The 144,179-nt window shown below is 36.7% G+C and overlaps 1 protein-coding gene across 27 annotated transcripts; it reads left to right on the plus strand.

The window, feature by feature from the left end:
- Positions 1-767: 767 nt before the first annotated feature.
- Positions 768-70,790, plus strand: CREM (cAMP responsive element modulator). Of its 27 annotated transcripts, none has more exons than XM_072652009.1 (9): positions 768-884; positions 12,025-12,126; positions 14,447-14,570; positions 32,945-33,091; positions 39,798-39,895; positions 40,051-40,193; positions 50,629-50,817; positions 62,134-62,290; positions 69,645-70,790. In XM_072652009.1, the coding sequence occupies exons 2-9, from the start codon at positions 12,083-12,085 to the stop codon at positions 69,787-69,789; spliced, it is 1,047 nt and encodes a 348-aa protein (XP_072508110.1). In that variant the 5' UTR covers positions 768-884; positions 12,025-12,082; the 3' UTR covers positions 69,790-70,790. The 27 variants fall into 27 exon arrangements, with proteins under 27 accessions (XP_072508110.1, XP_072508108.1, XP_072508107.1 ...); XM_072652003.1 differs by lacking the exon at positions 768-884 and adding an exon at positions 1,038-1,159; XM_072652004.1 differs by lacking the exon at positions 768-884 and adding an exon at positions 1,038-1,159 and having other exon boundaries at positions 70,059-70,790.
- Positions 70,791-144,179: the final 73,389 nt, after the last annotated feature.

A 144,179-nucleotide genomic window follows, 5' to 3' on the forward strand; every position in this document is an offset into this window, starting at 1 on the left:
TGGGCAGCCTCCCAACGGGAAGCTCCACAATTTGGCTCCAGTGCCCCAAGGGCTCCCCGGCCCCCTCGGGGGTCCCTGGGACTGAGCCCTCTGGGTGTAGCAGCACCGGGGTGGAGGAAGGGGAACGGACCAGGGGCGAGGTCAGGGCGGTACCCGAAGGAGGCGGCCGCCGAGGTCAGGGTGCAAACGCCGAGGCCTGAGCCCCGGAGTCGTCACTTGGGCCCCGGGAAGAGCGAGAACCCGCGGGGCTCGAGTCTCGTCGAGGGGGGCGTTTATGACGGCGAGGAAGCGAAGGGAGGACGCGCGGCGCTCGACACGGCGGTCACAAGCCGGCAGGAAACCTCCGCCCGCCGGTCACAGGCCACCTCCCTCCGCCCCGCCGCCCCCAGCGGGAAGCCGGCTGGGCTCTCCCCAACCCTTCGGGGCTGCCCCCTGGCGGAGGAGCGCCTCCCTTCAGGCTTCTAGGCCCTGACCACGGTCCAGGGCTCGCGAAAAGTCGCCACTGGCGGCTGTGGGCTGAGGGGAGAGCCCTCGAGCCCAGCGCGGGGATGTGGATGGGGGCAGGGGGAGGGGGAGGGCCAGCGGCCGTTGAGCGTGTTTGCGACCAATTGCCATTCCGAGCGCCGCGCGCGCTGCGGTTGGTTCGGGTTGCACTTCCCTACCCCACCCCCACACCGCCCCTCTCCTCAGGCCCCGCCCCTCGGCTCGGCTCCCTTCTTTTCTCTCTCCCCCCACCCCCCTTCCCCTCGGGGTCAGCCCCTCCCCCCGCCCCCTTCCAGCTCGTTCCATTTAATTGTTGAGTTGTCAGCGCCGCCCGCTCGCTCGCGGCCGGCAGGGGGCGGAGTTAGAGCTTTGAACTTTTCCGCTGCGTGTGCCGGAGGGAGGTAAGGAGGGAGTGGGGGAGGGGAGGGCTGGGTGCGAGGAGACGGCTAGGCTTGGCAGCAGCTTCCGAGCTACATTTCGGCCCCCGGCCCCCGGCGAAGAGGCCGTCGTCGCACCCGAGCTGACGTGGGGGTTACGTGGAGCCGCCGCAGCGGCTGCCGTCGGCGGGGTTGCCGGGCGGCGGCGCCGCTCCTGAGCGGCGGCCTCGGTCTCCGTCTCCACCTCCTCCCGCCCGTAATCAGTGACGAGGCCCGCTACGTAAATCCCTTCGCGGCGGGTAAGTAGCGCGTCTGCCCCCCGACCTAGAGAGCCAGGAGCCGCCGACGTTGGAGCGGGAGGAGCAGGAGCGGAGGAGGAGCAGCGGACTCGGGGCTGCGCTGCGCGGTCCTGGTGGGGGGGGCGGCTGGATGAGGGAGGAGGGGGATGGGGGACCGGCCGCGCTGCGGAGGAACGGCAACCGGGCTAGCGAGGGCGGCGGCCGGTCGGGCCCAACCGCGTCTTCTCGCTCCTTCTTGGGCCCCGCCGCCGGGGCAGGGCCGCCCTCCGGCCTCCGGCCTCCGGCCTCCCGCGGGCGGGGGCTCCTGGACGTTCCTCCACCCACCTCCCGCGGGCAGGAAGACCCGGCCTGGGCCGGCGAGCCCGGGCTCTGCGCCTCCTGCCCGCCTTTGCTTCCGAACTGACCACGGCCCCTCGGGCAGGGGGCCTCGGGCCGCCTCTCGGTGTCTGCGGTGGACTCTGCGCCCCCATGGACGGAATCTCCGGCCTTCGTCCCCTCACCCGCGCCCCTCCTGCCGCCCGGGTCCCGGTGCCGGACCTCCACCGGCCTTGGAGGGGGACATGGTGGACTTGGCGGCGCCCGGCCCCTGGGGTCAGTTGTAGGAGGCTACGGAGAAGGCCGACGGCCCGCTGACCGCGGCTTGTCAGGAGGGCGTCCGAGCGAAAGCCTAAGTGTGGATAAGAGACTCTAGGGCTGCCTCCTTTGCGAACCGAACCGAACCGTGCCCCCAGGAGGCCTTGTGGCGGGACGGTCCTAGTCCTGGCACATCCGAGGCAGCCCTAGTGGGCTGCGCCCACCCTCGTTTCATAATCTGTAAAGTGGGCACAGCGGAGGACCTACCGTACTTAGGGCGCTGCTGGGGCTCAGACCTTACAGCTCCAAGCGTGCCTGCTGGCATCCGCAGGGGGCTTCGCAGCCCACCACTGTTATCCCTTTTAAGGGAGTTAGGCTGATTTAACCTGACCAGTTAGGTCTGAAAAACTTGTAGTGTAAATGACATACAAACTTAATTTAATCCCTTCTTAAGAAGATACGAAGAGGCTGTTTAGTTCATCAATGGTTTGTGAAGGATGAATAAAACCTGTGAAGGTTGATTTCCTGGTTAGTCTTTACTGCTTGTGTGGACATTTAGAGGGCATTTAGTGATCAGTAACTAGTGGACATGTGGACAAGCATGTCTCAATATTCCTTCTATTTTTGCTTGATCCCTAAATTTGAAATCTGTTTAGAAATAACTTAGTTTAGCAAAATTTAATGTCAGTTACTTTGTTAAATGCTAAAGCAAAGGAGAGGGTGCTGTTAAAGTAGAAACAGGTTTTCAGAAATTTATTAAACGTTTGGCTTTGTGGCTAGCTGGAGTGGAGCCAGAATTTCTTAGCATGTCTAAGCAAACCTTTTAACGTAGCTAGACTAAAATTTTTTTTTCCATTTCCATTTATTTGTTGTATGAAATGGTGGTTTATGTTTACTTCCCTCCTTTTTGAAATGATACAAGGTAGAAAATGAACCGGCATGAAAAGATATATTCGAATTAAATGTTCTTTAGGGCATTTTCTTACTAACACTTGTCCTATTTCATTGAAGCAACTCTTTTAGCCTTTCTCCTTTTATATTATTGAAACCTAATTCCCAAGAGAACAAAGAATATTGTAAATTGTGTTCAGTTTGGAAGAGATTATTCCAGTTAATGTGGGATGAGGTAATATTAATTTTCAAATCTCAGAACTATATATATATGTATATGTATATAAAAAAGTGACCTAGTGAATATTTGCTAATGTATGCTTTAATATCTTGTCATTACACCCCAGCCTCCACCCCACTGTTTTACTTCCAACCTTATTGAGCACATATATGTGTTACCTTGAGTGCTGATTTTGACTCAGTCATTTAGAACACTAGTCCATTTTTCTTTTCATTTTTGACCTAACAGTTCTCTTCCATCATGATCCTCAAGCATTTGAGATTTGATTCCTGCAGAAATAACGCAGGATGGTTTTCAACCTAGCATATCACTAAACAGGTTTTTTTCAATTATGTACCTTAATAAAAACGTTTGAAAAAATGCATTGTCACAATTAAAACAAGGGATTTTTCGCAAAACAGCCTGTTTTGGCCTTGATAGTGTTATACATGAATGTAAATGAATATTTAAAAGCAGAGTGACTTGCGCAGTTACTCAGTTGGAATATCAGAAGATATTCTCAAGAGTCTGACTTTTTAACTGCTATCAACATTGTCAATTTTTGGATATTTACACTTGCTGCACTTATTTAATATATGTGTAGGTATAATGTGATTTTCATTGGTATTTTTTTAGCTCTATTTTGTGGTTATTGTATTGTAACTATTCTGTACTTATTCACATATACATTTATAGACATTTGTATATATGTTTATTGTTTAATTGTTAAAAGTTCAGGAGCAATTCATTTTTTTTTTTAAATTAAAAATTTTAAATTTGGTACTGTTACTGTGGGGCCTGTATGTTTTTGACTTGATCATTTATGACATTCTAGAATTCCTAGGCGGTAGATTAAATATAGTTACTTTGAAAGAGCTGTAACATGAAGATTAATAAAGTAAATGAAAACTTAATTAGAATTAATACCTTTCCCAGAACAGCATACAATAGATTTTTTTTTCAAGTTTTATAACATCCTACAGTACTATTTCATATACGTCATGTGATTGACTCACAGAAGTTCTAATGGGACTGGCTGATGTTAGGATGTCTGAGACACCTCCTACAAAGAGGAAGGTGAGATTAGACTAGAAAGATTTATCAAGGGAATTTGCCAAGGTAAAACACTGCTTTGGTAGTTAAGGATTTCTTGCCATTTTGAGAATTAGGAAACATTTCTTTTGTATTTTGATAAAATTTTATGTCTGTTTACACAATGGAATTGGGGGAACTAATACTTGAGTTTAATGAAAGTTTTAATGAGGTTTTTGGAGTCATTTTTGTACTGTGTGTGTACCTTTTTATGGTATCTTACTGGAGAGAAAGATAACCAATCAAATTATGTGTTTGAGTGGTTTTATAAGTGATACTCAGTTCTGACATTTTAATCTGTTATGTGCCCATTTTTGAAAAATAAACTGATTTTATTAACCATTTTTATGGTGAATTATTTTAATGTTGTTAAGCTATCAAAATGGCATGGATTATGTTAGAAATTCTAAATACATCCGAATCTTTCATTGTGTTTCATTTCTTTAAATACTACTGATAATTTATATGTTAACCTTTCCTTGGAAAAACTTCGAAGTGGGAAATTCCAGCACTAAATAAGATGGGGAATTTTCGATTCTGGTTCTCTTTGCTGGCATGAATTATACAAAAAGCCATGTATTCAATACAGTTGGAAAAAACTGTGATACACCTAGGCTGTATATGAAATTTTGTATTTTTGTTCTACCTAAAACTAACCAAAAGCCTATTGTTTCTACAAAGTGATGTAAGGTGCACCCAGGAATACTTCAGCTGAAGCATCGCATTGCTCAAATATATTTACTATTAGTAAACAGGTATAATGTGAATAAGTAAGGTACACAGAAAATTTCTCAAGCTTTATTCTCATTATTATCACCTTCCCTCATCTCATTGTTTTCTAGTATAGTTAAAAATTTTATTGTAAGCAGTAGGGGTTCATCTGAACAGATGAAACAGATGTACAGATTTTTGGGGGGGTCACTCATTAATATTCTTTTAAAACAAACATTTATTCAAGGTCTTTAACCTACCCTAAATTATTTCCTTGTGCTGGATTGGTTGCTTCTGAGTTCCACTTTTAATTCTCAGATTTATGGGGTTCACAAGCAAGAAAATAGGCAAAAGGCAAGAGACATGTGGAAAAAAACCCCTCCAACAGGGGATTAGGTAATCTTGAATAGTCATTTTTGACTCCAGTCATCAAAATTACAGTCTGTATAAATATTAATGTTGACTAGTTGATAATAAAGGAATTAGTTGGAATGATACTAAATCTCCCCTTAGACTCATCACCCCATGCTTTTAATTATGTTTGGATTCAAAATATTAGCTTCATTTAGAGGTATATCCAGAAACTTATTTCCATTCAAAATTGTGATACTTAAGTGATCTTTTGGAAAATCTGATTAATGTTAAACTTGGATCTCTTGTTAACACCCTACTCTTAACCTTGGCTGCTGTATTTTTCCTTCTCCTGGGACTATCAAGTGGCCATTTTAGATATCCTGTTCAGTCCTTGTAAACCTGGGACGATTTTAATGCTTCTGAATGCTTAGAACCCTACTTAACTTCTCCCTATTCAAGTCCTTCCACTCCAGGTCCTTACAATGGCACTTGTCTGTGACTCACCTGCTTGACTCGCATCAGTTTCTGGATTCTGCCCATTCCTTTGACTTGGTCTTTTTAGGTATTAGTTTGTCTTTTGTGTCTTAGTTTGACTTGTGGACTCTTATTTTGTCTGCAAGAAGTGTGTTTTCTTTTACTATATATACATCTTGATAACCAAATATTTTGCCATTATTTGTTTTGTTTTCTTCTGCTTTCAGAAGGAAAAATGCAGTCTGTTCCACTTGAAGTATGATGTCATTTCAATCTGAAGTGTATTCAGTACTTTAGAGAATTAACAGGAAGTTCAAGCTACCTAAAATATTTAATGATCTCAACTCAAATACACCTTGTAGTACCTCAAATTACCTATGTTTATCTTTTGGAAGAGGAAAGAGAAAGTGGAACTTTTCAACACTATCTTTGAAAAGTAGAAAGCTGTTACAATCCTTTTCTCCAGTAGAAGGGTCAGGCATACTTTGCCTTTGAGGAGAATGAGGTCAGGATGGAACAATATCTGTGATGTAATCATTCCAAGAAGTAAAAGTAAACAATTTAATCTTATGATGCCTTCATATTGTAGTTGTATAAATACCTAAAAGGCACCAAGATTAAAGAGTATCTCTCAAACCCGTTTCTCATTAGATCTTTTCAAGGGAAGTTTGGAATTTCAAAACAGTGCAATGTCTAGGTAGATTTTCATATTATTTGATTGGGTTTGTTTTAATTGTTCAAAAATCCTCATGTCACACAGTATCTGACTGATACTCTCAGTAGAATTCAGATAAAACCAAAATGAATCAGTTCTCCGTCAGGATAATATGATGTTGCCTCCAGGTGATTGAATGGCACAGTATATAAAGCTCGCAACTAAGTAAGATAGCAAATTTTAATCATGGTCAAAGGAAACTTTGCTCTATTTTGTTTATATGAAACTGATATTTGCCCCCCACCCACCTGCTAGGGGTTCAGTTAATTTTTTACTGTGAAAGGCAGAGAAGTCTGTAGTGGAAAGTTCTCAGAAACTGGACTGGGAGACCTGGGTTCAAATCCCAGCTCAGGCACTTACTAGCTATGTGTCCATGGACAATTTTAATTCTTTGAGCCTCAGTTTCCTAATCTATAAAATGAGGACAATACCTAAACTTCCTGCCTCATTCATTTATAAGGAAAGTGGTTTTATAAGCCTTAAAGCACTAGAAACATGAGTGATTCTTATATACAGTTCTTGATGAGATAAATTATTTAACAGTGCCTAGTTTTTTTAGGTTATAAGGGAACTATTTCTGTCCTTCAGTTTTAAAAATTATTTGTGCTTCTGTCCCCAGCCCAAAAACCTTTAAGAAAAACATTTTATGGAAAAAGAAAGCATTGGGATGTTAACACAGGAGAAAAGGAGAACAATTTCCTATCATTTTCTCACTTTTATTATCTTTTAGTTTTCCTTATCTTCCCTTCTGACTTTTTCTCTTTGTCCCTCTGAGATTACAGTGACTAAAGAAAAATAAATGGGAGAGGAAAAAATTCCCTCGTACTTTAGGGCTGCAAAAATATCTTTATTGTATTGTAGATGTACATCTTTTTCTGTGATGTCATCATTGTTAATGTTGTCTAGCTTGGAGTGGAAGCACTTAATGGACAAGCTCAGGTCATTAAAAATACCTGTACGCTATGTTTTTCTAAAGGAATTGATATGGTGACCAAAAAAAAAAGCCAAAACTTTGAAGATACTGGTAATATTAATCTACTCTTAACAATGTTAAGATGTTCCAATAAATTCTATCAACTCTGGGTTACCAGCTTACTCTGATTATGAAAATAGTTCAAAGTATAGGTGAAAAATTTAAATTGGATTATATGCAATTTGAGATTAAAATACATATACATTCAGGCTTTTACTCCAACTCTCCTTTAGCCTCTGTCTAGTTTATCTTCAGGACCTAATGATGCAAATTCCTAAATGTTTCTTAAAATTGGGTATTTAATGCTTTGACCACAGGAAAAAGTTAACAAAAAAACCTTTGCTTGGGCTGGTTTTGACTATTTTGATTTAGTTACCTGTGATTTGTCATCTTTGTGGTGTGATAATGTCCCCTATCTAGTAAAAAAAAAGTGAAACACCCCTGCCCCCCTCCCATTTATATAACTTAAGAAGCGTATTCTCCTGTTAATCTTAAGGCTTCCCCTCCCTCCTTGATGAATGGCATGAGTTGTATAATCAATTTGGGCATTATAAATGGATGGACAGTTTGCATAATTTAGTCCTAGGCTTAGTTTATTCAGGCAAAAAGGAAGACATTCTTGTTTTCTTAACAGAATCATCTGCAGACTTGTAGCTGTGACAAAGTGAATCATGAAAGAATATAAAATTAAGTTTCTTATTCTTTCATTGTCATAATGTTTTTGCCTTCTAAGGGACTTTCGAAAGAAGGGACATGTTTTCTTATGAGAGCATTCCAAGCTAAAATTATTGAAGATAGCTTAGATTTAAGAAGAGATTTCTAGGAAAATTAAGATACTTCTTAAATGAGAAAATTTAAATAAAATCCTGTCTTCTCTGAACAGTGTTATTTAAGATTTATTTTCAGCCTTGATTTTGTTGTTTAGTTGTTTTTAGTCGTGTCAAACTTTGTGACCCCCCTTTCTGTGAGTTTTCTTGGCAGAGATACTGGAGTGGTTTGCCGTTTCCTTTCCCCCTTCATTTTACAGATGAGGAAATGAGGCAAACTGGGTTTAAGTGACTTGCCCAGGGCCAGACAACTAGTATTTGAGGCCAGATTTGAGCTCAGGTCTTCATGACTCCTGGGCAGGTAGTGGCTCAGCAGATAAGAATGCTGGGCTTGAAATCAGGAAGATTCATCTTTCTGAGTTCAAATTTGGCTTTAGACACTAGCTGTGTGGCAAGTCAGTTAACCCTTGTTTGCCTCTGTTTCCTCATCTGTAAAATGAGCTGGAGAAGAAAATGGCAAACTAATATAATACAGTAACTCTGCCAAGAAAATCCCAAGTGGGGTCACTAAGAGTTGTACACAAGTTAATAACAATAACTTCCTGACTCCAGGTCTGGCATTTTATCCCCCTCACCATCTAAATGCCCTTCAGTCTTGACATGTTGCCTTATCTACTATTGTCTTTCATTTTCATATGTTTTGACTAATAAATTTTGTAAACTTCATAGTGTAGTGAGTCAGCTAGGTGGCTCAGTGGATGGACTATCTGACTTGGAGTCCAGAAGACCTCTTGAGTTCTACTCTGGCCCTCAGTTTCCTATCTGTAAAATGGGGGTAATAATAGCACTTGGCTCACAGGGTTGTTGCGAAGATCAGATTTGATATCTTGTAAAGTATTTTTCAAACCTAAAAGTACTATAATTATTATTGAATCTTATTATTGAATAACTTCTAGTAGGACTGTTTGTGTGGGAATTGGGGTTTATATTTGATATAGCAAATGAGTGGGCTTATATTCATTAAAATTCTGTCAGTTTTCTTTTTTAAAATTCTTTAAAGTTTTTTCTTTCTATGTCAGTTATAAACAGCTGAATATTTCTTTTAGGAAGTCTTAACACAATCATTTAAAAATAAAGGAAACTTAGTATGGTAGGTAACATTGTGTAATAAAAAACTGTCTGGATTTGGAATCAAAGGACTTGGATTCCCAGGTTCAAGTTCTATTTTGGGCAAATAATCTGATCTCTCTAGTTCTCATTTTCCGTATCTGCAATAAGCAGGTTGGACTAGATTACTTTTAGGTTTCTTTCTAACTCTAAATTTATAGTCCTATGTAAAATATGTCTTTTGGGCAAATGTAATTTATGTCAAAGACAAATCATATTTCTAAAATAATATTTTAAGGTAAGTATTCTAGAAGCCATTCTATTGTGCCCTTTTTTCCATGAAAGCATCCAAATTGTATAGCCATATTTCAGAAAAAACTGGTTATGAATCATCATTTTATGTTTTAAATTGTTCTTGAACATTTGTCTAGATCAGTGGTTTCCAACCTGGTATATAAAAAACTTACAAAGGGAATAGCTTTTATTTATGAAAAATTAGTCTCTTCTTTTGTTTTTCACATATACAATGGCAAACTTGAAAGGCTATGAGGACTATGGGACCAGAAAAAGGTTAGGAAACCTGGATCTAGATATTTTGAAATAGAAATAGGAATTATTACACATAATGAAACTACTTAAACTTAGGACTTGAAATAATTTACAATTACCAGCGAGATGACAGACTATGTTTTTTTTTTTCTCCTTCATTTCTGGAACATTTACCTTAATGCAGCCTGTACTCAATGTTTTTTCTTTTCAAAGTGATCTTATTTTGGGGCTATAATTTAACCTGTATTGAGGAATGAGTGAAATGCTATAAATCACTTTTAAAAAATGACATATATTTCTTTTCAGAAGTGACATTATTAAAACAATGAACATAGATAAAAAATGTTTTTGTCCTGTAGAACTTCATCAGTGTTTATTATAGCCTTCTTCAGAACTAGTTTTTCAGTACTTAAGAATAGGGAAGATAGTTTGAATAATCGTACTGGTTTATTTTTCATGAGTATCTTGAATTCCCTAGTGTATAGAAAAGATGTGTATGTCTTATTTACCTTTGAAGGGTGGGTAGTGTTCTACATAGAAACATCAATTTTTTTTCCAGACAGCATTAAAAGTTATATATTACTATCTAAATATCACTGTGTCTATCTCCAAATTGGCTGTAGTTATAGTTGTTTGATGCTTTCAGTGAAGATAGAGTAGACTTAAGTATTTTTAAGTGCAAAATTAATATCTATTCCCTAATTTAGACATTGTTTAAAAGCAAGTCTGTATTTAAAGAATGTTGCTTATATAGGGAGAGCTAAGTGGTACAGTGGATAGAACACCAGCCCTGGAGTCAGAAGGACCTGATTTCATATGTGGCCTCAGACACTTCCCTGGGCAAGTCACTTTACCCAGTTGCCTCCAAAATAAAAAAGAATATTGATTATAAATGATTTTAATGAGAAGTTAGCTGTTGTGCCAAAGAAAATGAATTTACATACTGGTGGTGAATTGAATTTCTACCAAGATTCCTTAGGATCAGACAGTGTAAAATTTAAACAAAAGCTGAGAAAGATGTTGAGCATCAAAATAACTGTAGTATTTCACCAGGGAAATGCTTTTTTTTTTCCCTCCAAGGGAGGTTTTTAAGAATAACCAAGGGGAAAACTGGTCTCTCTTTTCTTTGAGGTTTCTGTTGTCCTCTATTACCCATGTGGTTGTAGTGGCCCTAGAGATAGCACTTTATGTGTTAATTTGACAGCTGGCTGATAAAAAGCCTTTTTGTGTCTTTTCTGGAAGGCAGGGACTTTATTTGTATTTGTATCCTTAGTGCTTAACAGAGTACCTGGCATATAGTAAGCACATAACATGACTATGTAAGACAGTGCCTTGCCCTCAGGAAGCTTATAATTATTTTGGGAAGGACAAAATCCATCAAATATTGATGTAAGAAAGCGCAGTTGTCACAATGAGTAGTCCAAAGATTTCTTTGTCTTATCCCATGATATTTAGCATTCTTAGCATCCCTTCTTGGTCATACTTGGCAGTGCCAGCATCACCTATTCTTACTACAGGATGATGTGGCAGCAGCATTCCTTTGTCATTAGCTTTAATGATAGGTAAATTATGCCAGTTTGAGTGTTGGTGAACATGAACATGTTGGTAGTATGACATTAGCATTTTGGCAGTAAGAAAAGAGGAACTAACCAGAGTAATACTGTTTCTCAGCCATTTTCCTACTGATTTCACAGGCAAAAACAATTCTGTCCCTTAGCATTAGAATTAACGGACACCTACAGGGAGGCTTACATGTCCAAGTGCCAGTCTGTTTTCCTGAATTTGTTGTCCTGGTCATGCACTTGTACATATAAAGATGTCAACATATAATTTTAAAAGGCAATCCTTTAGAAATTTGGGATTAATGGAATTATGTTTCATAGTTAAATTGATTCAAACAACTTTCCTTTAAGTTGGAGGAAATCTTTAAACCTTTCACAAAATGTATGCTGTGTGTGGAGCACTGCCAGGCAGAGTGTGAGGGAGATAGAAAATATTGATGAGACATGGAAGTTGAATGGGATTTCATCGTCAGCAAAAATGGAGCTTCATAGAATTTTAATCGAGTATTGCTGGCTCTTGGACTAAGGTGTGATTAATACATATATTTGATTTTGATAAGGGGCAACTAATAATAAAACTAAGAGCAATGAATATCGCATGTTTTTATATTTCAGGCACTTTTAAGCTTTATACTGTAATTTTAGAAATCCATTGATATGGTGAAAACTAATGTGTCACATGAAACAGAAATTAGGTATTTAAAATGCAGATTGACTGAATAATTGGAATTTTTACCTTGCTGCTTTTATCTTATGTCATTTTAATTATATGAAAATTAGAATTATCTCCTTCCTGGTCTTATTTTGACAACAGTCTTAAATTGTTTTGATGGAAATTTTGTAATATCCCAAATTCAAAAGTATAATTTTACTGCAGGATAAATAGAAGAAGAAAGCTGGGAAGGAGCAAAGCATTGTTTACAAATGCCTTAATAATGAGCAAATGTGGCAGGAAAAAATATATTAAGACAAGTATAAGGTAGGTAAATTTATGTTTATTTGGTTTTTTAAAGTTAGAGTTTGAAAAAGTTGAAGTTAGAATAATAGACAAATAAGTTATTTGTTCTCTTCAGCCTTAAACTGTGTTAGAAATAAATATAAACTATTCATTCACCCACTAGATAATTTATTGAACTACTTTGTGTATAGCACTGTACACACATGCATGTGCACGCACACACACGTGCACACACACACACAGACAAATGGAGCAGGTGGTAAAGTCTCAATTAGACCGAGTAGCTGGGTCAGAAAATAGAAATCATACTCATATTAAACTCTTCTCTGCTTTCTTATAAATAGTGCCATGAACAGAATATAACCATTCTAAATGACTCTGGGTCATTTTTACTGTAATGTTGTATAATACAAAATGCCCTTAGGGATTGTTGCTATGTTGTGATGCCTTAAATATTTCTAGCCTGCTGTGGTTATGTTAGTTTTATCTGTTTTTTATAGTTTTTCCGTCTCTTTCATTCTTGTAGGTCTTATTTTTTGTGGCTGACATTGTATGTGCCTGTAGAGCAGCCAGCCTTCCTTGGTTTTGAATTGGCTGTGGGATTGGGAACAAGATAATCAAGGTTTTTTGGATAATGATTGATATAAGAGTAAATAGGCTGTGAGCCCAGGCCCTGTGGGTGCCTGTAGTGCATGGACTTTTTTATATCTGATGCCAGTGGTCAGAGGGCCTTTTTTTTTTCTTTTTCTTGGTTTTCATCTGAGTTCTGGATAGGTGAAGTTGCCATATTTAAGTTCCAGATAAATAAAGGGTATATAGAATAGTTTAATCATGTAGTGTTAAGAAAGGGCTTCTTCAAAAAAGGTAAATTTTGAGCTGGATCTTAAAGAACAGTGCTGCTTGTTTAAAGAAAGCAGGATATGTGAGATAGAAGAATTGGTATGATTAAAGGCAAAGAGGTAGGAATTATCAATCTGAATTGAATGGTGAGAGGTAAATAAATAGATTTGTTTGGCCTTTGGGGCCAGATTGAGGAATAACAAAGTGGGAGGCTAGAAAATACACGGGATTAGGTGTTTGCTGTATAAGGAGCAGTAAGCTAAGAATATTTAATTTAGAGTAATAAATAATGACATTAGATTATGGAAAGTTATTATGAAAGTGATGAGATCACTTTCACTGAGAAATAATTATTTTAATACCTATGTTTAGGGTATACTAGAAAATGGAGTATGGGCAGATGAATAAGAAGGAAGCAAATGTGATAATGAGGTTAGAAAACTTGGAAATCAGGTGTTGACAGAAATGGAAAAGAAATGGCTAGTCTGAGAAGTATTGTTGGGATGACTCTTCAGGAGAATTTTTATTTCAGTTGAAGTTATGAATGATTCGCTTAAATTTTACATCTCTTTTTAGACTATTTTGGTGAAAAATATATTTGTGGTAGTAATAAATGGGAAAGGGGGTACAAGATCAGGAAGACAAATTTAAAATGGTCATTTTAAAAATGAATTGTTCCATATTTCATTTAGTGAGCATACCATTTGAGAGATTTGATATTTTCAGTTTTAGTTTTAAAATAGAATTATTACAGATAAAAATTCAGAGGGATTATTTAAATTAAAAGGAAACTGCAAATATTTTTTAAAATATCCTGATAAAAATAGATCAGTGTCTTAAAAATGGCTAAAGCTTTCTACATGTAACTTTGGCTTCACATGGATAAAATTACATAACAGACATTTATCATTAACTACATGACTAAAAATTAAATTAATCTTGTTATAATACTATTTTATAGACATGGGTAGTTTGAATAAATGATGAATAAATTATTTTCATGTAGTAGAGATGGCTTTAATTTCTTTATCTGTAAGGTGAGGGGAGTTGGGCTACATCATGAGATCCCTTTAAGTTCTAAATATATGATGCTATCTTTCCGTGCCAGTGTCAGCAATTGTGGTGATAATAATAATGATATCTCACATTTGTATATTGCTTTAAAATAACAAAGGACTTTTCCACCTACCTTTTGAAAACTTGATGTTTTATTATAGATAGTTAAAGGACAAATCAACAGTTTCAGTCATTCGGCTATAGGGGATCATAAGAGAATGATGTTTGTTTTCTTTTTAATCTGCTTTCTTTGGGCACTGTCAATAGAATAACTTGCCTGGAATTTAGAGATTTAGAATTTGTACTGTATTGATACATTCCGTAGGACTAAGCGTTCACTTTGAATGTAAAAAAAATTACAAATGAAATTATGTCAGAGTCAAGCAAAAATAGTGATTCTTGAGATAGGAGCCTAATAGTTTTCCACTTTTTGTTTTCTTTTCAGACAAATGACCATGGAAACAGTTGAATCTCAGCAGGATGGAGGTGTAACAGATTCCGTAAGAGACAGTGATTCTCCTCATGTGCAGACTCAGACTGGTCAAAATTCTATTCCAACCCTAGCTCAGGTAAATTAAAGTAGAAGTGGTAGACTGAAACGAATAATAAAGTTGTAAATATATGGAAATAAGAACTGTGGCTCTATACTTGTTATTTTCTTGGAGATAGTCTTTAATGTGGTATATTCTTGGATGGCAATTATTTCTAATGCATATGTTGAAGGAAATAGTGATATTTTAATGGGCATATAACAGCAAAAGATAAAATCCCAAAAGAAGAAAAAAGCAAGAAAAAACATAATCCTCATAAAACATTCAGAAAGAATGATTAGTATACAGTTGACATAACTATTATGTAAAAGTAAAATTGAGTTATTTGAACAGAATGCTTGACTTTTTAAAAACTGCCCATTAGTTACTTATATTTTCTTTGACTGTTGGTATTTGAACATAACTATAAATTAGTGGGTCTGATTATGTAGTACATTGAAAATTATCCTGAAGGATTGTTTTTGAAGCATGAGCTGGATTTTTAGGGAAGGTGGGTTGAAAACAGTGAGAGGTGACTCTTGTACTATACGGATGCTAAGCCTTGCAGGTAGGAATCAGTCAAGTTTTTATTGAGCTCTTGCTCTAAGCTAGAGATTGTTGCCACACACTGAGAATAGATACAGAGACAATGACGAAGCATCTCTGTCCTCATGGAATTTTTGTTCAAGCTGGCAGTTAACACGCACAATTTAGGTGTCCCAAAAGTCTTGGTACAGTTTAAAACTATTAAGCTTTATTTTTTGTATTCACTCCAAACCAGGATTTGCCTGTATAAAGTAGAACACAAATAGAAGAGCATGAGTGCGTAATTAAATGTTGTTTTTAAAACTGGCTACTCTTCCTTGTCTTCCCTTACTTTCGGAATTGGCTATGTTTATTTCTGTTTTCTATGTGCTTTACAAAACATTTTAATGCCCAATTTGTTTCTTTTTTTTTTAAATGGCATAGTTGCTACTTCCTGAACTCCAAAACCCTTCCCAGTTAAAAAGAGAAGGAAAAACATCCCAAGCCTTTGTAACAAATAAACAGTCATGTAATCAAACAAAACAGCAACTGTGTCCAAAAAAGATGTATATCTCCTTATATCTCTCATTACCTAGGAGGTAGGTTAATATGAGTCATGGTAGGTACACTGAAGATATGGTGGATAGTTGCTTTGATGAAAATCTTAAGTGTTATACAATGTTACTGTCCTCGTACAGATTGTTCTCCTGGTTCTGCTTGCTTCACTCAGCATCAGTTTGTACCTCCCAGAATTCTTTGAAATCAGCTCTTGTCATTTCTTAAGGCACAATGATATTCCCTTATATTTATACACCACAATTTAGCCATCTCCTCCATTTCCAGTTCTTTCCCCCCCACTCCCTTTTTTCCTTTTAAGTATCAACCCCTACTTGAGGATTAGTAAGTTTGTTTTGTTTGTGACTGTTCATTCCCATTATTATCCTCCTCCTTTACCCTACCCTTCCCCCATTTCTGTCCATTTTCCTGTTGAGTTCTATTTATTTCTATTACAAATTCTGTGTTAGTGTTCAAACTTCCATTACCTAGTTCAGAGGGGTTGAGAGCCATTTGATGCCCATTACCTCAACTCTTCTTCCGTATTTGTTATGAAGAAAAGTAATTTACACAGCTCCTTGTTTCTTTTCACATTAGTGCGTTCCTCCTATTCTCCCCTTCCTTTTCCCTCTTAAAAGCCTCAAAACAAAACTAGACCCTGTCCACCCCTGTATTCTCTTTTTTAAAAATTTAATTTCTTATTTAATTAAATAATTTCTTATTTTATTTCTCTATACCTTTTGAAGACAAATTTCTAAAAGGATACTTACTTGTTTATTCTCTCCCTATTAGAATATTAGGCCATCATTGTACTGCCCTTTCTAATTGCTCATATAAATTTAGCTTTCTAGTTTTCACTTGACTCTTGTGTTTCTATGTCACGGTCTTACTCAGCTCTGGTCTTTTCATCAGGGAATCTTGAAAGTGGTTTATTCCCTTAAAGGTCTATTTTTGTCCTGTAGGACTATACTTGGTTTTATAGGCAAGTTGATAGTAAAACTTTTTTGCCTTCTGGAATAGTGTATTCTGAGATCTCTTGTTTATAGTAGAAGCTTTTAGGTTTTATGTGATCCTGACTGATTTATCTCATTAGATTCAGCCCAGCGTTCTAGCCTGTCAAGATCCTTTTTGATTTTTTATTGCATCCTCTGTTCAGTATCCCTCAAAATTTTGTGTTATTTTCATATTTCACGCATAATACTATCTATGCCATTGTCCAAGTCATTCATGAAAATGTTAGGCAACACAGGGATCATATCCCTCGGATATTTCACTGGAGACTTCCTGTCCTGTTGCTTTTGAAGTGTTAACAGTTACTTTTTGAATCTGACCACACAATCAATTCTGAATCCATCAGATTACCTTATTGTTTAATCAGTACACACACACACACACACACACACACACACACACACACACACACACACACACACACACACACACACACACACGGTCTTCTTCACAGAGAATAGTATTATATATGTTATTGATTCCACTGCACTCCTCTCATCTACTAATTTAGTGGTATTTTCAAAACAGGAAATGAATTTAGTCTGGCATGACCTGTTCTTGATGAAACCATGCTGGCTCTTTGGATTTAAGCATTCCTTTCTAAATGTTCATCAGCCACTTCTTTAATAATTTATGCTAAGATATTCCCAGGAATCAGTGAAGCTTGTTGAGAATTGATTTGTATTTAATAAATATTGATTGTTGGATTGATTGAGTTCAATAAGATTTATTGTTATTAGATCTGGAAATCAAAGAGAGTTGGTTTTAAAAAGTTATTGCTGTAAGCCAATTGGAGAATGTCCAGAAAAAATATTTAAAACTTTTAACTAAATCGTTTATCTTATACCTAAATTATTCCAAATATAAATTAGTCATTTTAGATCTAATTTATTAATTTAAAATCAAGGAAGTCTCAGAATTTTTGAGGTTTTACTGTAAATAGGTTTTAGAAAATTTTCACTCAGCATACTTTTATTAAGCACATACTCTATGCCAGGTACTATACTAAGTATACAAAGAAGGGAAAATAATGATCACTATTCTGAAGAAGTTTATAGTCTCTTAAAATTATGTGTCAGTGTTGAGTGAGAGCTTGGTTCTGTAAAAAAAATGCACACATCCACATTTACATGTTTCTCAGTAAATCCAATAAACTCCATTTTTCTCTACCTACATATTTCGGTCTGTTAGGTCATCTGACAGATTTTAATAATGTTTCACCAAGTCAACTTTAAAACTCATTTATTTTTTAGTAGACATATCAAAATTACTTAAAACAGTAAATGTGAATGGTCTGAATTCTCTCATCAAGATGGTAATAGTATGCTTCTGGATACAAACCCCATTTATACACTGCTTATAATAAGCCTCTTTAATATAAAAAGATATATTTGATTTAAAAACAGATTGGTTTAAAACTTTCCAGTAGTGTGTTCAAAAAAAGGTAGAAATAGCAGTAATAACTGAGAAAATAGAAATTTAAGAGGAAAAGTAGTGTGTGTTCGTCCTTCGTTGCTGAAGAAGACCATGCCATCAGAGAAATGATGACATGACTTGCACTTGACTTTGTTTTGAGTGAGGGAGGGCTGTGCAGGTCAACAGCCTCACTTCTCCTCCAGAGCCATCTGAATCCAGTGACTAGATATTCACCAGGATGACTGGAGATGACCCAGGATGAGGCATTTGGGGTTAAGTGACTTGCACAAGGTCACACAGCTAGTGAGTGTCAAGTGTCTGAGGTGAGATTTGAATTCAGGTCCTCCTGACTCCTGCACTGGTGCTCTATCCACTGCACTCCCTAGCTGCCCCTAGAGGAAAAGTAAAGGTAAAAATGAATAACATGTTAATGATTCTCAGTTTATGTAGGTAAATCTTCTGAATATAATAGTGATAGTGCTATGTATATAAATTGCTTTTATATACATTCTCTTTTGATTATTGCAGCACAGGCAGTATTATCCATCTTTTGGTGAGGAAACTGATTTGCCCCAAGCATGACAGTTAATCAATGACCAAGTTGTGATATGAATCCAGATCTTCTGACTTCAAATCTCATGTTCTCTAAAATGCTATTTTGATTTACAGAAGTGGATCCATTGAAAGATTGCTTTTTCAATAAATTTGGCCATACAAAGTGTAATGGTAATTATGAAAATTAAAAGAACTTCCCCATCCATTAATGTGCCTGCCCATTAAGGGAAACTTGATTAGATGAGGCCCACACCTTTTGTTGATATCCTTTGAGGCGCAGGATCAGAGAGTCATGCCCTCTGGCTCTGGAAAGTGTATAAATGCTCTGAGGTGAGGTTTTACTTTGGGGTTTACTCATTGGAAGTGTTTGTTTGGCCAGACAGGACTCTGGGCAGCCACTTAAAGAACCACCGCCTCTGCACTTTGGAAGCCCAGATGGTGCTTCTTTCTCTGGTCAGGCAGTTGGATATCTGGTGATCTGTGATGTATGTATTGCTTTATGGTCAGACAATTGGAAGCTCTGTCTGTTGGTTAATCTTTGTTTTTCTGTTTGTATTTTCTCTGAAATTCAGGGTGCTGACTTTTTCCCCTGAACCAAGTGAATGATACATGCGCTTGATTAAAGTGATTGTTGTCCCCTTAAAAGTTGCTTTCCTTTTAGAAAAGCAGATCTAAGAACCTGTACAGAACGCCTTTCTGTGTATGCAGGGGTCCTCGCTGTTACATAATAGGAGAGGAGAATGGCATATTAGCAATATTGAATAGAAAAGTCAAGGTGAAATCTTTTTAGGTTGGAGGAAACTTGAACATATTTGTTGTTAGGCAGGATCTTATGTAGTGTGCATGAGGAAGAAAATATGATTGCTGGAGTTCCTGGATGAAACAAGAGGTAAGCACAGTAAAGATAGAGGGTGATTGATACTTGTTTCTCAGAGACCCAAGAGAGGAGAATAGTAAAATGAGTGGTTTATGAATATGCAAGTGAAATTTGAGGACTGGAAGTTGGAAGTTTGAGGAACCCTTGTCAGATGGCTTCAGTCTTCTCAGTGAACCTAGGAGGCTTACTATGAATCAAAGGGGACTTAAAAGAGGAAAAGGCTTGAAATAGGTGCTGTGGGAAATGAAATAGGAAGTCAATGAAAAAAGAACTGCTAATAGCAATGAAAATCTGACCAAGTTGAATGGAAATAGTAGAACCTACTATTTCTGTGTTTTAGGCCTCTGCAAGTTTCTTTGTTTTACTGTGATTTTTAAATGAAATTCTTCCAAATAGGGAAAACATAGATATACATACTCAGAAGAGCTAATAATATACTATTTTGAACCAATCTTTAAAATTTGACGTAGCTATGGTTAGTGTTCCATGGGACACAGTGTTGTGTCATGTAAAAGTAGTCATGAATAGCACGTGGTAGGAAGATTCCCTGTAGGGGAGGATTAGTTTAGTGTTTTATTTACCTTTCTTTTTTTCTTCTAGATTTGGGGACAAATAGAATTATAGAATTACAAATTTGAGCTGGTAAATTGCTGCTTTTGGTAAACTCTTTTAGGATTTTACCTTTCCATCATGATAGTTTCAACAGAAATAAAGCATTGTTAATCTTACTAAGCTCAAATTTATCCCAAATGAATATGATGTTCTGCTTAACTGAGGGTTATGATATACATAATACATTAATTACTTTTACAGAAAATTAAATGAGTGGTATACACTTAATACTTACAACTGTATAGATTTTTTTAATGATTCCAAATTTAACATTGCCTCAAATTCATCATTATGAATTAGCATCATCTTACAGTATTCTAGATCTAGAATGAGTATAGAAAATTAGGGAGAATTTATATTGACTCTGATGACTTACTGAAAGTGATCCTAAAAAAGAATCCCTTATTTCAGATGTGTCCTTGTCTTTTCATTTTTGAAAGTGTACATAAAATTGCAGATTATACCAGAATTCCCTACTTCATTTTTACTTATTCAATAAAGAACAAATGGCATAAGTAAAAGATTGTCAAGTGTTTAGTTGAGGTAGAGTTTGAATAGTTTTTGAAATGATGATTGATTGTTTACATTTCTGTTTTGAAAAGCTGCCTCTTGATAAACTTGGACAAAACTTATGCTTTGAGCAGTTGCTTTTACTAATAGAAAAATTGCAGGTCTCTTAGAGTCTAGATGCTAGATTTTTGTCGGATATATTTCCTGAGATTCTTTCCTCTTTCCCCTTTCCCCCCCTTATTTGTTTCTTTTTGTCAGATCTGTGGATTTTCTTCTCCATATAACATTTGGATGTGTGAGGGAGAGACATAAAGACAAGTGTATTTGAAAAGATTATGCACTGGATCTATGCTGTCTCTTTGTTTTGGCAAATAATAGTTATTATAAAGCACTGCATAAGCAGTTTAAGATGCTGTTATAGTATAATGCTGTCAGTTCACTTTGGTCACTGGGTCATTTTATCCTCAGAGCGTTTTAGTTTCCACTTTGACCTTTTTTCAGAATTTTTTGTAACTCTGTTTTTTGTAATCTAGTATTAAAAAAGAGCCTTTAGGTTTGCTTACATAAAGTTACTAGTACTGCTGTTCCAACTTGCATCTCAAAATGGCTTTTTTATTACATAGGACCCAAAGTTTCAAACTAGAACCCTATCATATTTTGCCAAAAAATGAATGTGAAGATGCTCCCTCTGTGCAGATTGTAACAGCCTCATGCCTTTATAGTCTTTTAAAGTGGATCCACCCAACGTACAAGAAAAAGCCTTCCATTACTTGTTTTAATAGCTTGTTTGTACCAGTACTCCATTTAAGCTTCCTGTTTCCCTTTGCTCTTATTATATGTTATATATCTTTTGCAGTCTTTAATATCCTTGATTTCTTTTTTTTTATTTGAATAACCATCTCATTTTTAAAATAATTTTTTAAAATTTCATTTTAGACTCAAGGGTCAGAACACAAATACAGAATAGAGAAAACTAGAGATAGTTTTAATAGAGAAAAGTTTAAAACTAGAGATAGTTTAAATAGAGAAAATATAAACTTAAATACAAAGAAAGAATAAAAAGCATGTCATATACATAGAAGAACATAAGAGATAAGTATCCTCCATGACTCTAGCCAACATCTTAGATGAACACATCTTGATTTTTTTAATGCCTTTCTTAAGGCCCATAATAAGCAATTCATTGAATGAAGGTCTTACAATCTTTCCTCAACCTACTTTTCAGCCTTATTACATGTCCATCCATGTTGTGGTCCAGCCAAACTGTCCTTCTTACTATTCTTTATACATGGAACTCCAGCTCCCACCCTTGTGCTGGTTATCCTTCATGCCTGGAAAACACTCTTTCCATGTTCACATTAGCCTCTTAGGAATCTCTTATTACCTTTAGAACTCTGCTCAGGTAACACCTTCTACATGAAACCTTTTCTGATTGCAACTCCCTCTCCATAAATTAGTGTCTTTTCTCATCCAGTTACCTTGTATACACGTATGTATGTGTATATAAGATCCTTGAAGGCAGGGACTGCTTTTTTTCTTTGCATTGTCAGCATCAAGCATAGTTTCTGAGATATAATAGATACTTCGTAGAAAATGCTTATTGATGGGCTGTGTGTCATAGCATCTTTAGAATCTTAGAGTTGGAAGGGACTTCAAAGGCCATCTAATCTGAGCTCTATCAGACCTGAATCCCAGGCATGGTGTCTCTTGATCATCCAGTATCATTTCAGATTTTTAGTGAGGGAGAATACCCCATCACCTTTCTGAGGAGATCATCCTGTTTTTTAGGTAGGTGTAATATTTGGAAATGTTCCCTTACGTAAAGCTTACTGTAATCACTGTTACTTAGTGCTATGTGCCAGGCAACCATCTGCCTTTTTTCAGCTTCTCCTAATTTCTCCTTGTACTTCCCTTTTGTATCCAAGCAAAACAAGTCTAAAACAATATCTCTTGAAATACTTAGATCTAGTTAAATTCAGCAAGTGCTTATTAATTTCTAAGACAGTTATCATGTCTGTTTCTCCCACCATCAATAGGATTTTATTTTCTCTATAACTCACAGTCAACTGTGTGTGACTGTAAAGGTCTGATTTTCTGTATAAGATGATCTGTTAAAGCCTGCTTGTTTAATTACTACTTTAGTTTTCTTTGGGGAGACCCTCAGTTTGCATTGATTTTTCTCATCTTTATAAGAAAGGAAGCATTATGTGGCAGTAATTGCTGACTTCTTCTCCAGTAACTTTTCTGGTAAAGCTATTATCTCTGATCTTTTCTATTATTTTGGAATCTTTCCCTTCTTCAAATATTTAAAAAAAAAATCAATCCTGGCATTCTTTTAAAATTGCTATATTTAGCACTAATTTCTTGCTTCTGTATTTATATCAAGTCCAACCACTCTTGCAAGTGCCATTGACATTTTCTTCATAAGGCATCCCAAGTGCCTTCCTTGTTACGGTCCTTTTGTTGGTTCCACTTTTGCCCTGATCTGAAGAGACGTCATTGTTGGTTTTACCTGCAGATATCCTTAGCATGATCAGGCATAATTCACGAGAGCATAGAATTTAGAGGTCATCTAGTTCAACCCCCTCATTTTAAAGATGAGGAAACAAACTCAGCAAGGTGAAGGGACCTGCCCTAGGTCCCAGATGGTGAGTAGCAGCCCTGGAATTTCAACCCCATCCTCTTTTTACTGCATTGCACTTGATGGTGACCTATGCCAAGGTTATCTCTGTTAAATCCCTCAAAGTAAGCGTTGTAGCTAGTAGTTATGTTATATCAAACCATAATGTTCAGTTAAATGATGTAGGACTTGGTTATAATTCAGGACTTCAATAGCTCTTGAACTTTATTTTGTTCCAGGGTAAGAGATGCCACTTTGCTACTGGGGGCTTCTTAATTACTGTAGAATTGAACTTATGATTTTTATTGTTGGTGAAAGATCAAGATACTTTCCTGTGGGATTCTTGCGAGGGAAAGGGTGTATGGAACTTAAATTGATTTAATGGGTGTCTTTTCTCCATTTGAAATCATTCCAAAAGCTACCTCAGCTGTAGCAAGAAAGAGGTAAAAATATTCTTTGAAATGGTGTCTTCTGATAGGGGACAAAAGAAAATCAGGGTAGATTAACTGGGATTAGGGTGATACGGTTCACTGAGAGATGATTGTGTAACAAAGGAAAACTAAGCTGCACTGGAGTATGCTCCTAATTAGAATAGACATTGGATCAGTGACCTTGGTGAAGTGACCCATGGCTCACTATTCTATCCAGTGGGCATTCAGAGAGTAGAAAGAAAAAGGGTTAATTTATACTTGTTTCATAAAAAGAATTCAACTGCGGAAATGTCTTATATTAGTTAAAAATTATTTTTTGTGTTCTTAAATTATGTGTATTACTTAGGATTTCCAGTCAATATTTTTTTGTATTTTGAAGGTTCTCTTGATCCTGCAAACTCTAACACATTATTTGGATTTTACTGTTAATGACTTAACTTGGAATATTAGTATTATTATTGCTATTATTACTATTATTCTTTTAGAATCTTTTACTCTTTGAAAATGTAGGTTCTTGGAATGCCATATTCGTGGTATGTAGTAACATTGCTTTAGGAACATCTGTTGTTGATAAAAGTCAAATTGTTTCATACAGTTGTGCTTTAATAAGTTAAAGGAGGGATGTCAAACTTAAATAGAAATGGGAGCCACTAAACCATACACAGGGTTCCTTGTGGGCCTCATGTTGATGTAGAAAACCACACATTAACATTATCTGTGTTCTATTGTATTTTTATTTATTTTGTTAAATATTTCCCAATTGCATTTTAATTTGGTTCCTGCTACTGGACTGCTGACTGAATGTTTTAACACCTCTGAACTGGCACATAAGTAGAGATCTGGGAGTAGTACTTTGGATTTTCATTTGGGCTTTTCAATTTCAGATTCCTTAGCTTATTGGGGAAAAAAAAAAGCCTAAATGGTGAAAAATTTCTACAGCACCATCATGGTAAAATTGAATTTGAAGTCAGAGAATCTGAGTTTAAATTCTGATAATCTCAAAATATTTTGGAACCATGGGTAAACCTCCATTTTTTCATCTGCAAGATGTTGGGGGTTGGACTTGGAGTCCAATTTCAGTTCTAATTTCAGTCCATTTCAGTTCTAATTTCTATGTTCCTCTGCCTTTAGAACTGTTTACATTGCAAACTAGGGGAATAAGAAAGATAACCTTTATCTCATAATAATTATACTGGAGAAGTTTTGGTTTTTTTTACCCTCTCAAACAAGGAACTTGATTTTCATACTTTAAACTAGGTTTTCAAACCAATTTTCAAACAAAATCTTGTGTGGGATTTTCGCAGTCGCTCATTATTTGAATCATAAAGATTTTAGGAAGATAGTTACTTTTTTAAAAAATGAAAAGTTAGCAGTGGTAGAATATATTCTTAGTTATATTAAGTTCTGACTTTCCAAAGGTAAATTAGATTGTTTTGTGGATCATAACTTCAGTTTAATATTTTTCTGGGGTAAATACTTTATTATGTCTTAGTTTCTTATTCAGAAGTTGGATGAGTGGGGGAAATAAGATGAGATTAAACTCAACATCTTTTTTTTTGTTGTTGAATTAGTTGATCTGCCATTTCTTCCAGTAACAGAAAAAGGACTAAACTTTTAAGGACTAATACACATTCCTGTGAAGTAGAGTAATGAGGTAAAGAATAATTGGATTAGAGGTGGGAGGTCTTTTTTTTCCTAAGCATTGTAGTTTTTTCTAAGACTACTAGAATAATCATTCTGATATTAGTTATCAGGAATATCATTGAAGGATTTATATGAATAGAAACCAATGTACTAATTATTAAAATTAGAAACTTTAAAACTATATTTTTCTAAAGTAAGTGTTTATTGATATCTTTAGTATCATCATAGTTTTCTATGATATCTTTCATCTCAGAGAACCATCCCATATAGCAAATAATATTTTTTAAGGCAAAAAAAGAAGAGGAAAAAAATCAACATGATCAGTAAATTGAAAAAGTTCAAAAACCTGTGCTACATTCTAGTGTGTGTGTGTGTGTGTGTGTGTGTGTGTGTGTGTGTGTGTGTGTGTTGGTTCTTTCCATTTATTTTGTTGTCATTCTGTATATTGCTTTCTTAGCTCTGTGTATTTCACTCAGAATCAGTTTGGTAGATCTTTCTGTTCTTCTCTCTCTAGACCACTGTGATCATTTCTTAGTGCATAGTGGGAGAAAAGGAAGGGAATACACATTGATGTAGTGTCTCCTATATGCTAGGTACTGTGCTAAGAACTTTTTACATTTTATCCTCATAACAACCTTAAAAGGCAGGTGCTATTATTATCCCTATTTTTCAGTTAAGTGAAATTAAGGCAAACAGATTGAGTGACTTGCTTAGGGCCATAGTACTCTTAAGGTTCTGAGGCTAGTTTTGAACTTACCTTCCTGAATTCAGGCTCAGCACTCTATCCACTCAACTACTAGGTACTATAATATTTCCTGACCACAATTTATTTACCCATTTCCCAATTGATTTTATTCTACTTTGTTTTCGGTTCTTTTCTATTACAAAAAGTGCTGGTTGCTCTAAATGTTTTGGTGTATGTGATGACTTTCTTAACATTGATTTCCTTGTGGAAACCAGTAATGGAATCTCTGGGTTAAAGGATATGGACATTTTAATCATTTTATTTGGATAGTGCCAAATTGTTTTCTAGAATGGTAGTACCAGTTCACAGCTCCACCAGTAATATATGAGTGCCCTTATCTTCCCATAAGCCTCTCCAGGGTTGACTATTGCTGTTCATTGTCATCTTTGCCAGTTTGCAGAGTATGTGGTGAAACCGCCAGGTTGTTTTGATTTGCATTTCTCTTGTTTTTAGTGATGTGGAGCATTCTTTCTTGTGGTAGTTAACCATTTTGCAATTCTTTTGCAAATATTTTTCATATCCTTTGACCCCTTATCTATTCCAGAATATTGATCTTATGTATTTGTTGTCTACATATCTTTTGCTACCAAAGATATGTAGAAATTTGGAGAAATTTGATACGGAGATTTTTTTTCCATTCAACTTCTTTTCTTCTTATCCTAGATACATTGATTTTGGGCAGAAGCTTTTCACAAATAATCTGTTTTATCTTTGCCTTGTAGTTTCATCACTTAACTGAAACTAGTCTCTGAATTTATCAGTGATACCTTAATGGCCAAATCTAATGGCCTTTTCTCAATCCCAATTCTTCTTGACCTCTTTTCAGCATTTGATACTGTTGAGTTCCCTTTTCTTCTGAGTACTTCTCTACCCTATTGGTTTTCTTGAGGCTGTTCTTGGTTTTTTCCTAATACCATATGACTATTCCTTTTGTCTCCTTTGTTGATTTCTCATCACCATCATATCACCTTGGAATGTATCTCAAGACTTTGTTCTGGACCTTTTTTATTCTCTTTCACTACTCTTTCTCTTGGTAACCTCATCATCATCTCACATGGGTTTCTCATTACTGTTCTGATAATTCTCAGATCTATATCTTTAACTCTAAACTTTTTCTAGCTTCTGTTGTATGTCTCATACTTTCTGCACTGGACATTTCAAACTTGATGTTCTTCAGATGTTTCAGACTTAACATAATCAAAACGGAACTTACTATCTCTGCCCCCCAAACAATCCTCTCCCTGACCTTCTGAACTTTATTATTTCTGTCAGACACTCATACTTACCCCTATATATTTGATCACTTGACCAATCTTGTTGGTTCCTTATAGTATCTCTCACTTCCAATACCTTTTGTCCATTCACACATATACCACCCTAGTCACCTTAGTTCAGACCCCTCATCACTTCCCTGCCTAGGTTATTGCAGAGACCTCCTGATTGGTCTTCCCATCTCTACTTCAATCCATCCTGTACATTGCTTTCAAAGTAATTTTTCTTAAGGACAGCTCTAATCATGTGACTTCCCTATTGAAAAAATATTCAGTGGCTTCCCCTTGCTTTGAGGATGAAATATAAACTATTTGGCTTTTAAAAGCCCTATAACAACTTGGTTCCAACCCATCCTTGCAGCCTCACTGGGCATTACTCCCACTTCCAGCCAAATTTGACCTTCTGTGTGTGTTGTACTTGACATCCCACCTTCCAGTCCTGCACCTTTGTTGCGGCTGTCCTCCCTGTCCAAGGAGGAACATACTTCTTCCTTAGCTCCACATCTTAAGAGTCCTCTCTTCCTTGAAGATGCAACTCCTTCTATTTAGCTACTTTGTATTTATTAACCTTATGTTTATGCTGTATATATTTTTACATATACTTGTGTTTCTCATGAGAATGTAAGTTCTAATTTAAATCTGAGTGGGGGTTATATTGGGTTTTTTGGTTTGGGGTTTGTTTGGTTTTTTTGTGCCTGACCAGGTACTGGCACAGTACCTGGCACATTACAAGTAGGTATTTCTTCCACTGGATAAGCTCTTTGAGAGAAGGGATATCTTTGTATCTCTATTTCCTAGCACAATGCTTGGGACAAAATGGGTACTTAATGAGTACTTCTTGGTGGGTTTTTTATTTTATTAGTATTGGTCATAATGGATAAATCCTGTAGAAAATATTAACAAGTGATGTTTTTAGAGATAAATTTTTTTCCTCCATTCTCTTCCATTCTTTCCCATACATCTCTCTTCCCCCCCCATTCCCCAATTCCAGAATTAAGTTCAGGCTACCAAATATTTCTTAAAACTCTTATAACCTTAAAGCAAATGATTTTTTTCCTACTGATAACACACACACACACATATAATCTTTGGAGTTGAGTTTATTTTTCAAAGTTGTAATTATGCTATTTTACTTCTCTAACATTAAGAAGAGTGGTTTTTTTGGATTATTAATTTTGTTTATGCATCCAGTTTTAAATAGATGTTTTTAAAACCTTTTATGATTCCCTTCATAATTTTATTATCACATAAATATAAAGATTAGGTTAAAAACACACTATAAGTTAAATCAGATATTTTAATTTTAATATTAACATTCTCATTTATGTAGTTTCTGAACCAATTTATATTTCCACATCGTTCTGTCTTTGTGGATTTGCTCTTGCTTAGTAGCAACTATTTCTGAAGGTAGGCAGGAAGAACCTTTCTGAAATGGCTTAGTCTGTTTTGCAATTTATATTCCTGCTCTGGTAACAAAAGCTGTTTTTGTGGGAGCAGGGCCGAAGATACTGGCTAAAATGAGGATTACTTCAGGTTTCCTTCCTCTTGACCGTTTTTTCCCCCATAGAAGCACAAATGATACATTCCTCCCATAAATTTTAATATGGTGGAAGTGCACGTTTTTGTATCTTATTTATTGCTTCCACTTTTAATAATTTTGTTTTGAGTCATCCTCAAAATTGAAACAGATTTTGGACACCTGTTTTTAGTACTGGAATTGTGATAGCTTTTTTAGTTAAAAGCTCTACCTGCTAATGGAATCTCATTATTTCTACTTGAAATTAAATTGGAGACTATAGACAGTTGATTCCTTGGTCACAGGGTTATTTCAAGAATTTAGTTCACATTAACACACTTTTTACTTTATCAGCTCTCTTAAAATACAGGCTTCTGTGACATTTGAAGGTCCATTGTGACATCACAAATCCATCTTCAGGGAACCTAGCAACAGATTGGATGTAGTCTATTAGGTCTAAATCAAGTGCTGTGTTACAACATTGTGAGGTTTCTCCCAGTTATAAGTGTCATTAATAGGATTTTTTAAATTGCAAAGCCAAGTAAGGCTGTAAATCGCATCATCTAATTTATCTCTTCAGATTAACTGTCTATAGTGGGGTTTTCAGTGGATGTGGTGGCATCAGCATAATCTATGTTTCAGGCATCACACACAGGAGGACTGCTCTTTAGGGGATCTAGAAAAAAAGGTAAACTACAAGCCCACTAAGGGTTAAACAGATCACTTTATACATCTTTTGGGAAACATCTTTATTGTAAATAAAGACATACAAATTAACAAGATTTTTATTTGTTGAATATAACTTATGTTTTAAGTGACTAAAAAAATCTGCATTTAGTATTCATTTTAATGTGGCTATCTGGAGAGCGGTGGATATACATAAATGTATCATGCTATTCAAAGCTAAGATTTTTTTTTTACTTATAAAAATCTTGGAATGCATATTTAATATTTGAATCTCTTTCCCTTATTTATGCATATCTTTAGATTCAGACAAAATAATCAGTTTTTATTAAGATACCACTTCCTCAACTCAAATCATGAAATTCCAATTCAGTTTTTCATTAGTTAAAAACTGCTTATTTTTTATTTTGATGACTTAGCTTTTAACATTCCCAAAATAGGACCATTTGGAAGGAATGTCATATTTTTCTTTCTACATTTTAGTGGGATCTTTGGAGAAGTCTGTATCAGAGAAAGCTCCTTCTTAGAGCAAAATCTCTGGTATTAATGCAGGAACAATCTTTGGATTTCTTGGCAGTAATACGCCTTTAAGATAGTTTTTTGCTATCATTATTCTTTTTAGGAAAAGAGTGCTTTAAGAATAGATTTCTGAGGGAGCTTCTTTAAGATAAAAGTCAGCAGACTTTTTACCCTGATCTTCCTCTGAATCACAGTTCTATATCAGCCCCTCTATTGGACTTTTCACCTCTATGTCCCACTATCACTTAACTCAGTTTTTTGAATTAATAATTCCTTCTTACTCCCCACTCCTCAGTTCTTTTTATTATTGCCCAGTTTTTTCAATGGAATCATTATTCATTATTGCTACCACCACTGTAATTTATTTTCCCTCATACTCTAGGTTATTGCAGTAGTCTTTTTTATTTGGCCTCCCTGCCCCCCCAGTCTCGTCAGCTTCCAGTTCATTTTACATACTAGAAGCAGATTATTGTTATTGTTCAGTTGTGTCCAACTCTTCTTAACCCCATGATTCAGTACTCTTCGTGGTGTTTTCTTGCAAAGATACTGGAATGGTTTGCTATTTCCTACTCCAGTAGATTAAGGCGAGCAGAAGTTAAGTGACTTGCCCAGGGTGATGCAGCTAGTAACTGTCCGAGGCTGGATTTGAACTCAGGTCTTACTCTAGGACTAGCACTCTATCCACTGAGCCACCTAGCTGCCTCTGATAGATTGATTTTCTTAAATATATTTTTTTTAATCACATCATTCCTTTGCTCAGAAACTCTGCATGCTTCCCCAGTGCCTATAAAATAAAGGTACAAAATAAATACCATGTTTAGCTTGATATTAAAAACATTCATCATAGTCTGGCCCAGATCTACTATGTCCCATTACATTCTCTAAAATGAATGTTGAAATTGGGCTACTGTCCTCACTGACCTGTGAACATCCTGTGTGCATTCCCACTTTGGTGCCTTAATTCATTCTTACTTCTCAGACTTTTTCCCCTCTACCACCTTAATTTTACTCATCCTTTTATGGCTCAAATTAAGGCCAAATTATGAAGTTTTCTTTGACCATTCTTGACCTTTACTTTGAACTCCTTAACTGTCTGGACCACACAGTTTTGCTCTTAATATAATGTATTCATTCAGCCACCCCAACTAAGTAGTAATTTCTTTTTGATCAAGGAGGATATTTCATCCTTTTTCTCTATATTACAGTATAGCACAGTGCTGAGTATATGCTAGGGGGAGGGTAAAATATCTGTGGGATTGGTAGGAGGATTTGCTTTTTGTGAGAAACCTATTACGATTGCCTTATTTTTTTTTTTTTTTTTACCAGACCTGTAATTTCATCTGTGTAAGGGAGCTTTTGGTGAGAAACTTCCAATATATAGATTAGCACCTTCTTTGCAACTTAATGGTTTTAGAACACTGAAAGGGTCATGCAGTAGTGTTCACCAAAAGCAGAACTTCATCTCAGTCTTTCTGATTCTGAGACTTAGATTTTTTTATGTGGTATAAAGAGAGATTTTCATTATTTTTTCATTTATATCAAGTTGGATATGCTTTTCTACTGGATTGATTTATTTACATTTACTGTCAATATGATTTTTGATAGTATAACATTTTATCACATGCAGAACATTTTCACACATATCCTTTTATTTTATTGTCATAACAACCCAGTGAGGTAGAAAGACGGGTCTGTTTTACTGTCCTTTTTGTACAGGTTCAGAGAGGAATGTCCAAGGTCACCAGCTGACATGTGTGACAGCTGGAATTTGAATGTATCCAGTGTCAGATTCCATTGCCCTTTTCCTGACACTGTTCTGTTCCTTTATCAGTCTTGAGAAGTGTTGAAAATTACAAATATCCTCTGATAATAAGATCACAAAGTTTCCTGCAGCTCCATGGATACAGTGCCAGGTACCTGGTTTTCTATAACATTTTGAAGGTTGTAGGACTTGGTTGCTGCGCTTCAAGAATTATGTGTCAAAGTTACCCAGTAGCAGGGAAAGGGAGACACAGCTTGCTGTTTTCTGGGTATGTCTATCACTAAGAAGTGGCCTAGAAGTCAAAGGTTGTTTCTTAATCTTATGTTTTTATGGAAGGAATCTGTGATTAAGAGATTTAGTAATTTTAAATTTCTTTTAGCAATAATGTGCTTTAGCTGATGGAAATTTTTGTTAAGAGGACCTTGGCAGCTAGTGGAGGAGACAGTTTTTCTTCTTAGCATGGTCAGAGTTTTGTACAATGTATTTGAGTTAAATGGGATAGCAAGAGATAGGACAGAAGAAGGACCCTTATGTTCATGGGTTAAAGACCCTCTACAAGGATGTGGGCTTCTTGGTATTACTTTTGGTATGCATTAACTTGTGATTTTAATAGATACATGTGGTAGTACTGAGGCTACAGGGCAGGGCATTGTCCTATAATCAGAAGTACCTCAGAATGTCATCAACTTGAGATTTTACATAAGATTTATTCAAATAAAATGGCTTCCCAGGTTTAATTTTTGCTTAGCTTCCTCACTCTTAAAATATTACAGGAAAAAGGTAAGAATAGTCATATGAGAATTTAATCATAGCATTGATCTTTCCTAAAGGAGGCTTGGTTTCTTTAGTGGTGAGGTGGTTTAACTGCCTTAGAATCCTTTGCTGAAAACATTCTTAGCCCACCTAACATGGGAACTGAAAGTGAGGGTCATGGATTTTTTTTTTAATATCTTTAACATTAGAGAACAACTGTTCTAGGATAATAATAATCTCCTAATGGTAAATATAACAGCTTGTTTGTCATTCCTTGATAGCTAAAAAATAAATAAATAAAAAAATAAACCAGTCTGAGTGATAAATAGTGCCTATTTTTGACCATTGTTACTGTTGTTTTGTTTTTATTGTGACATTTTTATAATACTGAATGATCATTTTTGCAGGTTTCTGTAGCTGGATCAGGCACCGGAAGAGGCTCTCCAGCTGTAACTCTAGTGCAGTTGCCTTCAGGTCAAACTGTACATGTCCAGGGAGTGATTCAGACACCACAGCCATCGGTTATCCAGTCACCACAAATACAAACTGTTCAGGTTAGCTTTTTTTCTGGATGACTTTGAACTTTTTTAGGCTGCAAAAAAAATATTGCCTAAGTTGTTACTGTCTTCTCTGTAGAGCTATTCTGATTTAAATCTTTTCTTAGATGTTGCAGAGGAATTTCTGTGATACTTCTGAAGTGCCATGCTTTGGTAGTTTAGGGTAGTGATTTAGGAATTGGGGTCTGTTCTTAGAAATTTGCAAAATGATGCCAAATGGAGCAGCTAAGTGGAACAGTGGCTGGAACTCTAGACTTGGAAGGCCTAAATTCAAATGCAGCCTCAGATGCTTGCTAGCTCTGTGAACCCAGGGCAAATCACTTAACCTCTGCCTTGATTTCTTCATTTATGAAAATGGATATAATGGCACCCACTTTTCAGAGTAGTTGTAAGGATCAAATGAGATATTTGTAAAATGCTTGCAAACTTTAAAGCATTATAAAAATGCTAGCTGTTATTAAATTAGTCAGCTAGCTTGCTTCTCTCTAGGGAAAAAAAGTCAGACCTAAATCACTCAGTGGTACATATTTTGAGAATCCCTCTTGAAATACATTTGGCAAATATATTGAGATGATGGTGGTAGGATGCTGGTGGATTTTTAGGAATGTCATTTGTTACAAGGAGAAAACTGATTTTGAAATTAGCATTTATATTCTTCAGAAAAGTGATATTTCAATTCACTTTGATGCTATATATTCTTGAGTTTTTGCTCTCTTAAAAATATTTGAATTTCTTTATAATCTTACAGTTTTAGTCTTGTAATACTCTCTAGGAAATGTTTAGTCAAGCAGATCTTAAGTCATTAATAACCTTTTGTGGCTAAAATTTTGTATTGTTTATGATGTTAATTCCAGAAAGGGTTAGGAGCGCGTATTCAAGAGTATCATTTTTGTGTTCAGCTTATTCACTTTCTTTTCCCTTGGGGGAATGCTTTTTTCTCTTTCTACAAATACTGGCATTATTGACTATAAGAAGGAATCATGACTTGGCATTTTTTATTCGTGTCCATTCTTGAAAGCTTGAATCCAGCCGTATAATGAATACTTTTTAAAATTTATCTTTTTTTACATTACTTTTATTTTCAAACATATCCCTCCTCATCCATTGAGCCATCCCTTCAGCAACATAATATTTTAAATTTTAGGTATCATCCTTTAAAACTTGAAAGTTCCCTTTGTGTATTGTGCATCTTTTCTTATGCTGTTCAAATTGTTTAAGAAAATTTAATCCAAATATATGCTCTGTATGTTAGTAGATGATTTACAGAGAAGTTTAAAAATTTTCTTGACTCCTAAATCTAGACTGTTCATCAGGAAAGATTTGTCATCCTCTTTAAATTCTTAACTTAATAGGCATGTCTTTCTTTGCCCCTAGTTTTTTACATGACTAAAGTTGAAGGAAAGCATAGAGCCTTGGACATACTGGGCATTTGGTCATATTGAGCAAATGAATGAATTTTCTTTATATGAAGATGAATGTATAGAGTTTTTTAAAGAAAATAACTGGATTTATGATTTCATCAGAATAAGGCAACTCCCAGCATAGAAGCTGCCTCTACTGCTAGAATTCAGCACGTTTCTCTAACTTTGTCTTAAGAGTGACTTGACTATGATCACAACACTAATGTATATCAGATATAGACCTTGAACCTAGTTCTTCCAGAGTCTTAAGGCCAGCCTTCATCTCATTGTCATACTGCCTTAAAATTTTTGCTAAGATCTAAGAGAGAAATTTTTCTGTTTTTGTATATGTTTGTTTGTATGTATGTGTGTATGTGTGTGTGTGTATTCTGATTACGTAATAATCCTTTTTCAGAATAAGTTATTTTTATGCCTCTTGTTGTCTTTTTTTTAGCATTATAGTAATTTTTGGAAATACCCTTTCTTCGTGATTGAGCTTTCTCATATAAAGCAATCAAAAGAAACATAATATAATAATTACATCTGAGAGTATGTATAATATTCTGCCTTAGTTGTTTGCTACCTCTCTGCCAAGAGGAAGAGTGATGTTTTTCATTATTTGCTCTTCAGCATACTAGTTTTTTAATTGTTAAAAGTTGGGCTTTGTTTAAGTGGGTTTTTTCCCATGTAAATTATTGTCAAATAATTATTTTGTTATTGTCTCATTTCACTGTCAGTTTATACAAATCTTCCCATATTTCTTTGAATTTTTCATAGTTGTCATTTCTTTCTGCATAATGATATCTCATTACATTCATAAATGAGTATTTTTGGACAATTCCCCAATTGATGAGGACTTATTTTTTCCTAGTTCTTTACTATAACAAAAAGTTGAAGGTATGACTGTTTTGATATAGTATTATATATTAGACTTTTGTTTCTGTCTCTGAACCTCCCTTGTGAACATTGTAATTATTTTTTTACATCAACTCAGATTCATGATACAAAATGGTTTAAGAGATAATAGCTCTACTAATAGCATGTTTTTTGTACCTATTTTTCCTGTCACTTCTGCATTGATTTTTTCCTCTTTTTTGGTGATCTTTGCCAGTTTGCAAATTATGGTGTAAAATCTTGGAGTTTTAATTTGCATTAAAAGGGATTTGAAGTATATTTTCCATATGACCATGTATAGTTTGCAGTTTTTCTTTAGAAAACTATTTGTATGCTTGGACCTATTATCTATTGGCACATGGCTCTTGGTGTTATATGCATGTCTGTTCACTGTGTATCCTAAATATCAGATATCCGTTATATTAATTTTTTTCCCCATTCAGCATTTTCTATCTTTATTATGTCTTTGTTCTTATTTTTTTGTAATCAAAATTATCTGTCATGTCTTTAATTTAAAAAAAATTAAATATTTTATTTTCCCCCAATTACCTGCAAAGATAATTTTTAGCATTTCATTTTTTTCTTTTAAGTTTTGAGTTCCAAATTCTATCCCTCTCTCTTTTCCCTCCCCCTTTCCGGAGAAGGCAGACAATTTGATATAGGTTTTTTATGTGCATCATGTAAAACATTTCTATATTAGCCATTTTGTGTAGGAACACTGAGCAAAAAAAAAAAAAAAAGAAAATGAAAAATAGTATGCTCTGGTCTGTATTCAGACAACATCAGTTCTTTCTCTGGAGACAGGTAACATTTTTCATCATGATTCCTATGGGATCATCTTGGATCATTATATTGCTCAGAATTGCCAAGTCATTCACAGTTCTTCATTGTATAATATTGTTGTTACTATGTGCAGTGTTCTGGTTCTGCTCACTTCACTTTGTATCAGTTTATACCATGTCTTTCATGATTCTCTCTAACCCTTCTTTAGTTAAAGGCTTACCCCTTAACTGTAGTTGTGAAAGTCATCTTTCATTCTCTAATTTTTTGTTGTGATAAAGGCTTTTGTGTTCACGGGGCACATACATTTGATTCTTACTGCATTGCATACTGGTGTAAATCTAACTTCTGTTAAGCTTCTTTCCTATTTTCCTAGTAGTTCTTGTCAAATAGGAGGTTCCTGTTCTCATTAATTTATGTTCTTAGGTTTGTTATTTTCTATTTCTTTGGTTCTTCCTTATTTCATTTGTTCCACTGATGTACTTTTATGTGTTTTTAACTAGCGTTTGGGTCACTGTTGGTTGTTTTCTTTCTTACAAACTTTATTCTAGATTGTGGGTTTAAGTTATAACTGGATTATTTCAGGGAGAGCTCAAACCATCGTAATAGTAGTTTCTCTGAGATTGAGTCATTTCCAAGTCTAAGTATACCTAGGAAGAAATAGTGAAGTTTGATCCCTTAAAAGTTTTCATTTGTTTCTAGGCTGTCCTAAATTAGTCTTCTGACTTTTTCAGAATTTAAAGATTTGTGCCATTACTTACTTTTGGCTATTAGTATGTATTAGGAAGTTACTGGCAGATTCTGATGCTCCATCAGAGATACTAGAATAAGAAAGCTTTTTAAGCTACAACATTTTTGGAAACTTTACAGCATGAGAGATATGTTTCTCTAGATGGCATTTAGCCCTTCATTTTTATTTTGTGAATATGCTTCTTTTGCTTTCTTGAGTTTTAGGACAAAATTGATTAGATAGTTATAGCCACTCTCAATATAGAGACATTGAGAAATATGGATTATGTTAGAAATATAGAATATTTCTTAGTTTCAGCAATATATGTAAATTATACTACTTCATCTTGATAGGAACCCATGAATAATTGTATCAGAGCTTCCTTCTCATGGCAGAATGTTTGACTCTGGAAGTACATTATGACTGTGGGTGTATATATGCATATGTGAGTAATTATACACACATACATACATGTGCTATCCTGAGAAACTCTAGTACTATTGCTACTACACTATCCGCTGGAAAATAAAGTTTTCATCAAAGTCAGACTGTATTAAAATACTTTATCAAGTTATAAGTCTATATACCCATGTGCACATACCTGCATAAATGACTGATACTTTGGTTAATCAGGGATTTTTTTGTCCATATCAAGTTTCAGCATTATTAGGCTTAGTGCATTATGCCTGTAGTTATCGCACTGAATTCACTGTTGTGATTGGTATATTAATAAATACTCACATTTCTGTGATTGTTGGTAGATTGTAAGCTCTTTAGGGCAGGGCATATGTAACTTTTTTGTCTCTGAATTCCTGTTACCTAACTCAATGCTTTGAGTGTACTTGGTGTTTCTTAATGACTTAATTGAATTCAAGTTAATTCAATTAATATGTTCTTATTCTATCATCAAAATGGTGCCTCTATCAAGTTTCCTGTAATTTATATGGAGTTGGGAGTGATTGAGAGTTAATGTTAAGAAATGGAAATTTAAAATTTTCCCAGGTTTCCTTCGGATTTCTTATTGTATTTCATGTTATTAGACCTTAAAAGTGAAACAATACCTACTCTTCTTTTTTAAAAAGAGATAATCAAATTTTTATGTTCCATGTTTTTGAGGCTTCCCAGTTTGATACAGGAATCTCATTTGGAAGGAGTCTTAGAGAATATGTACATCAACTTATTTTATGAAGAAGTTATGTTTTTGTAAAGAACATACTATGATTCTTCAAAGACACAGCTAATTAGAGACATTGGGTCATTCCATATTTCCCCCTATGTGTCTTTTGTTTCACTGGCCTTTATTTCTTTCTTCCATACTGTCATTACAAAAGGATAATGTCTTTATGCCAGGGCCAGATTGTATAGGTCTTTGAATACCACTCATTCTTACCAATCTTAACTTCTTCACTGGTATATAATACAAGTCCTTTGTTTAGCCAAGATGGTCTGTTTGCTGCCCCTAAAGCATGCCATGAAAACCCCTACCTACTTCCTCTGTGTTTCTTTATAATATTTCCTCCAACAGCAAATGCCACCCTTCTTTTCCTCCACTTATTTAAATCCTATGAAACCTTCCTAGTACTTGAGAGTAAACAGTGCAAGTAGCATGACAGCCAAAGAAGTTTTAATCTTCTACCGAGCTACAACAAGGGAACAATATCTCTATTGTCCTCTTTCCTGGTCAGACCCCATCTAGCTATTGTGGCACTTAAAATTAAACATGTTAAGAAGGACATTGACAAGTTAGAGTATATCCAGAGAAGGGTGACCAGATGATGAGATGGCAGGAGAATATGCCACATGAAGATCACAAGAATGACTTGGCTATTGTTTAGCCTGGATAGGAGAAGACTTAGGGGTGCCATGATAGTTGCCTTGAAAGATTTTCTTTTTAAATGTTCTTTTTTTAAAATTAGGAATTCCACAATCAACATATAAATACTTTTAATGAGAACAGAAAAAAAAGAAGAGTATATGAAATATGGGTCTTTATTACATGTAAATGCTGCTTTTAAAGAGAGTGTATTAAATTTTAACACTTTTTTAACCAACCCTGTCTTGCTTATCTGTATTTCCTTCTGGATTTCTTTTTGCTCTCTTCTTTGTTATATTGACTTTTTTTAAAATTTCATCATATGGCCTACCTATTTCTTCCGACAATTATTCCCCTTCTGAAAAAATGCTTCCCTTTTTAACAGAAATTAAGTACAGTCAAACTAAACAAATCCATACCTAAATAATGTCTAACAATTTATATCTCATTCTGTCTTCATGAATTTGAATGGTATTCATGTAGAATAGAGATTATATTCATTTTTATTGCGTTCAGAAGGTGGTAGGATAGTTGTTACAAAGGCAAATTTAGTCTCAGGGTCTGGAGAGCTTGCTGACAATGAAAGTTGTCCAGAAGTGAATTATTTGCTCCTTACTGGACACCTTTAAGTGGAGGATGGTTGACCACTTGCTAAGGATGTTGTAGAAGTGATTTCTGTTCAAGTACAAACAGGACTAAATGACATTTAAGATTTTTCCAAACAGTAAGAATTCTTGATTCTTTGACTCAGAATTCTCCACCTTCTATGTAGGAATTTCCCAGATAATTCCAGATCTGCAGTGATTTGGCTTTCAGTTACATCTGTAGTGCTTATCTTCTGTGATTTTATTTGGCATGTAATTATATATACTGATCTGTTTGAAGTATTTCCTGTGTTTATATGTTTTCTCTAGCTAGATTATAAGTTCCCTGAGGGCTTGAACTATATGTACTTACTTGTGTCTACCGCAATACATAATGTAGTGTTTCGTATATAATATTCTTCAGTAAATATTTATTGGTTGAATGAATTAATTGGAAGACCTTTTATTTTATGATGAATGTTTAGGAACTCTTGTATTCTAGGTAGCAACAATTGCAGAGACAGATGAGTCTGCAGAAGCAGAGGGTGTAATTGATTCTCATAAACGCAGAGAAATCCTTTCAAGAAGACCTTCATATCGGTGAGTTTGTTAAAATTTCCATTGTAATGTAATTGTTGTTTACTATTGCTTAATTAGCCATCAAAACCTTCATTTTAAGCTTTTAGTTTCATTTCTTAAAAGTATGTTTTAGAGGAGTTAAAGTGATCATTTATACTCTGCAAATTGTGTTTTAGAAAAATACTGAATGAACTTTCATCTGATGTGCCTGGTGTTCCCAAGATTGAAGAAGAAAAATCTGAGGAAGAAGGAACACCACCTAACATCGCTACCATGGCAGTGCCAACTAGCATATATCAGACTAGCACGGGGCAATACAGTATGTATACTAAGATACAATATAATATAACTTTATTTTTAAGACCTCTGTAGTTATATTAAAGAAGTATATACTATGCTGAATTAAAGTAATTTTGCTTTTTAGCATTATTTTAGTTCTTAACACATTAATTCCACCTGTATGTATTACAGAATTTTTAAAAATGGATGTTAAATAAAATGAGATTTGTATTGAAATCCATTTGCACATTGAAAAAGTCCACTTTTATTAATAATCAAAATAAAAGAGTTAAAAAGAAAAAAATTGAGTAATAAGTCTGCAAAGCTTTTACTCTTTTCAGATTTTCATTCACTCCTGCTGAGAATTTTTGCTTTGTTACTGTTTCTGGTTATTTTATTGTAATGTATGTTAAAGTTGAAAGCAAATGAATGGAACTAAAGTCTGTACTTTTCTATTGTTAACTTGATGAAAAATACCTATTTATTAATATGAAAAGATGATACTTGTGTTTTTAAAAATAAGTGTATTTCCACTTCCATTCCTCTCTTTGTTCATTCATATAGTAGTTCTGCCAAAATGAGAATGGGAAAAAAATTTAGCTTTTAAAACCACAGTAATAGGGCATACAATTTAAGTGAAATCATTAAACAGATATTTATATGTACATTATCTTATACATGTTAATGTATTGTAAACATTTATGTTCTTTGCTGTAATTAAGGCATTAGTTGTTATCTCCAATAAAGAGCAAGTGTTCTATGTAAATACTTTTGTAAAAGAGGATCTGTGTTGCAGGTACTGCAGTATATTTGAAATTTAAATATTCTCTTGGTCAAATCTGGAACAAAATTTTGAATGTCCTCTTTCCAAAGCCCTTCCAACATTGATGAACAGCTAGGATGAAAAATCATATTATTGTATTCACAGACTTTAATCCTGGCAAGTTGGAAATCACCTTTGAGATCTAGAAAGACTTTGTCAGTTTAATGTGCTTTAGGCTAGTTTTCTATTTGTGCTGATAGTTTTATACTAAGCCATGTACACAGTGTACTTTGCCCCTTTGGTGACAGATATTGTGTATTTAAAATACAACTAGTATTGGATGAGAATTGGAAGAACTGGTGTTTAGTGTAGCTCTGCCACTAGCTGGCTCTGTGTCCTTGGTCAAATCACTTAATCTAAGGGAGATTACTATGTTGGTACCAAATATAGACTTTATTGCTAAAATTAGATGCTTTTGAAGTATGCACAGAAAAATAAAATTGTTTATAGACTGCACTCAGTTTTTATACAAGCTAGATTTAGGGGAAAAGTGGCGTTCATGTCAATATAATAATGCTTGCTATTCTACTTAACAAAGTTTTTTATCATAAGGTTATAAGGATAATTTGTGTGAAAGTGCTATGGGAAAACAGGAAGGAAACATATAAATGAAAAATATTGCTATTAACATGGGACATTTTTTTAAAATGTAGGAATAGCATCAGTTGAGTCTCATACACGTTTTGCTTCTGCCTAAAGAAGGACATGTCTTCGGGGCAATTTTAGATCCAGCAATTTGTGCAGCCAGTGGTCAAGCATTAAACTGGATTGGAGGTAGTGGAAAGGGTAATAGCATATCTTCCACTTGAGACAATTATAAAGATAGACAAGAGCTTTTAAAGCTAAAATTTTAATTTAATTTTTTTTTGGAGGGGGAAGGCAAGACATTTGGAGTTAGATGACTTGCCCAAGGTCACAGAGTAAGAGTCAAGTGTCTGAGGCTGGATTTGAACTCAGGTCCTCCCGACTCCAGGGCTGGTGCTCTATTCACTGTGCCATCCACCTGCCCCAAAGAATTCTTTTTTTTACATTTTGTGGATGTTAATTTCTTTGTTTTAAGAAATATCTACTATCTTACAGTTTTCTGAATTTGAAAATACCATCTAGTAGGCTAGAATTGGAAGAAATGGTTTCTAGTTTGTCTCTAATGTAATATTGTTCATCATTTAAACACCATATCCTCCTTAGAGTCAGTCTCTTAATTGTACTTGACCTTTGTTATTTCAACACCTGAGAAAGGTGTACTGTATTTCCCTAAGTTCATATCCCTAGACTAATCACTGTTACTAGTTAGTAAAACATAATCTGCAGAAAAAAGCTTCTAAACTCATTTTACTTTTATTTAGAAAATAAATATGTTTTTATATTAATTGTAATGCTTACTTTAAAGCATAACTTTATAGGTAGTGACACTTGTTTCCAAGTCTATACATGTGTGGTTAAATGGTGTTAATTACTAGTTTGACTTCAACAGAAGCCAAGTGGGGGAATTTGCCTCTAGTATAACAGCAAGACTAGCTATCTAAATGTACTTCTTGAGGGCTTTTCAGAATCTTTTTGTTGCAAAAACTTGTTGTTTTTGTTGGTTTCTCTAATTTTCATCTCTAATTTCTGCCAGTCTTCCTATTACATTTATTTCCTTTTATAAATTAATAGAACTTAATCTGTCATTGGTATTTGAAGGGTTGATTAATTATAAAAAAGGAAAAAGTACTAATAAAAATTGAAGACATTAGATCTTTTATTAATATATTGCAAATAGATGATAGTCATCAACATATATTGGAATGTTGCACTTACATATAAACAGAGGTTCTGTGAATAGAATCTGAAAGTTAGTTGTTTGCTATAGGTTTGCTGTACTTTTATGACATTTACCCTATTGGAAAAAAAAAATGAACATTGAGTTAGAATAGTTCTCAGTGTTAGGGGGGAAAAGAGAAAAATAGGAAGAGATTCAATGCCATATGCACATGATCTGAATTCAGTAAATCTTCATGTATTTCACCATAGTCTCATTGATGATTTTGTTGTATGACAGTTGCCATTTTTGTACAAGTGGAGCTGTTTTATCTCAGGAGAAACCATTTGAAGGAATTACATTCCTTCATTCCTACATTACATGGTCTCTATTTTAGTCCTAGAAATATAAATATGTTCGTTATTGAATGAGATATTTCACATTCCGTGAAGAAATCTATGAAGAAAATCTGTGAAGAAAAATAAATAATTTAAAATTTTTATTACATTAAGTGAGAATTTCTCCCAAAAATACAGTAATGGAAACAATGTTAATTTAGCGTAATATTGATAAAGTCACCTACCATATAAAAATTACTTAAAGAATGAATTTTCCTATCAAATATAAGATCTTTTTACTTGATAATATAGACTTCCTATTTTCCTATCTCCAGATTCCATAATATCAGTTATTCCCTACTCCAAATATATTTTCTGATTATTTTTCTTGCCTTCAAATCTGCTTCCTCCTGTTGTGTTGGAAATTTTGCTACTCTCTGATTTTATTATTTCAACCTTTGTGAACTTAGGTTTCAGAAGTAAGTGAATCAGTCTATAAAAAATGACTTGCAGACTGGCAAGAGGGATTGATAAGATTTAGAATTGTTGAGAGAGTCACAAGTCTGCTGAGTCTGTTCTTCATAGAAGGAATTTGGCTTATACTAATGGAGTCCAAGTTTCAATTCAACTGAGATAAGAGATGAATGAAAGAGCTTTTAAACCTGAAGTACTATATAAAATGTCTACTATTATTATTAAATGAGCATAGTTACATTTACTACAGTTACTCTGGTGTTTTGTGCCTTTGATTTTAGAATCATACATAGAGTATATTTTCAGAGATATAGAACAGATGCTTTAATATACATTGTAAAAAAATATTTTTATCAGGAACAATCTGATACATTCTACACATATTCCTTTTTGTGACTCTTCCTACTGAATCTACTCTTTATTCCCATGCGGTAGCTTTGTTATGGAACTAGTACTGAATTTTGTGACCTTGGACAAATCATGGGTAAATGCACTACCTAATTATCCCAAATTTACCCACATTTATATAAATGTGACCTGTGTGATACTTGCTTCCCTTTTTTCTTTAACCACCCTTTGGCTGTTGTATTTTTTAAGGCACGTTGTTCCATAGCTCTTCTTTTGTTCCATGTTTTACTGTGGAAATTTAAAACTGAGGATTTGTTGTGAGAATCTGCTGTTCTTGTCAAATATATTAACATTTTCTCAATGAAGATACATTGTTGTTGTCTGTTACCTGTTTTATCACAACCTGTATAGTTAGGGTGACTTTAAGAATGATATATATTATGAATGTTAGGTGTGTCTCTGTGTCAGAACTGCCTGGACTTGGTAACTGATTGGATATTAGAAGGGAGAGAGGGAAAAAGATTCTAAGGTAACAGGAGATGGAATATAGAAGTGAATGATGACAGAAATAGTGGTCAGTATGTCTGCATGGTTAAGATCCAACCTATATTTGACCAAGTCACTTCAAGTAATTCATAGGACAAACCAATAATCTTCTCAGGTTGGCTCCTTATTGGGTTTATATTATAGTTCTGCTATTACCTGTGTGAAGTGTAGTCAAGTAACTTACATTCTGTAGACCTTGTTTACTTGTCCATGAAGTGAGGATTCTTACCTTTCTTAGTATCATGGACCTCATTTTTCTTTTTAAATTCAGAATTGGAGGAAATGCTAAATTTTCTTTTACGAGTTAGTGAAAATAAAAGTGTGATATAGTTTTTCCTGTTCCAAATACATATTCTACCCTCCTGAAATCTATCCATGGACCTCTTTGGTAGGGAGAGTAGGAGAGGTCTAGGTGAGGTCTCACATCCATTTCAGCTCCAGATCCTATGATGTTACAAGCTTCCCCCCCCCACCATCCTTCTTACCACAGGCCCTCTCTTTTACTTACTCTTACCTTTATCTTCATATGTTGTTGGTTATACATTATAATGCTTTTCATTTTTCACAGAGTATGTCTAGGTAATTGCTGAGTATATTTGAACTGTTTGGGGTTATGGAAATTGCCTTTTCCTCTAGAAGACTAGCTTTTAGGATATGATTTTTGGGGAAGTTCTATTTAGTTCATTGTCATCAAAAGCATATATTAAGAGCCAGTTGCACTTGGTAGGTTCTACAAGACATAAACCTAGGTAGAATTGTTGATAGTTCTGTCCTCTGTGAGAGAACACTGAGGTTCCTCTAGGTCATCTGATTTACCTAAGGTAATAATAGTAGTAAGTATCAGACTCATGTCTTCTGACTCCTCATCATTGATTTTTCCATTACACCATGCTATCTTACCCAAGTGTTAAGTGTTATACAGATAACTGTGTCCTACCTTGCAGAGATTTTTGTTGTTCTGTCATTTCAGTTGTCTGACTCTGTGACCCCACCTCCCACTCCCCCATTTGGGGTTCTCTTGGCAAAGACATTGGAGAAATTTGCTATTTCCTTCTCCAGCTCATTTTTACAAGTGAGAAACTGAGGCAAACAGGGTTAAGTCACTTGGCCAGGATGATACATCTAGTAAGTGTCCGAGGCCAGATTTGAACTCAGGAAGATGAGTCTTCCTGACTCCAGGCCTGGCACAGTATCCACTGTACCACCTAGCTGCCTCCTCCCTGCCCCACCCCACCCCCCATCAAGATACAGTGACATTAATATATTGATCACATAGATCTCCATTTTGTCGTCATTCTGTGATCACCTATAGAGAATGAAAAGGTAAAGATATAGATGTAATTGGGAGGGGTCAAGAAGTTCAGGTTCAGCTATAGTGAACTGAGGGTTACTGGGTTTAGAAAAGCCACTAACTTTTCTTCAGATGTAGTGATGTTAATGTTATTTTCCTTTGACTCCTAAGTGTAGGGGATGGTGAGAATAGCTGTAGGGTGGGGCTGTGGGGCCAGAGGGTTGATGCTTTAAAATATTCTTGTGTACTCTACAAATGTGCTCGTACTCCAAGGTGAAAAAAAAGTGAATATTAATTATTTGTGCATGAGATATGTATAGATAGCTATCACCCTGGCTTTGCACTCCCCAGTATTTTAGAGATATTCCAGAAATAGCTTAAATACCCTTCTGTAACATTCTTTTCTGACCTGTGGAGTTCTTTGAGACGACAGATAAGCATTTGGGAAAAGGAGAACCATTGGGCTTTTAGTTTTTGAAAACATTTTTTGGCAAAATTCTGTATCCAAGGCTGTTAAAAACAGCATCAGATTGTAGAAAGAATATTACTGCATTTGGAATTAAGAGATCTGGCTTCTACTCTCATCTTTAAAGGCAAGTTATTTTATTTCCAGGCTTCAAAGTCGAAGTGTTTGTACATGATGATCTTTCTAGTACTTTTCTAGTTTTTAAAGATTTCTATTATCACTAATGTTGTTAGATAGTACCATGATGAAGGAAGAAATAGCAGTTAATAAGGAGAGTCAAGAAAGATCTAAATTTTAATACTTCACCAGTTGTGGAAATTTTTTTTTTTGGTTATCACATAACCTCTGGAAATTTGTTTTCTCATTTTAAAAAGAGTCCTTTCCAGTTTAAAACTTTTGTGATCTATGATATATAACAGTACTTTGGAGAAGAATGCTTGTGGCAGTGGCACATTGAGATTTTATGGCAGTCACAGTTTCACATACTTTAGAAATTTTAGTTAGATTTGATAATACAGTAAGGTTTGGGTTTTTATAGTGCATTTTAAATCAACCACTCTTTTCTCTACTACTTCATAATTATTAAATGGGACAAAATAGTTTGGAAATTAAAGAATATGAGTATATTTTTAATAGGAGTCTCTAATTCCTAAAATTAGAGAACTCATGTAAAATGACTATTCATTTTTGCTATGGAGAGAAGCAGTTATTAAAATAATGAATTATACTTTTATTTAAACTGCTACTGCAAAAGTCATGTTGTTGAGCTCAAGTCTTATGCCTTTATTACAAGTATTTTAGGAAAACACTGACTAGGCCTTTTTATGAATGTGAAGTGGAAAACACATTAATTTTTATTTACTCGTAGTCATTACTGGCCGTTAATTAAAATAGAACTTTGCTTATGCAAGTGTTCTGCTAATACATTAGAAGTGTTGATAATACTTATGGTATGTGAATTTGTTATTAGCCTTTTTCTGTTCCTATTAACAGGCAGTGCTCTCCTTGCATGATTTGCCCAATAAATTTTTTCATAATATTGAAAAGTCAACACATTATTATTTCCCAGCTTTCTTAGACATTTGAAAAAAAATACAGATGTATTTTCCAATAAAAGCTAAAATTTCAGACCTTCTTAGGACTTGTTGATACTAAAATGAATACAGTCTTTAGCTTATTGGTTAAAGGAGTATCACTGTAAACATATCATCGAAGAATTTATATTAGAGTGTCTTGAGCTACAGGCTCCTTGAGGAGGATATTTAATATTGAATCTGGGGAGAAATATTATGGTTGTTCAGACACTGTCTTTATATTATCATGCCTTCCTTTCATTAGCTTAATAATTATTCACCATATCTTCTATATGTTGAATTTTCTTTACTTTCTGAATTGCATGCTAATGGCATGGTCATATTTTTATTTACTGTTAAGTACCACTTTGTAGTATTGTGGCATTCATCCTTCTAGTTCTTTACCTTTCTCTCAAACTGGGAGAGTAAATCTACTTCATTGTAGATCATACATCAGTTGTTGAAAGTTTTTGTACTTTTACAGTATTTGGTAGTTGTCATGCAATAGGGGCTGTCTTGCAAAAGAAGTTGGAGTAAATGGGAAGGCAGGTCATTGAAATCACAGGTTGGGTGTTTGGAAAGTTTGCTTGGAATATTAAAAGTTAAGTTATAAACCTTCATAGAGAGGATATATAGTTTCTTCTTTATGCCATATAAAAATATGTAAATGCATCCAATAAATGAAATAATACTGTTTAGCCATCCTTAATGTCTGTTTGTAATAGAGGGATTTGACAGGTAAATGAAAGAAAAAAAATCCTAAGAAACTAATTCTTGATAACTTTTCTTCTTGGAGGTAGAGTACCAGGGAAGTATTGATTTAATAATCATTGGGAATAAATGAGACCATGAAAAAATGGAGGGAGATATATGTTATTTATTTTCAAGCTTGTTGGTAGCATTTACTAGCACAGAGAATGGCAGTTTAATTGGAAGTTTGTTATCATAATATAGGAGTTTTGAAGAAGTCATAACCTTAGTAGTAATCTCAGGAAAAAGATATAAAGACCTAAGTGCTCTAAAAGATAAAGTATATAGTATAGTTTTACTTACATTGTGTTTTTGAGATGTTGGAACTCATTTGAATTGTTTACAGTCTGTATTAATTGATTGTCCCCATGATGTGTTAAACCCGTCAAATTTCAAATATTTTAATATTAGTATATTACTTATCATTTTCTATATTTGTATTCATATAAAAACTTTTTTTCTGCTATTTGTGAGCAGTGTAGAGCTTCCATGTTGCTTACTATTGATTGCTTGTTTTTTATATCTTTGGCAAATATAACATTTTTATCGTGCATATATGAAATGCTAATTCCAAAAATGATAATTTTTTAAGAAAAGAATTAAACCATTTGTACTTTTCAAGTCTTTATGCTAGTCTGGTTTCTAAAAAAAATTGAATCTGTTCATTGTTAAATTTGAATGTATCTCACTTAAGCCCAGATGTCATGTAGAAAGTCAGAATTTGAATTATAGAAGAGTATATTTAGTGTTTGTGTTGGTGAACCTTGATCATCCAGTACTTTTTGACATTACACTTTGAGAAGAAGGGGAAATCACAAAACGAACTCTTGTCAAGAATTTAGAGGGAAGATCAACTTCTGTTTATATTCTGGGGTCAGTACACATTTAGGCCAACCTTGCCCCTTCCCTTCTGTAGTCTTTTTCACTGAGAAGCGATGTTCAGAGTGATGATCATGAAGTACTATACGGTACTAAATCATCAAAGAATATCCAGTATAGTCTACTTACAAAGGTAGAAAAAGTGGACTAAAGTGTTTTGGAATGATTTTCAATAAGGATTGAAACAAAAAGACATAATATGAAAATTCATTGAACAAATGTACAAGTACATTTCCCAAGTATTCTGGTTAATCGGATTTTTATAATGTTCCAATTCAACACTGAACCTCCTCTCCTAAGATGAATGTTTAATTCATCTTCCATGCTAAATATATTGTTTTATAAGAATTTCTTTAGCTCCTCTTGTTTTGTTATCTAAATTAGGCTCAGTGGCATCCTAAAATTTAGGAAACTTTTCCCAAAACTTTTACGTGACATTCTGCAGTTACCAGATTCTACAGAATTTTGGTTGAAAAATTTATCTGTTTATTTGGAATTGTATCCCTACCCCCAACCCCAGTATATGAATCTCTAAAAGGTCATTTACTTACCTTCTACTAAGAATGAAGAGTTGAAATTGACCCCCAACTGTGCCGAAGGTATTGTTTTAAATAGCATTGTTACATTATTGTACTTATATTGAATTTTATGTATTTGTTGTTATATTATTTTCCTAGCATTTTATTTTATAAATATAAATTCATTATAAAATGTAGTTGACTATCATAGGTTTTTAATTAAAGGACTTCTCTCCCCCCCAAAACAGATGCTTTATTATACTTAAGCCCATATCTTAGCCCTAAAACATAGCTTTTAATTCTATTGCTCCCATGACCCTTGCAAAAATAATGTCAAAAATGTATTTTTATTTGGTGATAGCTGATACTGTTTTATCTTTTTAACATTAGGATATTACTAAAAATGTGACTATAAACCCTAGTATTTTTAAGAAGACTAATATTCTGTACAAAAATATTACATTCTCCTATTAGACATAGGAGGGATAAAACTGTTTAGAGCCTGTCTTTGAAATATTTGAAGATTTATAAGAGAGTTATATATCCTATAGTACTCTTTAAAATCCTATTTGAGAGAATTAAAGTTTTGTCTTCCTTTTATGATGACTCAAATGGAACAAAGCACAGATTTATTGCTCAGTAGCGGGGACATTCAGAACAAAAATTTGACAGTTTCTACTAGGAGATACACTTAATAAAAAAAAAATTGGTTTTCTGCAATTAAAAGTGCCTCAGTGAAATTAGAAGATCTTAAAGCTGTAAGGGAGCCCCTAGTAGTCATTTTGGACCATTCTTAAAGACTAATCTTTACTCAAATAGTTCTAGACAAATGGAGAAAATAGAATGGTGGCAGCAAATTTAGTGGGTACCTTGAAAAATTTTGAATATAGGCTTCTTTCAAGTGTCTTGTAAAAGAGCAATTGGCCTGCAAGATGGTGGGTTAATGACTTGCTCTAAAGCCTCTTTAAGCCCAAACTTGCCCACCTCCAAAAGAAGCATTATAAAGTTAGTGCTTTAAGTGCTATTTAAGAGAAATATCCCTTAACTAAATTGATAATCTTCACTTGTTCACCAAGAGAATGCTAAAGAAAGTCTGAGAATCTGTGGTCATTTGAGAAATAGAAATCCACCTGAGAATAAAAATTTCCAAGTGTATGTTTTCCATTACAGGATTATTAAGTACGATTTTTCACAGTTTCTAATGTTTTTTTTTCTTTTTTCTGTTAAGTTGCTATAGCCCAAGGTGGAACAATCCAGATTTCTAATCCAGGATCTGATGGTGTTCAGGGACTACAGACATTAACAATGACAAATTCAGGAGCTCCTCCACCAGGTGCTACAATTGTACAGTATGCAGCACAATCAGCTGATGGCACACAGCAGTTCTTTGTACCAGGCAGCCAGGTTGTTGTCCAAGGTATATTTTATTAATACAATAAGTTTAGATAGTTTTAAATAATTCACACCATTTCGTGGTGGTGTGACTTTTCAAATGACATTAGTAGATTTTATTTGCTGCTTAACAAGGAAGAAAGCTGAGGAAGATATAATATTTTAGTCCATCAAACAACCATTTACATAAATTGATTAATTCCCACTAAGTAGTAAAATTTTGTGAACATTTAGAAAAATTAAAACTAATGTGAAGTTATGATAAAACAGCACCCAAATTCTATTGAGTTACTCCATTAAATAAATATCCATAATTCCTGGGTCACAAATATATTATGTAATGGATTTCTAGAAGTTCGTAGTCTCTGAGGGATAAGAGTTTTATTTTATTGCATGTCTTTTAGGGTAAATTTAGCCTAATCATAGTCAAATGGTTGAGGTGAACTTTTTCCTCTAGCCATGGTACTACTATCAAATTGCCAGTAGATAATTTCAAAACAAATCCAGATTTCACTTGTCCTTAATGTTATGGAATTCTAAAGTACCAATTTTCTCTCTAGTGAGTTTGATACTCAAGAGGACCAGCCTTGAAGAAAGGAAGACTTGGGTTTAAACCCTGCCTCTGCTACATATTAGCTTTGTGACTATGGGCAAGTCAGCCTCTTAGTGTCTCTAAGACCTGCAGATGAATTGTTAATCTGCTTAAATGGAGAGAGTTTCCACACCTAAATCAATGAAATCACAGGTCTAGCTTTGACCTCCCCAATTCCCTTCCCCTCCCCACCCCCCAAACCCTTTGACACTTTATAAATAAAATGAACCCATAATTATGCAGTAATTCCGTGTTCTTAGAATGACCTGATAGCTTGATAGTCATTCAGTTATAATTTATTTTGATCCTTTTATTCAGTTAAATGAGTTACATTCTTAAGGGCATTCAACATTAATTAGTCAGCTAAGAGTGCTGTGTATGTTATTTTACATGAAGTGATACAACTTTTTAAGATGTCAAGGTTCATTTGTCTTCTTGAATGGTGCGTTTACTCATTGTATATATTTATGGCACTGGTTTTGAAGGTTACCAGGATGAGCTCTTTAGTCTGTTATTTTTGCAACAGTTAGAAACAGCAGCTTACAGCAGACACATAACCTAAAAATATTTTTTCCTTTTTATATGCTTTGCCTATCATAGAGCTAATATAGAACATACAGTATTTGAAGAACTGTCACTAATGTTCATTTGTGTGAAAAATACACCTAATACTTCATAGATAGCACATCCCTAATCCTTGGTCAGAATTTTTTCCTAATATAAAAGAAAATTTGTTGTAATTGACTCTTGGTATAAATTTTATGTAGGGTGAAGCTGTAATTTTTAACGTGAGGAACAATAATTTCCTCCCTATTACACTACAACCTCTCATCTATGCCTTAGCTTTTTAAAAAATCAATAAGCTTTTTTTCTGGACAAAGTACAAAACTGCCAAGAGAAAAGGCTATGATTGAGTATTTTAAATGTTGAGGCATTAAAATGATATAATTTAATTATGACAGATTGAAAGTCAGTTTTGTCCTTCTGCCAGCATTAGAATCAAGAGACCTCTAGATACACTGTTACTTTTCCAACCAGTCCTACTATTTTGTCAGTAGATGATGATGATGATAAGGATAATGATGATAATAATGATTTTGATGATGATGATGATGATAGCTAAGATTTACATAGCGCTTAAAGGATTGCAATGCGCTTTACTTATATTCTCTCATTTGATCCTCACAACCCTGTTGTTGTCCCCATTTTACAGATAAGAAAACTGAGGCTGAAAGAGGTTAAGTGACTTGTCCAGGATCATACAGCTAGTAAGTGTCCGAGGCAGGATTCGAATTCAGGTTCTCCTGAACACAAGGCCAATACACTATCCACTATGCTTGGTCCAGACTGGAACTAGGTTCCTGGGGAATCGGTTTTAAATTATCCCTTAGAAGAACACAATAATAGCATTACTTTTAGTTTAAAAAAAAACACCAAAAAGTAGTAAATTTTTAATAGTGTATTGGGGTAGACATTAGGAAACTTGAAATCTAGTGCTGACTCTGCTACCTGTTTTCTAACCTTGAAAGGAAAGTATTTTTTTTAACCACTTTAAGCCTTGGTTTCCTTATCTATAAAATGAGAAGACTGAATGGGATGATTCTAAAGCCCCTAAAATTTGGTGACTGTACATCAGGCCTAGTCCTATATCATAGAAGCTTTAGGATCTTCCCTGTGATTCAGGTCTACTCAGGGTGGAAGCAGAGGTATAATGTGGTTATTCTCTCGGGAATGCGAAATAGACTTAACTTTACTATATTCATTTAGTCTTTCAGATCTTCATCAAACTTCCCAGGGAAACTTCAGAGCATTCAGCATTCATTGAGGGATACATATGTCATTTCTGTCCTAATACCAACTTGATCACTTTTAAAAATTCAGTTTATTTTTTTAAAATTTGTTTCCTCATTTGTAAAATGGTGAAAATGATGCTTTCCTTGAAGTACATTGTATATTAATATTATTGCGATATCATAAACTATATAGCTTTGAGCTTTTAAAAAATAAGACTGGTATAGACCCTTTGTTGGTAGGACAAGAATTTTTATTTTGATTTGGTTTTCCACAAGTGGAGATTACTTGCACTAAACCAGCTATACCTGACCTTACCATCTCATATTCATTCACTGAATACAAATTTATTAAACACCTACTATATGCTAGGCACTGTTCTAGGAGCTGTAGTATGAATACAAAAAATGAAATAGTCCCCAGTCTCAAGGAGCTTACAGTAACTTTTAATAGCTTAAAACCACCCTAAGGTTTTCCCTGTACTAAGGGAAAACACAATGAATCCCAGGATAAGTAAATTCCAAAATACCAAGTAAAATCAAAGAAATTGCATTGGGAGGACAGTAGTAGGGGCAGGGGATAGAAGGGGAAAGGGGAGCTATACGGATATGACCTTTGACTTGAGCCTTCAGGGAGACAGAGAAAGTTATGAGGGAGAGATCAAGAAGGAGATGCATTCCATATTGGGAGGGGGAGCAGCATGTGCATGGGCACGGAGGCAGGAGAGGGAGTATGCATGTGACGGAGAGCAGTGTGCTGCTATTAATAACTTTGGAGAGGTAGGTTAGAGCCACGGTGTAAAGGGCTTTAAATGCCAAACGGAAGAGTGTGTATTTTGTCCTAGAAGCAATTGGAAGCCACTGGCAAACCTCTGCAGAGAAGTGACATGATGGCGAGACCTGTGTTTTAAGAATATCAATTTGACAGCTACGTGGAGGATGGATTGGAGACCGGAGAGGTTGGAGGCAGGGAGACCAATTAGGAGGCTATTAAAATAGTCCAGGTGAGAGGTGATGAGAGTCTGAATTGGCATAGTGGAGATGAGAGTGGCATGTCTTGGCTGGCGTTGTGGGAGATAATTGATGGTCAAGGGAGGGGTGGGATTTATACAAATGTGTACTATATATAAATTTGTTTGTCTCTTGTCCACACTTGTATTCTCTTGGTGCAACAAATTCTTGGTGAGCAAACTCCCTCTGTTATTGAAGATTGGCAACTGTGCTGCAGTTTTCAGTCTTTTCAGAGAGTTGCCTGGGGTAGTGAGAAATTAAGTGACCTGCCCAGGGTTATAATACAGCTGGTATGTCAGAGACAGTACTTGAAGCCAGGTCTTCTTGACTTTTTGAGGCCAGCTCTTTATCTGCTATGCTAGGTTTCCTTTCAAGCAGTATATTATGAGTTTACTGATAGAACAATCAGGCAGCAAGCTTTTATTAAGTTCTTCCTATTTGTCTGGTTCTGTGCTATCCCCATACCCTCACCGCAGGAGGGAACTTAAATGCTGTCAGGGTAGGAAACACTGACATATACAAAATATACCCAAAGTAAATTAAGGAGGGTTAGAATTTTACAGTGTGTTAATAAAAAAATAATAAAATCATTATGGAGTGTTTTGGTATTTAAACTAAAATTTAATAGCCATATTATCACTATTATCTATGTTCAGAATCCCTAATGTAATTTCAGGTGAGCCAAGATGAACCATACCTACAAAATTCCTATAGTAGTAATGTTTAATCTTAAAAATACACTCTGATGATTCATTGTTACGTGTTTGAGATCCTAGCTTATCGAAGAACTCAGTCTGTAGCATGCAGGGTCAGAGAGGTATTACTGAAGTGGTATAAGCCTTCCAGTGTAGGCCTGGCAAACGACTTCATTCCCATCTGTCATCTAAGAACCAGCTTAGCTAAATTCTGAAGAGACAGGTTGGCCACAGGGTGGTCATTTTTTTTGGCCATAACAACTCCCAAGAATTAGCATCTGTGAATAAAAGGGGTTATGTTCTCTGTCAGTAGAGGATGTACCCATGCCAAGCATGTTATGGATCTTTAGAATACTAAAATATGATGTTGAATATTCTGGCACAATAAATGACTTAAAAACCACAAAGCAATTAGCATATCCCACCAATTACACCAGGAGATAGTCTGTCATGCCAGTAGAAAGCTCTGACTGGTGTTATGTCAAAAAATGTTCCTTTTGCAGTACAGAAAAATCACAATATATCTTGTTCTTTTTTTGATTCCTTTTTCTTAAACTTTTTATTCCCCTAAACTTTAAATCTACAAGTTAGAGTTAGTCATTACACCAACTAAGAAAAAACAAATGTCTTTTCAGGTTTCATAAAAGTTTCTATCAAAATCATCAGCAAAGAAACAGTGTAGAAGTAACATTAAAATGGTTTTAATTCTTAAAGCTAGTATGGCTGACATTTTCTTTGAATTTATTTTCTTTGAGTTGTTAGAGCCAGTTTTATTAGGTTTTGGAAGAAAATGGGAGTCAGTTTCTTTAGCAAGAACTTTCACTAGGCTTCTGTTGCAATGAACTATTCAGTGACAAAGTAAATTGATGACATTGATAGACCAGTGATGTCATTGTGATGTCAGTACTCCTATTTGTCATCCTATACATGTTGCTAGTTTGGAGCATTTTCTGTTGAACTGTGTTAGAGAAGCAAGAAAATTCTGTAAGCAGGAGCTAGCTGATCATGGCTGTAACTGGAGAGGACACAGGTAGGAATTTAGCATAGGAGTTTTCAGGATAAATTCTGCATAGTGAATTTAAGAAAGGATAAAATATTCAGAAATGTCTGGGTACTGTTCAAGAATAGGAATTTTAGAAAGAAATCTTACTTTGTCCATCTTCTAACCATTATAACATTGAAATGTAATTGTACAGTGCAGTTCACCATTTCATTGCTTATTTAGGGCAGTCTTTTTTTCTTATATGAATATTCAGTTAGGTTCCTGCTCAGCAGGAATAAACTATCATGTCACTTTATTGCAACCTGTTGTGAGTTTAGCCTAGCAACCAGTGAAAAGCATGCACAGCTTGGGAAGTGAAAATAAGACTTGAAAATAATTATACTAAAGCACAAGAACATAGCTCAGAACAGAGGAGAAAAAGCTGTCGGTTGTGTTCTTCTGCTTGTATATTTCTTTCCTCCTCTGTTTGAGAATGGTTTGTTCCTCAGCTAATTGAGTTCAAAAGGCTGACGTCATTAAATTTCCTGGAATCATGTTTCAGTAGGGAAGTGGAAAAGTTAAACTCCAAACAAGATACACATTGACGTCAGCTCCGAGTCACGCTCTGAGTTAGTCAGTTCCTTTCTGCTTTGTCAAATTCTTTGACTGGATAGAGTGTTAAGTGGCTCACTTTCTTCATCTGCAAGGCTGCTTGTTAACCTGAATAGACAAAAAAGCTTTACTTTGTTTCTTTTCTTTCAAGGTAAGTATGTATTTTAAAGCAGAAGTGCTTGTAGGAGCAAGAAAGCAGGAAATAATGTAGCAAGCTTATATGATAAGGTTGAGAATCCTTTCAAGAGGAGAGCCCATGCACGTGACTTCTGAGGAGGGAACTATATCTAGAAGTCTGTCTTCTTTTACTAATACTGGGTGCTCTCTAGTGCTCAGGGAGGGAAATACTTTATGTTGACTTTGGGTTTGTTCCCTGTCTTTTATAGTTACCACCTACTTTTGAGAGGATATTTATTCAATAGTTTTTGAAAATATTTTTGATATATTAATCTTGAGAAATTAACTTACTAACTTATTTGAACAAAAATTGACTTGAATAAAACATTCAGTTGTTTAATATTGACTTTTTAAAACCCCACAATGTGACTAGAATGAGTTAATTGTGCAGGAGGACCTAACACTGATTTAACACCCCAGAGTCATTTCAGCTCCTTCGCTTTCTAGAATAGTAGTATGTATTGTATTTTATTTTAGGATATACATTGTTTTAGGTTTTTAAAAAATATCAATAGAACTATCAATAGAACCTGAATAAAATTTATTTTCTAAATTTTTTTACTCTTTATCCTCAATTTTTTAACTGTAATTTTAAGTTGTAAATCCTAGGTTGAAGGAGCTTTTATTAGAAATTTAGTTTTCCTGATGTATTTGAAAACACCTGTTAGTCATGTGTATAATCATAAATCTTTAACATGTAATATAATTCACAGATTTAAAATGATGGTTTGTTTATTTCTCAGATTAATAATTGGTGTTGCTCTCACTGAACCCATTTAACTTCTCATTAGGCTATGGGCATGACAAAATCATAATGAAAAACAAGAAAAAATATAGTGTAAAAATACAGTAAGAAGAATTATAGATATGGCAGTTAGAAATTTGCTTAAAAATAAATGGAAAGAACTTTCATTTTTGCATTGCATAGCAGCTATCTTAAAATATAAGTTTCATGTAATAAAACTAATTGGTATACTAATGGTAGGCATTTTATGTTTAACAGTCAGTAGTAATCAGGGCAGTACTGTTATAAAGGAGTATTCCAAAGTCAGCTTTTCAAGTGAAATTTATTTTGCCTCATATAATATGATTCCCAGTTATAAAATGTTAGATTACTGAAAATAGCCAAACATAATTATATGCACACATATATGAACATATATGTATATGTACTTATGTCTGCTCTGTGTTCATATGTACTTATGTACACATGTTCTGTGTGGTATCCATGTCGTAGCTCTCAGTGATGACCTTCACTAACTAGAGCAGATGTTGAGCTTGTTTACCACTTTATATAGTCTTAGAGAGTCAGTTCCTTGGAGTGTCTTGCCCGCAGCTATACCACTAATTGTGTCCAGGACAAGATTTGAGCACAGGGCTTTAGGGCCCTGAGTCCAGCTCTCTAATCACTGTGCCTTACTATTTCTTCACATGAAACATTTTCAGTAAGAAAATGTTGTTTTAGTATTAGTAAAATTTGCACATTGTATAAGACATAAATAAAGGAATTTATGAAAGATGCTATTATTCTAAAGCAGAAGTTCTTTTTTGTGTCATGGACCCCTTTTGCAGTCTGGTGAAGCCTTTAGTCTTCTTCCGTCAATATTTTTTAAATTCACAAAATTCATAAGATTACAGAAGATCAGTTATGTTGAAATGCAGCTATACATTTTTTTTTTTAAAAATTAAGGTAATTAATCTCTGGTTAAGATTCCCTGTTCTAAAGAGTTGAGGCATATTTTCTCTTCATGCTTTGGAGTATTTTTGGAAAACATTGCTGAGTTTATACTGGTGTATTAAAACAATTTCTTTAGCATTTTATATAACTTTGAATAGCAACACTAGTAATGGACATTTTTCAAGTTTTATTTCAGTGGTTGAAAGTGTTGACTTTTTAATTTTATAACTCGTTTAATAAGTACTTCACAAACATAAGCCAAACAGATAAGAAAGTGCCTTTTTAATAACTTCTTGTTAGTCTTTAAAATGTTTTATAATATTTCTTTGGTAAAATAAGAAACATTTCATTGAAATATTTTCAAGTTGGATTAATTGGCTAATTAAGCATTGTCACGTTACAATGACTTGGTTTGTGGGCCAGAGGTCATGGGAAACTTGGTTAGAGGATGATTCTTTGGGTATTTACTAGAGAGTCAGTGAATATTCATTTGCAGTAGCAATCAATTAGTCATCTAAGAAATCTTTCAGAATGTACCTTTTATGACATTTCATGTTTTTCCTTTTCTCCTATAATGTTTGCCTTGTGAATTATTGTATTGTGCTTATTTTACTTAACAGTTAGTCTTCTGTGATTCCTCAGTTTCTTAGTCATTTTAAAACTGATCTTAAGTTATAAAAAAAATAGATGATGCATATCACATTTGTACATTCTCATTCTTTTGAGAAATTGACTATTATGGATAAGATAGAGTAATTTGACAATAATAATTTCCTTAAAAGAAATTGAGTTCAATGTTAATTTTCCCTTATCCTCTATGCCCTGAAGGGGAAATTTTTGAGAGAAACTTATATGTGTGTGTGTGTACGTACAAGTGCATTTTTTTTATATCAAGAATTCGGTGTTAAGCCACACTTGGTAATCAGAGATCTTCAGCTTCTAAAATTCATTTTGGATATTCCATGATCTCAGGAAATCATTTGAGAAAAGAAAGCCTTCAAAGAAGTCTAGTTATTGTAAAATAGAGGACTTTTCAACCATTTATACTTTCCATGGAATTTGCTGATATTTTAAAGAAAGTTTGTATATTTTCCCAAAGATTCTTTTTAAAAATTACTTTATGAAATAGCAGTGGAAAGAAGCCAGAAATTCTGAATTCACTAGGCTTTTGACAGGTTTTTTTTTTAGTTTTTTGCCTATTTGGAAATGAACTGTATAGAAAATATCTTTGTGTACGTGTTAAACACATTTTTTTCTTTTTAATATAGATGCTTAGTCATATCATAACAAAAATCTAAGAAAAAACTTTTTTTCAAGCCTCAACTGACTGGGTTTGGGGATTGTTTTTTATTCCAGACTTCTGATTTCATTGGCATATGAAACCTGTGGGATCCACAAGTAGAAATGGGCAAACTGTCTAATGTATAGTCTCAAAGAGTTGCTCAGAGTTCTAAGAAATTATGTCACTTGCCCTAAACTGTAACTGCATAGGTAGTAGGTGTCAGGTATAGAATTTTAATCCAGTCTACCTGATTCCAATTCTTCCCCTCTATTCGTTATATTATGCCCTTCTCCAACTGATTCTGTGTTCGTGACCTATTTTGCAAACTATATGATATAATGAAATTTATCATGATAAAGTAATTTGAGCACTACCCTTTAGTAGCTGAAAGAAACAGATATTAGTTTTGTAAGGAGATGGGAATACTATATATTATTTTAGTTTATTTACATAGGTAAGCATCCTTTCAGTGGTTGGTAGTGAAAGATAGGGGTATTTCCAGTAAAGACAACAGAGTATATCTGAAGATTACTTCTTTGAACTGTGGTCCATAATGCAAAAAGAAATAATTCAAAATACTACAAAGTGAAGAAGACCAATGAAAACCTTAGTTGTATACTTTTGTGGGGTGGTGGAAAGAGTACTAAAGTAAGAAGTAAATTTGGAGTTAGCACTCTCCAGTTTGAATTCTGGCTCTGTACCAACATGATAGGACATTGGGCAATTTATTCATCCTTTCTGGGCCTGAGTTTCTTCCTGTGTAAAATGAAAGAATTGGAATGGTTGATCAGTTTTTCAGCTGTAGCATTCTGATTCTTTTATTTACTTAAAGAATTGATAATCTGGATCCCCTCAAACAGAAGTTTTCTTTTAGAATGTAAGCTCCATGAGAGGAAGGAATGTTTCACACTTTGTATTCTAAGCACCTAATACAGTACCTGACACATAGTAGGTACTTTAATCCATGCGTGTTGCCTGACTCTCTGTCCTTAATTCCTTCTTACATAATTTCCTAATCTTGATCATATTATTTTCCTGATTGAAGCCACCAGTCAGTATTTTTTGACAGACTATTTTATGTGAAACAATATACTAGATTCTTTAGGAGTCATCTTTGTGAAGGAGATAATCTTTGTCCCCATAGAATTTATTATCTAAATGAGAAGGCTATATTACCTGGACTAGGGTCTAACAGCAGTGGCACAGAGACTAAAGGGTATTGTGATAATATACATGGATAATTTATGCCTTACCAAAAATTCGTAACGTGGTAGCTGTCCATACAGTCCACTATGTAGAACTATTGATTGATTAGAAATATCAGTGCGTGTTGTAGTACAAGTCATTTAACTATGGCATCTCCTATGGTTAAAAGAATTCGTAAAAACTAAAAATAAGATATATGAAATAAGTACTTGAAGTTTGACTAATGCGTCATGCATCTTAGGAATTGTGTGAAGAATCTAAGAAATCTAAGAAAGAAACAAACATATAAAAGTATATTTAAAGGAAACCAGATGTAGATGAAAACTTTTTTTTCTATTTAAACTGTGCTAAACTAAACATTTCTAGTACCTCTCTCACTTCCTCATAATATTTCTGACTCTGAGGGAGGCGTATGAACTCTTTCAGTGCTCTCTTTAGGACAAAGTAAAACCTTAGTTGATTGAATAGCTGATGGTGTGAGGATGTTCTACATTGGTGAATTGGAAGGTTACCTGAGAAGCAGAAAGCTATTTTAACCTACTTTGAAATAGTATCTAAAAGGTATTAGCATACATTTTACCATAATAAGTAGAACATAATGAATACATATCTTTGATTATGCAAAATCTTTCCCCCTAGGGTAGTACGGTCTTCATGAAGTTTCATTATATAGTACTTTTTCCCAAAGTTATTATTACTTCTTTCATTTATTCTTTCACTTACTAAATATTTGTTGAGTTGCATGCTTTAGCTATATCTGGTGAATTTATTAGAAACTGAGATGGATCCATAGACTTTAGGACTAGAAGAAAGCTTAGTGATCCAGTGGCCCAGTAGCATTTTTCAAATGAACAAATGAGGCCCACAAAACCTATGGGAAGTTATTTTATTTACATACTTACACACATACATTAAAACTCTGATATGAACTTGTTTCTTTCCTGAAAGTCAAGTGCAAGGTTCTTGTTTATTAATTGAAGATTTTGATTAGCTTTCTAGTTAGTGTTTTGCAGTACTAAAATAGTAATGCTCTTTCTTAAGCCTTAAAACTCCAGGGAATGGTTAAAGCATTATGGGAATAGAGAATGTACTGTATAATATTAAGGTTGCATGGCGGAGGGATTAACTGTCTTAATTTTCATTTGATAAAGCATGCCTCTGTGACATCATTTGTGACAAAGCTAGCCTTGATTTAACAAAAGCCCCTTATAACTTGTAAAAGAAGCTTCAATGTTTCCATCCATTTCATTGAGGCATATGAAGCTTAAAATTGTGAGTTGCTTATATAAAATTTATAACGTTCTGTTTTATTACAGCAGCTACTGGTGACATGCCAACTTACCAGATCCGAACTCCTACTACTGCTTTGCCACAGGGAGTTGTAATGGCAGCCTCTCCAGGAAGTTTGCATAGTCCACAGCAACTAGCAGAAGAGGCAACCCGTAAACGAGAATTAAGACTTATGAAAAATAGGTAAGAGATTTCACTGAAAATTTCTAACTACTACAGAAAACCAAAATTTCTCTGCTAGAAACTTGTAAAACTTCTCTGGTAGAAGTTATCTTCTTTGTTTCAAAATGTTTGGGTTTTTTAAATTACTTACTGCTACAGTAAGGGTTCTGTGACATTTGCATAAATCTTTGTCCCACAATTCAATGAGAATCAGATTGGTCTATTTTCAAATCAGCAGGAGGTGCATTCTTGCTTGTTGCTAAGGATAATGTTCAGTGACTGCTTTCATAGTCACTTTTTTCCCTTCATGATAACTGATGAGAAGTTTTCTTTATAAAAATTTTTATTTTAAAAATTTTATTAATATAATTTATTTTTATGTCACCTTGACTTCCAAATGTGTATTTCACCATTTTGAGAGCCATCCTTTGAAAAAAAGAGGGAAAAAATAATGTAGTTAAACAAAAAGTGACAAATAACGTCAACTCAGTCAGTCAGACGGCGTTTCATACTCATCCCTCTGTAGAGAAAGGAGGGAGATGATCAAATGAGTGAATGTAATTGTAAAGCACTTTTCAAATCTTAAAGTACTACATAATTGTTAACTGTTATTATTTTCATATCTCTTAAAAGAACTTTTTCAGTGCGTTCATTTTCTAAAGATCATGAAGATTTAATATTTCTTTATTAATATATCAGTATAATATAAACACAGATTATCTCTAGCATCAGTGCATCTAAGTGAGAAAATATATTCTTAGTTTAGTTTAGTTTTGAAAACCTTATTATACATTGGTTTATATTGGTTTTTTTTTTCTAATTTTAAAAATTTTATTGGTTAATTTTTTTTTTAACATAATGATAGGGTGGGAAGTAGACTCTTGAGAATCAAAGAAACAGGCCAGGAACCTTTTGGACAGTTTTTATCATATTATGTTGCTCCTCAGAGGGTGCCCAGCACCTGCAGGCTTAAAGAGGCAGCTTGTGGCTTTGGTTATTCTGATTATCACTTTAGCTATACTCGTGGATTGTAAAGAATTGCCCTTGAGACCGTAGTATGTTTAGACTCTAGAGGAGTCAGCTTAATCAGTCTAGAAATTGTACCCTTCATTTGCTACACAGGGACACTTAAAAACACGTGAAACTGTAATAGCGGTGCTTACAGATTTCATCACACTTATTTTGGATTTACAGTAGTGACAGACATAAAAACGTGAAAAATTTTCACCTGCATTTTGGTGGTGGTAATTATTATTGACCAGAAGTAGAACTATTTAATATATTGATGTAAACATGATTATTAAAAATTGATATACTACTGGAATATTTGGTTGACCTCAGTCTTATTCTTTTCATGTTAAAACAAGTATTGCCACATTGGGAAACTCAGACTTAGTCAGGTAAATGATACCTGCCCACTAGAATCTTAATATCATTCTGGTTCCATGGGATCCATAACTTGAATATGTTAAAAAAACCTAAAAGTCTGAATAAGCCTCATTCAGAAGTCACAGTTACTTTGTGAATGACCTGACTTAAAAATGTGCTAGTTTTCTTCCCCATTCTTAAAAAAATCCTAACTTCCTTACCAGCTGTCATCCTATCTTTCCCTTTCCTTTAGTAACCAAAAAGAAAAGGCTCTTGTCACTTGTTTCTCCTTTTTCCTCTTTCCTCACCTACTTTGTAACTCCTTGTAATTTGGCTTTTCATTTTATCATTCAGCTAAAACTTTTCTCCAAAAGTTACAGATAATCTGTTAATTGCCAAGTCCTATACCCTTTTCTCATTTCTTGACATTTGCAGCATTTAATACTGTTGGTTACTTCTCTCTTATGTACCCTGTTTTCTTCTACCTGTTCTTCTTCTCCTATCCAAACCATGCACAATATTCTTTTCTTTTGGGTAGGGTAGGGAACCCCAAAGTTCTGTCTATCATCCTATGTCTATATTCCATTTTTCTTGGTTACCTCATCAGGGCCTATGGGTTTAATTAACATTTCTTTGCAGAAGTCTACTAGATTGGAGTATCCACCCCTAGTGCTATCTCCTGAGCTCTAGTCTCATTACCAACTTTTATTTGGCCATGTCAAACTCAGCCTGACCACAATAGAACTCCTCTTTCCCATCCAAACCCTTTGTTCTTTCTTACTATTCCTGATACATCTCCCTTCTCTGTGCCTTTCCACTGGCTGTGCCTCATGCCTAGAATGTAGTCCCCCTTTAGCTCTTCTTCTTAGGATCTCATGTTCCCTTCAGCTATTTCCAGATATCCCTTCTGTTCCAAGTGCTCTCCCTCACAAAATTGCTTTGTTTTATTTTGAATATATTCTTTACATACTTGCTTATGAGATGTTTTCTTCTCTGATAAAATGTAAGCTTCTTGATGGCAGGAAGTGTTTCATTTTTTCCTTAGTATCCCCAACATCTAGCACTGCCTGGAATATGGTAGATATTTAATAAATGCTTGTTGGTTGATGAATTTTTAAATGACATTGTCAGAGTCCTGGAAAAATATGAATAACATAATTCTGTGGTCATTTGATGATGCACATGTTAGAAAGTATTATGACTAATATTCAAAGCTCTTAGCTAAGTGTTAATAATTTAAAAAAATAGTCCCTTGGTCTCTAATAGCATGTACAGAATATGAAAGATATGACAATACTATATTCTGTTATCCATAGATAATTAGACAAATTGATGACTTAAGTGTGCAAATGAACTTATTCTATTTTTCCTTCCTGATTTACTCCATTACATTTCCATTTTTGAAAAGCTCTAATAGTTAGGACTTCTTCCTTACCTCAAGCCTAAATTTGTCTCCCTTCAACTTATACCCATTGTTCCCATTTCTGCTCTTCAGGACCAAGCAGAGGAAATCTAATTCCTCTCCCCTGTGATTGCACATTAAATACTTGAAAATAGATACAATGTCCTTCCCTCTCCCTTCCCCCTCAACCATGTGTTCTGTCCCCTTTAGGCTAAATAAATAGCATTCCAAATTTCTTCACTCTATTCTCAAAGTGGCATGAAGACATTCTTCGAGATATTGGTTGTTCTCTTAAATACTTTGAACTTAGTTTCCTTCATTAAATGTGGTAACCAGATCTAGGTTCTCGGGTGGCATATGGCAGGACTGTCGTTTCCTTATTCTAGAACACTGTGCCTCTGTTAAAGCAGTTTAATATTATATGAGCCTTCTTGACTGCCTTTATCACAGTGGTGACTCATCAAACCTGTAGGCCACTAAAACTCCCTAATTTTTTTTGAAATAACTTGCCATGCTTTTCCCCATCTAAGTACATGACTTTACACTTATTCCTATTAAATTAAATTTCATCTTATACTGTTCAGACCAGTATTCTAGTATTTTAATACCTTTTGGAAACCTGCATTGCCCGCCCTCCCGGCCTTTTGTTATCTGCAGACTTGATAAGCATTCCATCTCTGCTTTTGTCCAGATATTTTTTTAAATGTTAAACAAACTTAGGGCCAGAGCACAGCTCCTTGGGGCACTCTACCAGAAACCTTTTTCAGAGATGAGATTGAGCTGTTGACCAACTTTCCTAGGATCTGGCCAATTCAGCTACTATTGCTTAGAACTCATTTTTTCTTTCTCTTTACCAAATGAACCACCTGAATGACTTGGCCAAATTCCTTCCTGAAATCTCAGCAAGGTATATTAACAGCAAATTCCCCTGATCTGCCAATCTAGTAACTGTTAACAAAGGGGAAGGGGATTGGTCTGACACGGTCACTGACGCAAAGCTGTGTTGACTTCCTGTACTTACCGCTTCTTTTCTGTCATTTTCATTAACTTTTCCTTTGAGAATGTATGTGTTCTAGAATTTTGCTAGAAATTGAAGTCATGCTCATTGGCACATAAATTTTGAGACTCTGTTCCATTCTTTTTCAAGATGTGGGATATTTGCAGCCAAAAAATTTACTATCTGCTCTGCTTTAAGCAGAGAAGGAATGGTAGGAGATTGTGGGAACGTAAGCATAAATGAACCAACTCCATTGGGTATACAGATATGTCTCCTTTCACTGTTGACTGTAGTGGGCTCTTAATTTGTTTCCTGAACCCCCTCATCCCTTTTGTCTTCCTGTCTAGGTGTTCTGTAGTACATAGTGGGAATAAGGAGGGACTTTGTTGTTGTTGAGTCGTTTCTGTTGTATATGACTCTCCGTGACGCATTTGGGGTGGTCTTGGCAAAGATACTGGAGTGGTTTGTGATTTCCTTCTCCACCTCATTTTACAGATGAGGAAACTGAGGCAAACAGGGTTAAGTGAATTGCCCAAGGATATGTAGCAAGTTTTTGAGGTTAGATTTGAACTCAGATTCTCCTATCTCCAGGGCCAATGTTCTATCCTCTTCACCACTTATCTACTGCCCTGTGGGGGTATTAGGATTCCCATTACTTGTTTTGCTCAACACTTTACATCTTTATTTTTAGCACCTTATACCTTTCATCAGTAAAAAAGAAACAATTCCAAGGAGTATTATGTTCCTGTCAGCCACCTATATCACTGATTAAACTTATTTGAGAGAGATCTTTTTCATATGTTTGCTATGGAAGCTTTTGAATTTGAGAAAGATGAGGCAGTTTTTTCTTTTTTAGATAACTTAATGGTTTAGCTCATTCATTTCTTCATTAATTCTTGAGGTTTTCCTGAGGTATCACATAAATCAATCTATCATCAAGCATTTATTTATTAAGCACCATATGTGTACCAGGCACTGTATTTTATACTGGTCTGTAAGACAAAAAGTCACTCAGATAGAAGAGTAAGTGATGAATAAAGTTTCGTACCTTAATTTAGCTCCTAGGAGTGTCTGTAGTTTTGGTATTCATTATGGAGTTATGAGTATCAGTGAGGCCAGATGAAGAGAGCCTCTTCAGCCAGTCCTCCTGAAATCTTATCCTATAAGCATCCTCCAGCTTATGCTGGCCTTACCTATATTGGAATCAAGCTGACTCATTTTAGGCAGCACTGCACAATAGAAAGAGCTCTGGATTTGGAGCCAGAAGACTTAGCTTCAAATATGAGTTCTGCTGCATACTGTTTGTATGACATAGGGAAAGTCTTTAAATTGTACCTGTGGGCTGTGAAGGCTGCTTTCTGTAGGAGGACTGCAGAGAATATACACACTCATATATACTACACACACACACACGCACACGCACACACACACACACACACACACATCTTTTCACTTCATAGACTTGTGCTTCATGATCCAAATCGAAGAGCTCTTCAGAACCTTTTTCTTTTTTTCCCCTTCTTTCCCTTCCCTTTTCCTCCAACTCCTGTGATTTTCCCACCAACAATTTTTTCATGTCTACTTTTCTACTAAACTTAAGGGCAGTTTTTTTATTTTTTCCAGTATTGCTTACTTGCCATGTATTTCTCTTGAATAAGAGGAGGGGCAGCAAAGGTTCAGAGATATGTAGAATATAGTGTGTGAAAGTTGAGCTAGCTATAAATAGGCATAGCAGGTGTTTTTCCTATCTAAGCATTGTTAAGATATGTGTTATCTACTGGTGAGATCATTTAAAAGTTTTGTGCTTGGAAATTCTGACTCTTCTAAGTATAGGATTACAGGAGTATATGGAAGAAAAAAAGAAAATAATTATTTTTTTATTTTGTTTTTTTTTTAAACCTACAAAACTGTATATTAAGAGCTTTAAAATTCCATTCTTAGTAATTCACATTATTAAATTCACTTTATTTCAGATCTGTAATTGTCAAAATAATTATACTATTTGACTTTTCCTGAGGCAATTTTAGTCCCAGTGGGGATGATAGTTGAAAAATTGTTTAAAACGGACAAATATGTGAATAACCTTGTTTTCTTTTAAAAGTAGTAATGTATCTCATTTATATTAATTGCATCTTTTACTAGATGAAATCCGATTTTCTCTTATTTCTTCTAACCAGTTGAGAAGACTGAAAACTTTTGGCATGGTGCTTTTATTAGTTTTAGCTAAAAAGTAGGCACTATTCTTTTTGAGGTATTTCATTGAGGGTGCTAACTGATGATTCATTTGGAGAAACTGCCCACATATCTAAAGCAGAAATATTCACCAATTAGTAATTCAGTCTTTAAATTATATCCTTAGAGGATTATTCTTTGGAATAGATTTACGCTAAATTCAAGTTTGGAAGTAATTCTAGTTATTGTTAGAGTAAACAGTTTTTATTTTATACATTTAGCACAATTGTCTAGGTATTGTTTCTTAGATAAAAGTAGCTCCAAAGTTGTTTTATTGAGATGGACTGAATTAGCAGAAAGCTAGGTTATTCTAAGATGGATACGCTTTTGTTACGTTAAGATTTGCAAAGGGAGAAGGGTAATATTTTCAGAAAAATTTGTGATCATAGGGTTTATACTGCAAGGAGTTAAAGGTAACATTTGCTTTCCCAACCCACCCCCAAAAAGGGAATTTTGGCTATGTTTACTTTTTGGTGGCTATTGTATGTGAAAGTAACCAATTTAATCTCATGTATTCCTTTTTATTTGTTTTGATGCTTTGGCTGCTTTTCTTCATGGATGCCTCTAGTGCTTTTTAAATGAAGTATAATGGACGTTAAATGCATGTCATCGCAGAAAAAAGTTTGACCTTCTCGTGTGTTATTTTGGCAGCTTTCCTCTCATATTTCTGTGTTGTTTTGCTTTTCTGCCCGTCTTGTGTTTAAATTGCCTAGGATGATAAGCCCTGTGTTTCATCCTGTGCACTCCTCATTTCTCTTATTTTCAGTAGTAGTGCCCTTTCACTTGGGCACTTTTGTGACTTGTCTTATACATGTTGTCTTTTGCAGCTGAATAACTGTTTGTCTTTTGATAAAGGCAGTTGAACCCCATCTGTTTTGCCTAGATATTAGTATTAAGACAAAATCTCTACCAATGGTGCTTTATTAAGGTTTTCTGAAGATTAATTCTTCTAAGCATTTCTGGTCAAGTAAAATTCAATTCAAGATGATAGAATTATGAGGTTCCTGGTAGATAATAATCAGGAGCATTGAAAGAAAATATAAATGTTACATATAGAAATGCAGTTGGCAATGTGGTCTTATTGTTTTGTGTGATAGAAAAGCAATTCATTGATCTGATCACTGTGATTATGGAACATATGTCCTATGAAAACCCAGTTTTGATCCAGATGCTGGGCAAATTGAACGTAGTTGTTTGTTGTATTACAGTCATTTATAAAAGGCATGCTTTTGGTTGTAATTGTTGTACGGTTTTGAATGAATCAGCACCAGGTTTAAGTGACTGTTGAGTCTGGGGGGCAGAAGAACAGTTCATTGAGCCATTCTTTGTTGTGCTGGGAGTTGTTCCTGTAGTCATTTGCCTTGTGTTGGTTCCAGGGAAGCTGCTCGGGAGTGTCGCAGGAAGAAGAAGGAGTATGTCAAATGTCTTGAAAATCGTGTGGCTGTTCTTGAAAACCAAAACAAGACTCTCATTGAGGAACTCAAGGCCCTCAAAGATCTTTATTGCCACAAAGCAGAGTAACTGTTTTTGCTTGGACCTTGTTTACTGTGAACTCTAATCAAGGCATGAGATGCAGCAATTCTACAAATTGCCAGGTGGACTTGTGGAAGGGACACTTGTGACCCTTGGGAATCCAGTTTGGCTTAGTATTTGAAACTGAATTGGGAGTGTTGTTCCAAAATTTGGAATGCAACCATGATCACACAAGTTATACCGAGCTTTCTTCAATCTGTTTGCCAATAGCATGCAAATGGTTTTTTGTTTGCCCTTTTTGCTTCTGCTTTTTGCAGGGAAGCTGCTAAAGAATGTCGACGTCGAAAGAAAGAATATGTAAAATGTCTGGAGAGTCGTGTTGCAGTGCTGGAAGTTCAGAACAAGAAGCTTATAGAGGAACTTGAAACCTTGAAAGACATTTGCTCTCCCAAAACAGATTAGTAGAAATATTTACGCTATGAACTGATTACAACATGTACAGTTGCTTTTGAAGGCAATACAATATTATAGCCGGCAAGAATTATGGCTTTTCCTTTGTATCATTCATCTTATACTATAATTTCTAACATTCCTGAAATGCTTTACTGTACTTTGTTGACTCTTAGCTGTAACTTCAGTTTTTTAAAGGAAACAAACTGTAAAAAATGTATGTAACAAATTCTTAAAATGCAATATTTGTAAGACTTGTTCCATTGCCACATATTTGCAGTTTTCCACTCTTTGTGTCACTAATAGTGTGCCCTACGCAATAAAATTATTTTGCAGGTCTTTTAAAAATCATTTTAGGAAAGGATGATCAGAGATAATGCATCCAACAGTACAATAAAATTAAACCACCAAAAATACCTCAGGAAGTAGTGAATAGAAAGTATGTTCTGATTACATACTTATATGAGAATAGTAGCTCATAAATGAATTTATGGCATTTTTCAGATTTTTATATTAGTTGCTTTGTGAAGAAAATATTGTATTGCTGTCTTTGAATGCCATGGTTGAAGATAGTTTTTAATAGAACCATGTTGGTTACACTTTGTAGTGTTTGGTGCTCATTTAAATATCTGAAACACTTATTACAGTTTTTTATCTACAGTGTAATATAAAAGATCTTGTAGAAGTTTTTAGTGTCAGTTTTATGTTACATAATCAGCAATTACTTACACATTTTCGACTTCTGGAAGGATTTAAGTGCTTCTTGCTAAAATCAAACATCTGCACCTCAAAACATATTGACTTATTTCTACATGGTTCCCTGATCTTTGCCCTGGAGCTGTTTGAGCTGTCTCATCTGATCCAGACCTGTGGACCTTCCACACAGAAGAGAAGATCTGTGGTGAAGAATTTGTATGTGTATATGTATGAGTGCATGTGTGTGTGTGTACATATATGTGTCTACATACATGTGTATATGCATATTTATGTGTATATCTGTGCTGTGGAAAAGGCCTTTTCCTGGAAAGGGTAAAAAAAGGTTTGGAGATTTCTTGTTAATATGCCTCTTACCTGAATATTTGCTATAAGTTTAAGCAGCCCTAAAGAAACAGTTTTCATTGTTATTTTAAAGCAATTTGAAGTCTAGGAAATATTTAAATTTCAGTGGATTCAGTTTAGATGCAGAAAGAATTAAAATTCAGTATATCAAGATTATGTTTTTGCAATAGCAGGTTGTATATGTCTGTCTACATTTCACCTGCTACCCAGTTCATTTATTAAAATAATTGTTTTTGGTAAACAACCATTTCAAATTATAGAACTAAACCACTACCTGTCACTATATATCATCTCCTCAAGTAAAAAGTAAAGTTTTCCCAGGATAAAGAATCCTTTTTTTTTTTTTTTTTAATAAATGGCCCATTTTGTCTGCTTTTGTATTTTAAATCAGAATGGCTATGGCATCACCTCAATTTTAGTTCATAGAAGTTATTAATACATACCCAGAAAGAGTATCTTTCTTTGCCTGTTACTGCTCTAATGCTCTTTTCAGACATTTTCCCCCATGTTGTATATCTTCAGCTTCCAAGAAGTAGGAGAATTAAGATGTTCATGAATTCTCTAGAAAAACTTGTTCTTTCCCTTATAGTCTTTTCTCCCCTACTTCACCATGTCTTCTTATCAAACTTTTTGTTTTTTCTCCTGCAGAAGAATAAGGTGAGGATAGAAGACAAGAAGAAGAAAGAGGAAAGAAAACCAAAGTTTCAGGTGAAGAAAAGGAGAGTATTTTGCATTCGTTCATTAATTGAACATTACTAAATGTCTGCTGTGTGCCCCTAATTGGGTAGGCACTCACAAGAATACAGAAAAAGTAGAAGACTTTCATAGAACTGGAAAGAGATGATCTAATAAGAAGAAAGCAAGTCCTCTCTGTTTGAATTTTGGATCATCTAAGTTGGTATTAGTTTAAGGAAAGCTTTGATTTTTTTTAATTTGAATTAATGAAGAGAGAGGGAAGAGAAACATTTAAAGTAGATGATTGAACATAAGTAAATCCAGAAATATAAGTGAGAATGGCACACAGATGGATCAGACTGGAATAGTGGGTCTGTGTTGAACAATAGTGATAGATGTTTGTAAGTATCTATTAATTTAGATTCTTGAATTTCATGCTGAGGAATTAAAATCTATTTAACAAACAGTAGCAAAGAAGTCTGTAAACAAGGGTAGTGATGAGATAGTGCTTTAGGGAAGTCTGGCAGCAGCAATGATTTAAGGAGATAGATCAGGATATTGCAGTCATCTATTTATGAGGTGGTAAAGGTCCCAAGCAGAGCATGGCCGTGTAGTAGAGGAGGAGAAATGAATCTGAACAATATTTCTAAGGAAGAATTAATAGAGATGGAGGGATAAGTGAGGGCAAAAGATGGAAAGTCAGCGATGATTTGAAGAGTTAAGGAAGGGGGGATACTAAGGTGTTGTGGAATGAGGGAAGAGATATGAGATGATACAGACAGAAATAGGAAAGTTGGAAAAAGAATCCAAATGAGAAGAGGGAAGCATGTTTTAGTTTGAAATGTATTGAGTTTTGGGAGATGGCAATATATACAAAATGTGGGGGAATATCCAATAAATATCTAGAAATGTAGTTCTGGAATTCAGATATGATGGCAAGGGAAATTAATTTGAATTTCTGTACCACAAAGGTGATGTTAAGGCTCTTAAAGTGAATGAATTCTCCAACTTGAGAATAGATGGAAGAAAGCAGAACAAAAATAATTGAGTTGAGAGTTGTCCACACCAAAAGGTCAGTAGCAGGAAAATGACTCAATGTGAAGCCATCAGAGCAAAAACAGACCTGATTTCACAACCTTCCTCTTTGTAGAAAGCATCCTCTTTTTTTTTTCTTTTTTAAATTGATCAATCATTAGGTAGATTTTAAAACCTACTATATATTACCAGCATTCTAGATGCTGAGAGGGATGCAAAAATAAGTATAATTCCTGCCTTTGAGGAGGAGTATATAATCCCAGCTGTAAAAGAGATTAACCTCAAACAGGTACAAGAAAATAAGACTATATCTAGCAAATTTTATGTTTTATGAGTTGTTAAAGAGTGAGAGATAAGTGAGGACCTGCATAATCACAGAAGGCTTCACAGAGGAGGTAGTAGGTAATCTGAACCTTGAGGAACAAGTAAAACTTTAATTGAGAAAATAGTATTCCAGGAAGTTTATGAGCATTAAAATATCTCAGCAAATCACATCAGCTTTGGCAAAGACCTAAATTTGCTTAACTTCATAAGAAAGCTAAAGTAAACTCAAGAGAATTTTACCCATGCTTTTTGGTTACCTCATCTGTGACATTTTCATTTTTATATTATTGCATGTTCAGAATTTTTCTGTAAAATTTTAAAATATGTTCAAAGAAGGCTCTTAGACTATTCCTGCATTTGAGAAGGTTTGTGTGTATTATTGTACCAGAAATATCTCAATACAACATTGCTTTTTGTGGATCTGTTTTATCTTGAGATTTAGAAATGCCTCGCTGATAGTTTATCTGTGATGAGGAGACACTTCAGACATAATCTTTTCAGAGTAATACCTGCTACATAAAATCATGGTTAGATCTTATTTAAGAAATGAAAAAAAATCACTTGCGAAGCTAATTAACATATTTGGGGCTTAGAATAGGTTTTATTTCAAATAAATTGCCACTGATGTTAATCGTGAGCCAGTTCTAACTTGGAAAAACTCTGAAATCAAACACAGCCAAAAGAAATCTTAAATTTCAAGGGGAGAAAAACAGTAAAACACTGAACTGCCATGTGTTATTGAGCAATTGTTTTCCCTCTACCGTTGGCATTAAGTACTATTGACTTAGAATTCAGTCCTTCCTCTTTCCTATGTAAATAACCCCTGTTCAAGGTTATTTAGCTTGCAGTTAATGGTAGGAGTCTTGACCCTGCTCTGAAACAATGGCACTGCCATTAGCTCCTGCCTGTGGGAGAATAAGGACAAAAATATAATAACCCTGAGTCAGAAAGTCATCACACTCCATCCCTTTTGTGCTTTCTAATGAAATTCCATAGACTTTGACTGCTTTGTTCCAGGAACTGTGCTCAGTATTGGATATACGCCTGTCTTCCAAAGTTTACATTCTGCTTAGAGGAAACAACATACATGTGACATAAATTTACAGACATCCTGACAAAGAAATACAAAATAAATACTAATTTATTGGTGGGAGAACACTAAAAACTGGAGGAATCAGTAAAACCTCATGCAAGCAGTGGCTTTTGAAGAATGAACTTTGATGATGTAACATAGGAGTTCCAAGAGGAGGAGGTTCAGGCATAGGGGAAATAGAATGTCTTATACTGGAAATAATCACCATTAGGTCAATTTGGCTAGAAAGTAGAATATATATGGAGGAGTCTTGTGAAATGAGTCAGGAAATAGAGTTTGGAGCCTGACTATAGACTTTAAATGCCAAACCAATTTTTATTTTATTGTAGGGGCAACAGAATGCCACTGAAGATTCTTGAAGAGGTCAATGACACAGTCAAACCTATGCTTTAGTAATAACAATTTAGTAGTTGTGTATTGGAGGAGGGGAGAAACTGGAGGCAAGGCAACTAATAGAAACTGTTGGAATAATCATGAAGTGATGAGACCTTGAACCAGAGTGATAAATGGTGTGAGTAGAGGAAAAAGGGATCAGATAAGGGAATTTAGGAGGTAGAATCAATGAGATTGGAGATTATTTAGCTATGTAAGGGTAGAGATAGAAGATGAGAAGGATCACTCTTAAGATTTTGAACTGGGATGAATGAAATCTAGTGGTGACCTTGACAAGAATAGGGAAACTTTGGGAAAGGGTAGATTTGGGGTGAAATATGAGCTCCGTTTTTGACTTGTTAAAGTTGAACTGCCCATGTGACATTCAATCAGAGACCAGAGAAGTTTAGCAGTCAGCTCCTGGAACCAAAGATGATATGTAGATCTGAGAATTACTGGTCTAGAAATGATAATTAAACCCAGGAGAGCGGATAAGATTATTCAGAGAGAAGAGAGTCGGGGACAAAGCTCTGAGATACACGTTTCCCTATGTCCACCCAAGAAGTAGATAAAGGACAAAACTGTCAGCATGTGAATGTCCAAGGGAGATGGACTTTGAATGAAATGAATGAAAATGGAGGTGATTAATGTATAGTATCATGGATTTAATCCATGTTCTCAAGAGGAATAGCAAAAGTTAGACATATTGACTATCTAAATTAAACAAAAATTAATGAAGGACCTGCTTCTATGAAAGACCCTGAGAGAGAAGAAGGGAAAATGATACATCCCCTCTCAAGTGGTTTAGAACCTGAAGGAGACTGGAGGGCTAAGATGTGTACTTAGAGACTAACCCAGGGCTATTGTCATAGTGCTGGTTTGACTTGTAATGAGGACCTGCACTGGAGGTGGTAGCTGCGGGCCAAGTCTGCTACAAGTAACTTGTGTGCTTAAGGGCCTTCCATCTGTGAAGCATTATACCAGGGCCTGGGAATTAAAAAGAAAATGACAAAGTCATGAAGGTAAAAGGATGAAAAAATAACCCATTCCCTGCTCTTGAGAACTTTGGAGGCTACTCTAGGTAGGTGGGGGACTGACACTCAAACTCATATTTTTATTGCTCTGTTGGAGTTGATGCTTTTGCCACATGGCCATGGCAGAGACCTTAGAGTCCAAAACAGAAGGAAGTTCTGATTGACTCACTCTAGTCAGTGAAACTGACCTAGGGAAAGGCAGAACAACTCACACATTACATAACCTCTAGACAAGGACAGGTAAGTAATTGGAGAACTTGGCACCAAAAAGCCAGAGTAAGTCCAGCCATTCTGCATGCTTGAGATTTTAATGGTACCTAACTTTTGCTTGGTCTTCTGCGGCCTTGATGCTTCTCTTACAGAATTAAAATTCCATGGGTTGACATACAGAAGATGACTACCTCTTGGGAGTAATTGAAAATTAAGGCTAACTAGAGTTTGGGATTGAAAAACAATAGACAGGCAACTCGGTGGCATGGTGAATAGAGCACTGGCCCTGGAGTCAGGAAGGCCTGAGTTCATATTTAGCCTGACATATTTTAGGTGTGTGATCTTGGGCAAGTTACTTGGCCTCAGTTTAGCATCTACCTCACAGGGTGGTTGTGAGGATCAAATGAGATAATAATTATGTAGAATTTAGCACAGTACTTGCCACATAGCAGGCACTACGTAAATGGCAGACAGAACCTTTTGAAATAGAAATATAGAATGATCGAATCAAAAAAGACATTAGAGTTTAAATCCATCACCTTTAGCCTTATAAATAGTTCTTGGAGAAATTGAATGCCTAGTGGCAGATCTGGGCCTAGAAACTAAGATGATGTAGTCCCTCTTTCATTCATACTGTGCTCCTTTGATTTTATGTTGTCACTTTCAACTAAGGCAATCTATTTTTTGGTTCAACTTTAGAGGTTGCTTAGATGTTTATATTGTGAAAAAGGCCTGTGTCCTTTCCAATAGATAATTCTGCAGTTTATTGAAAACCCTATGAAGCACATTGCCTCACCACAGTCTTGTCATCGAGAATTTCAGCTGGTTTCCATGAGATAGTCGGTGGACATAGTCTTCACATAGTATTCCAACTGAAGAATAGGAATTAAAAAATAATATTGTCACAGTACTTTATCTGACTTTAAGAAAGGTATCTGACCTAGAGTAGAAGACGGTTTCCTCAGTTGAATACATTTCAGTAAAAATCACAGGTCTTTCACTGTTAGAGGTTATAGACTCATGATTCAGGCTACTAAATGCTAAGTAGTGATGACAAAGGCTCAGTCTTCACCTAGGAAAGAGGATGCTTTCCCCATCCAAAACAGGGAAGGTAAGGTCTTAGGAGCAATGGAGAACTCATAGGAGGATCTCACCGAAAAGGATCTAAAAATGTGGCATCATTTATGAACATTGAAAATTGACTACAGTCTTTTTTTTGTGACATTACAGAACAAAAAAAAAATTGATAGGTGAAAGAGTCAATTTTTAAACAGCATATTTCACCATGATTTCTTTCAGTAATGATTTTTCATGAGTTATGTGATATGAAGATATGCCTAATCAATAAGTCATGGAAGCACTTGATTGGCAGAGTCCCAGGCATCTGATAATCCCTCAATCTTACTTAAACCTTTAGTGAGTACATACTTTGTGATAAGTAATATGGAAGAAGCAAGAACTAAAAGATACAGATGCTACCTGGGGTCTAAGGAAATCCTGATTTCACTGCCAAGAGCCAAATTTCTTAGGTATATGATTAGTCTCCCAAAGACTTCCAGTGTATTGTAGTCTCTTCTCCACCCTCACTGCTCTGAACAGCCCCCCAAGGTCCTACTCTGCCTACTGAGACGAGGATTTTCTCATCTAGCTTAGATTGTCTGGGACTCCTACAGTCTTCAAGGTATCTTGGCAGGTTTAAAATGAAAGCCCTTAATGCTAGAGTTCTGTTGTTTTTCAAATCATCCCTCCTCCTGGCCTGGATTCCTTTCAGCCTGGAAAAAGAAATATCTCTAACTCCTCCTGACCTGCTGTTCCTGAAATTAGCCCATATTCCTTTAGTATACTGGTATTTAAAAAAAGGGGGGGGGAAGGAGTTTAGAAAGTCTTAAATGTTAAACTAGTTTTCTCTTTTTCCTAGATCAAATCCATTCAATAAAGACTTCTTTTTTGAGTCATTGCCCAGCTCTTTTAAAGCTCAGTCAGTGCTAGACTCAGATTTGTATGTTAAGAGAGATTTAGTTTATCAAGTCTGCTAGATTTCTCATACTTGGAGCTCTATTTACACATTTCAGGTTCCTGAATTACAAAAGACACTAATCTGACTCCCTGAAGATTTCTCCCCTGTTTCTGGCTATCCTTTAAAGCCTGTAGAAGCCTTCCTAAGGTGTTGAATTGACATCCATTTAACTTAATATCCCACCCTCATTCCTGACCATACAAAGATACTTTTCTTGGTCCTTTCCTGTTGGGGATGGAAGCTCAATTCCATGTGGACAGTGTCGGGCGGGTAAAGGTGGGAACTTCTAAATCTTAGAGTTCTCATGAGGCCCCCCATGAAACACCAGGGAATCGAGGAGTGAGACCGAGCTATCTCGTGTATTTCCGCCTCTTCCCGTGAGAAACGTGATGGGAGGAGCATCCCTGCCCTCGAGACTGACCCGGATCTGGGCACACCTATTGTTATCCAACAGGCACGGTATTCAGGTGCAAACTACACGGCCAGAGAGCTTAATTAGGGTGAGGAAAGCCTGAAGGCGCGCTTAGCGCGGGAGGGGCCCTTACAGGACAGAAGGCCTCTCCTCCCTTTTCCTCTCTTCGCTCTCCCTTTCCCCTCTCTCCCCACTTCCACTTCTGCTTCCAATCTCTTACTGTAAGATCTTTGCCTCCTTGGGAGACTTCTCTCTCCCTCCTAAGGAAGAGTTCCCCCTGCACATGTAACCAGGACCCTGAATAAAGCCTAACCCTTGTTTGACTCTGGAAAGTCTCTTCTCTCATACGTTTATCCGGTTTGGCCAACCGAAGACCTGGGACAGGTAAGGTAAGACTCGGGTAGCCCTCAGGCCTCTAGGCCTGGCACTTTCCCATTTTGAATTTATAATCCTACCCTTTAAAAATCCCTCTTACAGGTTTCATGTTATCCCCCCACAAGAACATTATCCTCCTTGCCTAGTAGAAGTCCTAATTCACCCTAAAACTACGGGGGAGGGGGAAGAGGAAACCTTTTCCTATAGCAAATTTAATAGCCCATCATGGCAGTTTCTGACCTCCTGATGATGCTCAACTTTTCTACCTATTGCCATAAGCCTACATCTGGGCCACCTTTCTTTTTGAAAGTGCCGGTGACCTGAGAGCAAAAGGTAGCTAAAATGACCTTTTTCTTAAATCTCCTTGGCATGTATTTGTTCCATGAAAGAGCTCCCCTAAAGATGGACCTATAGTTCCTATTACACTAAGTTCCTTTATCCAAGGTGTGAGCTGCCTTCAGTTCATTGGTAGACTACAGAGAAGTCAAGACCATGGTTCTGTTTCTCAACTTGTCTTCCTTCCACCAATACAAAAGCATAGCCCATCCCTCTCACCTTGTCTGTTCTCCCATAGATTTACCATAGATGGCCTACCTACCATGTGGAGTGGCCTTTAAGGCTTCATATGTAAATAAACTTTAAAAACTTAAACTGAACTAAACTTAGTTTAGTTTAAAATCCAAATTCTCTGCCTCTTCCACATATTGAGAATGCAAGAAATATAAAATCCATTATAAAATGTATAGTTATGCAGAATAAATTTTCCTGTTAGCTTTGTCCAAAGATGTCATCTACAGCCGGTCCATCAGCTCTCTTATCTGGAGGTGGATGGCAGGTTTCATCATCAGTCCTTTGGAATTGTAGTAAGTCGTGTTGGTCAGAGTTCGCAGGTCCTGCACAGTTATCTGTACAACGCTGCGGTTGCTATATAAATTGTTGTGGCTCTGCTCTCTTCACTTTGCATCAGTTTATATGTGCTGTCCCAGGTTTTACTGAAACCATCTCCTTCATTTCTTACAGCACAACAGTATTCCATTACACTTATATATTTGTTGAGCTATTCCCCAGTTAATGGTTATCCTCTCAGTTTTCTTTGCCACAACAAAAAGAAGCGCTATCAATATTTTTGTAACTTTGGGTCCCCCCCCCATCTCCCTTTCCCTCCTTCCTTTCTCTCTGTCTCTCCCTGTACTCCCTTACTCTGAGATACAGACTTCAGTCTTTTTTCAATTTATGGGAAACTACGAAGCACCCAAGCTGTTGTCAATACTTATTCTTACTACAAGATTGGTTCACTTTCATTATTGTCATACAGTTTTTGTTTTTTAAATTTTTTAAATTTATATATTTTCAGTTTTCAACATTCACTTCCACAAAAATTTTGGATTCAAATTTTCTCCCCATCTACCCCCTACCTGCACCCCAGGACAATGTGTATTCTGATTGCTCTTTCCTCCCATCTGTTCTCCCTTCTATCACCTCCCCCCCCCCCCACCTCCCCTTCCCTTCTAATATTCCTGTAGGATAAGATAGATTTCTATACCCCATTGCCTATATATCTTATTTCCTAGTTGCATGTAAAAACAACCTCTAACATTCATTTTTAAAGCTTTGAGTTCCACATTCTCTCCCTTCCCCCTTCCCCACCCACCCTCATTGAGAATGCAAGCAATTAAATGTAGGTTATACATGTGTGGTCATGCAAAAGACCTCCATAACATTCGTACTAACTATATTTCTCTCTATCCTGTCCTGTCCTCCATTTATTCAATTCCCTCCTTTGACTACTCCCTGCCAGTGTTTGCTTCTGATTACCCCTTCCCCCAATCTGCTGTCCCTTCTGTTATCTACGTTCTCTTAGACCATTACCCCCTGCTTTCCTGTAGCATAAGATGAACTTCCATACCAACTTGAGTGTGTATATTATTCCCTCCTGAAGCCAAATCCAGTGGAAGGAAGGCTCACATTTCCTCTCACCTTCACCTTCTTTCCCCTCCATTGTAAAAGCTCTTTCTCGCCACTTTTATTTAAGATTAACTACATTGTACCTCTCCCTTTCTCTTTCTCCTAGTATATTCCTCTCAACCCTTATTTTTTTTTTTTTTAGATATCATCCCTTCATATTCAGCTCACCCAGGGTCCTCTATATATAGATACATAGATATAGATATACACACACATATGTATAGATGTATTCCCTCCAACTATCCCAAAACTTGAGAGAAGTCTCATGAGTTACAAATATCACCTTTCCATTTAGGAATGTAAACAGTTCAACTTTAAAGTCCCTCATGGTTTCTCTTTCCATGCTTATCTTGATTCTTGTATTTGAAAGTCAAATTTTCTAGTCAGCTCTGATCTTTTCAACAAGAATGCTTGGAAATCCTCTATTCCTTTTCCCCTGAAGTATTATATTCAGTTTTGCTGGTTAGGTGATTCTTGGTTTTAATCCTGTCTCCTTTGACCTCTGGAATATCATATTCCAAATCCTCCAGTCCCTTAGTGTAGAAACTGCTAAATCCTGTGTTATCCTGATTTAAAAATCCCTGTCATAGGTTCCATGTTATTCCACAAGGACATTATCCTGATTGTATTTCCACAGTACTTGAACTATTTCTTTCTGGCTGCTTGCAATATTTTCTCCTGGGAACTCTAGAATTTGACTACAACATTCCTAGAGTTTTCCTTTTGGTAGCTCTTTCAGGATGTGATTAGTGGATTCTTTCCATTTCTGTTTTACTCTCTGGTTCTAGAATACCAGTGCAGTTTTCCTCTTGAAAGATGTCTAGGCTCTTTGATCCTTTCAGATAGTCCAATAATTTTTAAATTATCTTTCCTGGATCTATTTGCCAGGTCAGTTGTTTTTCCAGTGAGATACTTCACATTGTCTTCTATTTTTTCATTCTTTTGGTTTTGTTTTATAACTTTGTGATTTCTCATAAAGTTGTTAGTTTCCATTTGCTCTATTCTAATTTTTAAAGAATTATTTTTAAAGAATTTATTTATTACAATTTAAAGAATTATTTTCTTCAGTGAGACTCCATTGGCCCATTCTACTTTTTAAGGCATCCTCCTCATTGGCTTTTTGGACCTCTTTTGCTATTTTGGTTAGTCTAATTCCACAGCCCTCCCTCCCTCAAAACAAAACAAAGTCAAGTGCAAGTTATGTCATCATTTCTCTGATGTCATGTTCTTCTTCAAAAAATGAAGGACAGTCATTCTAGGAGGAGTTTGCCAAAAAAAAGTGCTTTTCAGGTTTTCAGCTTTAAGGTGTCTCAGAATGGTGTTTTCTTTCTTTTCCTTTTCTGTCTTTTAAAAAACATTTGCATCAGTAGCAAACAAGCAAATTACACAGACAAGACCTCTCTGAGACCAAATTGTCTTCCCTTTCCTCATTCACTTGCAGAGTGGATCATGTGCCCCCAAAGTTAGGGTGTCTGCTCCTATCCCCACTTCACCTTCTTTGAAAAGTAACATTTTTTGCCACTGATTAGCCAAGTGAAATTCATCTCATTACCCATTCCTGGGTCTGAAGCTGCTGCCTCTAAAAGTGCCATCTCATTGTGCTTTGTGTTACTCAATGCTGGAGAAATCTTGAATAGCTTGCGTACAAAACTTTTAAAAATTTTATATAATTTTTGATGCTTTATTTCTCACTGATGGGGAGCACCAGGACCACCTCCATCTCCATCTGGCTGTGAGTGCTCTCTCTCTGCAGTCAATAGGCTGGCAGTGTGCTGATCTTTTTTATTCCTTTTTTTTGGTGAGGTTTTGGTGAGGTCTGTGTTAGGTTTGCATCATGCAGCTTACTGGCTTAAATGTACTCTCCTTTGGTGTGGTCTATTTGGGAGCCAGTGTGGAGGAAGAACCAATAGTGCAAGTGTTTTGATACTGAAAATTGACAAAATGTCTTTTGAAATAAAGAATCAGTCCCTCTACCCTCAAAACAAACAAAAAACAACCCAAGGACAAACACAACAACCTAATTTTAAAGGTGTTATTTTCTTCAGTATTTTGGGGCATTTCCTTTAGCAAGCTGTTGACTCATTTTTCATAATTTTTTTTTTTGCATCACTCATTTCTCTTCCCAATTTTTCCTCTGCTTCTCTTACTTGATTTTCAAAATTCTTTTTGAACTCTTCCATAGCTTGAGACCAATTCATATTTTTCTTAGAGGCTTTGGATGCAGGAGCTTTGGCTCTGTGGTCTTCTTCTGGCTATATGTTTTGATCTTCCTCATCACCAGTTGTCATAAGAAAATACCTCTTCACCAAGAAAGTAAGAAACTATAGTCTGTTTCTTTTCCACTGTTTGCTCATTTTCCCAGTCAGTTACTTGACTTTTGAGTTTTGTTACGTGGAGGTCTCCAGAAGCAACCTCTCCACTTAAGCAATAGCTACAGCTGCCCTGGGGCTTGGGCTGGGACTGTGGATTGACCATGCTTCCCTCCCAGCCAGGTGAGAGATCCTTCCCACTGACCTTTGAAGCTGACTTTAGTGTTTGTGGGTTGAGAAGTCTGGAATCCACAGTAGCTGCCTGTGATTCAGTCCCCTAAGACCTGTTCCCACTCTGTCTGTGGTGACATGACTCATACCAAATTGTTCTCTGCTCCCAGCCCAGTGCAATAGAATCTTCCATCAACCTTCCAGATTGTCCTGGACTGGCAGTTTGATTCAGTCTGTCATTTTGTGGCTTCTGCTGCTCTAGAAGTTGTTTAGAGTCATTTTTACAGGGGTTTTTTGAGGGGTTTTGGGGGAGAGCTCGAGCAGGTCCATTCTACTCAGCCATCTTCACTCTGCCCTCACATATCTCCATATATTTTTCAACTAATTTTTATACACATGGAAAATCCTCTGAGTATTGATTTGTTTTAAAAAAATCATTACTTGTAGATGAACTTACAAGGTATACAAAATACCTTTAAATCAGACATAGTGACTCTCAAAGGAAACCTCTATTATTACTAATAATGTTATAGCTGGTTCCTATAATTGTTTAAAATGTGATAATAATGAGACAATAATCATTGGTTTGACAACTTAGCCTGCCAGTTATCTTTGTCCTGCTCTATTCTGTGGTTATAGATGACACCCTTAATACTAGTTAACTCTCCTAAAGTTCTCCTTTTTGGATGAGGTAGGTGAATGTGACTAGATCAGTGCAAATCCACTCTAATGCTACTTTTTAAAAATTCAACCTTTATACTAGTACTGTGAGTCAATAGCAACATTTTTGTTGGAAAGAGCATCTTATCCCTTTACTTTTGTTCAGAAAGGCCTGGTTAAAAATTTCCCTCCTAAAATCATGACCCTACTAAACCTTAATAAACTAAAAATTGTTCTCAAATTTCCAGAGAATTCAGTAGCATAATGTGATATCCCACCTTGACCTATATTAAAAGCGTTTTCACTTTCTTGATACTTAGGTCTACTAATTATGATTGACTTTCTAAATGCTAAATCAAAGTTTACATCCCTGCCCTTTTCCCTTAGGGTTGGTCTTTAATTTGTCCAGTTGGAAAATGGAGAGTTATCCTCTCTTGTGGCATCTAAAACCTTGACAAGAGACTTTTAAAAATGTCACCTTAGCACAGTTTCTAATTTGACTTAGACACTTTTGTGGTAATATTCTTACCAACTAAAAAAGTTTACTGTGAACTTTTCAACAAGAATATTATGATGAGTCTGATGGCATTGAATAAAATGACATGTTACTCACTGTAGTTTTCAAATTGTGTTAGGATTCTCCATTAACTACAGTCTGTGTTCAGTGAAGCAACACCAAATGACTATTACTTGTGGTAGAATTTTTCATTTAGGAAAACTCTAAAAAGAGAGTAATTGGTTTTTATAAAAATAAATTGAAATAAAATTAGATTGAAGTTTCCATAATTATGTAAAAGAACAATGATTTGATTTGGGTTTGACTACCAGCTCTTTAATGTCATTGGAAGACCATGGACCAGTCACTTTACTTTGCTATTTCTCATCTGTAAGTACCATCAGCCCCAATGTGGAGTGTATTGAAAAGAACTGTGCTCTGGACTTGTGGGATTGGGAATTTCGAGTTCATCAGTCAAAAAGTCAGATACTTATTAAGTGTCTAATATGTGCCAGGAAATGTGCTGTCTCTTGAGGCTACACAGACAAAAATGCAAGTACTCCCTGTCCTTAAGGCACTTCTGTTCTATTGGAGAGACATTTCTCTATATTTCGCATTCTATAGAGAACTATGTGACACTGTAACTTTGTGTAAGTTATTTTACTTGTACTCATCTATGAAATGAGAATGACAGTATTTCACTCTCCTGCCTCTAGAGCTGTGTAAACCTTAAAGGGTTGTAATTTTTATTCAGTGAGTTATTAGAAGGTTAGATGCTTTGGAAAGAAGGCAGGATTTGGAGTTGGTACCCTGGGTTCATGTCTCAGTTCTTACCATTGTTATCCAACAGTGGACAAGTTATTTCACCTCTGGGCCTCAACTTCATCTATAAAAGGAAATTGCATTTGAGGGAGCTGGGTTAGTTCACCTCCAAGGTTCCTTTCATGTCTAAATTTCTACCCAGTAGAGAATGTAAGCTCCTTAAGGGAAGGAACTGTTTTTGTCTTGATATCCCTAGAGCCAGCCTATCACAGTCCCTGACTGACACATAGTTGACATTAATAAATGTTTGTTAATTGATATTACATTGAATCTCTAAATTCCTTCTCTGAATCTTTTGATCTCTATCAATGGACTGGAATGATTCCCCCCCCTCCCCAGCTTTTTTTGCATTTGTTTAAATCAAGCTTTTGTGTTTTCCAGTGTATAGTGTTGCATACTTTAGAAAATCAGGTGGTAGTCTTAAAAATAAGATCTGGCATATTCAGAATAAACTTCATAAAATAAAAATCTAAATTTTGCTATGTTTTATTATTAATAAAAGTCTAACTTTCATTGTTCTAAGAACTTTTGTCCCTATGAAGTGATTTACTCTCTCAGTTCTTTGAAGAGATCACTTGCTTGTAATTTGATATAAAAAGATTATACAGTGACTGAACTCAAAACTCTCCCTTTTGAAATTTGATAGGCTTTGTATTAAGCAGGCATTTGAAAGTATTTCCTCATTGTTTGGGTTTTAGACAACTGTAACCTTTTGAGTTTCCTGAGCAAAAGAATTTTCCATGTGAGCAGCTACACCTAATGGCTGTTGTTGGTGTCTGAAAAAATAGAAATCAAGGAAAAATCAGATTGCCTTTGTCTGACCCCTTGTGGACACAATGGAGCCTTACAAAATCTAGTTGATTTGCTTTTTTTTTTTTTTTTAATGTTCTTGGGCTTTAGTTAAAAGTTAATTTGAGATGTCCAGAAAGAAGCCTTAAGTCTTTGAGGGAAATAATTCACTAAATTATTTAGAGAAAATAAGATCTAGAAAGATCTGTTATTTGTTTTTAAAAACAGAATGCATTTTCTACAGAACCACCAGTTTCAGGGAAAAGAAGTTTGTGCTGAAAACCTAGGTGATTGACTAATTTATCAATAGTAAGCCTACATTTGGTTGCGAGGAGGAAGGCATAACATCATATGTTTAGAGGTTTGTTTTTTTTTTAAAAGAACTTATTATTGCCCCCTTAGCATCTCTTACCCTCCTTGCCCTCAAGTAAAATTGATACAGGGGAAAAAGAGCTCATGAGGGTTAAGAGTATGACGACCTGGGTTTTGATCTTGTGATAACCTTAGAGAAGTCAATTCGCTGCCCTAGTCTTCCATTTCATATTCAAGGTCTTTTACTGCTCTAAATGTTGTGACTTTGTTCTAGACCCTCAGATTTAGATGCTGGCAGAACAGGATGGGATGGAAATAGCAAGTGTAAGGAATATGTAAGGAAAACACAGCATGAGAAGATTTATAGGATAAAAAACTACAAACTTTGTCCTGGTTAGTTTCTACAGTGCAGCCAGTTCCTTAACACCAAAGCATAACAAAGAAGTGAAGCAGCAGTTTAGACTGTTCAATCAATAAATCGCCCCTCAATCACACCCATTTTTTCCTTTTTTTAATATTAATTTTATTTATTTTTAGTGTTCTACAGTCACTGGAATATAAGTTAGATTTTTTTCTCCCTCCGTCCCCCATCCCTCCCCGAGACAGCATATAATTTTATATAGGATCTACACATACATTTCTGCCAAGCCTAGAGGCCTGTATTGGGCTACCCGAGTCTTTCTTACCTGTCCCAGGTCTTCGGTTGGCCAAACCGGATAAACGTATGAGAGAAAGGACGTTCCAGAGTCAAACAGGGGTTGAGCTTTATTTCAGGGTCCAGGTTACAAATGCAGGGGGGTCTTCCTTAGGAGGAAGAGGGGGAGATTTCCTAAGGAGGCTAAGCTTAAGGGATTGGAAGTAGAAGTACAAGCGGGGAGAGAGGGGGAGGGGAGAGAGGAAAGAAAAGAAGCGGAGCCCTACTTTTCTCTTTGGCTCCACACGTGCTAAGAGAGAGCTTTCTGGCTTCCTCATTCCTACTTAATCTTCAGCCACACAGTTTGCATCTCAATACCATGCTGTTAGGTAACTAGGTGTGCTCCAATCCGGGACAACCTCGAGGGCAGGGAGACTCCACCCATCACGTATCTCCCGGGGAGAGGCGGAAATACCCGAGCTAGCCGAGCTAGCTCAGTCTGACCTTCTCGAACCCCCGCTGTTCATGGAGGGCCTCGTAAGACTCTAAGATTTAGAAGTCCCACTTTTACCTGCCCGAGACTGTCCACACGGAATTGAGCTTCCAGTCCCAACACATTTCTATTAAAGACATTTTCACTATAGTCATACTGTATAGAAGAATTATAAGGAATGGGAGAAATCATATAATAACCCAAAATGTAATACACACATAAAAAAATGATCTGCTACATTCTGCGATTGAATTCCATAGTTCTTTCTCCGGATGTGGAAGCCATTTTGCCCTAGAAGACCATTGGAAATTTTTTTTAAGTCCTTGCATTGCTACAAAGTTCCAAGTCTACCAGAATAACTCTCACACACTGTGGTCGTTGCTGTACACAAAGGTCTCCTGGTCCTGCTTCTTTCGCTCAGCATCAGATCATAAGTCTTTCCAGGCCTCTCTGAAGTCTTCCTGTTCATCATTTCTTATAGCACAATAGTATTCCATTACATTCATATACCACAACTTGTTCAGCCATTCCCCAACTGATGAGCATCCCCTTGATTTCCAGTTTTTGGCCACCACACGGGGTGCTGCTATAAATATTTTTGTACGTATCGGACCCTTTCCCATTTTTATGATCTCTTGGGGATGCAGTCCTAGTAGCGATATTGCTAAGTCAAAGGGTACGCACATTTTTGTAGCCCTTTGGACATAGTTCCAAATTGCTCCCCAGAATGGTTGGATCAGCTCACAACTCCACCAACAATGTATTAGTATTTCAACTCTCCCACATCCTCTCCAACATTTATCATCTTCCTGTTCTGTCACGTTTGCAAGTCTGATAGGTCACACCCATTTTTTCAAAGCTGTCTAAAAGTCTTCAGTAAAATCTTTTCAGAGCATTTGATCATACGGTGATTTCTCCTTCTCCTGAGCTCAGAGCTTGTATTGTTCACACAATTCTTTTGGCAATTAATTTTCCACTAATTTGATTTGTGTCTGTCTTGTTTCCCGAGCTAAAATTTAAGCCCCTGGAGGTTAGAGAGAATAGATTTATATATCTTCAATTCTTCCATGGCATCTAATATAGTGCCTTACATGTTAGGAAGTGCTTAGTAGATGTTTTCCAATAAAAAGAGGGGACACTATCACTACCCATGTGAGGGACATACACACATATGGTAGGAAAAGCTCTAGATATAAAGTCAGAAGGCCTAGACTCAGAAAGGCCTAAATACTGGTACCTAAGGAATGTGTGACTTTTTACTAATTCATAAAATTGGAATGTAATGTTAATCAGAGTTAAAATTCTGCGCTGTCCATTAACGGGCCTGCTCATTAAGGAAAGCTTGATTAGGTGAGACACCTTTTGTTAATTTCTAATGCACTGGTTCCCAAGGGTTGGGACGCCCTCTCACTCTGAAAAGTTTATAAATACTCTGCAGTGAGGTTTTACTTTGGGGCTTACTCATTGGAAGTGTTTGTTTGGTCAGACGAGACTCTGGGCAGCAGCAAAAGAGCCCCCTGGCATTGAAAACCCAGGTGTTGGTGCTTTTCTCTCTGGTAACTAAGTATGTACAGTCAGACAGTTGGATCTGTCTGTTGATCTGTGATGTATATATTGCTTATGGTCAGACAGTTGGAAGCGCTGTCTGCTGATTATTATTTCTTTGTATTTTCTCTGAAGTTCGGGGTGCTGACTTTTTCCTCTGAACTAAGTGAATGATGTACATACTCAGTTAAAGTAGATCATGACCCCTCAAAAATTACTTTCCTTTTAGAAAAGCAGATCTAAAAACCTATGACAGTAGGCCCTCCTGTGTATGTTGGGGTCTTTGCAGATACATGGGATAATAGCCACTTGTACTACCTACCTCAGAGTTGTTGTGAGAAAAATGATTTGTAAAATGTAAAATGCTAACATAAACTGTTAACGCATTATGTTGTCATTTACAATACTTGCAAGGAGGACCTGTGTAGTATCCTGCTTTTTGTTCCAATTTTTATTTAGCACAATGCCTTGTACCTAGAAGGTACTTTATATATATATACAGAGAGAGATATAGATATATAGATACACACACACACACACACACACACACACACACACACACACACACACATATATATGTATTGGTTAAATTGACTTAGAAAATTTGTCCATTTGAATCAGATTTGGTCAGTAATCCTCATTTTTGCATCCATAAGGTCCATACCCTATCTTTCTCACTTGCTCATATGCTTATTAAAACTAACTTTTCCCCTTTGTAGTAAAGCTACAGTCTCTCCCTTATTCTATCCTTTCAGCCCTCTTATGGTACCTCCCTATTTGGTGTGACACTCTTTCTAGCACCCTGGATTTTCTCACCTCCAGTTATTCCTCTTCTTTCCCCTCCTCCTCGCTTCCCAACGTCTTTAACTTCCACTCTTGGACTGCTAACCATTTTAGGATGAAAATCACAAAAATATGAGGGCTTGAGTCCAGTACAAATCCATGTGATCTGAGATGTATCAGGTGACCCTTCATGGCCACTCAAAATTCCTTTTATTCATCCCCGCTTGAGTTGCTTTCATCTTCTCCCTAGAGACTGTTCTGAACCTTTTTCCGTATTCTTCACATCCCAGTCTTAGATGTTGCCTCCCTTTCTGTCAGTTGACATTCTGTTCTATGCAGTAAATTGAGGTCATCTGGGTCAAGCTCTCTCATCTAATATACACTCCACCTCAAAGCATTACTGTAGTCATACCTTTATTACCTCAAAATTTCTTTGGATTCTCATGGATTCTTTAATTCTCTTGTCTTAAATGTCCTCCTGTTCAAGGCTAACTCCTTCACCTTAGTTGTTGATCTCTTGCTCACTCACCTCCTCCAGGACTTGACTCTATCACTAATACCCTCTCTCTACTATCTTCTGTCTCTGTAGTGGTACATTCCCTTTTTCCTGCAAATGTCCTCCATTATATCTAGTCTCTTGACTTTTACTTGCCACCTGCATCAGGCAAATCACAAATTACTGTCAATAATTCCTAATATTTTCCAAAACTATTGCTGTCTTTAAATTCACATTACTTTCTATTCTGATTGCTGTGGAAGTGATGTGAATGGCTGTGAATTGGTAAAGGATGGGTTTTGAATTTAGGCTGCAGCAATTTATAGAAATTAGGAAAACCTTAGTGAAAGTTGAAGGGAGGACTCAACCAGAAGAGGAAAAGAAGAATTCAAGGAAAAAGAGAAGGCAGGTGGCAAAATGAGGTAAGGAAAGGTAAGTATGACAAATTGGTTAAGATCTGGTAAAAATTTAGTAAGAGAAGGAAAAGGAAGTTGAGAACAACCTTCAAGCTACTAAGGAATGATAAAAAGGGGAAAAGATTTATAAAGAGAGTAAAAGGGATTTGACTTCTAAAGGTTGTGGAGCTTTTTTTTAGGGTATAGGTTAAATGAGATGACTGTTGTAGTTTGTTCCATATCCTAAATTATGTGATTCTTGACCCTTACCTTCAAACTTAGATCACTGAAAGAGAATTGCAATGAATCTTCTTACCTGCCAGGCCTAGAGGCCTGAGGGCTACCCGAGTCTTCCCTTACCTCTATTGGAGGTCTTCGGTTGGCCAAACTGGATGCTCGTATGAGAGAAAGGACGTTCCAGAGTTGAACAAGGGTTGAGCTTTATTTCAGGGTCTAGTTACAAGTGCAGGGGAATTCTTCCTTAGGAGGGAGCGAAGAATCTCCCAAGGAGGCAAAGATCTTACAATAAGAGATTGGAAGTAGAAGTGTAAGTGGGGAGAGAGGGGGAGGGGAGAGAAGAGAGAGGAAAAGCGGAGCCTTGTGTCCTGTCCGCTCCGCGCCCCTCCGCCCAAGAGAACTTTCAGGCTTTCCTGATCCTACTTAAACTCTCCAGCAGCATAGTTTGCATCTGAATACCGTGCTGTTAGATAACAATAGTGTGCCCAGATCCGGGACAATCTCGAGGGCGGGGAGAGCTCTCTCCCATCACGTTTCTCACGGGAAGAGGCGGAAATACACGAGATAGCTCGGTTCACCTCGATTCCCAGTCGTTTCCTGGGGGGGCCTCGTGAGAACTCTAAGATTTAGAAGTTCCCACCTTTACCCGCCTGAGACTGTCCACCTCGAATTGAGCTTCCATCCCCAGCACTTACCTCTAAACTTTTTTCTCTTTTTAAAAATTATTTTTAAATAGGATTTATTTTTTCTAATTACATGTTGACAATTTTTAACATTCATTTAAAAAATGTGAGTTCCAAATTTTCTCCCTCCCTCCTTTCCCTGTCCCCTCCCTAAAGTGGTAAGCAATTTGATAATAGATTATACATGTGCAGTTGTGAAAGACATATCCATATTAGTCATGTTGTGAAAATAGAAACAGACTAAAAGGAAAAAACCATGAAAAAAATATAAAGATAGTGAAACTAGTATGCTTCAGTCTGCATTCGGACTCCATCAGTCTATTTCCGAATGTGGATAGTATTTTCTATTAGGAGCCCTTTGGAATTGTCTTGGATCATTGTATTGCTGAGGAGTCAATCATAATTGATCATCACACAATGTGGTTCATAACTGATCATCACACAATGTGACTGTTACTACGTACAATGTTCTGGTTCTTCTCACCTTACTCGGCATCAGTTCATGTAAGTCTTTCTAGGTTTTTTCTGAAATCTACCTCCTTGCTATTTTCTGTAGCACAACAATAGTATTCCATCACATTCATATACTATCACTTGTTAAGCTATTCCCAATTGATGGGCATCCCCTCAATTTCCAATTCCTTGTTACCATAAAAAGCTGCCATAAATATTTTTGTACATGTAGGTCCTTTTCCCTTTTTATGATCTCTTTGGGATACAAACCTAGTAGAGTATTGCTGGATCAAAGGGTATGCAGGCTAATTGCTTTTTGGGCATAGTTCCAAATTATTCTCCAGAATGGTTGGATCAGTTCACAATTCCACTAACAATGCATTAGTATCCCAATTTTTCCACATCCTCTCCCAACATTTATGGTTTTGTTTTTCTGGCATCTTAGCCGATCTATAGGTATGAGGTAGTACCTCAGAGTTCTGTTAATCTGAGTTTCTCTAATCAGTAGTGATTTAGAGAGTTTTTTTTAAAAATGACAATAGATAGCTTTGATTTCTTCATTATATCCTTTGATATGATCATGTTACATCCATTGAGGAATGACTTGTATTCTTATAAATTTGACTCCTTTTTCTCTGTATTTGAGAAATGAGGCCTTAACCAGAAACATTTGCAGTAAAATTGTTTCCCAGCTTTTTGCTTTCCTTCTAATCTTGGTTGCATTGGTTTTGTTTGTGCAAAATCTTTTTAATTTAATATAATCAAAATTATCCATTTTACATCTCGTAATGTTCTCCATCTCGTTTGGTCACAAATTCTTCCCTTCTCAATAAATTTAACCAGCAAACTCTTCCTTGCTCTCCTAATTTCCTTATGGTATCACCTTATCTTAGTATATGGTGTAAGATGTTCATCTGTACCTAGTTTCTGCCATATGTTTTCCAGTTTTCCCTGCAGCTTTTGTCAAATAGTTCTTGTCTCAGAAGCTGGGGTCTTTGGGTTTATCCAACACAAGATTACCATGGTTATTTACTGCTGTGTTATTTCCTATTGTGTATCTGATCTCTTCCAATGATCCATCCCTCTTATTTCATAATTGCCACTTTATAATATAGTTTTAGATGCAGTACAGCTGGGCCACCCTCCTTTGCATTTTTTTTCCACTAATTCTCTTGATCTTCTTGAACTTTTGTTCTCCCAGATGAATTTTTTTTTTTTTTTTTTTTAGCTTTTTGGTATAGTATGTTGGTAGTTAGGTATGGCACTGAATAAGTAAATATATTTAGGTAAAATTCTCATTTTTACTGTATTTGGCTCAGCTTTCCCATGAGCAATTTATATTTTTCTAATTGTTTAGATCTGACTTTTTTTGTGTGAAAAGTATAATTAGATTCACAAAGTTTCTGGGTTTGTCTTGTCAGGTAAATTCCCAAGTATTTTATCTTGTCTATGATTATTTTAAATGGAATTTCTCCTTCTATCTCTTGCTGCTGGGCTCTGTTGCTAATATATTGAAATGCTAATGATTTATGTGGGTTTATTTTATATCCTGCACCTTTGCTAAAGTTCTTAATTACTTCAAGTAGTTTTTAGTTGATTCTCTAGGATCCTCTTAAGTATACCATCATAACATCTGCAGAGAGTGATAGCTTTGTTTTTTCATTGCCTATTCTAATTACTTCAATTTCTTTTTCTTTTCTTATTGCTGTGGTTAACATTTCCAGTGCAATACTGAGTAATCGTGGTGATAATGAGCATCCTTACTTCACCCCGATTTTATTGGAAAGACTTTGAGCTTGTCTCCATTACAGATAACGCTCACTGGCCAATTTTGCTTTTAAGGAGTTGTTTTCTTCAGTGACTTTTTGTTCATTTTTGTATTTTTTGGTGTTTCCTTTACCAAGCTATTGAGTCTTTTTTCATGACTCTTTTGCATGACTCTCACTTCTTTTTCCAGTTTTCTTCTACTTTTCTCACTTGATTTTTTGAAATCCCTCTTGAGCTCTTCCAAGAGGACTTTTGGGGCCTGAGAGTAATTCACATTTCTCTTTGAGGTTTCACATGTAGGCATTTTGACATTGTTGTTCTGAGTTTCTGTTTTGATCTTTCCTCTCACCATAGAGTTTTCTGTGGTCAGGGCTTTTTGTTTTTTGCTCATTTTCCTGTCTATTTTGAAACTTTTAAACTAAACTTTACTCCTGGGGTACAGGGGCCCCTATCCCAAGCTTCTTGCACTGGGGGCCAGAGACCTGGTAACTGGCTTGTTGCACTGGCACCTTCAGGGCTGGTGGCTCACCTGCTGTACTGGAGTCATCTGCCTAGTCCAACCTGCTGCACAGGGGTCTCCAGATCTGCCAGGCCTGATCATTAGCCTGCTGTGTAGGCTGGAGGCCTCACAGCTGGCCCACTGTATTACTGGCCTGCTGAGTTGGGCCACAGGGCCTCTATTGCTGATCTGTGCAGGTAACTTCCTGTCTTTATTCTGCCATCTTGGCTCTGCCTCACCGTTTCTTCTTTTTAATCTTTCCTACCCAATGATGAATTTTGATGAATTTTTTTTAAATACCATTTTTGTCCTTCTCATTTGGCTTCCCAATGCTTACAGAATAAAGTTCAAATTCTTAAACTAAAATTCAAGGCTTTCCACAGTCCAGCCCCAAATGATCTTTTTGAAATGTATTACTTCAATGAAACTAATAGCTTTACTATCCCCCAGAGAGGTCATGTGCTTTGTTAACACCATTCTCCTTACTTGGAATGAAGAAATTAATCTTTACCCCCCTCAGAAAAAACCCCACCTACACAACCTCAACCTGTCTGTTGAAATGTTTAATCCTTCAAGATGCCTTTAGATCTTAAAGTCTCCTCCAGTGAATGTAATTTTAGTGCTTAATCACTCTTCTGAGGTATAGCATTCTACTGTGGCTCTCACTTAATACTACATATATAGACCTCCTTATATTTCTATCTTTTTAATTCAGTTGCTCCAACTAGCATACAGCTCCTCAAGAGCAGGAACTATTTTTCATGTGTCTTTGTATGCCCCATTTCTAACACAGTGCCCTTCATACAGCAAATAAACCAATCAATATGAGTGACGATGATATGAAGTTAGAGACAGTAAAAAATTCCATGTGATTCCTGGCGCAGCATCTTTAGTACCTGAACCTCTAGAACAACCAGCACCTACAACGGTGGCATAAATGGCCTCACTTCCTATTTGTTGCTTCCTTATACAATGCCTTTGTGTGCTTGCTTAATTGTGTTCAGTATGATAGCAAGAAACTTCCTGTTCCTGAGAACCTAACAACAATCCTTGTAGCTGGAGACAGGTAACGTTAGTGAGAAGCATATGCCAGTAAAAAAGCCCCATCTGGCCAGATGAAGAGAGCTTCCCCTTCAAGTCAACAAGCATTTATTAAGCACCTACTGAGTACCAGGCACACTGCTAAACACTTAAGAATATCTCCTTTGATCCTTATTACCCTGAGAGGTAGGCACGATTATTACAGGCAAGTTACACTGAGAGGTAGGCACGATTATTACAGGCATGTTACAGTTGAGGAAATTGAGGCAGGCAAGAGGTTAAGTAGCTTGCCCAGGATCACACAGCCAGCAATTGTTTCTGAGACTGGATTTGAACTGAGTTTCCTAATGGGAATAAAGCCCAGTGTTGTCCACATGCCCCCTAGCTGCAACAGAGGAAGACACTAAGATGAAGGAGGACTAGGAAAGGTTTCTTGCAAAAAGTGAAACTTTTAGCTGAGACCTGAAGGAAGATGAGTAGCTAGGCAGAGAAGATGAGGTAGGAGAGAATTTCAGACATGAAAGACAAGCTAGTGAAAATGGAATTGGGAACATTTTTTTCCCAATCCAAATTATACTACAGACCAATGCCAATAGCTAATATTCAACTTTGGAATTTTTTTTAACCTTTTTTTACTTTTTACCTACAACCCCTGGGTCCCACAACTATTCAGAAGGTTGGATTTAGTAGTATAGGAGAAGAACAAAGCATTTTAAAAGGTTTTTTTTTTCTAGTTTTTAAGAAGGACTTTTATTGGTAAAACTTAAATATTAGTAAAAATTTGCCACAGATTACTATCTTTGGACTGGTAGTTGAGAAACATTACTTAAAGATTAATTGGGTTTCATGTCCTTGAGCAGTACTATGTAAATTTTGCATTTTTTTAATACAAATTCTTATTTTCTTTGCCATGTTTTTCCCCCCTCATATTTAAATGCCACCTTGGCTACCTCTACAGGTGTATATTTGCAGGGGTATAAATGCATATTTTGGGGGGGGCAGCAGAGGTATATTTGTGATTTCATATGTAGGGAATGTCTTATGAGGAAATTCCCTCCACCAATGCAAATAGGCTATTCCATATTTTTCATATCTTCCACAGTCTCTTCCCTCACCTTCTAACCTGAGGACTTAACTTCATCATTTAATGGAGATCAAGGCCAGTCACCTTGACCTTTCTGTTGTCATCTCTTAGCCCCTTGACATCATCTTTCATGTGTTCCTTTACTCCAGGCTCTGATAAAGAAAGGGTCCTTCTTGTCAAGACCAAACCTACTTGTACCTTCAGTATTATCTCTTCCTAGCTTTTCCAGCAGATTTTTCCCACTGTCATCCTCTTTTACTAACTTAACTCTCTCCCTTTATTTGTTCTTTCCCTGCTCCCTACAAATATGTTCATGTGTCTCCCTAATCCTTTAAAAAAAAACTTTAAAACTTTCTATCCTCCCTTTCTCAACTAAACTGTGTTCAGTGCTCTCATTTTCTTTCCCCTTATTTCTCAGTCCATCAGCAGTCTGACTTCTGAGCTTATCATTCAACTGAGACTGCTCTCTCCAAATTGATCAGTGACCTCTTGAATGTGAAATCTTATGGCTCGTTCCAAATTCTCCTCCTTCTCAACTTCTCTGAAGCATTTAATTTTTAAAAATCAGTTAATGGAAATTCACCTCTCCCTACCACCTTCCCTTATCTCCACTGAGAAAAGCAAAACAAAACAAAAAAAAACCCATTACACGTAGAGTCAAGCAAAACACATTCCTACCTGACCTTGTCCAAAAGGAAGTCTGTCTCAATCTATACTGAGACCATCGTGTCTCTGTTCAAAGTGGGCAATGAGTGCATTTGAGTCTAGTTCCTCGGACTCAGAGTTTTTCATTGTTCAGTGTTTGAGATTCATAATTTACATTTTAAATATAGTCCCAGTTTCTAAAAACTTCTGAAGATGCTTTATGTTTTAAATCTTAAATTTAATGGCAGATAAAGTTTAGTCAGTCATTCATTCAGTAAACCTTGAGTATAGGAGGCAGCAAGGTGGCACAGTGGTAATAACTAACACTTATGTAAATTTTATAGTTAACTGACATTTATATAGTGGCGGCTAGCTGGCTCAGTGAATAGAGGGTCTGGGTCAGTAAGACTCATCTTCTTGAGTTCAGATCTGGCCCTGGGCAAGTCACTTAAACCTATTTGCTTCAAATCTTCATCTGTAAAATGACCTGGAAAAGGAAATGGCAAACCACTTCAGTGTCTTTGCCAAGAAAACCCTGAATCAGACATGACTGAACAACAACTAGAGTACCTATTATGTGCCTGACACTCTGCTAAGCACTTTGCAATTATCTCATTTGATCCTCACAACCACCCTGGTAGGTAAGGTACTGTTATCATCCAGATGAGAAAACAGGCTGACAGAAGCTTAGTGACTTGCCCAAGGTCACACAGTGAGTGAAGTCAGATTTGAACCCAGGTCTTTCTGGATCCAAGCTTGGTGTTCTGTCCACTACACTGGATAAGGCACTGGCCCTGGAGTCAGGAAAACCTGAGTTCATATTTGCATTTAGATAATTAACTAGCTGTATGACCCTGGACAAGTTATTTAATATCTGCTCAGTCTGACCATTTATAAAATGGGAAAACTAATGTAACCTACATCCCAGGATCAAATGAGATATTTGTAAAGTGCTTCAAAAATATTAAAGCTATATATAAGTGCTAGCCATCATCATCATTATTATGTGTGACACTATTAGCTGATAAACCATTTCTCAAACTTCTAATCAAGTTGTCCTGGTCTTATAGTCTCTAGAAGCTCCCATCTGAAAGGAGTAACCAGAATTAATGCTGTATGGACTGTTGTATCAAATGTGATTCTTAACTGAAAGGCTTTCCAGTGAGAACCTGGTTAAATACCAAAGGATATTTTAAAAAAGACTAATTGTTGAATATTCAGACTATTATAATAGTCCAGATGGGAATGGTTGGAGGGACTGAATTAGAGCTCATGGAGAAATAAGGGGATAGTATCTATGAGACTTGTGATTGGATGTGGGGGATAAGGGAGAGGAAAGAGTCAAAGATGAGTTTAACATCATCCTGGGTAACTGGAAGGATGGCAATGCTGAATAAGTTATACTTGATCAAAAACACAGTGTCTTGCACGTACTAGGTGCTTTCCTAGCTTGCTTATGAGACTGTCTCTTTGAATCAAAGCACCTTTCAAAAATCAAATTTTACAAAATTCTGTAATCTATACTCAATCAGATCCTCTCACAAAATACAGCTCCAGGCATTGGTTCACTATCTTCAAATAAAGTACAAAGCACTTTCCTTACAACAGGCCCATGAGGTAAGTAGTGCAAATATTATCCTCATTTAATGAATAAAGAAACAGAGCAATTAGTTGCCCCAGGACCACACAGCTATAAAACATCAGCTGGAATTTAAATCCAGACAAAAAAAGAAGGACCCATATGTACTAATATGTATAGCAACTCTTTTTGTAGTGGCGAAGACCTGGACACTAAGCAGATACCATAAATTGGGGAATGGCTGAACAAATTAAGAATATGAAAACAATATGTCATATGAATGTGATGGAATATTATTGGGTTGTAAGAAGTGACAAAAGGGATGGCTTCAGAAAAGCCAGGGAAGATCTGTATGAACTGATTCAGAGTCAAGTGAGCAGAGCCGGAAGAATGTTTATACAACAACAGTAGCATTGTAGAGATAAAAAACTTTGTGAGACTTAAGAATTCTGATAGATATAATGACCAACCCTGATCATGGAGGACCTATGATGGAGCTTGCTATCCACCTTCTGACAGAGGAGATGGAATCAAGATGCCATACGAGACTTACATTTTGGGACATGGATGATGCAATAATTTGTTTTTGCTTGACTATATGTTATGGAATTTTCTTTTTCTATTCATTTGGGAGAGGAGTAGGAAAGAAAAATGCTTGATGAAAAATTTGAATCCATGACTCCTGACCAGTTTTAGAGCTCTACACTATAGAACAAAATTCTAGGCAAGAAAAGGATTTTAATATTCTCATGGAATTAACTATAATGGAAGATAACCTTAATCTAGACTTAGCTCTTTATTTTACCTTAATCTACAACCACAGTCATTACTGCTCTTACTGCCTTTTTCTTTTTTAATTTAGTGAGGAAGGAACTGACAGTCAACACTGAAACGACCCAGAACTCTGTTGCCTCCCAGTCCTTCTAACTTGACCCTAGATACACTTCCATAAATCAAACTTAAATTATGCCAAGAGGAAACAGACCAAATTCCACTAAGCATGTAAATCTTTCCAGGTATATCCATACAGATCAATGACTCAGTAATAATAGACTATTACAGATGTGATGAAGGGTGGGAATAGCCATAAGGGTATTGGGTTATTATAGTTCCTTACACTCTGGTGAAGTTGTTAAAACTGACAATGTCACCTTGGAATCCTTGAAATTTAATATATGACTACTGGTTCTTTCATGTGGGAGACCTATTAAAAGTGATTATGGACAATTCATACTATTTAAATAGGAAATACTAATCCAGTTCAGATAAGTTTTTTTCTTTTTATCCAAGGACAGAGAACATGGCAGTGTTGCTTATTTGGCTAAATAAAATACTATTGATCTTTTTTATTAAAAGCACAAATAAGCTCAAATTAATAAGTGATCTATGCACCAATTTGCTTTTACAATACTTTTTAGTTTGGGGTTTGGAAGAGATTTAACTGTTGACATTAAACAATTATAACATTATTATAGGTGTTCAAGGACAAGATTAACAACTGTCTTCGGTAAATAGTATATTAAGCACCTACTATGTGCCAGGCACTGGGAATACAAAGAAAGAAAAAAAAAGACATTCCCTGTTCTCAGGGATCTGAAAGTCTAATGGAGGAGACAATACACAAATAACTACCTGCAAACAAGGCGTATACAGGATAAATTGGACATAATCAACAGAGGGAAGATGCCAGAATAAATGGGAATTGGGACAGGCTTCCTGTAAGAGGTGGGATTTTAGGAGGAACTTGAAGGAAGTCAAGCAAGCTAGGAGAAAGAGATGAAGAAAGAGTATTCTGGGAAACAGTCAGGAATGAGGAGATGGAGAGTCTTGTTGGAGGAACAGTAAGGAAACCACTGGCACTGGATCTCTGAGTATATAGAGATAAGTAAGGTGTAGAAGACTGGGAGGAGGGGGTCGTTATGGAGGGCTTTAAATGCTAACCAGGATTTTATATTTGATCCTGAACATGACTGTAAGCCACTAGAGTTGGTTGAATAGGGTAGGGGAAGGTGACATAGTTGGACCTGCACTTTACAATGATCAATTTAACAACTGCATGGAGGATTGACTGTAGGTGGGTTTTATTTATTAATTATGTTTGCCATAAGTAATACTGACATTTGGGGCCATGATTTGAAAAGAAGTATATTTTTATCTTTACCACAACAAACTTAGAGTAATTATGTATTTCTTGAAATCAGGTACATATAAAGCCTGAAAGGTACATTGCTCATGTGGTTGTACAGTGTATTTTTTCTTAGTTAAGACTGCTCCTCTGTTAGACCTGTTTTCCTAATGTGTCTATTGCCAGCTATCTGACAATAAAAGACCTCCCAATATCATACCTCTATTGTGTTTTGCAGGAAGGGAGGCTGAAGCCCAGAAAGGTTAGGGGGTCTGGTGGGTCTAGAAGTGGTGGAAAGTGAAGCCAGGATTCAAAACCAAGAGCTTTGACTTAAATCAGTTGATCTTTCCACTACACTATAATTCTAAAGGGTGCAGCAAAAGGAAATAGTAGAAAGTCAGTGGTGGGGTTAAGGCTGAGGGAAAGAGAGGGATAGAAATTAAAATCCTTGATAAGTTAGCTAGGGAAAGGAGTTATTACCTAGTTGTGTGACCCTAGGTAAGTCAGACTCAGTTTGATAATTTGTAAAATGGGAATTAGATGGAATATAGATAGATTATCAACCTAGAAAGAGACTGGTTAAATTAAATTAAGTTGAACTCTGGTTTAATCTCTCTCCCACTCATTCTGAAGAGAAGTAGCCTTAGTATTAGGATAGATTTTCCTGACCCTCTAGAGGGTACAAATTCATATTTTCCTCCTCTTCTAACAGGGATTCAGGATGTAGACTAGAGGACATGCTTTCATTTTGATCAGTTACTTGGATGAAGGTATCAATAACATGCTTATATTTGCAAATGATATGACACTCAAAGGAAGAGCTAATGAATTGGTGGGCAGAATCTGGATCCCCAAGTCTTGACAGAACAGAGGGATAGGCTGAGTCCAATTGCGATAGAATTTAACTTGGTGGAATGGGATTCATGCCTAGAATATGATTCTCGAGGGGTATTTCAAGAGGGGAGTGATTTGCCACTGTCAAGTCATTCAATGGGTGCACTTATGAGATGTTTTATTGAGGTTGATGACTAAGTCTGTAGTCAGAGAATAGTTTCTGAATGTGTATGGTTGGTACAGAGGACAGGGAATCAACAGGAAAGAAAACGCACCATTTCCGAGTCCCAGTGGCACCTTTGAAGAAGGGTGATTGAAGAGGAGGAAAGGGGCTTGCCATTCTAGCAATTCGTGTGTGAGTTTAGGGTAAGAGAACCTTGGACTTGAGATATGGTGTGTGGGCTTTGAGGTCCAGTGACCACCCATATTTGAGTTTAATGATGTCTCCTAAATTTTATATGATCAACATTTTCTGAACGTACTGTAGTTTCCACTGGGTAGAAAAGGTGGGTGGACTCAGAGCACAAGGTGTTACTGAGATCAATCCAGTTGTCTAAGAAGGTCTTTGATGACATACACTTTATTTAAAAGGAGCAGAATACATTGTATGTTGGTGCTCCATAACCCACATTTATATAGAATTTAAGTTAGCAAGGTGCTTTTGAACGTTTATTTCATTTGAATTTTACAATACCTTGTAAGGTAGTCAAGTGGTAATGCTCCTTACTCTCCTGATGTTATTGAGGAAAGATCTGAAGCTAGGAGGTCTCACACTTACTCTGCTGGTTAGGCTATTCCACCCTGCTGAGCAGAGGTATCTAGCGTTCTCTGTTTCTCAGAGAATGAATGACCCTGTATCCCCCAGTTCTGTTTCTCTGGGTGGTTAATCTCTATAGAGATAGACTCACTGTAGAGAAAGTGATTTTTGATGGACTTCACTATCTAAGGAATGTGAATTTTTATGGATTGATTTATTCAATCAGAATCTGTTTTGATCCCCTCTCCTACCAGAAACCATATCCTTTCAATCAATCTGCTTTATATCACTGAGCCCTAATCAAGAGACCTTTAAAGTTAATGGAATTTGGTGTAATAAAATCACTACTCCCAGAAACAAAATAAGTTCAATCGCATGCCATTGTCTTTTGGGGAGAGAATCAAGAAAACAATAAACAGTGCATAATAAAACATCTACCTAATGACTACATACCCCCTTGCATTTTTCCCTCAGTGAAACATTTATAGTCTTCTACACTTGAGCAGCAGAGAACATATATGATAAACCTCATAACAGTGTACTTATGCCAACCTTAATGACAAGATACGATGCACGAATGGGCACCCAATAGCATTCCTATTAGAGTTTAGTGCATTTAACCAACATATTGTAGATTACCATACAACACATGACAGTATGATTAGAACACTAAACTTGGAATCTTGAAGACTGGGTTCGAATTATAAATCAGAAACTTACTAGTTGTGTGGTCCTGGGTAAGTCACATATCTTGTCAGCCTCCATTTCATAGGGGACTTAGACTTATCTATAGGTGGAATATAAACTTAGAAAAGAGATTGCCTCTGGTTTAATCCCTCTTTCAGTCTTCCTAAAGAAACATGCCCCTGGCATTAGAATAGATTTTCCTCATTCTCTGGAAGGTGAGGCTTCTTATTTCCCTACTCTTCTTAAATTTCAGTCTTTTGAGTTTTTATCAGGTACTAACTGCCTCTCTACAATTACTGAATAAATGGGTTCTTTTAGAATTTGCTTGATTAACTCTTTATCACTGCTCTTTTTTCCCTGCTCAGCAGGTATTCCAGGTATTTGTAGGAAGACAAGTTTTTTCCAATACTTAGTAAGGAATGAATTTCAATTGTATGCATCCATGAACTCCAAAATTCCTTAGCAGAATCCTATAACCCTGCTGAAGACCTTTACAATGAACTTGCGCATTCTACCATTTCTTGTTTCTTACCAAAACTTTTCTGAGTTGAGGCTATACCTACTTAGTAGGACTCAGGACTCTGAGAAAATTTCTGTTAATAAATACATTGTATGTGACTCAAATCTCTGTCTTCTGAGACTCAGTCTAAAACATCAGTGACTCATTTCGTGGGATCCTAGAACACAAGACTGATGCTAATAGTGTACAGATTATAGGAAAGGCTCTGTATGCTTCCATCTAACATTAAAAAAAAAAAACGAAAACAGCCAACAAAACCACACAACTCTCCAGTCCCTTCACAGCTCCATTCGAGGATTCTTCTATAACTTAGTCTTCAATATCATCAGACAGTTCTAATATCAAAGCGCTAAAAAATCTTTAATGGAGCTTGAATTCAAGTCCTTACAGCAACCATACACATTCTCAACAACCATATTACTCATTTAAACTTAAATTGAAATGCAATAGAAGATGATATTCAAGTTCACTTTGGCTTGCTCAGTTTCTTCTTCTGATATTTGGCCATTTAGGTCGTTTATTTCCTTTGTTAATTTTGGAGGGGTTTTTTTTGGTAGACATTCATCCATTTAATTTACATTTTTAGTTTTGTTTTCATGTAATTTGGTATGGAACTTTCACATAATTTTATTTATTTTCTATTTATTGTGAATTCCTCTTTTTCATTTTGTTAATTTCTCTTTTAAAATCAGATTAACTCATAGTTTATTGGTTTTGCTTGTCTTTTAAATAGCTTTTATTAAATTTTCTTATTTGTAGTTTTATTTATCTTGTCTTTAATTTTCCTAAATTACCTCTTCTGTGCTTGTTTTGGGATTATTAATCTGTTGTTTTTTTTAAAACTGCATATTCAGTCTATTAGTCCTCTCTTTAACCTTCTTCTGTTATTATAGGTGTTGGGAATATAAATTTTCCTTTAAGGACTTCTTTATATCAATTTTGGTATTTTGTCAGCCTCAGTTTTATCACTTTATTTTTTTTATTTGTTTCTACTTTACCTTTGACCCACCCACCATTTAGGATCTTGTTTTGAAATTTCCATTTAGATCTGCAAATTTTATTCATATTATCTTATATGGTTAAAATTTTGTCTGATCGTTGATAAATGAAGTTAAAATTTCTGCATTTTTATAATTTTCAAAATAGAGGGTATTATTTGTTTTTGAAGCTTTTGTAAAGAAAGATTTGAGAGGTACTTTTTAACATCTAAAAAAAATTCTGCCTTTGATTATCAGTATTTTGTTTCCCCACCAAAGGCTTTTAGATAAAATTCAGTTGTTCTTAACATTTGGTACAAATTTGTAATTTCCTTTTTTTTATCTTTCTGTTGTATTTGTCCAGCTCTGACAGAGGAACTTCAAAGTTATTTAGATTTAATGTCTCACTATTAATGTCTTTTTCCATTTCAGGTAACTTTTACTTGAAGAACTTGACTACCCTATCAATTCTGCCAAATATGCACTTAGAAATTATATTTTTTCACATATATAGTACCTTTAACCTTATCATATCTTTTCTTGATATATGTATATAATATCTTATGTAATTATATAACTTATTTTATATATGTATGTGTGTGTATGTGTGTATCTTTGCTGTTGATTTCCTAATCATGTTTGAAACTATTACTCTTTTGAATTCAGTGGAAGCATAAAAGATTTTGGTCCAGTCTTTTATTTTGAACTTGTGGGAGTCCCTGTGCTTTAGATGTGCTTCTTTTACAATGTCTGTTTCTGACTGTGTTTTCTATTTCATTCTGAAATTTACTTCCTTTTTACTGGAAAATTTACAGCAGTAAAACTCAAGACAATAACTTTAAAAATTAGTTTTCTCCTCCATTGTTTGTTAATGCTTTCCTTTTAATAATAATAGCTAATATTTATATAGCTTTTAATCAGTCTCCATAAAAATAAAAACTTTATCTTTGCTTTTTATGAGCCTTCTCATAAAAATCCTGCTCTGATACCTTCATATGAGATTATTCCAGAAGATCACAAGTTTTATCAAGTTCTAACATGCTGAAAAGTCTTTTGCTATGGTCCCAGAAACCAATTGTTTCTACTTTGTGAAAAACAGACAATCTAAGGACAGACAGGCTTGTAATCAATAGACTGGCTACTTGGTGATGAAGTATTTAACAATGGCAACCTATGAGACAGAAGAAAATATAAAAAGTCCACAATTCTGTACAGCCCCTTTTTGATTCTTCAGTGATTAAGGAAAAGTGACAGAAAAGGAAGGGCCAACAATCAGACTTTGTCTTGAAACATTAGCTGTTGAGATGAATGAAAAACCTGAGAGACAGAGTTTTTGGTTAATTAGTAATCAATATATTAATTAGACTTCATAATCAATAAACTGATGACCAATGGTTCCTCTTGGTAACAAAAGACACCTCCTGGAGACACTGAATGCCTTAAATATTTTTTTGAAAGAAATACCCCAGACAAAAGAAATCAATGCTGATTAGTACACAATTAATGAGGGGGTGGGAATTTAAGTAAGGAGGTGGGCTATAAGTTTTTAGCTCCTCCTGCTGAGAATGTGGCTTGAGTATTAGATTCAGCTACCTCCAGCAATTCATCTCCACCCAGACCACTCCAGCTGGTTTTCTCTTTCCTGAGCTAGGCTACCCTAAACTCCAGTGGAGGGATACAAAGACTTAGACTGAATGCTTTGGAGCTGGGATTGATCTAGATTAGATTCTGTTTGCACTCTAAACAGAAGTAAGGTCTCCTGGTTGGGTGGGATCCTTTCTAAGATCAAGGAGCAAGTTCCTGAAGGAGTGATCTATAGGGCTGGTCCCTGAATGAAAAAATAAAAAGCTTAGATCCTAATTTGATAATTGGTTATTAGTATAATAAAACATTCTCTCACTATATTCAAAATGTGAGATTTTGTGTAGTTACCAATGAGTAAATATGATACTGGAGTAATGGAATAATAAATGTTGACATTATTGCTATTATTGAAGCCAGAAGACAAAAACAAAGCTGCCCCTACACACAACATTCTGTTGTAGGTGTTCTTCTCTTTTCTCTAGATATTATTTTGCTTGGTGATCTCATCAGCTCCCATGCATTCAAGTCACTATCATCTCTATGCTGATGATTCTGAATCAGTCAATAACATGGGTGCCAGGCACTATGCTAAGCACTGGAGATACAAAGAAAGGCAAAAGATGCCCTTGTCTTCAGGAAGCTCACAATCTAATGGAAACACACAAATGTGTGCCAACAAGTTATATGCAGGATATGTAGGAAATAATGCAAAGAAGGCACTAGAATTAAGAGGGATTGGAAATACTTCCTGTAGAAGAAGGGATTTTAGTTTGCGCTTGAAGAAAGGTCAGGAGGCAGAGATGAGGAGGGAAATGATTTCAAGTATGGGGGACAACCAGTCTTCTACATTTCAGCTTATCAAGTAAGTTAGATGTTTGACGACTAAGGTGCTCTTTTTCAGCTCCTGGATAAAATTATTATAGAAGATATAATTTCTCTGGTTCATTTCCTATCATTTATATAGTTACTTGTTTAAATATAGTAAGTAGTTCAGAGATAAATTGTTTCAACTGCATGTCATATTTTTTCCACTTTTTTGGTTTCTTCCTTATTCTTTTACTAATTCATGTCTTATCTCAAACATATTGATGGTTGTAGACCACCAGATACATAGACAGGTAATTCAAGGACAATTTTGTATCAATAATAAGCCTTTTGCCATCAAAATATAATGTATTTTGATTTTTGATCTTTTGTTCTATCCAATAGCTACCAATTCTTTTCCCCAAAGAAAGTGTTAATGTTAAAGAAACATTTGGTTGCACAGCATTTGGCTTTCACAGTGTGAAAGTGACTCCTAGGTTCGTGAATTATTCTTGTAGTGGGCTGTTTGTTTTCTACAGATCAGTTTAACAATGGAAAGATAGACTCATCATTGATCATTTGAATCCTTTGGTGATAGCAACTGATCAAACAATAACAATTATAACATGGTCTTTAGTCCTACACAGTCCCTGCTGCCATGACAGTGTCAGAATAGTAGGAAAGGGGATGGTGGGTTTTAAGAATCCTATGACACTACCTATTTCTTAGCTATTGCTACTGTAAATATTAGTTCATCCCTTGAAACAAAGGAAGTGTGTGTGTGTGTGTGTGTGTGTGTCTGTGTGTGTGTGTGTACCAGGCTAAAATAAAATATTAACAAAATAAGATACAACAAAATACAGATAACATATTTTAAAACATTTAAAAAATATGTGACTCGCAGGGATCCTTACATATAGATGACCCCTGTCACTATTTGTTCGAAACTGTGCTAAGAAGTAGAGTTGATCACCTAAGGGACAATGGAAAGGGGCATGGTGATTATGAGCAGGTTACTGTGATATATATATATATATATATATGTACATATATATATATATATGTATATATATAGAGAGAGAGAGAGAGATAGATAGATAGATAGATAGATAGATAGATAGATAGATAGATAGATAGATATGGAATTATGTAACATTGCAACAGCACCCCAACATACACAGGGGAGTCTGCTATTGTAGATTCTTAGATCTGCTTTCGTAAAAGGAAAGCAACTTTCAAGGAGTTAACAATCACTTTAATCAAACATGTATCATTCCTTTAACCAAGCACATATATCATTCACCTCTTTTAGAGGAGTCAGAACCCTGAACTTCAAAGAAAATACAGAGAAATCAAAGATCAAAAGACATGACTTCCTCTTCCTGAATTCAACAGACAGGTCCAACTGTCTGACCATAGTTACGAGAGGGAATCACTGACATCTGAGTTTTCAAAGCCAGGGGGCTCCTGAAAGCAGCTTCCCAGAGTCCTTGTTTGGCACTCAAAACACAAAAACTAATCCCCAAATTAAAACCTCATCCTCAGAATATTTATACACTTTTCAGAGCCAGAGGGCATAGCCCTCTGACCCAGTACCTCAATAGAAAAAGCAAAAGGTACTTGGGGGACCCTCCTACAAAACAACTCCCATAGTTTGATTTTCATTACAAACATACAACAGGAAAAAATAATGAACCAGTCATAGGGTACAACTAATAACCTGTATGTTCTATTGATATTCAGGGAATATCAATATTCAGAGAACATAAAGAGAACACAGCGAAAACACGCAACATGTTGGGTGGACTCCCCACCACTAATCAAATTTATGGAAAGATGTGAGCAAAAGTCATATAGGATGAACAGGTATGGATAGGTTTCATTCTTCATTGTTAGATTACCTACATAGACATAACAGATCACTGGGAGTATTGTAGAGAATCTATAAAACTACACCCAAGAAAATGAAAAGCATTTAGTGAAATCTTTGTTCTAAGAGCATGTTAGTATGATATACTGACTTCAGCATAATTCCTAGAGAAATTTTGGAGCTGATTAATTGCTCATCTGCCACATGAATTTATTCATCTACTGGACATGGTTGATGTAAATGCCCTACAAAGATGAAAACCCTACACAGACATAATAATGGATGTGGTCTTTCCTTTACCAAACTTCTAGAATAATGTTAAATACATAGACTTCATTTTCTATGCATAACACAGAACCAACCTAAAACAGTTAATAAAAACTCTTGTGATCCTAACATACAGGTTAAATTTTCAGATATATGTTTCAATTTCTTTTCCTATCTATGAGTGCTAATTTCTGGGAATCATCTTAGCCATTATAATCACTAACATTTAAGCTCTTTTACACACATTAATTATCTCTTTTGAGCCTCACAACTACCCTGTGAGGGTGGCACCTTAGTTATTATTATCCTCAGATAACATATTAAGAAAATGTGATTTAGAGAAATTATGATTTTCTTCTGGTATCAGAGGCTAGGTTTCAAACCTTGTCTTCTAAATATAAGTCCAGTATTCTCCTTTGTGATGGTATATAGCCCTCTAATAAGGAATTGATAATCCCGGACTACTTGAATATAGATTTTAGTAAGAAATGGATGACAAAATGATATCTGAGGTTAACAATGCTTGCACAACATTTCTAGTCAAAATATGACACATTAGCTTCCCTTTGAAAATGGAGCCCCAAATGTTAAGATTAGAATTAGATACTAAGGATTTATTTGCTTTATTCAAACCATAAAGGGAGTCAAATTGATTTAAAACAAACAAACAAACCTGGATGACATCTTTTTTATGTTGATTCTAATCTCTGCTTATTTGTTCAAAATGTTCCCTATTTAGGGAGTAGTCAGTTTTCTAAATGTTGGTTAGTATAATTGGTCTATTCACCTTCTAAATATATTTCAGATGAATTTGCACAGTACTTCCCATTTCAGAATTTATGGGGGGCAGGGGCAAGTGGGGGATGGGAAAGGAGGAGAAGGCGGCAATTAAATGAAAATTACCAGATAATGAGAGCTCTCCTTGCAGTCTTCCAGAGAAGCAATTATGCCCCACCCACAGTGGGGGCATTTAAGGAGAATCTGGGTGGTCACTTTTAGGGAATTTTGTAGGGATAATTCCTGAATTACTAGGTAAGAGGCTTGGACTAGATCTGAGATGTCAAAGCATGCAGCTCCCAACACTCCTGGATACAATATAAACCAGGTCAAAATGTAAATGGGAAATATTTAACACAATAAATAAAAATACAGTAGAATAAATAATATATTTTAAAACCAAGTCAACATGTGGTAAGCAGGGATCCTTATGTATGCTTTAGTGGCTCCTATTTCTGTTTGGGTGAGACTGGGGGGTGGTCATCATACTAGGTGCACATACACAGTTTAGTGCACATACACAATCAGCTTTAGACCTACTACAACTCAAAACTCCTGAGCCCAAGTGACCTACCAGCCTTATCCTCAGCCTCTTCCCAGGTAGCAGGTATTAGAGGCATATATACCATAATGATGAGGGCTAGAAAGATAGGGGTACAGGAGCTCCAAGGCTGGAGTTTCTTGTGTGGGCTGTCTGGAGAAGAATTCATGGACTCAAGCAGTGTTGAGGTCAAGGTGGTAAAGATTTATTAGGCTTTTCAGTGGGCATGAGTTCTTAGGGAACCTGCAACCTTAGAGGGGTACACGTAAAGTTTTTATAGGATATTTCATAGTAAAATATGTGCCAAATACGCTAATTAGGTGATTCAGGGTGATATTAGGGAGTGATTAAGGAGTAGTTAGTTCTTAAAGGAACATGCAGTTTTGATATCTACTGTACAGGTATTCTACCCAGAGTTCATTGGGAAATAGCCCAAAGTTGGGCTACATGGAGGTGTGGTTTTAGGTCTGAAATGTCATCACCAAGTAAACCAAAGGTCAGCACTGACTCAGGAATACCAGGCTGCTCTCATCAGTGTCTTGTTAGACAAGATAAAGGTAAGGGAGTATACATATGTCTAACTCTAGGATACATATAGTACATAGCCCATTCAGCCAGTACACAGCTGGTTCAGATTAGTAAGTTCTATAGGTACAGCTGGCTACTGTATCAGGAAGGGAGATAATGGTTGTTGCTGGAGCAGGCTGTGTCCTTGGGCTGGGGACAACTGCCTGGGATAGTGTTTTGAGGCTAGGGAGAAATGTGATTTTAGAATTGGGGTCCAAGCACATGTACCCAAAACCCTCTCAATAACACCTAGCTTTATCAAATCTTAAGTACCTACTGTGATCGACACTGGGAAGATAAAACTTATATAAGACGGTTCCTGATATCATGGAATTTACAATCTGGTAGGAGAATATGACACATACACAATCAACTCTAATACAAAATAGTTCATAAATGCATGGTGTCATAAGAAATCTGAGAGGAGACCCTTGTTCCAATTCATGCAGAGTCACTGACTAGACTGAGTCTTCCAAGTTTTTCATTAGTACACCACGAGTGGAAATCCATATGTATATGAACTGGATGAATTTAATTAGGTAATAAATTACATTCAGTCTCAATTACAGTTAGTAATTGATTCAAGTCAGTAGGCTGACACCTGGTGTCATGAAGTCTACACAAAGTGGTAGCACTGAGCAGGAGGTTAAATCCCGTTAGCATGTACATTCACTAATTAGGTAAATGTTTTGAAGACAAGTCTCAGGAAAGCTTCACCTGAGTGTTAGGTAGAGACATTTTTGCCTTGTAGATACCCAAAGGCAAGGGGTTACTGACACAGTTGCCTTTGTATAAATTTTTTTATCTTGAGCCAAAAACCAAGAATATAATAGTTTAAAATGGGTAGAAAAAAATACCAAATCCCTCTTGTATTTTTTCTTGTACTCACTGAAAGACTGCTCTACATCTAAGATCCTGTTACTTCCGTTTTGGTAAGCCCTGACTGTAACTCCTGACTCTGCCAGTTGATGTCCTACCTGTAACATTTCTCCTATGGCAACTAACATAGCAGGAAGCTTTCCCTATGGTTACATACATTTTGACATTGTTTTTCATCATATTAACTTTCTTAGTAAAATGATCCCTGTTCATATTATTTATGTATCTGAATTATATAAACCTAAAGTAATCTTCAATTTAATTTATGTATGAGTAGGTCCTGCAACCCATCTGCTAAAACACCTTGTATTAATATAAGATACTTGAGTAGCAAAGTTAGAAATAGCTAATTCTGAACAACCAAATTAGAAATAAACAAATAGCTCACTTGGTTATATAATGATGAAATTACTGTTCAGCAGACACTACATATGGATAACAGCCTGGGCCAGACTGGAACAAGAGGTGGCAGAGTTGACTGAATTACTTTTGGGAAATTACAGAGTTCTTTTTTTCTCAGATTCTTGAATAAAAGATCTATATTGTTTTAACAGCAGTATTTTTCTGGTGATGTTACACGGCTATGAACTGTGGAATAATCTCCAAAGAATTGAAGTTGAAAATCACTCCAAGGGCAAAAGAGTGGTTCTGGGCCTGAGCAGGCTGAATATTTGACAGGCAAGAAATTCTACAAGCAACATCACTGTAAAGAGTGAACTTAGAAAGATGATGACCTGATCTGGAAAAAAACAAACTAAAATCAGACATAGCAAGAGAAGGATGACTGACAGATGGCTGTGTGCTCCATTGGGAGCCAAGCAACATGAAGATATCAAGAAAAATGGCCCAGCACATTGAATGGGCCTCCTGTGATAAGGTCATGAGAGGATGTGGATGAGAGTTGCCCCAGAATGGATTCTATTCTAGATATTCATTTTAAGTGGTATCAGCATGGCTGAGACAAAAACTCCACTGAGTGTGTGGGACTTTTATTCATCCTAAGTGTCCCACTCAGTTCTATTTACTGAACACTCTCTGTTCAGTAAACTATGTTTACTGTCCATATCCAGGTAAATGAACCCAGTTCTTAACTTTGCTTTGATATCCATGTTCAATCATGTTATTCACATTAATGCCCTGTTTTTTGGGAAGGCAGACTTCCAGATCACATTCCAGAGCCAGAAATACATTTTTTTAAAAAAACCCAGAAACATGTCCTGAAGCTTCTGCAATAGAGATACATCCTTTACCACTTAGGTTCTTACTCAGGGCTTTTTTGTGGTCTATTTAAGAAATCATCCTTAACAAGCTTGGTTATCTCATTTCACAACCTCACAGCAGGTTAGAAGCAGTAACCTAGAAGGTGGCTGGCAGATATATTAGAGCCTGTCTGCATGCTGAATACAACATAAGGGATTGCTGACAGGTTGCTGACAGGAAAAAAAAGTAGATGACTAACGGCACAGGAAGAAACTGGACTTCAAAACAATAATGATAATAAAATCTAGTATCTACTGAGCACTTGGAGATGTGTAAAATGCTTTATAGATATTGTTTTATCACATCCTCACACTATCCTGGGAGGTAGTTACTATTATCTTCATTTTACAGACACAGAGCTTGAGACAGATGGAAGTTAAGTGACATGCCCAAGAATTGATGGGGTGCATGTGCTTGGACCCCAATTCTAAAATCACATTTCTCCCTAGTCTCAAAACACTATCCCAGGCAGTTTCTCCTCAGCCCAGGGACACAGCCTGCTCCAGCAACAACCATTATCTCCCGTCCTGATGCAGTAGTCAGCTGAATTTATAGAATTTATTAGTTTGAACCAGCTGTGTACTGGCTGAATGGGCTTTGTACTGGGTCATAACAAAATTTACTACTCACTGACCAATCATATGTATCCCAGACTTAGACATATATATACTCCCTTACCTTTATCTTGTCTAACAAGACATTGGTGAGAGCAGTCTGGCATTCCTGAGTCAGTGCTGACCTTTGGTTGACTTAGTAATGATATTTCAGGCTTAAAACCACACTTCCATGTAGCCCAACTTTGGGCTATTTCCCAATGAACTCTGGGTAAAATACCTGCACAGTAGACACCAAAATTGCATGTTCGTTTAAGAACTAACCACTCCCTAATCTTGCCCTGAATCATCTTGTTAGCATATTTGGCACATATTTTACTATAAAATATCCTATATAAGCTTCACTTGTACCACTCTAAGGTTGCAGGTCCCCTAAGAACTCTTGCCTGCTGAAAAGCTTAATAAATCTTTACCTTCAGGGGCAGAGCCAAGATGGCGAAGTAGAACGACAGACCTGCTCTAGCTCTCCCCCCTCCATAGCCCATGAGATACCTGTAAAAACTAACTCTAAACATATTCTAGAACAGCAGAAGCCACAAAGTGACAGAGTGAAAGAAATTTCCAGCTCAAGGCAGCCTGGAAGGCCGACAGAAAAGGTCTATCACAGTGGGCTGGGAGTGGAGTGTGGTGTGGCAGGGACCAGACTGGAACAGGCTTCGTTCAGAGAGTGGAATCAACAGCTGCGGTTCCCAGATTTCTCAACCCACAAATGCCAAAGACAGTTTCAAAGGTCAGTGGAAAAGCTCTTTGAGAGCGTGAGAGGGGAACTTGGTCTGGCCCTAGCCCCAGGGTGGCGGCAGTCCCTTTGGTAGCAGTGTCCTCTTTTAGAGCCCTCAATCTAAAGACCCTGGGGGAATCAAGCAGCTGATCTGGATCTCAGCCCTGAGTGATGGCCCTGGGGTGAGGAGGAGTGCTGGCATGGTGGAGCTGGTGGAGGCTCTGGACAGGGAATCCTACTTGCCAATTCTGGACAGAAAAGATTGTGGTTGATCCCAGGCCAGAGTGCAGGCCAGGAGAGGAGTAAACTCCTCTCCCTTGATTGTGCCACCTTGGAAGAACGGAGAATTTACAGGTCCCTAAAATATATCCTTCACTTGACAAAGGATTCAAAATTCAAGTAACTAGCTGCAAAAATGCCCAAAAAAGAGAAAAATAAATATTTACCTTAACTTCAACAATGCTTCAGTCTGTGAATTCTTTTCAGGACAGCCCACGCAGGCAACTCCAGCCTTGGAGTTCCTGTACCCCTATCTCTCCAGCCCTCATCAGAATCACATATAGTAACTGTCCAATTACATATAGTAATTTGAATTCGGAATTTCCTAGAACCAGCTCTAGCCATTGCACTACCTAGCTGCTTTATGATGATCAGTCATCAAGAAAAGTTTGTCATTGAATATCCTGTTTTAAAAGACATTTATGAAAATTTAAATTTAAAAAATTCCTTAGAAAATCTCTAAAATAATAATAATCTATATATAACATATATTATATACATAATATATACATATTAATATAATATATAATATGATATGTGTAATATATATAATATATGTAATCGCTAAAATAAAAATAATAGGCAGGGTAAAGGTCGAGGGGGGGGGGAGTAGGGGGGAGAGGCAATTCATTCATATGCATTCCCTGCTGTTACTAGATAAAGGAGATAGTTATGTACATAAAATGTTTCTCTTGTTTTGGTCTAGACCTGTGAATTTATCAGCGTGGGGAACTCCGGATATGAAAGTTCCTTCCAAAGGTGCAGCTTGGCCACACCCATTTGTCATTTATAGTCCCAGAGAAATGGAGAGGTTAAGTGACTTGCCTAGGGTCCCCCAGCTTGTCAGAAATAATGCTTGAATGCAAATATTTTTGGCAGCAGGGCCAGCTCCCAATCTGCTCAGTCTCAATCTCAGACTGCTTCATCATTGTAAGACATATGACAGAGTATCTATGGAAGGCCCTTCTGCCTCCAGTTAATATAAAACCAGGGATGGGGAACCTGCGGCCTCGAGGCCACATGTGGCCCTCTAGGTCCTCAAGTGTGGCATTTTGTCTTGACAACCTAGAAGGTCACATGTGACCTTGAGGTCTCAGCTTCCCCATCCCTGGATAAACCTTAGAGAGTTGTGTGAGGCTCTTAGAAAGAAATAACTTGTATTTGGAAGAACCTAAGTCTTCAGCACTCCAGTCTCTCTCCAATGGGGCAACTTGGTGGTGCAGTGGATAGAGCACCAGTGCAGGAGTCAGAAGGACCTGAGTTCAAATATCATCTCAGACACTTGACACTCACTAGTTGTATGACCTTGGGCAAGTCACTTAATCCCAATTGCCTCATCCTGGGTCGTCTCCAGTCACACTGGTGAATATGTGGTCACTGGATTCAGATGACTCTGGAGGAGAAGTGAGGTTGGTGACCTGCACAGCCTTCCCTGACTCAAAATAAAGTCAAGTGCAAGTCATGTCATTATTTCTCTGATGGCATGGTCTTCTTCGACAACAAAGGATGAACACACTCTCTCCACTACAGCAGGGGCCTCTATATGGCTACATTTATTTCCCTTCCACTATGAAATGCATAAAGCAAAGTACCAAGTTTAGTCTTTCTATAAGGTAGCTATTGGCTGTTTGTGGTATGTTAGATGTTGAACTCTTTCTCATCATGTAGGAAGAGAGAATTTATTTAATTAGGAAACACTTCATGGGGGGATGTAGATTGTTGAGAGAAATAGGATAACGGGACAGGGAGATTATTTCATCAGGCAGGTGCAATTAAACAGTGCTTTGAGCTGCATGAATTCCAGAAGCTGCATAGCTTTTTTTTAAGCCACCTCATTCTCACCCATCCTCATCCCTTCCCCTTATCCCCATCTCCAGCTTTGATCCCATACGCAAATTTACTAAAAGTAGTGGAAAATTCTTCCCCCCCCCACTTTTTCTAACCCCAAGCTTAATAAAAGTCAATTATCAAAATCTCAGTGAATAAATAGCATTAGGGCTGTTTTGTGCGGAACACTATGGAGCTAAAAGGAATTTAGAATTTAGAGAGGAAAGTCACTAGAGAAGATAAACACTGAGACCTGTTAGCTGTGAGGGGAAGAGCAGGCCTCTTTGTATGTGACATATTTGTACCCCTGTTATTTTTGCAGTCAATTAATATTTACATCAATACCTTAAAGCTTGGCAGTTGTGTTTTGGAGTTTGTTTTTTTGGCAGGGTGGGTGGGGACAGTGGGGTAGTGGGGATGAGGAGAAAGAAATGAAGTAAATTGTCATCTTTCCTGCTAAAGAATGTTTGTGGGTGCGTGGGAAGGTGAGCTCAGGACAGAATAAGTGGCCAATAAGTGTGCTAAGTAATTTCACCCCTGGGCAGAATAAGACTCCAAGAATGATCAAGGAAACTGGGGCATTCCAAAACAAGGCCCGAAAGCAAACTAAGCAACAAACAATCAAAAACCCAATTTAATCTTAAAGTTTAAAATATAGCAGGGACATGAGAGGGCTTAGGAGAACTCATCGGCATAGCGGTCATCTCCCACCTTATATCTGCAAAAGGATTTGCAATCATTTTATTTGTTGCACCTCAATTTGTGAAGTAGAGCAGATGATTGTTCCATTTTCATAAATGAGGAAGAGGAGAGCCACTGGGTAGGGGGAGGTGCTAGTGAATTTCAAGAACCCTCCAATCTAGACTCACATTTAATAGGAGAAATAGAACTGGGATGAAATTGGATTTTTAGCCTTTTGCTTCCTGTAAGACAGATAAACACAGCCACATTTGAGGGCTGCCAGCACAGGTTCACTCTCGGTTTGGTCAGAAAGGAAAGACGCTAAGAAGGGGTTAATAATCTTAGTTAATTCTAGTCTAGTTTTCTCAGAAAAGGATGACTGATAACGGGAGCACAGACTCCTACAGCATTCCCTAATCACCATTCTCACAGGGTCTGGGAGAAGGGGGGGGCAACCACCCCTACGTCTTGATGGGGTCCATTGAAACAGGCACAACTTGTACTTTCCCTAAATTCCCTCAAGCCTCAATGGGGGCCAGTTGAGGCAAACACAGATTCCTCCCAAGCCCTGATGAGGGCTGATCAAGTCACACACAGCATTCCAACTTGTGCACTCAACCCTAAGGGTTCCCCCCACACCTCAATGTGGGCCAGGTGAGGCTCACACAGCATTTGTGCATTCAATCTTGAGTTCCCCATTCACTATCTAGTGACCACCTATTTTATAGGCCAATAGACAAAGAAGGCATATTGCCAGCAATAGCTTCACAACTTTTCATCACCCCATCCTTGTATCTCACTGTGCAGCTGCAATGGATTTTTGTATTATTTACCCTTATATAACTATGCGCAAGAATGGTGGAGATGTTTTGAAACATAACTGTGGGAACTCATATTTAGTACTTGGGATCCGGAGATTGTTATGGCTATGGATCCTGGGAAACCGAACTCTGAGAAATAATAACAAAAATTCACTTTACACACACTAAAATTCACCTTACATACACTTACCTAATGAGAGCTATACTCCTACCCAAAGTTAAGACATTTTCCTTTTGAAAAAAAGTTTTCTTTCCTCTTTTTTTGAGAGGAAGAGGCTGGAGAAGTTGATTAATGAACAGAGCACCTAAATCAATTAAATACCTGTATTAACCTTTTGACTTAATTATTCACCAAAGTTAGTTTCTAGAAGTGCTCTGATTTTCAGATACCTTGATTACCAAAGGGCTTAGAGACACTGGTTAATTCTTACCAAGGCCCAGGTGGGATTTCACTTTGTCAGTAAGGTAGATTTTGGATATTTTGTTTTATTGATTAAGCCTGGGAAAAACCAATATCCTATTGATTTTGTATCCTCACACTATACGAAGGCATTTATTTTCTAAGCAATGAAGGAAGGATGTTGTCTTTTGTATTCGAATCTGCTTTTGAGACTGCACGTTTTGGTTAAAAGAGGTTTGCTTCATTTAGAAATAATGATTCCCAGTCAGCATCTCATTTAGATTTTGATGGGAGATTCTAATTAAGCTCAGACAGAACCCTGAACTAATAATTGTGCCTTTAACCTCAGGGTAGGACAATGTCTTCTAATTAGCTACAAGCTCTAATCAAGACATGGCTGTATTCTAGAATGTTCCCCCATACAAATGGTTTTTAGGGCCCGATTGAAATAGTATCCAATAAATTTCATTATGAACACTTAACCTATTTCTAGTGATAGGAGCAGTCTTGGACTTTCAGGCTATTTATAGCTATTTATATGTGTGTGCATACACATACACAGATACGACATAAATAATATGATATAGTCACACACATATGAAGGGCAGTAGCTCCAATGTCATTGTTGCTTCTATAGGAGCTCTTGTGAAAAACTTCAAATAGCCTGTCGGTATTCCCTTTTTTTCTGCCAATTTCCTTCCAACCTCAACTCAAGCATCATCTCCTATGGGTTGTATTTCTTCCTGTTGGCTCTCTCTCCTGCCTCCTCAAATAATCATTTATCTATGGGGCAGCTAGAGTGGAAAGAGTTCCAGGCCTGGAGTCGGGAAGACCTGAGTTCAAATCCATGCTTAGACACTAACTGTGTGACCCTGTGCAAGTCACTTCCCCCTGTTTACCTCAGTTTCTTCATTTGTAAAATGAGCTAGAGAAGAAAATGGCAAACCACTCCAGTATCTTTTCCAAGAAAATTCCAAATGAGGTCTCCAAGAGTTAGACACAAAGCAACAACCTCTTTCCTCTAATATCTAGGCATATTGAAAGTAGGGCAAGTGTCTGTTCTTCATTTTGTTGTATCCCTAGCACCTATGTACCAAGTGCCTAAGATATGACAGGCCTTAATAAATTAGGAATTAGCCTTGTTTTGTTTGACTCCAGAGAGTGCACAACTAGGAAAAGTGGGAGTGCAAAGGGACAAATATAGGTTTAATATGAGGAAAAACTTCCATATGATTCATGAGTAGAATGGACTTTCTCAGGAAGCAGTCAATTTCTTTTCATTGTAAGACTTCAAGCAAATACTGGATGGCTACTTTACATACTGGAAAAGGGAATGCTGAATCCTGCTTCAGATCATTATCAGCTTTGTGACCTTGGGCAAGTCACTTAACATCTCTCAATCTTGGTTTCTCCATCTGTAAAATGGGGATAATAGCAGCCCCTCCCTCCAAGGACTGTTGTGAGGCTCAAATAAAATTTTACACATAGATGTATATCCATTTGTGAACCTTAAAGCTTTATATAAACACAATTTTCTATTCTTTTTTCTCAGTCATGGCTTGAGCTAGGTAGCCCCTGAGATTCCTTCCAACTCTGAAATTCTGTGATTCCGTAAAATGTTTGTTGGATTAGAGGAAGAAAAGTGAAAAATAAGGAACGGTTTCAGGGGAACTAACCAGGGGGCAAAACACCGGGTCCAGTGCCAGAAGAGTTTCAGTGCCTGCCCCCAAAACACTGTTCCTCCCACACTGCCCAATATTTTTTAAATTTGCTGTGTTAACACTGGCTGAAATTCTGCCAGTTAGAGTCCTTTAGTAAGCATTTACCTTGAAAAATATAACAGATGCTTCCACTTGAGTAGGGGAACTGTGTTTCACACATTAGAGTGAATGAGTTCTGTCCAATTGCTTTTTCTCATAACCACTGCTACATTCCTACACCCTATTTGAAGACTGTGTTATATTTAACACCATCTCTTCTGCTTGTATGAGTTTGGGCAATTTAATTTACCCCTGGCTTCCGTTTTCAACTCAATCAGTTATTCCCAACATTTTTTCCAAGAACTCCTTTCAACTCACACACACACACACACACACACACACACACACACACACACACGCACGCACGCACGCGCGCGCACAAATGTGTTGTAACCCCCCAAAGTGATTTAATACACTACTTGTAATACTCTTTTTGATTTATTCCTCAAGTGCTTATAATAACTACAATGATGAGTTTTGTGCCTTAAAAGATCTAAAGTAAAATTTACGTATATAATTATAACAAAATCTTGTTCTACACATAATTATAAAAACTCTATAAAATTATAAAGCTCTAATTATAAAATAATTGTGTATATTTTATATGAGACATTATGTAAGAATTAAAAGAAATAATCCAACAAGAACTTAGGTGATTACTATTTGCAGCAGTGTAGAAACAAGTATAATACCTCCAACATGCTCATGCTTGTGGTCACAGAGGAAAAATTTCATAGTTGGAAGGGACCTCAGGGGCTATCTGGCTCAAGTCATGCCTGAGAAAAGAACAGAAAATTGCATTTATATAGAGCTTTAAGGTTTACAAATGGATATACATCTATGTGTAAAATTTTATTTGATCCTCACAACAGCCCTTGGAGGGAGGGGCTGCTATTATCCCCATCTTGGAGATGGGGAAACCAAGTCTGAAAGATGTTAAGTGACTTTCCCAGGGCCACAAAATATATCTGTAACATAAGTGAACAATTACTGTTTAAGGTGTGCTAGTAAGGAATTTGTAATCATGAACCCCCAAGGGGTTCAAGAACCACTAAAGGGGAACCACTGGACTAGATAATTTCAAGTTTGGTTTTTTTTCATTCAAATACTATTTCATTTTGATTTGTGAGACTTTTTTCTGGGTCAAGTTATTTTTTTTTTTCCATCTTTGCAACCAACAAGCTGTGTGACCCTGGAAAAGTCACTTTTATTTCCTTGATTTTCAGTTTCCTTAGCTGTAAAATGAGGGAGTCAGACTAGATGACCTCCAAGGCCACTGAAGTGTCTGGAATGCTATTAAATCTTCCTTAGGAGTGCCAGCATGCAATGCTATTTGAATCACAAGGATTCACAAGGTCACTTTGTCACCTAGGCTGAGAACTATTCCTTTCCCCTTCATTTTTACCTGGGCTGACTCCAAGTAAACATGTAAGAGAGGCAAAATTTGTTTTTAATACTTCTACTCTGAAAATTTTCTCTCTATGGTGTTCATTCTTCCTCCACATTTTCTTCTCTTAAGATTTCTCAGTATCCTTTCTCTCCCTATCTAAGCCTAGTAACTATTAAGACACCTGGTTTTGTTTTTCATTTATTTCTTGAGGCAATTGGGGTTAAGTGACTTACCCAGAGTCACCCCGATAATCAATGTCTGGGGTCACATTTGAACTCAGGTCTTCCTGAGTCCAGGGCCAGTGAAAAAAGAAGCCTGTTTTGAAGGCAGTGCGATATGGTAGAAAAAAATCACTGGGTTACAAATCACAGGATCTGCTTGGGATCCAGTCCTGTCTTTCCTATTTACTAACTGTGACATGATCTTGGGAAAAGCATTTGTCAATGTACTACTTCCCAGGGCTGTTGTGACTAAAACTCTTTGCAGGCCTAAAGACAATATGTAAACATGACCATTATTATTTTTGGTATGTGTTGTTATGGGGCAGCTAGGTGGTATAATGGATAGAGTACTGAGCATGAAGTAAGAAAACTCATCTCCCAGAGTTCAAATCTGCCTCAGACACTTACTAGCCATGTGATCCTAGACAAGTCATTTAACCCTGTTTGCCTCTGTTTCCTCATCTGAAAAATGAGCTGGAGAAGGAAATGGTAAGCCTTGCCAGTACTTTGTCGAGAACATCCCAAATATGTTAACGACGAGTCAGATATGAAACAACTCCGCAACAGAAGTAGTTATTATATTTAATACCTTTCTCTGGGTTGAAACTTCCCTCTTGACTCTTTTACTTAAGGATCGGTTTTCCATGTTTTGGGTAGTTACTTCTACTACTGCAGTTTGTGAACTTTCCAGGAACATTCAGTCAGTAGCTTTTAGCAAGGCTGGTACAAGACATCTCTGCCAAAAACATACCCACTGGCTTCATTTTCCCACAAATCTACACAACATCCATGGAAAGAGGGGGTTGAAATTTAGAGTATAATGGTAATGAGACCTATGTAAGATACACATGTGGCCAAGAGTGGTCCACAATTTCTGGTTCTGTATGACCTGAAAGTCTTTTTTTCTCTTTGTAGGCTTCTCATATAGCTCTGCTGGATGGCCACTCAGCTGGGCTCCCAGGATCAACTCCTTTCTTTTTTTTTTCTTTTTACACACACACACACACACACACACACACACACACACAATTTACACAACACACTTTAACTTTAATATACATTATTAATATCTTCTCCATCACTTTTTTAAAGTCTAGATTATATTAAAAAGATCAAGTTCTGATGTTTGGCAATTCCCAACGTATAAATAAATGTTCACAATCTCCTGGAGTTTAAAGGCGTATACATCCCTTCTTCCTGGCCTCCTTCAAGCTTGGGCTCTGCTTTTTTATATAGGAAAAGTCTCTGTTTCTGAGAGATACTCCCTTCTTTTGAGGGTTTGCAAAATGATAACTGGTAGAGAATGGTGTTACCTGCTCCCACTGTGGTTTGGAATCTTTGAGCCCAGCCATTTGTTTACTTAGAATATAGGAATAAAATTTTACCAAAGGTTAATTAACTAGGGACATATAGAGGACCTTAGCCATGAGGTCTGAGACCTCATGCACATAGGATTGCAAAGGAAATCAATGATAATGAAAGATACCAAGAGCACTGATCTGCTTTCTGCTGCCTCATCCCCCTTTGCACCCTACCAATCAGACTTCTTCAGTGCCACGTGTGAAAAAACAATTGACCAATGTACCCAATGATTGAGAATAATTATTTTGGGGAAATACCTTGGGTCACCTTGGGATGTTCTGTCTCCTGCTACATCCCGCCCTCCCTCCCCCCCACATAGAGCATCCCTTCAGAATAGATTTGGCATCTGCACTAGGGACAAACCTTCCTAGTTATGGCTCTAGATAACAGTGATCCTTAGGTGGGATGCTACTTTAAAAGAAAGCATCGGAGGCCTTTTCTTTGTTCGTTGTCCTTTACCAAATCATAAATCACTCTTGACTCTAGTATCGGACACTGGCTCTAGAGTAGAGCAAAGTTTCTTTGTTTCTCTAAATGACCATAAAAAGAAAAATTCCCACTGCTCAAGTGACCATGTGTCTCCTCTTCCTTTTACTCTTTGAATGCACAGACCACAAAGTACATACAGGCAGAGCTTCCCAAAAGCCAATTTTTCCAGTCAGGAAAAGAATACTGGCTGCCAGGGGAAAAGAAAAGGGATTCTGGTTCAAATCCCACTTCTGACAAGTCAGTTACTGTCCTAATCACTGAGTTTTCTCACCTGTAAAATGAAGAGGTTGGACAGGATTAGGGATTCTTAGGCTGGGGTTTGTGAACTAATTTTAAAAAATGTTTTGGTAACTATTTCTTTTTTTTTTTTTTTAATTTATTTATTTAACTTTTAACATTCATTTTCACAAAATTTTGGGTTCCAAATTTTCTCCCCATTTGTCCTCTCCCCCCACCCCAAACCACCGAGCATTCTGATTGCCCCTATCACCAATCTGCCCTCTCTTCTATCATCCCTCCCTTCCCTTGTCCCCATCTTCTCTTTTGTCCTGCAGGGCCAGATAACTTTCTATACCCCATTACCTGTATTTCTTATTTCCTAGTAGTAAGAACAATACTTGACAGTTGTTCCTAAAACTTTGAGTTCCAACTTCTCTTCATCCCTCTCTCCCCACCCATTCCCTTTGGGAAGGCAAGCAATTCAATATAGGCCATATCTGTGTAATTTTGCAAATGACTTCCATGATAGTTGTGCTGTGAAAGACTGACTATATTACCCTCCATCCTATCCTGCCCCCCATTGCTTCTAATCTCTCTTTGGATCCTGTCCCTCCCCAAGAGTGTTGACTTCAAATTTCTCCCTCCTCTCATTACCCTCCCTTCCATCATCTCTCCACCTTGCTTATCCCCTTCTCCCCCACTTTGTAAGATTGTAAGATAGGTTTTCATACCAAAATGAGTGTGCATTTTATTCCTTCCTTCAATCGAATGTGATGAGAGTAAACTTCATGTTTTTCTGTCACCTCCCCTCTTTTTCCCTCCACTAAAAAGTCTTTTGCCTGCCTCTTTTATGAGAGATAATTTGCCCCATTCCATTTCTCCCTTTCTCCTCCCAATATATTTCTCTCTCACTGCTTGATTTCATTTTTTTAAGATATGATCCCATCCTCTTCAATTCACTCTGTGCACTCTGTCTCTATGTGTGTGCGTGTGTGCATGCACGTGTGTGTGTGTGTGTAATCCCACCCAGCACCCAGATACTGAATAGTTTCAAGAGTTACTAATATTGTCTTTCCATGTAGGAATGTAAACAGTTCAACTTTTATAAGTCCCTTATGACTTCTCTTTGCTGTTTACCTTTTCATGCTTCTCTTCATTCTTGTGTTTGAAGGTCAAATTTTCTTTTCAGCTCTGGTCTTTTCATCAAGAATGCTTGAAAGTCCTCTATTTCATTGAAAGACCAATTTTTCCCCTGAAGTATTATACTCAGTTTTGCTGGGTAGGTGATTCTTGGTTTTAGTCCTAGTTCCTTTGACTTCTGGAATATCATATTCCATGCCCTTCGATCCCTTAATGTAGAAGCTGCTAGATCTTGTGTTATCCTGATCGTATTTCCACAATATTTGAATTGTTTCTTTCTAGCTGCTTGCAATATTTTCTCCTTGACCAGGGAACTCTGGAATTTGGCCACAATGTTCCTAGGAGTTTCTCTTTTTGGATCTCTTTCAGGCGGTGTTCTGTGGATTCCTTGAATACTTATTTTGCCCTCTGGTTCTAGAATCTCAGGGCAGTTTTCCTTGATAATTTCATGAAAGATGATGTCTAGGCTTTTTTTTTGATCATGGCTTTCAGGCAGTCCCATAATTTTTAAATTGTGTCTCCTGGATCTATTTTCCAGGTCAGTTGTTTTTCCAATGAGATATTTCACATTATCTTCCATTTTTTCATTCTTTTGGTTTTGTTTTGTGATTTCTTGGTTTCTCATAAAGCCATTAGCCTCCATCTGTTCCATTCTATTTTGAAATAACTATTTTCTTCAGTGAGCTTTTGAACCTCCTTTTCCATTTGGCCAATTCTGCTTTTGAAAGCATTCTTCTCCTCATTGGCTTTTTGAACCTCTTTTGCCAGTTGAGTTAGCCTATTTTTCAAGGTGTTATTTTCTTCAGCATTTTTTTGGGTCTCCTTTAGCAAGATGTTGACCTGTTTTCCATGCTTTTCTTGCATCTCTCTCATTTCTCTTCCCAGTTTTTCCTCCACCTCTCTAACTTGATTTTCATAATCCTTTTTGAGCTCATCCATGGCCTGAGCCCATGGAATATTTCTTTTGGATGTTTGGGATACATAAGCTTGATTTCTACGTCTTTCCCTGATGGTAAGCATTGTTCTTCCTCATCAGAAAGGAAGGGAGGAGATCTCTGTTCACCAAGAAAGTAACCTTCTATGGTCTTATTTTTTCCCCCCTTTTCTGGGCATTTTCCAAGCCAGTTACTTGACTTCTGAGTGTCCTTTCTACACCCACCTTGCCTCCAGATCCACCCAGCCAGTGCTTGGGGTCTGAGATTCAAATGCTGCTTCCCAGCCTTAGGGCTTCGGTGGGGTGGGATTGCTATTCAGCGTGAGATTAAGTTCAGGTGGGTTCAGTTCCCTCAGGGGGTTTATGTGGAGAACTTCAACAATGGATCTAGGCTCCTGCCTGCCCTGGGAGCCCCAGTCTGCTGCTGCCTCCGCTGCTGCCTCCCGAGGGGGCCTGAGTCATGGGGACACCCCGCTTCCCTCTCGGTGAGCCAAAATGACTCTCTCACTGACCTGTGCACCTGTGGGTAGAGGGACCTGCATGGCCCCTGGAGATTCTGTCCCTGAAGCCTGCTTGGATCTGCTCTTCTCGGTGCCGTGTGGCCAAGGCAGGGCTGGGCTCTGCTCCAGGTCCAGTGCGCAATGGATCTGTTGTGTCAGTTTTTCAGGTCTCTCTGGAATAGAAGTCTCCTCTGCTCTGTTGTTCTGTGGCTTCTGCTGCTCCCAAATTTGTTGGGAGTTCTTCTTTACAGGTATTTTATGGGCTGTGGGTTCAGAGCTAGCATATGGGTATCTTTCTACTCCACCATCTTGGCTCCTCCTGGATCAACTCCTTTCTTGAGAACATATCCAGCTTTCTTTACTGCTGCGAAGAGTCACATCCCATTTCCTTCCTCTGGAGACTCTATCTACATCTCTCCTTGGGTGTGTCTCTACTGCCAGCCTGATTCATCATCTCCTGCTGGTCTAGTAGCACTGATGACAAGGTCAATGAAGGGAAAAGGAGAAAGAGAACGTTTCCCTCTTTCCTCTCCCACGTGACTGCTCTCTGATGTAGGTGAAGAAGTCTATTCCCTCAAATGCATATAACTCCTGGAGTTTGTCCAGCTAGTTAAAGGCTATAAAAGGTATGGCTGGCTTGTTCAGCCAATCACATTCCTTTTTCACTTCTTGGCCTAATTAGAGAGGAGTTCAGGTAAAGAGATCAGGACACCTAGGAATCCTGTTAATACCTTAAAGCTAATCCTTATCATCTACTTAACATTTTGTGATTATATCCTGGACTCCCAGTCACCACATGCATACAAGCAGAGAGGGAAATCCCTGGGCCTTATATATAGCTTTTATGCTAAGAACAAAGCCACCAAGGGCTGGCCCTTGGCATGATCCTTCAGCATATAAAATTTGTCTTCAGGGCCACTCACCTCTACTTTCTGTACATTTCTCTTGTTTTTTAAAAGCTGTCTTTTCCCTCACCCTACCAGAATGTTTCCGTGTTCTTGTTGTAACAGCTATTAAAACCAAATTAACTCATATTATTATGTTAAGACCTTCCCAAGAATGTTTTATTATTTTAAAGGAGAGGAAAATCTGTAGTGGTAGAATTTCAGGTATGTTTAGGATGGGGAGTGAGGCTTTCTTGGTAGCCCTAAATTATTACATAGATGAGTCTGGTTCCATTGCTGCAGTTCTCTTTTCTCATAGTTAGAGCTGGGAGTAGAGCAGCTTTATTGCCACCCTTCCTGATTGGAATGAAACTAACCTTCACCTGGAATGAAAGAGTAAATTGGAAAGTCAAGGAAGTGGGTTTACAATGGGCCCACTCAGCAACCTCTCAACCTTCAACTTTTTGTCCCTAGGGACCCTCTCTGCCCAACTGCCAACATTACACTCTGAGAAATTTTTCCTTCCATTTACCAAACTCCAGACAAAGAAATCAACAGCACCTGTACTGGGAACCCTTAGTTGCTGACCAAGCAACTATAATAGTTACATTTAAATCCTCTCAATTAAAAACCCTGGCTTTAAGATATAGCGAAAGATATATGTTAAAGAAGCTGTAGTTTTGCTAATAAGTCCTGAAGATAATACTTTACAAAGATGAAGGTTTAGTAACTTGAGTTCTACAGATAAATTTCAGAGAATCAGGTTTAAGTCATGTTAGATTGATTTTTAAAATTTTTTGTTGGGCCAAAGGAGTCCCAAAGTTTGGTTTACTCAGGTATTAAGTCTGCCTTTGAATATCTCCAAAGCCCTATAAAGAAACCCTGCAGAAACTGAGACAAGATGAAACACCTGTTCCAAGAAGGGTGATCAAGTTAATAACTTGACCCAATGCATAACCTGATAAAATTTAGGAAAGCAAATTGGTAGAATCCATTAATATTATTTAGAAAATTACTGAAAAGCAAAGTTCTCAAAGGAAATAAAAGGGGAAAGCAGAAAATTTAGTAGCAAAAATCTATCATTGCAAACATTTTTGCTGCATTAAATGAGGGTGAGGAAAGAATAATATTAAATCTTATTCTTGTCTTTTTAAAAGATCATAGTCATGACCTTAAGAATGATAAAGGGGAAAGATTTTCTATTAAAGTACTCAAAAGAAAACTCAGAAAGTGATTAATAATAAATTAGCAAAACATGGGGGCAGCTAGGTGGTGCAGTGGATAAAGTGCTGGGCCTAGAGTGAGGAAGACTCATCTTCCTAAGTTCAAATCAGATCTCAGACACTTACTAGCTATGTAACCCTGGTCAAGTCACTTAATCTCTTCCTGTATAAAACTTGAGAATGAAATAGCAAACCACTCCAACATCTTTGCCAAGAAAACCCTTTGGACAGTTATTCCATGGCATCACAGAGTCAGAAATGCCTGAATAACATCAACAACTGCTCAAAAGCAGCTTACCTTCCAATGGAAGATGGGGTAGAAGATAGGAGGTACCTATCTGGGGGTAAGGTCAAGATATAGTCTGACGGGTTAAGGGCTAAACTAGATTTGCAGAGTATATGACTGGCATAAGCACTTTCTCCAAGTGGATGTCCAGGAGGAACTCACCAATAAGAGGAGGCGACTACAGAGGTGAAGGAATTTTCTGCTGGAGTATGGTAGAAAAAGAAATATGGAGAGTCAGGAGTAGAGCTGGGAGAGGAGTAAATTAAGAAAAAAAGGAAAAAACCAAACAATTGTTATTTCTTACATTGGAATAAGATGGAAATGCATTTATTAGTTGCTTAACTATTTGCTAAGCACTGGGATACAAATAGAAAAACAAGGAGACCATTTTCTCAAGAAACTCACCTTCTTGTTAAGGGGAAACATCTAAGAAGATTTGACTGCAAGGCTGATCAAAGGACATGGTATTCATTAGAGTTCAGTAGCAGGGTAGTTGATAGAAAGGAAAATTTGAAATTGGGGTATGGAGGCAAAGAGAATGAGTTAATTTCTCAATTGTTACACCCATTCTTTATTTCCAGGATTTTATCACAAAAAATAATTCTAAGAACATTTTTGTGCACAGTCATGTTGCAAACAGTAATCTGGAAGAGATCTTCAAGATTACTCAGTACTGGAATCTCTGGATCAATGAATTATGAACAATTTGGCAACTTTTCTTCATATTTCAAACTATTTCCCAGAACAATTGAACTACATTGTGGCTCCATCAAAAGCGAAATAAGTTTTTTGTTCTCCCATAGCTCCTTAATTTTTTATTTGTTTATCTTTCTGTTTGATTTGTCCAAATATAAATGATGAAGTCCCCAGCAATTACTATTTTTACTGCCAATGTATTTTTGTAAATAGTAGCTTTCCTTTAAATGATGTTCAATGAATATTTTAGATACTGATAACGAATCATAATTCATGGTTCTTTGAAAAAATAAGTTCCCTCTTTATAACTCACAGCTGTGTCTCTTTTAAATATTAGCTTGTCTAAATTCATCATAGAATATATTGCTTCTTTAGATTCAATAGAGGCATTAAGCCTGTTTTTTCGAATACAGCAAATTGTTGAGTATTTTCTAATCTATCCTGAGAACTTTATACATTTTATGAGTGAATTCTTCCCTTTCATGTACATAGTTGTGAATTTTCAATTTTGCTTTTCTCTCCATCAAATCTTGTAATAACATTTGTTTTCAAAGAAAAGAAGCATTACTAAATATGTGCTTGTATTACTTGAAGCAATTTTATCCCAATTTCTTCCTTTCCTTCTCCTTCAGCCCAGGCAGAAATTAATTAATTTCTCCCTCTACAAATGCAAATATATCTTTTTTTGTTGTTTTGTAATCAACCTTACAATCAACTGTAGTCTGATTTATTTGTGGTGATCACCTTCTCTGAGATTTTTTTCCTTCCTCCATATAATGGTCTATTTTTACATTTATTTTATAAATACATCTATTAGTACAGTCTAGATAGGGATGAAATTCATTAGAATCTCCCCTATACCAACTACTTTTGAATGATCTTCTCCTATAGTATCCCATCTACTACTAAATTTCTCTCTATATTACCCCTCCTTTCTCTTTCTATATGTGCCAAAAGAGAACAAGCTTATACTTCTGGGTGACTTTAATGCTAGAGTAGGTTCAGACTACAAGACTTGGCAGGGAGTCTTAGGGAGGAATGGAGTTGGAAATAGTAACAGCAATGGTCATTTACTGCTAAAGACTTGTGCATCACATTACCTTCTCATCACCAACACTGTCTTCCATTTACCTAAATGCAATAAAACTTCATGGATGCACTCTCACAGCAAACATTGGCATCTAATAGACTATATGATTGTAAGGAGAAGAGACAGACAAGATGTGAGAGTGACAAAGGCAATGTGTGGTGCAGAATGCTGGACTGATCATAGACTTATCCTTTCCAAGCTAAATATTCGCATTCATCAAAAGCACAGCCCTCAAGGCAAAATGACTGCCAGAACAATTAATGTCAACAAATTAGAGCTCTTCTCTGAGCCTGAACAGTTTGTGGCTGACTTGGAGGGAAAGTTGAGCCAACACACAATTGGCAACAATGGAACAGAAAAGGAGTGGGTAGCTTCCAGAGTTTTGGTGTACAGCACTGCATTTGCTCATCTGGGTCAGAATACTCGCAAACACCAAAATTGGTTTGATGAAAATGATGGGGAAATTCAGAAGCTGCTAAATGAAAAATGAGAACTTTACAGGAATTACCAGCAGGATAGTTCATCCACCTCTAAGAAAGTATCATTTAATTCCAACAAAAGCAAAGTACAAGCAAAACTTAGAGAGATGCAGGATTCCTGGCTCAGTAAGAACACAGAAGAAATTCAGTCTTATGCTTATAGTATCAATCCAAAGCACTTTTATGATTCCATGAAAGTCATTTATGGACCAAAAACCCATGGTGCATCACAACTATTCAGTGCTGATGGAGCCACATTGATTAATGATAAGGACATGATGCTAGAGATAGGTTGAACATTTCCATAGGATTCTCAAGAGATCATCATTAATCAATGCTGAGGCCAATGACTATTTACCTCATGTTGAAGTCAATCCCTCTTTAGCTGAACTTCCAACTGAAGAAGAGGTTTTGAGGGCTATTAGGCTCCTTTCATGTGGCAAAGCACCTGGTGCTGATTCTATTCCAGCTGAGATTTACAAGGTAGGGGGACCATTGCTCATACAAAAGCTGACTGAAATTTTCCAGGTTATGTGGCAAAAGGAGGTTATCCCCCAGGAGTTCAAGGATGCCTCTGTTGTCCATGTCTATAAGGGTAAAGGGAATAGGTTGTCCTGCAACAATCACAGGGGGATCTCTCTCTTAGTCATTGCTGGCAAAATTCTTGCTAGAGTCCTCCTGGATAGGCTGATCCTTCAACTGGAAGATGGTCATATACCTGAGAGCCACTGTGGCTTCAGAAAGGGCCGAGGAACAGTCAATATAGTGTTTGCTGCCTGACAACTCCAGGAGAAATGCCAAGAGCAGAAAAGAGGTCTGTACACAAACTTTATAGATCTGATCAAGGCCTTTGACACTGTTAGTCATGAGGACTTATGGAAAATTATGTCAAAATTTGGTTGCCTGGAGAAGTTTATTAATATTGTACGTCAATTTCATGATGGCATGTTTTCCTGGGTCCTGGATAATGGACAATGCTCTCATGCCTTCCCAGTCAACAATGGAGTGAAACAGGGCTGTGTGCTCGCTCCCATGCTTTTTAGCATGATGTTTTCAGCCATGCTGACAAATGCTTTCAATGAGGGTGAACATGGCATCAAGGCCAACTACCGTACTGATGGTAAGTTCTTCAATTTAAAAAGGCTACAAGCCAAGACCAAAGTGGAGGGAGTGTTGGTGCATGATTTTCTGTTTGCAGATGATTGTGCACTCAGTGCAGCCTCTGAAGCTGATATGCAACAAAGTATGGATCAATTCTCTGCTGCCTGTGCTAATTTTGACCTAATAATTAACACCAAGAAAACACAGGGGCTCCATCAGCCACTACCACACCATCCATACATGGAACCATTGGTTACAACAAATGCAGAAGTTTTGAAAGCTGTGGATAAGTTCACTTACCTTGGTAGTGTACTTTTCAGGGATGTACACATTGACAGTGAGATCGATGCACGCATTGCCAGAGCTAGTTCAGTGTTTGGGAAGTTCTGAAGGAAAGTTTGGGAGAGAAGAGGTATTAGACTGACTCCAAACTGAAGGTCTAGAGAACCATTGTGTTGACATCATTGTTATATGCTTGTGAAACATGGACAGTCTACCAGTGCCATGCCAAGAAACTGAACCGCTTCCATTTGAACTGTCTTAAGAAGATTCTGAGGATCACCTGGCAGGATAAGGTACCAGACACTGAAATCCTTGCTCGAGCTGAACTGCCAAGTATTCAAACTGTGCTTCAGAGAGCACAACTCTGATAGGCTGGTCACATTCAAATACAAAATCTAGGCTTGCTAAAAAGACTATTTTATGGAGATCTTGCATGGGGCAGGCAATCACATGGTGATCAGAAGAAGCAATACAAGGATGCTCTCAGGGTCTCTCTCAAGAACTTTGGATTTGACTGTGCAACATGGGATGCCCACATAAGAAAGGGTGCTGTGCTCTTTGTGCAAAGCAGAATTGAGACAGCACAAAGTAAACTCAGGATGCACAAATTTGGGATATCCACCCTAAATATTCACATGGACTATCTGTGCCCAATCTGTGGCAGAGCATTCCAAGCTCATATTGGTCTGATCAACCAGAGTCGGACACACTGAAATTTCACTTTATCACAGTGAGGTCATTTTGTTCCTCTTTAGAGACGAAGGACAACAACCAACCAACAATATTTTTGAATAACCAGATAAACCCAGAGTTTAATTTTGTTACCTAGATGATTCTTAAAATACAAAGAAAGAAGTTCCAAAGGAACACTAAAAATTTCTTCATCCATTCAGAGTATATGCACTAGATCATCATCTACCTCTTTTGAGCAATTCAAACTTATTTATCTTTCTTAATTTACTTTCATTTTCCGTATTTGCAATTCAAAGAATCTGTTCAATTTTGGTTTTCTCAAAAGGAATGTTTAAAAATCATCAGTTTTGTTAAAAATTCATTTTTCCCCATTTTAGGATAGAATTACCCTCAACTTTGTAGAGTAAGTTAGGGGTAAATTGTTTTTCTCTTGCTTTTTGAAAGTCATAATCCAGTCTTTCCTTTAATTTTGTATTGTTGGTGATTAACCTGTGTCATTTCGGCTAGGCTTCATGGGTACACGATATGTCTCTTCCTGAGCACTTCTAATATCTTTTTGCTTTGACTTTGGAGTTCTACATTTTGACAACCTTATTTCTGGATAGATTAAAGTTCAGATTTATGTCTCTTGATATTCTGTGAATTCTATTAATCTTTACTTTACTCTTTGGTAGAAGTCTTTCTGGGAAGTTTTATTATTCCCTGAAATATGGTCTTGATTTTTTTTTTGTATCATCATACTCTTGTGAAAGGTCAGTGATTCTTACATTATTTCCTCAAGGCCTATTTTCTAGGGCAGTTGGTTTTTTTTTTTTTTTTGGTGTTACATGTCTTAATGTCTTTTGAGTTAATTCTAATAATTTCTGCTGTATTACTGAATTTTTGAAATCTAGCTTTTTGGTATCCATTACTTTTCTAAGGCTTTGTTCTAAGTTATGTTGTCTTGATTTTTTTCAATTAAGCTCTATTTTCTATTCCACATAATTTCCTTATTATGTTTTATAGCCACGATGGGGGTTCTTTTGGCCATTCCATCCTTGTTCTAAGGTTTTAATTGCAACTACTTCAGAATTATTCTCTTCCTCTGGAGTACTGTCTTAGGATTGTCTTACTTTAAAGTATTTCTATCAATCAGTATTTCTTCATTAGGATGTTTTTCTTGCTTGTTCATTTCTTTAATCATTCTCCTATTTATTTTCTGCTGGGGATTCCTTGAGAGGATCTTTCTTTTTCCTCTTTCAGTTGCTGTATTTCATTTACTTGGTGCGTTTCTGGCTGTTTTGAGGTGGTCAGGATTAGCTGGACTTGTATAGAACCTCACAACCCATCTTGCCAGAAGTTCAAATGTCAAACAAACAAACTGCTTTGAAACAGAGATCCCTATAACATATTAACTTTTGATTTAAAATTTAGCATTTTTCATAACCTTATCAGCATTTATTGCTAATTTATCATCTTAATCAAATCTTTAGTCTTAAATGCAGACCCCCCTCAGCATAACAGAAGAAGAAGGGTAGCAAGAAGGAAGGGAATGGTGTGGTTCCCCAGAAAAGTCCCAGGTTTTTTCCATTTTGGCCCAGAATCTTTATGCTGTTGTGCATTAACATAACTGGTTTTTAATCCCTTTGATCTTGAAACTAGCTTGGTAATTCTGCTGCAGTTGCAGAATAAGTGATTTTTTTGAAAATCAGATAAGGAGTTTCAGCAGAAGGACTTTTTGGCAATCTGGATATTCTCAAGGTCAGGGGTGGAGAACCTGTGACCTTGATCCCACATATTTGGATTCTGTCAAAGGGCTGCACTTGAGGACCTAGAGGGCCACATGTGACTCTGTGAAGTTTGGATTCAGTCAAAGGTCCACATTTGAGGACCTAGAAGGCCACATGTGGCCTCAAGGCCCCAGGTTCCTCACTGGTGTTAGTCTCTTTCTAGGTATTGTACCTGTGTTGTATCCTGAAGTAGTACCTCTTCTATGCTGCAGAAAGTATTGCTGTGTCCTCTAAGTTAAGTTCTGTGAGGATTGTTCAAACACTGTCAATTGACTTAGAGTTTGGAGCACAAAGAACCCCCTAAGGTGAATTGACTATGGTGACCCTCTGTCATTCCTTCACAGCTCTTTCCTAACCGTTCTCCCATTTTTACATAGTGACTGGTGGTCCAAATAGGCAGAAAATCTGGTACTTCTGACACCTGGACTTCAAACCAGTTTAGAATCAAAAGCTGCCCTCCTATACAAACACCTTTCCACTTCTTGGAAGAGGATCCTTTTTTAACTGCTTCCAGGGAATCAGAAATAGTATTTTAATTTACCTTTCCACCTTTCACCACATGTAGCAAAAGCAAAAAGACAGTAATCGTAGATGTATATAGATTTATCTCAGTGCTCACAGCATGGACTCCAATCAGAACGGAATTAACTTTTGCATTTTTTTTTTTAAAGAAACCCTCTACCTCACATAAGTTATTACAAACTTGGTACTGCTAAAAATGTAAATGGTGCCTTTCTGCTGAGATCATTGAACCCAAGAGCCATATCACAACAGAATCAGGTATAAGACAGTTCCTTAGAATTAACTTTCAAAAGAAATTGCTTAATTATCAGAACAAAATATTTTAAAATAAAAATGTTTTGTTTTAAAACAGAGAATTAAAGTGATTTTATTATACTTGCACAAAGTATAAGCTATATTTTTCTAAATTAGGAAATTTTAGGATTTCAAAGTAAGTGATGAAGTCACTTTATATCTCTGTAATAGGTTCTTGTGGATTATGGACAATTGCCTCTTTTCTGTTACTCTCAAATTCAAGACATTCTCATTGGTTCTCCTCCCACCTACTGGCAGCTCACATTTCATATTAGATTTAGCTGCTGTCAAAAAATAATCACTTGCTTTTCATAGCATCATAAAGATAAAAATAAATTTCCTTTAAATAGCACTATCAGGATATCATTGTGATAGTAAGGGCATCGCCATGCAAACACTCCCAATGATCTTTATCCCCAGAAAACCATGGCATCTCCTCCCAACCTCCAGAATAAGCAGTTGTGAGTATAATACAATCCCGGCCCCCTGGCCTGACCCTTAGACCTCTTTTGTCTCTGTTGTAGAACATGGATATGCTCACTAATATTTCTATTTAATAATTACTTAAGGTCTATACAATCTAATTTTATAGCATTCTATTCAGATACTTAATTTCTTATATTGGTCCTTCTGTTTGATTTATCCATTTGTGAATGTTGAAGTCACCAGAAGTTACTATTTTTTACTAAGTGGTTTTTTAAAAAATAATTTAGCTAGTTTTTCTTTTAAGTGGGGTAGCTAGGTGGGGCAGTGTATAGAGTCAGGTTTAGAGTCAGAGTGGAGAGTTTGAAAAAGTTCCCCTTCTCACAATTCTCAAGCTTCCCAAAACAGTGACCCTACCCTTAGACTACTCTTTTTGTCCTATAGTCACCAACACATTGGTTTCTGGGTTGTCAAAAGTGGACAAGAAAATACAAGCTGTAAAGGAACTGTTATATGCTTCTAAATTAGAGTTGTCCCAAGGAAATTGGAATGGGTGGCTGCCTTCTTTAGCTGATTCCAGAGAGCGAGTAATGAACAGGAGAAGTAATCTTTTGTGCCTCAGTGTTCACATTCAATTAAATTCTCCAAACATCAGGCACCTACTTTGTGTAAGAAATTGTACTAGGTACTGAAGATACAATACAGTTCCTTCCCTTAAGGAGCTTGCATTCTCCTGGGGGATATAACATGGATATAGATATAGATATACATGCATGCATGTATATAGATTTATAGATGCATCTAGATATACTATGCATATAGATATACCATCCAGAATAGGTCATGCCGAACTAACCTACTTTTCTCTTTTGGCAAATTTACTGAACTAATAGATCTAGGAAATGCTTGTAGACATAATTTACATCAATTTTTGTAAATTATTTGTCAAAGACTCTTTGTTCTTGTGGAAAAGATCATGGGATTAGAGAATTTAGAAATAGAAGAGGAATGTTAGCAGTTATTGAGTCAAACCTCCTCATTTTATAGATGAGGAGATTGAGACCCAGAGAACTCAGTGATTTGCCCAGAGATCACAAAGGTAGTAAGTGGTGGGACCAGAATTTCAACTCTGCTATTATGTCTCCAAATCTAGCCCTCTTTCCAATTCAATTCAATCCAACAAGCATTTATTAAGCACCATTTATGAGCCAGGACTTGTCTGGGTCCTGGGAATATAAAAAAAAAATAAAAATTAAAATAGCCCCTGCATTCAAGGAGCTTATATTTTATGAGCCAGATGCAGAATGAACACAGATGGGTAAAAGTACATATAGAGTAATTTTACCTATGGGAAGGGGAGGGCACTAACTACTAGGAACCAGGAAAGGCATTCTATAAGGAGTACCATATGTGCTGAATCTTGAAGGCACCTAGAGATTCTAAGAGTTAGAGGTGAGGAGGAAGAGCATTCCAGGCAAAGGAGCAGAGGTGAGAGATAGAATGTCATAGACAGAGAACAGTAAATACGCTGCTTTGGGGAATGCATTAGGGAAGTAATGTGAAAGTCTGGAAAGAAAGGTTGTAGCAAGACTATGAAAAGCTTTAAATACAGGCTGAACGGTCTGTCTGTATTTTATTCTAGTGACAGTTGGGAGCCCTGGAAGCATCTTGAGCAAAGAAATGGTGTAGTTAGAACTGTGCTTCACAGATACTAGTGTGAACATGACTAACATGGAAATAGGTTTTACATGATTGTACATATACCCTATATAAAATTACTTACCAACTTAGGGAGGAGAAAAGGGGTAAATATTGGAACTCAGAATTTTACAAAAAATGAATGTTAAAAATTATCTATGTATATATAATTGGAAAAGTACTGTAAAAATAAAAGAAGTTAAAAAAATCAATGTAGCCTCTATACGGAAGATGGATTGGAAGAGGGAAAGACTATACCAGAATGTATGTAGATAATAAGTGCCACAGGGAGGATTCAAACCCAGACATTTCCTGACTCCAGGTCTAGCACTCTTTTTTTATGCCATATTGGCTTCCTTTCTGTATTAAGCAAGAACTCTTTATCATGCCTCTTTTTTAATTAATTTGCAAAGCATCTAATCATCAGAATTTATTCATTAGGCATCAGGAAATCAATTCATATTTCTAGTTGTGTGGTTTGTCTTTCTACCTTTGTTCAGCTAAGGTATGGAAACAAAAACAATAAACAACATTAACCCCACTAAATCTCTTGCTGGCTCAGGGAGGGCAACAGCAGAAAGAGAGAATAAATTACTTACCCTTTGGCTCCATATGATGCTCTCCCGTAGTTTACAAATGCCACAGAAGCTAAGAAAACCCTAACACTGCCAGCTTCCTGCATTACTCTAAACGTAAAGAGTAAAATGAGAGGATGGTCCCTATGACTGATTCCTGCTCCCTCTTTACCATCACTAACCTTATTGAACAATCAGGTGTGGGATGGAGGGTTCTCTCTTTTTTTCCCATAGAATCCCTTGTGGAAATAGATGATTTAAAAAATGGTCTATATTTGAGGGGCTGAGGAAACTGTTTGCAATTTTAGATTAACAGCTGCAAAATAATAGTGAAAGACATTTCAATAGAACTCATATATAGAATTTAGGGGAAAACCATGGATGTGTTCCATGCCTAGAGACCCCCTTAGGTACTTCAAGTGTTCTCTCTACTCTTCAAATTATTTGTATCTTCTCCCATTCAAGGGTAGGGATTGTCTTAACCTATTCTGTTATTTACTTTTAAAAGCAAACCAGTCATGGGAAAATTAAAGAGGCCCTCCCACCCCTTTTCAGCTTCTCGCTAAGATGACAGCTCACTTGACAAAAGACCAGTGAAAGAAGCATGTGAGCACATTACAAACTTCAGTAAATCAGATTTTTCTCCAAAGTGTCTCTTAATTCCTGAATTTTTTTTTTTAGCCATCTCCAGGAGAAACACCGACTCATTGCATCCACAAAAGTTAGCTCTCGTTTTTCAAGTCTGATGAAAAGAAAAACAAAAATAAAATGTGTAGCAACACAGCAAAACTTGAACCCAATGGCTATTACTTGGTTTGGATGAACGAGTGAAATCATCTAGTTAACCCAAAGGGGGAAAGGAGGAAAGAAAAGAAGAATTTGTTTAGTTGGGTGCATTAAAAATAGATTCAGACATAGGTCTGACCATGTCCTCCTCTTACTTGATAAATTCTACAGGCTCACAGTTACTTTGAGGATTAAATATACAAACTTTTTGGTTTGGAATTTATAGCTCTTCACAACTGGTCCCTTCCTGTCTTTTCAACCTTCTTAGCCATTACTCTGCTGCACTCAGTCTATGGTCCAGATATAGTGGCCTATTTGCAGTTCCTCACTGATAATACTCTATTTCCCGTCTGTGTGCCTTTGGCTGTCTGCATACTTGGAATGCTCTATCACCTCATCTACCTATTAAAATCTTTAGCTTTTTTCAAGACTTAGTTTAAATGGCACCTTGTATGGGAGGCCTTTCACAGTCCCCTCAGCCACTGATGCATTTCCCTCTAAAGTGACCTTCCATACACACTATCTTATGTGTACCTGTATATATTTGTGTTATCCCCTCCATCAGAATGTAAAATTCTAGTGGGCAGGGACCGCTTTTTTCCTTCATATCCCCAGCACTTAGCCCAGTGCCTGGCACATAATAAGTGTTTACTAGACACCTGTTGATTGATTGATTGGCCAAGGATGTCTAGAAATTGCTCCACCCAACAAATACTTGATCACTTTTCAAGTCTTCTCATTGCTACCTTCAGTCAATTACAGTTAGGGTTTGGTTTTTTGTTTTGAGTTTTTTTTTTTTTTTAGTTTAGTTTGGTTTTGTCAGAAATTTGTTGTGGGAAAAAGTTCCATCAGCCTGGCTTCTCTGTTTTTGTGAAAATGTGCTATTTCTCATTTCCCAAAAGTCCTTACTTAACTAACCCTGGAACTTGTGATTGCCCTCAGGAGATTTCAACAAATAACAGATATGTATTGTATGTGTGCATGAATGTTTGTACCTGTCTCTGTGGATATACACATATTAAACATATCTATGAACATGTGCAAGGAAGTCTTTGTGACTCTCGGCCTCATGCTCTGCCCACTTAGCCACCAAGCTGCTTAGCACATAGTAAGCCCTAAATAAATGTTTCTTCACTAACTGACTGAGCAGAGATGATAAGATTGATGGTCATGATATCTAAGTGAATGGAAAATGTAGACAGCTACTTCTGTTCTGCTAATAGATCTGAAAGCCAGCCATGGTGCTCCACTGCTGGCTTCACTCATACGCCTTCCTGGTACCTGGGTTCATTATAATATAACTATTGAGTTTGCCCTAAGTTCATTATGATATAACTGTTCAGCTTTCCCAGAAGAGGGATTTTTGATCTAGGGTCTGTGGACCATGGATGGATTTCAGGGGTCGGTGAAGTTGGATGGGGAAAATTACATTTTTATTTTTGTTCACTTTTAGATGAAATTTAGCATTTCCTTGAATTATAAATTTAAGCAATATTCGTTATTTTGAGAAAGGTCCATAGACTTTGCCAGACTGTCAAAGTGTTAAGAATTCTTGTCCCTGAGAAAAAGGTTTGAAAAAGTTCTCCTTGGGGGCAGAGCCAAGATGGTGGACTAGAAAGATACACTTACGCACGGTCCTCCCCACAGCCCATAAAACAGCTGCAGAGAGGGACTCCCAACAAATTTTGGAGCAGCAGAAGTGGAGAACAACAGAGTGGAGGAGATTTCCAGCCAATGGTGACCTGAAAGGCCCATGGAAACATCAGTTGTGCTGGACGTGGAGCCGAGCCCAACCTTGGCAGAGTGGTGCAGGGCGACAAGACACTGGGAGGAGGACACCTTGGGGGCGGAATCTCCAGTTGCAGTAGCAGGTCCTCAGATCCCTCGGCCCACAGGTGCCAAAGGTCAGTGACAGGGTTTTATCAGCTGCCCAGGAAGGGAGAAGGGCCTTCCCATAGCTCCAGCAGCAGGCAGCAGCCACAGAGGGTGCACAGCAGCCCATACAAACAGCTTGTTGGTGGAGAGTAAAAAACCCTGGGGGCATTGAAAAGCTGAGTGTTACCTCAGCTCTGGGTGGAGGCCCTGGGAGAGTTGGTCTTTGTTGCACACTGAATGGAGGCCCTGCCCATCCAGCTTATCTGAAAATCAGCCCCCAATGCTGACTTTATTGGAACTGGAGGTCAAGTGGCTGTGGAGAGGTATCTGCTAAGATTCTGGTCACAAAAATCCCTCTCTGCAACCAGACCAGTACACGCTTGACTGTGGCACATTGGAGGAACTGAGATCTCACAGATTCCCAGAGTATACCCTACTCTTGACAAAGGATCCAAAAGTTAAGTAACTGGTTGGGAAAATGTCCAAAAAAGGGAAAAAAAATAAGACCATAGAAGGTTACTTTCTTGGTGAACAGATATCTCCTCCCATCCTTTCAGGTGAGGAAGAACAATGCTTACCACCAGGGAAAGACATAAAAGTCAAGTCTTCTGTATCCCAAACATCCAAAATAAATATTCAATGGGCTCAGGCCATGGAAGAGCTCAAACAGGATTTTGAAAATCAAGTTAGAGAGGTGGAGGAAAAACTGGGAAGAGAAATGAGAGAGATGCAAGAAAAGCATGAAAAGCAGGTCAACACCTTGCTAAAGGAAACCCCCAAAAAATGCTGAAGAAAATAACACCTTGAAAAATAGGTAACTCAACTGACAAAAGAGGTTCAAAAAGCCAATGAGGAGAAGAATGCTTTCAAAAGCAGAACTGGCCAAATGGAAAAGGAGGTCCAAAAGCTCACTGAAGAAAATGGTTCTTTAAAAATTAGAATGGAACAGATGGAGGCTAATGACTTTATGAGAAACCAAGAAATCACAAAACAAAACCAAAAGAATGAAAAAATGGAAGATAATGTGAAATATCTCATTGGAAAAACAACTGACCTGGAAAATAGATCCAGGAGACACAATTTAAAAATTATGGGACTGCCTGAAAGCCATGATCAAAAAAAGAGCCTAGACATCATCTTTCATGAAATTATCAAGGAAAACTGCCCTGAGATTCTAGAACCAGAGGGCAAAATAAATATTGAAAGAATCCACTGATCCCCTCCTGAAAGAAATCCAAAAAGAGAAACTCCTAGGAACATTGTGGCCAAATTCTAGACTTCCCTGGTCAAGGAGAAAATATTGCAAGCAGCTAGAAAGAAACAATTCAAGTATTGTGGAAATACAATCAGGATAACACAAGATCTAGCAGCTTCTACATTAAGGGATAGAAGGGCATGGAATATGATATTCCAGAAGTCAAAGGAACTAGGACTAAAACCAAGAATCACCTACCCAGCAAAACTGAGTACAATACTTTAGGGGAAAAAATGGTCTTTCAATGAAATCAAGGACTTTCAAGCATTTTTGATGAAAAGACCAGAGCTGAAAAGAAAATTTGACTTTCAAACACAAGAATGAAGAGAAGCATGAAAAGGTAAACAGCAAAGAGAAGTCATAAGGGACTTATAAAAGTTGAACTGTTTACATTCCAACATGGAAAGACAATATTTGTAACTTTTGAAACTTTTCAGTAACTGGGTAGTTGGTGGGATTACACACACACACACACACACACACACACACACACACACACACACACAGCACAGAGTGAATTGAAGAGGATGGGACCATATCTTAAAAAAATGAAAATAAGCTGTGAGAGAGAAATATATTGGGAGGAGAAAGGGAAAAATGGAATGGGGCAAATTATCTCTCATAAAAGAGGCAAGCAAAAGACTCTTCAGTGGAGGGAAAAAGAGGGGAGGTGAGAGAAAAACATGAAGCTTACTCTCATCACAATCGATTAAAGGAAGAAATAAAACACACACTCATTTTGGTATGAAAACCTATCTTACAATACAGGAAAGTGGGGGAGAAGGGGATAAGCAAGGTGAGGGAGATGATGGAAGGGAGGGTAATGGGAGGAGGGAGCAATTTGAAGTCAACACTCTTGGGGAGGGATAGGATCCAAAGAGAGAACAGAAGCAATGGGGGGCAGGATAGGATGGAGGGAAATATAGTTAGTCTTACACAACACGACTATTATGGAAGTCATTTGCAAAACTACACAGATATGGCCTATATTGAATTGCTTGCTTCCCAAAGGGAATGGGTGGGGTGGGAGGGATGAATAGAAGTTGGAAGTCAAAGTTTTAGGAATAACTGTCAAGTATTGTTCTTACTACTAGGAAATAAGAAATACAGGCAATGGGGTATAGAAAGTTATCTGGCCCTACAGACAAAAGAGAAGATGGGGACAAGAGAAGGGAGGGATGTTAGAAGAGAGGGCAGATCGGTGAAAGGGGCAATCAGAATGCTTGGTGTTTTGGGGTGGGGAGAGGGGAGAAATGGGGAGAAAATTTGGAACCCAAAATTTTGTGAAAACGAATGTCAAAAGTTAAATAAATAAATTTTAAAAAATTCAAAAAAAAAATTCTCCTTCCCACAGTTCCCAAGTTTCCCAAAATAGTGACCCTACTCATATCCTACTCTTTTTTCCCCTAAAATAGATTGGTTTCTGGGTTGTCAAAAGCTGTAGTGGACAAGAAAACACATAATATAAAAGAACTGTTACTTGTCTTTTGGGTGCATATCTATGTACATACCTAGGGTAGCTAGATGCCTCCATAGATAGAGCACTGGACCTGAAGGAGGACCTGAGTTCAAATCGACCCTCGGACACTTACTAGCTGAGTGACCCAGGCAAGTCACTTAACTTCTATTTGCCTTAATCCACTGGACAAGGAAATGGTAAACCACTCCAGTAACTTTGCCAAGAAAACCTCAAGGACAGTATTGGCATGCTATGGTCTACACGGTTAGAAAGCATTGCACATAAGTGAACAGCAATGTGCTAGGTGTTGTGCTAAGTGCTAGAGATACA

Source organism: Notamacropus eugenii, chromosome 3 (genome assembly GCF_028372415.1).
Source record: "Notamacropus eugenii isolate mMacEug1 chromosome 3, mMacEug1.pri_v2, whole genome shotgun sequence".
Lineage (NCBI taxonomy): Eukaryota > Metazoa > Chordata > Mammalia > Diprotodontia > Macropodidae > Notamacropus > Notamacropus eugenii.

Coding starts and splice junctions, on each gene's coding strand:
- CREM (XM_072652009.1), top strand. CDS start 12,083: ATGAGCAAATGTGGCAGGAAAAAATATATTAAGACAAGTATAAG. Junction 33,092..39,797: donor CACAAATACAAACTGTTCAG/GTTAGCTTTTTT, acceptor CTTGTATTCTAG/GTAGCAACAATTGCAGAGAC. Junction 50,818..62,133: donor CAGCCAGGTTGTTGTCCAAG/GTATATTTTATT, acceptor GTTTTATTACAG/CAGCTACTGGTGACATGCCA.